Below are 144,179 nucleotides of genomic sequence, written 5' to 3' on the forward strand. Positions count from 1 at the left end.
TTTTGATATTGTTAATATGTAGTTCTCCCCAAATACATCCATCAAACTTGTTTTTACATTAACGTGGATAAACAAAGGTTTACAAAAATAGAAGGTAAAAAGTTCACAACGAGACACACACAGATGTGAGTCTGACATTTATCAGTAATACCATGAAGTAGTGAGGAAAATGACGATTTAATAGAAAATGTTTATGAAACTAACCTTATATGGAGAAACTATCCATGAACTTCATGCAAATTTATTTATTTTTAGCTGTACTGGAATTTGAACTCAGGGTGTTGTTGCTTGCTAGACAAGTGTTCTACCACTTGAGTTATGCCTCCAGTCCTCTTCAATGTTACTTTTAACTTGTATTAAATGTGAAAGGTAAAACCATACGATCAATATATAAGAATTAAAAATCATGAAGGTCTATTTAAGAATCCCTAAAACCCAGTAATGCAAAAAATTGATTGATTTTATTATGTAAAACTGAAGAAAACACTGACAAAGTTATCAGATATTAACAGGGTCAAAACTGGTAAAGGAATAATTCTTAAACCATACAAAAAAGCTTTTATAAATCAATAAAAGGACCTTGACCCAGCTGATAAATAGGCAATGAACAAAAACAAACTTGTTCCCCATTAGACAAAATATAATATTTGAAAAGTTTGTGCAGACAGTTTGTAAAAGTGAAAACTCAAGTGCTTAACAACTGTAGGAATGAGAGAAATGCAAAATAAAATGAGGTCTCATTTTAAATCCATTCCATCAGGAAACCGATGGTACCAAGGCTAGTGAGGGTGTGCTACGACCTGTCTTCCTGCATGGGTGGAGTTGTAGACTGGGAACTCATCTGGGAGGGCAACCTGACAGCTGTGGGTGAAGCCTTTGGTCACTTGGGTCTCAGCACTCCATCCCTATTATGTGCTAGGAGGAACACATGAAAAGCCAACAAGGGAATTACGTATGTGTAAAGATTTGGAAAGGAGGCATTAGAGCCAAGAAATGATCGGTAAATATGCTGCCTGGATGGAAGAATTATGACTCTATCATCAGAATAACTTGTTACACTACATAATACAGAACAGATAGCCCTTAAAATTATATTGTAAGGAAAAACAAGTTCCTAGTACATTAGTATACATGTACTTACTTATATTTATAATTGCATTTATTTAAATACATAAACTTTTTTTTACATATACAGAATTATCAGAATGGGTAGTCTGGAGTTGGAGAACAAAATATAATTGTGGTGGGTAAGATAAAATGTCTTAAATTTTTATTGGGGTTGGTATGAGGAACAGATGACACATGCTCAAAAATACAAATTGTGGGCCAGGCATGGTTGTGCACATCTGTAATCCCAGTTACTGAGGAGGCAGAGGCAGGAGGATTTAAGTCCATGGCTGGCCCAGGCAAAAGTGCAAGATCCTATCTAAAAACAAACTAAGACAAAAAGGGCTGGGGGCATGGCTGAAGTGTAAAGCCTTTGCCTGGACAGCACAAGGCCGTGAGGTCAATCCCCAGTATCACCCAAAAGAAATATCTATCTGCCTATACTATATATGTAATATAATGTTATTATATGTTATATGCTTTCATATATATTACACATATGAAATAATTTACATATATATGTAAGTTGATATGCATAGAATGCATTATACTAGAAATCTTTTTAATAGTTTTATTATATTTTGAATTAGTATACATCAATTATCATACAATAATAACACTTGGGGGTTTCATTGTGGTAATTCTATACATGTGATAGTGTACTCTGAACAAGTTCACTCCCTCCATTATAGTCCTGTTCTCTCCTCCCTCCTTTTTTACAGTGTTTGGTGGGTTTCACTATCTATCTTCAAACACATACGTGTAGCATATTTTGGTTCTGTTCCCCTTCAGTATCTTTTTCCTTTCCTCCCCCTCCCATTGATTCCCCCCCACACTCTTCCCTTCTCACATTTATGTTCCATTAGTGTTATTATTATCATTATCATTTTAAGTCTAGGTTCCACACATGAGTGATAACATGCAATATTGGGGTTTTTTGAGCTTGGGAGATCTCTCTCAGCCTGATGATCTCCAATTCCATTTAGTTTCCAGTAAATGACATAATTTTACAATTTTGTTTCTCTTTATGGTTGAGTAATACTCCACATGTGTGCATATGTGTATATATACACATTATTTTTCATTATCCATTCATTGTTTGTTGGGTACCTCAGCTTATTCCAGTTTGGATATTGTGAACAGAGCTGCATAAACATGGGTTGGCAAGTATCTCTCTTGTGTACTGATTTACACTTCTGCAGGTGTATGCCCAAGAGTGGTAAGGCAGGGTCATAAGGCAGGTCTATTTTTGTTTTTAGAGGAAACCATACTGATTTCCACAGTGGTTGTACTAATTTACATTCCCAGCAACAGTGTGTATAAGGGTTCCTTCCCCCATACTCCAACTTCACCAGCATTTGTTTGTTTTCTTGGTCTCTGGGTGAGATGGAATCTTAGTGTAGTGTTTTTGTTTTGTTTTGGGTTTTTTGGTGGTAGTGGGGTTTGAACTCAGGACCTCACACTCACTAAGCAAGCTCTCTACTACTTGAGCCATTCTGCCCGACCTGTTTTTGAGATAGGGTCTCATAAACTATTTGCCTGGACTGACTTTCAACCATGATTCTCCTGCTCTTTGGCTCCTGAATAGCTAGGTTTATAGGCATGAGCTACAGGCACCTGGCCTTAGTGTAGTTTTAATTTACATTTCCTTTATGATTAAGGATGAATTTCTTCTGAGAACTGTCTTCAAGTTGTTTACTCATCTATTAATTATTTGGTTTTTTTGCTGTTTAGTTTTTTGAGCTCTTTGTATATTCTGTATATTGCTACAGAGTAATAAAAGAAGGAGGTAAAATAAATCACCAGTAGAATAGTCTGTATACGAGAGACAGGAAAATTGAAAAAAATGGAAAAGCAAGGCAAAAAATAACAATATAAAAGAGATAAATTACAACTTTAATTTTTTTTAAAGTCACTATTTGTTCCTTGTTGAGAGAAGTAAGTGTCTGCTGGGCTGCCTCAGTACATTGGATGCTCCCCTCCGGTCTCTGGTCCTCAGATCTTTGTCTGCAGGTCTCTGGTTGGGTTTACTTACTGTTCCCTCAGGGCCCTGGACTGACCAAGTATAGCAGGAGTGGAGGAAGAGGAGGGTTCAGGAATAGGGCTGCTACTGGGGTGAGATGGGAAGGCTCCAGGCTTATGTGCGAGCAGCTGAGGGTGGATGGTAGGGTTTCTGAACACAGCTCGTGGATCAGTAAGCACCTAGTGGCTGGCTACTCTAGCTTATCTGCAAGGAGCTTTTTCTTCTTTTCCATCTAGGCTTCCAGTTTAATGTTTCATTTGAGGAGGGGCAAAGAGCTGTCACTTGTGTGTAAATGCTCAACCCAACTGCTGGGTTGAATGGTGGGTTAAGGGCTCCATAGCTAGCTAATCAGCTAGCTTAGGCACCCTCACTGTCTTGGGACAGACTAGGATGCTGTGTTCTATCAGACTGCTGCCTGCTTCCTGCGATTCTTGGGATAGAAATCTTGGGCTGAGCAGCTTCACAGTACCTGCTGGTAGAGGTCGCCCACGGGGGACTTTCATCAGCACACTGAACCAAAGGTTTTCTAGAGTGTGATGTATGCTGTGATGTGATGTCAGCCTGTGTGCTGCACTGGCCCTCAGGTCTGAACCAGTTTACCCTGCTGGCAGTGTCAGGCAGCCTTTTCTGCACCTGGGTTTGGGCTTAGATGCCCTGGGCCTCTCTGTCCAGTGGCCCACTGAACAAGACTTGACGACCTGCTCTTAGCCCTCTGTGCAGTTGTTTTGTTCACAGGATGGCCCTAACAAATAGCTCTTGTGGGAAGCAATTCAAGTCCAGACAAGGAAACAAGGACAACAACAAACCCCCCAAACCAAATAACCCTGGGCTGGAAGGGCATGAGATAGAGCAGACCCAGATCCACGTGGATCTGTGCTGTTAAGAGGTTTGGTTAGAGATGGACATCTGTATCTGCTCTCTGTCCTTACACTAGTGCCCTCTTTTAGTTACTAACTTACCCATCTCTCCTTGCAGCCATGTGCTCGAGATTTTATTTCAGAATTGTGGAGACATGATTGCCTCTCAGCAATTAGTCATCTTGAACTTTTCCTTTCTTAGAAACCTTAATGACAAAAAATTAGTGACCAAGAAACTGCTTTGGTTTATATTAATATTTTGGACATATTCAAAAGAAGGATATCTAAATAAAATAGGACACTGTTGGCCTTGATAGAAACATTTTTATTTTGGACTCAAAATGAGATTTGAAAGACTGTTTTCCAACCTTTAAAAGCACACCCTTTTATCTAACAGAAAGCAAGTGTTTTGCTCAGATAAAAGACAATATTATTTTGCATTCCATATGTGTTCCAAAGTTTTCTTTTTTCTGAAGTTCAAATCTAGACCCAGATAAATAGACAAAGACTAGTGACTCTATGTCCGAAAGTGTACATTCACTTCAAAGGTATGATCAGATTTGTTTGATAGAGGAGACTGATCCGGATAAAGAAAAAAATTAACGTCATTGATATTAATTCAGTACATCTCTTTAGAAAGGAAGTTCATAGGCACTTGGGTTTTCTGGGAGTGCTGGCTACCTCCTGTACCTACAGAATATTGCATTTCACAAAATTGTTTTCTTTCCAAGCTCCTTGATAGCTTGTAACTGTGATTCATCAGTAGAAAGAGCTCATATTTTCAAATAACTCTTAACATGATCTAGCATGCCTCCTGGGTGACCCAACACCCCCAAGGTTTCCTCAACTTGGCAGGTCCACAGTGACAGGTGTTGTTCATGCAGTCTCCCAGCTTCTGGGGGCACTGTAGCTCCAGTGCCTAAGGCCACCCTTTCAGAGAGATGCTCTTGCTTTAGTGCTTATGTTGTGTGATAGGGACCATGAATCATTTTAATTACGTCTTGGGTCTACTCTTTACCAATAGCATTAAATATTTCCTTCGATCACCTCACAATCAGCAGCAAGCACAAAGCCCTGGATTCAAATCCCAGTACCACCAAGTAAATAAATAAAAAGAAATTGAAAAAATGAATAAATTAAAGTAAAAATAAATAGGTTTGCGGAAAAAAAAATATTCCCTGTGTTGGCAGGTGAGCACTCACATAATTTGCGGTCTTGTATAAATTGGCAAAAAAGGTTTTAAAGAGTTGTTTGACAATTTGGGTCAATACCATGTATTCATACTGATTAACCGAACTGTTACATTTCCACATGTTTCCCCTCCACCTGTAAAGAAATAACCACAGCGAGGAGACCAAATGGTGGATAGCTGAGGAATCCTGGGAACCTGAGCTCTATGATTTCAGAAAAATACTACTGATGGCAGCAAGGATCAGGTAACCCTGCTTTTTTTGTTTTTTTGCCAAATAAGATACTGCTAATACATAGGGTACACATACTGTTCAATGACCAACCCTTAAATTAGCTTTTTATACCATATAACAGCCGGGGAAGCTGGCAATAAGACTGGCAGCAGCTACCAGTTCACCTACTAGAAAGTTGTTTTTCCTTTTTGGCTTCTTTTTCCTGTCTTGGAAAAGTACAAATGCAATACAGAGAACTGTAGAATGAATCCTACAAGCATTTGGGACATCCTGGACTGCTCAGACACAGAACCACAGACTCCTGCTACCAGTGTCGACCTGGAGCTGACCCAATTCTACCCAAGTGAATCTGCAACCCTGTAAGTAGCACAACACTTGGAGGGAACCACAAGGTTCAGTGCAGCTGGTGGACAGATTGCACCCCCCTGAACAAAACTGGGGGTCAAATAAACAGAGGGAATATTTCACCTCTGAATGGTGGGGGTGGAGTGGAAAACTGAACTGACCCAGCTTATATGGGAGCAGGGCAGGCCAGCTGCATTCTGGTGAACACATGGACCACCCTGGAAAAACAGAAAGTGAGCTGAAACTGATAGACTTCCCAGAGAAAAACCATCCACCAAAACAGCTTAATTCTAGCTCCCAGGCTTGCCTTCTACTCAGCAAAGCTATCATTCGAGATTAGAGGAATAAAGTCTTCCATGATAAACAGAAGCTAAAACAATACATGACCACTAAATCACCACTACAAAAGATTCTGAAAGGACTCCTACACACAGAAGATGAAAATGATGGGAATTATTAAACCTCAAGAGAAGAGCAGACAGGTAATCAGAGAATAAACAGAATTACTTGCATACACACAAACCTTTACACAACAAAAACAACTAAGTGACAGGAACCATGTTAGGACCAGACCACCTCCCCCTACGCAGATGACTTACTAGAAACTCCCCACTCAACCCCAAAGACTGACAAAGAGACAATTGATAACCTTCATCTCCCTGGATGGATGCCAAGGACAGTTGAGCAGACAGTGACCTAACTACAACTTACCTTTCTTGGTTGCCCAGCAACGATATCCCTTAGTGACCTTCCTGGTACTTTTCCACTAGCCCCCTATATCTAGCCCAAGCCTGTGTATGGCAATGGGCTCTAGCTCTCTTGCTGGGGTTCCCCTCCACAGGCCTCCTGCCTAAACAATAAACCCTGTACTGGTGTTTGAGCCATCTCTCTGCCTCCTCCATACCTCTTATTTTCTAACAGTTTATGTAAAATTTTCTAGATAACCTCTGTTGTCTAGGGTGATTCTAATACATTCGGTACCCTATATGTATCTGTGACTGAGCTACTTGGGTTTACTAAAATTGATCTTCACCCTTATAACTGATAAAAATCTAAGGTTTTACTTCAAGAACAACAACTAAACTAATATGTATATATAACCTCTACAGAGCAGTGATGCTATTGCTGGTTTCTTATACTAAACATATTTATGTTTTTCAAGTATATCAAGCCTTCTAAAATACAACATTTAGGTAAACACAGTAACAAAAAGTTAATGGTACTGATATACTGTTCTGTTAGTTGCTAAATTGTCCATCAAGGTTTTAACCATGGCTCTTTTAAGTTTTTGTCATTACAGTTCTGATCCTTCTGGGACATTTACAATCAAGTCCATTTAAAAAATGACTCTAATAACTATGTATCAACTAGGTTAGCTTTTTAGACATCTGCTTTTGTCAGATTTTGTTTTGTATTGTTGTTGACTAAAAGCCCATTGCCTAAGAGCCACTCCTTCTAAGCCTCTTTGTTGCTTAAATTGGGCCAAAAGGGTCAAGTTATCACTGACTCCCACTTGATCTGCTCGTTATTTCCCTCCCAACATGGGACCAAAACCAAAGAAACAAAATCCAGGAATAAGCAAATCCTCACGATAAAGAAAGAAAATGAACAATCAAGAAAGATCTTCAGTCTATGGCCATACCACCCTGAGTGTGCCTGATCTCGTCTGGTCTTGGAAGCTAAGGAGGGTCAGGCCTGGTTGTTACTTGAATGGGAGACAAATCTGCAAAAGAGACTGCTCAGAGACAAACAGTTTGAAGACAATGGGGGAATGCAGTCAAAGTTCAAATGGAGTCACTCATGCCAGACTTTTTAAAAATAACCAAGGCCAAGAGGACTGAGGAAGTGGTTCTTATACATGCTAACCACCTGGCATTAAATCCCTTCCAGACACAAACTCATATATATATTTTTTTAAGTGATAAAGAATCCAAAATTTATTGAGCAAGGACGCCATACCAGGTGCTTTACTATGCTTACTATGTTTAACTCTCACAGTTGCATGGATATGGTAATTTATAGATGAGAAGACAGGCTCAAAGAAAACCAGTAACAGCACAGCATCACACCTGTAGAGCTGTTTCCCACAGCTACCTCACTCCCAAGCTGGTGTTCTTTCTACTCTTTTTTTTTTTTTTTTTATCTCTCTGTAGGGAATTTTTTTTTTATTTATGTGGGCATAAAACGTTTGGGTCATTTCTCCCCACTTAGCCCTGCTCTCTCCCTAACCTCCCCACCCCCTCCTTACTCCCTCCAACCCCTCGCTACCAGGCAGAAACTATTTTGCCCTTATGTCTAATTCTGTTGTAGAGAGAGTATAAGCAATAATAAGAAGGAACAAGGGTTTTGCTGGTTGAGATAAGGATAGCTATACAGGGAGTTGACTCGAATTGATTTCCTGTGCATGTGTGTTACCTTCTAGGTTAATTCTTCTCGAACTAACTTTTTCTCTAGTTCCTGGTTCCCTTCTCCCATTGGCCTCTGTCGCTTTAAAGTGTCTCCGTTAGTTTCTCTGCACTGAGGGCAACAAATGCTCTTTAGTTTTTTGGGTGTCTTATCTACTCTCATATCTCCCAAGTGTGCTCTCGCTTTATCATGTGATCAAAGTCCAATCCCCTTGTTGTGTTTACCCTTGATCGAATATCCGCATATGAGGGAGAACGCATGATTTTTGGTCTTTTGGGCCAGGCTGACCTCACTCAGAATTATGTTCTCCAGTTCCATCATTTACTTGCGAATGATAACATTTCATTCTTCTTCATGGATGCATAAAATTCCATTGTGTATAAATACCACATTTTCTTAATCCATTCATCAGTAGTGGGGCATCTTGGCTGTTTCCATAACTTGGCTATTGTGAACAGTGCTGCAATAAACATGGGTGTGCAAGTGCCTCTGGAGTAACCTGAAGACACAAACTCATATTTTTAGACAGAGTCTTCTACTTAAAGACAAAATGACTATTTTTACTGGCTTTAAACATATCCTTTTATACTTAAAGATGGTAATTCTAACTTTTTTAAAAACAGTGAGTTTTCCTAGACATATATACTGATAAATATTGTTGCCATGGCTAAAAAAAAAAAAAAAAAATACTGTCTAGGTAAAAGAATAAAATGTCCAACTATTAAAACTCCATTAGAGAGGCCCTTTTGTTGTTGTCTTGTCTATCCCCACTACAGTTAAAGTAACAAAAATTGCTCCCTGGATCCACCACAGCCAAACAAAGCCAGCCTCTCCCAAGTGGGAGTGCATCCCTGACTGAGCCTCACAATCCACGATCGCCCCTTGGAATACCTATGCCCTTCCTTGGGAGGACTCCACTTCCCAGGAGACAACAGGGGACCACAAACAACAGGACAACGGCCCTGCTCTAGTCACTCTGAAAGCTGACTAGTCTACACACAGAGGAAGCTCAAACACGGGAAGCACCCCTGCTCTCCTCTGCACACTTGGACTCTTACCTTTTGGGATGGCCCTTACAAGGTTTTTCCCATGTACTAAATGTTATAAGAGAGCCATTGTTGGGACCTCCACACAGCCATACTTTGTATCGTGCACCCACCAGGAGGTCAGATGTTAAGTCAGCACATATACTCCCAGGTTAATGAGGTTGCTGATAAGTAAAACTAAAAACCCCAGAGTAAAGAAAACAATACAGACTACATTTGTCATAAAAGTGGGGTGATGGGTCTTATCCTAGGAGCATACTTAATATTACCCGGCCTGCTCCCCCTTGTATTGTGGTCTATCAGGACCATTATAGAGGCCACTATAAAAAGAAAAATAGCTGCCCCTATCATGATGCTATAAAAATACAATCCCCTAGATCAAGATGATGCTCTTTGACCCTAGGTGGGCTGAGGATCAAAAGGGGAAATGATGTAGCAGGGAAGAGGACCAGAAGAGAAACAGACAGACTGTGTTCTGATAATGAGGCAGGGGGAAGGAATGGCAAAGCAGAGAGATAAAACAAAAAATTGAAACATAAAGAAGGTCACATAACACTGGGAAAATGAAATAGCCAATAAAGTCACATGCAGCGATATGTGGGTTGAGCTTTGCTTTTTTTCCTTCTGTAACCTGCTTGCAAGGGTATAAGGTGAGACCCCTTTGTTTTCGGCTCAGCCTTTAGACAGGGTCTGCTGGGTCTGTGTTGGCACAATAAAACGTTGCTTCCTGCTAAACTGCCTCAGTGTCCTGTATCTCAGCTTGAGATTCCCGTAACAAAATAAAAAATTTCCTGGAACTTAATGAGAATGAAAGCACATCCTATCAGAACCTATGAGACACAGCAAAGGCAGTCCGAAGGGGAAAGTTTATATCCATGACTGCATATATTAAAAACACAGAAAGATCTCAAATGAATGACCTAATGTTGTACTTCAAACACCTAGAAAAAAAGAAGAAGCTAAACCCAAAACTAGCAGAAGAGAAATTATGAAAATAAGGGCCCAAATCAATGAAATACAGACCAAAATAACCATATAAAGAATCAACAAAACAAAAAGTTGGTTCTTTGAAAAAAATAAACAAGATCGACAAACCCCAGGTAAATCTCACTAAAATGGAAGGAGAAGACCCAAATTAATAAAATTACAAATGAACAAGGGGAGATAACTGTGTAACAAACACCAAGGAAATCTAGGAATCATCAGGGACTACTTTGAAAACCTATATTCAAATAAATTGGAAAATCTAGAAGAAATGGGCAAATTTCTAGATATATATGACCATCTGAAATTGAACCAACAGGATATAAATCACCTAAACAGATCTATAACACACAATGAAATTGAAGCAGGAATAAAGAGTCTCCCAAAAAAGAAAAGTCCAAGACCTGAGGGAGTATCCACTGAATTCTAACAGAGCTAAAGAACTAATACCAACACTCCTTAAACTTTTCCACAAAATAGTAAGGGAAGGAACACTGCCAAATTCATTCTATGATGACTCTATTATACTCATATTCAAACACAACAACAACAAAAGGACACAACAACAACAAAAAAGAGAATTACAGGTCAATCTTTTTAATGAACATGGGTGCAAAAATCCTTAATAAAATATTGGCAAATAAAACCAGACACCATTTTTAAGAAGATCATACATACAACACAATCAAGTCTGCTTCATCCCACGGACACAGGGATGGTTCAACATATACAGATCATTAATGTAATACAGCATATTAACAGGACCAAAGACAAAAACAATAAAATCATCCTTTCGTGATAAGACCTCTGGTGAAACTAGGAATAGAAGAAATGCACCACAACAAAATAAAGGTTGTATGTGACAAGCCTATACCCAATATATTACTAAATGTGGAAAAACTAAAAACACTTCCTCTATAGTCAGGAATGAGACAAGGGTGTCCACTCTCTCCACTCTTGTTCAACATAGTCTTAGAATTCCTACAGAGGAATAAGGCAAGAAGAAGAAATAACAGGAATGCAAATTGGAAAGGAAAAAGTCAAAGTATCCCTATTTGCAGACATGACTTTATACCTAAAAGACCCAAAAAATTCTACTAAAAATCTCCTAGACACCATAAATTGCTTCAGCAAAAAAGAAGGATACAAAATCAACTTACAAAAATCAGTAGCCTTTCTGTACACCAACAATGAATAGATTGAGAAAGAATACAGGAAAATAATTCCATTTACAATAGCCTCAAAAAACCCCTAGGAATAAAGTTAACAAAGACTGTGAAAGACCTGTACTAGGAAAACTATAAAACATTGAATAAGGAAATTGAAGACTACATAAGATGGAAAGGTTTCCTATGCTTATGGATTGGGAGGGTCAATATAGTGAAAATGGATATATTACTAAAAGCAATCTACATGTTCAATGCAATTCCCATCAAAATTCCAGTGACATTTATCACAGAGACTGAAAAATCAACCCTAAAGTTCATTTGGAAACACAAAAGGTTATGAATACACAAGGCAATACTGAGCAAAAAGAGAAAACCTAGAGGTATCACAATACCTGACTTCAAACTATACTACAAAGACTTAGCAAAAAAACCATCATGGCACTGGCACAAAAACAGATATGAAAACCAGTGAAACAGAATAGAAGACCCAGATATGAATTTATGCAACTATACTGACCTGATTTTTCACAAAGTCACCAAAAACATATGATGGGAAAAAGACAGCCTCTTCACAAATATTGCTGGGAAAACTGGATATCTGCATGCAGAAAACAGAAGCTAGATCCACATCTGTCACCCTGCACAAGTATCAACTGAAAGTGAATTAAGGTCCTTAATATAAGACCTGAAATTTTGAAGCTAGTGCAGGAAAGAGCAGAGAATACACTGGAATTAATAGGCATAGGCAATGACTTCCTCAATAGAACTGAAATGGTTCAGCAACTAAGAGAATTGACAAATGGGACTAAATGAAATTAAAAGCTTCTGCACAACAAAAGAAATAGTCTCCATATTGAGGATGCTGCCCACAGAATGGGAGAAAATCTTTGTCAGCTATACATTTGACAAGGGATTGATAATCAGAATATATAGGGAGCTCAAAAAAATAAACTCCAAAAAAAAAAAAAAAATCAATGACCCAATGAAGAAATGGGCAAAAGAACTGAACAGAGCTTTTTCAAAGAAAGAAGTCCAAATGGCTAAAAACACATGAAGAAATTCTCACCATCCCTGGCCACAAAGGAAATGCAAATCAAAACCACATTAAGATTACATTCCCTCTTGTCAGAATGCCTACCATCAAGAACACAAACAACCACAAATATTGGAGAGGATGTAGGGAAAAAGAAATCCTCATATGTTGCTGTTGGAAATGTAAGCTAGTACAATCACTATGGAAAACAGTATGGATGTTCCTTGAAAAACTAAAAATAGATGTGCCATATTATCCAGCAATTTTACTCCTAGGGTTGTACCTGAAGGAATGTAAGTCAGATTACAACCAAGGCACCTGCACACCCATGTTTATTGCAGCACTATTCAGAATAGCCAAGCTATGGAAACAACCAAGATGACCCACTACTGATGAATGAATTAAGAAAATGTGGTATTTACACACATGGAATTTTACTCAGCCACAAAGAAGAATGGAATTTTGCCATTTACAGGTAAATGGATGGAACTAGGGAACATTATCTTAAGTGAAGTTACCTAGGTTCAGAAGGCCAAAAGCTGCATGTTTTCTCTCAGATGTGGAATGTGGACCTAATATAAATACAGCAATATCATGAAAAACAGGTAACTGACACTAAGGGGAGGTCATATACAAGAGTGGGAGGTTTAAAAAAGAAAGTTAAGAAGGTAAATACGGTTGTTGTACTCTCTATACAAGAATTTTTAAACTGGTTGAAACTATCCAGTGAGAAAAAGAATAAGGAAAAAAGAAAAAGAAAAGTAGAGATAAACCAAATTGGGTTATAATACACATATACATGAAAGTGCCATAGGAATTCCCTGTGAGCTATCTTAAACAAGCAAAGATGTCAATTTTTTTTCCTTTTACAAAATCAGAGAACAGGAGGGTGGAACAGATCCTGTCTGGAGGGCTTGGCACCAGTGGGAAGGGAGAGGGGGTGGGGAAATAGGAGCCTGAATATGGTGCAAATACTGTGTACACCTGTATGTAAACAGAAAAATGATACCTGTTGAAACTATTCCAGCAATGGGGGGGAGAGGTGGCATAAAGGCAAATGACGGAGGGGTGAATTCAATTATGATATATTTGATATAGTATAAGAACTTCTGTAAATGCTACAATGTACCCCCACCCAGCACAACAATAAAACATGGTAGGAGAACCACAAATAGATGCATATGAATTAGAGTTGAGATGAGAGGAAGACTGCAGGTAAACAGGCAGGGGAACAGGCAGAGCCTGGTTGTGCAGGGCTTCAGGGCCAAGCCTAGGATATCTGCAGAAGCCTATCAGTAGGTAATTCTCAGAGCGGGGCTACACCCACCTCTATCAGCATCACCTTAGGAACCTATCAGAAAGGAAAATTTGGAACCAGTGACTCTTGATTGTGGACCTCAGGTAATTCTTATTTTAACAAGCTCTACAGATACTGCTACTGTGTACTAAATTTTGGGATCAAGGGTTTATTTATTTTTCAAAATATAGTTTTATTGAAATTTAATTCACCTACCATATAATTTACTCCTTACATACTTAACTTTTTAGAATTTTCACAGAATTGTGCAACTGTCACTAAACTTCAGACATTACTTTTAGACATTTTCATAATCTGCAGAAGAAATCCCAGAAGCCTCTGCAGTGACTTCCCATTCCTTTCCTACTTACCCCTCAGCCCTGGCAACCACTAATCTTTGTGTCTCCATAGATTTGCCGATTCTGGACATTTTATACTATGCAATCACATGATACGTGGTTTTGTGACCAGCTTCTTTTATGCATTGTCCATGATGTATCAAATCTTCCTTCCTTTTTATGGCCAGATAATATTACCTTGTATGGATATACTGCATTTTGTTTATCTGTTTTTCCATCCATGTACATTAGGGCTGTTTTCACTTTTGGCTGCTATAAATAATGCTCCCTGAATGTAAAAAAAAAACCACAAATGTGAAAAAAAAAAATTAAGTATGTTAGTTGGAATGCTATAGATCTAGTGAAAAACAGGAAAAATCCTGTTATTGAGTCCAATATTAGGAATGAGGCTAATATGTTTTGGTTATTTCATACAAATCATAATTTATAACAGTATTATTTAATAATAGACATATCATATATACTTACATATATGTGTAGAATATCAACTTATATTTATGTACTCTGTAGCCACAAATTCAGGATTTCATGGAATGTTCAAGATTTAAGATGAAGTACAAGAGAGAACAAAGTTGTGCAAACAGTTTTGAACTGTATATATGCACAGTGAAGATGTGGAGAAGACTTAAGTAAGGTTTAAATTATTTCTGGCAAACTCAGTCCCTTTTATTTGCCTTTTGAATTTGAAATTGGCAAGAAATCCTTTAGTTTTGTTGGTTCAACAGACTGCTCTTTGCTGAACAAATCACTGTTCTGGATGCCATGCTGCCTCCTTCCTTTTCACAGTGGAAATTTCAGCTTTTTACACACTTTCTTGCATACACATTCTTCTTTTGTGCACAGAATCCCATGAGGGAGATGAGGTGACTATTCATTTTCTCAACTTACAAATGAGAAAATGGAGTCCTTAGAAAATGTGGCCTCATGTAACAACCAGGTGTCTTGGTATGGTGACATGGCTAAGGAGGACCAGAATCTTAGCCGAGTGCTTTTCCACTCTACTTTCAGATTCTCCCTAGTTGGTAGGTGGCTATAAAAACATCCCATGGCACATGTCCACAGGGCACCATCTGCATTGTGTCCTAAGGAACAGAAATCCTGGGAGTTCATGCATACCTACTTACACCTGGTAGATATGGTAGGCAACTCTTTTGTGCCACAGCACTTTTGCATATAAACTTACTGACTTTCAGCAACCAGAGTCTGTATCTCTTTTCGTGCACAGAAACCACCAAGTGAGACTCAATCTACTGGAACCTATAGAGAATAGTTACTATCTCCCAGAGTGACTTAAAGGCCTACTTCCTCATGTAGGATAAGTCTGAACTATGTGTTTTACACTATTTCTTAGAGTTTCACCAAAGAAATAAGTCTTTACTTGCCTATGCTGTGAGCTAAATGAATTCTTTCCTGAGCCCTTCCTGTCTTCCACACTCTTCCTACTACTTACAGGTCCTAATAAACCTTCTACCCTGAAGTCCTTATCTTCAGCTGTCCTTTCAAGGGAACTAAAGGGAAGACACCATACATGCCAGCCCTGTGTTTAAATGCCAATTGGTTATCTGAAATGTTTATTTGGTGTAATCAACATAGAAATTATGTTGTTTAGCAAAGAAGGCACCCTTTTCAAATAAGCCTTTACCAGTAGTCGTCTGATAAAAGGCAAATCACCCAAAGGTTTTTAGTTAGGAAACAGACAATTCTTACTTCTACTATTGTATCAAGTCTTTATTAAGAAGTAAAGTGCCCGGTATTACACAATTATGAAACTCTTCATTGTCAAAAGACTTGCATATGTAACATCTTAACTATACCAACACAAAAACAGACAATTCTTACATCTGCTATTATATCAAGCCTTTATTAAGAAGTAAAGTGCCCAGTATTACACAACTATGAAACATCTGATTGTCAAAAGGCTTGCAAATTTAACCAACACATGAGGGAAGATGATAGGAAAGGGATGAGAAATGATTTATGACTAAAGAAGAAAAATATATGCAACTTCAGTAAAAAGAATTTTGCAAAATTTTACCAGTGAGATAAAAGTAAAGTCATAGTAAATATCATAATAAAAGAGTTTCTATTGACCATATCCATATATGGTACATCGTCAATACACATGGATACCACATAATAGATGCACTTCAAATTGAAGTTTGTTTACATGTAACAACATGGCACACATACTTAAATACATCAGCTGAATATCCCTGGAATGCAAACTTCAGTACCTAGGAAGAAAGAACTTGGAGTAGCATATGCTAAGGCAAGTAAAGATGGAGATGAAGCCATATGAATTCCCATTAAAGGAGAAGAAGATGGTTCACAGCTCCAGAAGCAGACCTAGAAAGTCCTGTCTGCGCATCCTTTCACTGGAGATTTCACTGACATATCCTTACAGTTAAATGGACAACTTGGTAGTGTAAAATAGCATTAAGCCTCTCCTCTACTGGTATTCTAGCTGAGGAATTCACCAGCGCTGTATTGTGTCTTTCTTTTCCCACTAGCTCTCAAAATTCACACCACACAATACATTTAAAAAAAAACAACATTCTCATTTTTTTTAAATTGAGGAATAGATTTTACTCCATAAATATGGCGAGACTCTTTACTAAACACAACAATGGGATTGGACTTTGATTACATGATAAAGCTAGAGCACACAAGGGAGGGGTGAGGATAGGTAAGACACCTAAGAAACTAGATAGCATTTGTTGCCCTCAACACAGAGAAACTAAAGCAGATACTTTGGGGCAACTGAGGCCAATAGGAGAAGGGGACCAGGAACTAGAGAAAAGGTTAGATCAAGAAGAATTAACTTAGAAGGTAACACACATGCACAGGAAATCAATGTGAGTCAACTCCCTGTATAGCTATCCTCATCTCAACTAGCAAAAACCCTTGGTCCTTCGTATTATTGCTTATACTCTCTCTTCAATGAAATTAGAGATAAGGGCAAAATAGTTTCTGCCAGGTAGCAAGGGGGTGGGGGGGGAGAGAGAAGGGGTGGGGAGACAAGGGAGGGGGTGGGAGAAGGGGGGAGAAATGACCCAAACATTGTGTGCACATATGAATAAAATAAAAATTAAAAAAAAAAGAAAACCATTGCTGCTAATGCAAATTCTTGTTGATACCTTCTGATAATGAATGGTTTTGCAGTACCAAAGCCTTGTATTAAATTGAGTTCTATTTGGATAGTAAATTCTAATTTTGACATATAGAATCAAGAATATTTAAGAACTATGTTTCTGAAATAGTGTAAATGAAAAACTAGTTTTATAATGCTTTATGAATTTCAACACATCCTTTAAATTTTCCTTAAAATGAATATAAATTTCAGTGCATAGTAAAAACTTGGTCCTAGTAGATTGTAACTTTAAATTTACTTGCAAATGAGTTGAAACACATGAGAAAGAGAATAAATGGAGAAATCTTAATAGCAAACAAATTGTTCAAAAAGTCAAAGTCAGTAACAATTTAAACTTCCTTCCAATCCCTACATTATGGATACAAACACCACCTTACCTTATAATTGCTCTTTGGTGGTTTGCTCAGGCCATTTAATTAATTAATTAACCATTTAATTTGATGGTACTGGGGTTTGAACTCACGGCCTCATTCTTGCTGGGCAGGCGCTCTTCCACTTGAGCTACTCTGCCAGCCCTCTCAGGCCATTTTATATAGAGAAAGAATAATATAAAAACTAAGTGATACAGTTAGTCACACAGTCATTAAACATGAGAAAACAACCACCACAAAAACACAGTACTTAACATTGATCTCAAACATTCACAGACATTCTAGCATAATGGCTACATACCCGTAGCTACAGACCATACTAAATTTCTAAGCAAAGTCCACCTCAGGAAGGTATTTGAAAGAAAAGACTCCTTTCTTAAAGAAAGCTATGTATAAAGTTCAAGAGTTACAGCTGAGTGGGAAGGAGGGCTCTACTTTCTTCCCCTTCACCTTCGGATGAAAAATGGTAATACTGATTTTGTGGTTGAAAGGGAACTCAGAAGCCCCTTGACCTTCTCTATGAGCTCTGAAAGGCTACTTCATTGTCAACTGAGAAGACTCAGGCAGGGTAGCAATGGGTACCTGTCAATATATTTTTCAAAGTTTTTTTTTTTCTGAATTCAATATTTACATCTAGATCTCTCATACTAGAAAAAGGAAAATAATCTTTGGTCTATGGGTAACGTTAATATAAAATAAATTAAAGTGCAAACGATTAACAATCAGTCACAAAGACCAGCATTACATGGCAGTCATGGTATACAAATAGTGTACTTGCCAGGGCAACTCAGGACGGCCACCTCCTCACCTCCAATGCGCATACACAAACTACATGTGCACATTGGCACTCCCATTTCCACTGCCGCCTTCCACGCCCTCTGTGGACTGGGAGGAGGAAGGGCGGGAGTTTCTGGGACGAGGCTGACTGCTGAGCCCCACTGGCGTGCCTACACCGTGACCTATCTGGGAAGCTGCATCATCGGATTCCCAGCGCTCCAACTCTTCCCGCACCAGCTGCTCCATCTGTTCCCTGTGGATTTCACTGTCACGACCCAGTCTGTCATCCTAAGAATGGAAAAAGAAAGCAGGCGTTGCTGGCAGCGTGACACACACTGTCTTGCCTAGACACTGCCATAGGAAATCTGTGGACAAATCTGTAGTTAGGTAGGGCTGGAGAGTTGCAGCAAATAGTAGCAATTCCTGGAGTTGTGGGAGTGACCGTTCACTCAATTGTACCCTCCAGTGAGGGCAGGACCATCAGTGTGGAGTGTCCAGTCACACCCCCAGGTTGTCATTTGACCTGTAGCTACGAAGGACGACAAGCATGTTAGGTTAAAGATTACCTTCACATTTTACAGGATCAAGGAATCCTTCTCTTTTAGAAAAACAAAATCCGAAGGTGAGAGTAAACGGAAACAACTTTGAGATTGTCTGTCAATCTAATTTTATAAAAAAAATTTACTCTTCTTTAATATTTCAAATGGAAAACACTTGCGTCCAGCATACATTTTTACCCATGAAACGCCTTTTTCAGCAGTCAGGAGTTTGTAGCCCAGCCACTCACCTCAGCAACACTGTCCAGCAGCCTCCCCAACACCTCACGCCTCTTCAGCTTGGCACGCTCCATGATCTCCAGCTTCACGATCACTGCATCAATCTTGGACACGATGCTGCCAATGGAGTGCTCCATGCGATCCACACGTCTCACCAGGCTGCAGAAAACCACGGTGGAGGCTTTTCAAGTGCAAATGCTAAGATACTTTTCTGAAAGAATATGACTGATCATTTGGAACCCAGTGGTCTCAAGCCTTAGAGACCAACTCTCATAGGCTGCTGGCGAGAGTGCTACTTGGTACAACTTCCTGCCAGTGAACAAGGCATCCAAAGTCTTAAAAAAGGACTTGTCCCTCCCTTTATCCAGATGTTCCATTTTTAGATATTTTTCTTATGCAAAGTTTTATATGTGTAATTTTTGGCCACAAAGATATTCAAAAGATATTCGCAAAGATATTCAAAAGTGCTGCCTTTTGAAAATAACTACATTAAATAATGCATAAGTTATTGTTGAAATAGGTTACTGCTCACCTATACAATGGAATTCTAAGGTGACACCAGAAATTATAGTGTGACAAAAAATTTAAGGAAATATTGCTATGTTCACAATGTATTTGAAGTAAATAATGCAGTTAGAAAACAATATGGTCACCTAACATGTTGTATCTATTTTGTATAAAAAAATCCTGTGCAAATGCTTTTAAAAATTGCAACCTGGAGACAACTTCAACAGCAGTAGCAGAATTCTGTAGACTCCCTAAAATTATTTTAAAACCCAATTATTGTAATGCTCTAGAAATTTTCTGATGGGCATATAGCAAATAAAAGGCATTCATTTTTAAAAATCAACTAAATTTCAGTAACAAGAGTGAGTTTGTAGTATTTACAGATATTTGAAGAAAGAATATTTAAGAATCTCCCAAATTTGATGAATAACATTATACATCCAAGAAATTCATAGAATGGCAAGTAGGATAAACACCAGGCACACATCGTAAAAAATATGGAAAATGAAAGCAAAGGAAACAACAAAAAGCAGCAAAAACTTTAATGTATCATGCATAAAAGAACCTCACTAAAATGATCAGCTGTCTTCTCATTAGGAACAACATAAGTCATAAGAAATACATATGACATGGAACATGCCTAGATGAAAATGAAGAGAATTCACTACTTTATAGCAAATACTGAAGGAAATTCTTAAGACTGAAATTAGAATCACAGTAATCAGAACCTCCATGAAAAAGACAATGTTAGTAAAGGTAATTGTGTAAGTATAAAATAGAGTATAAATAGGTATATTTCTTCTTTTGTTCCCTAACTAGTTTAAAAAGTTTAATATCTGCGCATAATTGGATTGTTGTGCCTAAAATATATAGAACTGTAATATATTTGACAATACCAAAGAAGGAAGTAGGAGCATACTGTATTAGAGTAAAGAAATGATACCAGATGGTACTTTGAATCCAGAGAACAAATGAACAAAATCAGAAATGGCTAACAAGAGGGTTAATATAGCAAACACTATAAATACACACTTTTTGTTCTTTCCTCTCTCATGCCTCTCTCAGTGGCATAACACTTATATGGTGACATTATAACAGTATAATGTTGGATTTATAATGTATATAGATGAATATATGTATACATATAACATACATGTATATGACATAAATATGTATGTTTAAATAAGTTGTTTCAGCACATACATAAATGAGTTATGTATCTATATGCATACATGTTATATACATATACTATATTATTATAGAATATAAAATTATGTGTATATAGGTGTTTTATTTTACTTGAAATGTTAATAATTTTAAGAACTAACTATTTATAAATGTGTATGTAAGTATACACTTGCAGGAACACAAACATAAAAGGGAGAAAAGAAACAGAAGAGATATAGAAATGACACTTCTATAACTCATGGGATTAACTTAATATGGATCTGAAGTAGCTTCTCAATTTATGTATGCTAAGTCCTATAGCAATAACTAAGAAAATAACTAAAAAAGAAAAAGAAAAAAATCTTGAAAGGAATCAAAATATTATACTGGTATTCACTTAATGCAGAAAGACAGCAAAAAAGGAAGAACAGAGGAACAAACAAGACAGAAGAAATATATAAAAGAAAGTAAACTGGCATATGTAAATCTAATTATACCTGCAATGACAAAAAATATTAATGGATCAGACAATATACCCAAAGGCACTGGATTAAAAGATAAGATCTAATTATATTCTGCTGTTTACATGAAACATACTTTATTTCCAAAGACACAAATAGGCTGAAAGTAACAGACAAAAGAGCAGGAGTCTTGGCTCAATTGGCAGAGAGCCTGTCTGGCAAGCACAAAGCACTTAGTTAAAACCCCACCACCACCAAAAAAAAAGAAAAGAAAATGCGAGTGTGGTAGCATGCGTGGTCATCCCCGCTGTGTGGGAAGTATAAATACCAGGATTGTGGTTCAGAACAGCTGGGGCATAAATGTAAGATTTGATTCAGAGGAGAAAGAAAGAAACTAAAAGGACAGTAAAAGATATTTTATGAAACAGCAACCAGAAGAAAGCAGAGTGGCTATAGATATATCAGGCAAAAAGACTTTAAACAGAAATATTTTAAAAGATAGACTGAGATTTCTTATAATGAAAGCAATGTCAATGTACTAGGAAGATATACTATTTATAAACATGTGTGCAACTAAAACAGAATTTCAAAATGCACAAAGAAAAACCTACAGAATCAAAGGGACAAATGGATAATTTAATAATAATAGTTGAAGACTTTAATATTCTATTTTCGAAAGTAGATAAAACAACAAGGCCAAAGATCAACAACGAAAAAGCAAACATAAATAACATATAAAGCAGCTACATCTAACAAACTCCTATTAGCAGACACTCCATTCAACAATGTCATAATATACATTATTCCTAGGGCACAAAGAATTCTCCAGAATGGACCACACGTTAGGCATATGAACAGGCAAAATCATTGGTTGTTTTAGAGACACACATACTAAAACATTAATAGATACTTTGGTGGATAGGAATATGGGGGACTTTGTTTTCTTTTCCTTTTCTTAATTAACTAATTTTCCCAAAACGAACATCTCACTTTTAAAAGAAAGAAAACACCAGTGAAAGTTATAAAAAGGGAGTGATGCTTAGCAATGGAAAGGAGTGAATTTAGAAAGACAGGGGAAATGGCTTCATCTCATTCAGACTCTGGCCAGCCCAAATTCTGCCCGTTTGTTCACACTTACACCTGAAACTCTTCATAAGAAACCCCACTGGAGATACTGCCTCTCCTTCGGGAGCTGTGTCCACTGTCATCGTCATCCTCCTCCTCAGAGTCATCCAGGCTTCTGGGGAAACTTCGGCTGCTCATGGGGCGTGGCAAAGAGCTGTGATCCAAATCCAGGTCCTCCTGAGGAATAGGGGGTCATCAAGTGAGGATAGATACACCAAGACCTCACGCTGATTTTACCAAGGTCTTGGGCAAATAGGAAATGGGTGTGTGCCAGCCAGGACTCACAGTTTTCAATTTTGTAGATTGACGTATTTTCAAAATAGACTTCAACAAATAGCAAAGTGTTACTAACTTTTTGTTTGGATGAGAAAAACATAACAAAGCAAAGAAAAAGGTAAATGAAAGAATATATTTATCACCTTTTCTAAAAGATAACAAATTTAATAGCTCTTAAATAAGAAGTAACCTTAGAAAGAGAATTTTGGCTAAATAAAAACTTTGGCAGTAATAACTAATACATAAGATGACTGAGAAAAGAAAGGCAGAGAGAGAGAGATTCATAATAGCTGGTCCCTTAGTGTAGTGGTTGATACTTGGTGGGTGCTGAATCGAACCACACTCTACACTACACCCACCCTCTCTTTTTCCAGGTCATCTCTCATCTGCTGATGTTCACGTTCAGTCAGTTCCTGGTCTCCATCTTGATCATACTTTGTGAATATTGCCTCAATCTCTGCGTCAGTATGGCCTTTCCTGAAATTATTACAGGATACACATGAACTCATTCTGCACATGGTCCAACCCAAACACAGACACATCAAAATGCAGCAAGAAAAGATAAATTGCTGAATGGAGGCCAGTTCCAGAAAGACACCCGCCTCAGAAACAAAAGTGTCTTCCTATGAGTACTTGGGCCAGAAACACCCAAGTCACCAGGAATTTACCTTTACAGGAGTGAACTTCCCAGGGCCCAGGAAGTGGGACTCTTACCCTTTGAGATCTTGCCGAAGTTCATCAAAGTTTAACTTGCCTCCCCCTTGCCGCAGACACTCTGAAATGTCATCCACACTATTTTTTTTCAGTTTTAGTTTAACTAAGGCTTTATGATAGCCCTATGGGGGTGGAGGGAGACCAAGAGAGAGAAAGAGAGACTTGGTTTAGTTTATTCTCCCTTTGATTTGCTTTATCTTTCAGTTATAGTAGTAACTACTGTAAACTCAGTTCCTGGTAAACAGTGGCCACTAAACCAGTGTGTGTTGATGAATGAACGTGAGTAACAGAAATGAAAATCACTATACATTCCATAGTTATCTGCCCCAGAATATATAGAAATATCTACCAGTTCTTAAGAATACCAAGAAATCTGAGCCATGGACTGTTTACTTTTCATATGATCTCACAGTAATTTGCTTACATAAGTTATATAGATTTAAAAAATCTTAAATATGGATGAAAAAAAATTTTTTTTGGTGATACTGGGGTTTGAACTCAGGGCTTCTTGTTTGCTAGGCAGGCACTCTACCACTTGAGCCATACCTCCAGCCCTTTTTGCTCTAGTTATTTTGGACATAGGGTCTCACTTTTTGCCCGAGGCTGGCCTAAATTACGATCCTCCTATTGTATACTTCCCGCTATCGCTGAGATGACAGATATGCATCATCATGCCCAGTTTTCTTTTCCATTGAGATGAATGTCACAAACTTTTTGCCAAGGCTTGCCTAGAACCACAGTCTGGATGGGGATTTTTAAGTAACGAACTACACACGGGGCTGGGGTGTAGGTCAGTGGTAGGGTGCTTGACAGGCATGTGGAAGGCCCTGGGTTGATCCCCAATACTGCACCAACCAAGCAAACAAAGACACAAACTAGAGGCAGACTTAGCTTTGCCTGGTAGTGCAGGACAGTGACAATCATCATCCAGGTTGAAACCGTGCAAAGTGAACTGAACTGTCAAGAGGAGTAATTTTAATTGTTCTGTGATTTTAATTGTTCAAAATATTAAAAACTTCCTTAGTGTCTGATATGAACTTGACTGTTTTACAATTGCCAGAAGATGAAGCGTAAAGGAGAATGACTACATATTTTCCTTCAAAACTGTTTCTTTGTTTACATGGTAAACGAGACAGAAGAGCTGGAAGGGTCTGTATGTAATCCTCCCTTCTAGCTTATTCTGAACTCAGGATCTGGAAGTGAGAGCTAATTGAAGGCAGTGTTACAACTTCTATGAGTGAGGGAGATTACTGAGAACTGAATTCCAGGGCAATAAGGATTCCCAGAATTTAAGTCTCAGCCAACAGCATATCCACGAAGCCTCCAAAAGAGAAAATGTTTTATTATCCCTGAAATACAGCAATCTACTACTTCCAAACCATTTTAATGAATCAGTGTTGATTTGGAAAATTGACTGAAATAATGCTCATATTTTTTAATGTGGGAAACTTTTGAATTATGGATTTTCCTACCTTTCTGATGAGATCTGAAAGCTCCATTTCAGCTTTCTGCTGGGCCAAATCAGATTTCACTTCAGAGTAAGTATCATTGATGATGGCCAAAAACATATTCTGTTTGTAAATCAAAGGAAGAAATTCAAATACATTTTGTAAATATAATCCAATAATTGCTATGTCTTTTCGTCCACTTTTTGTCCCCAATCTGAGTGCTTTATGACAGTATTAATTGCTTTCTTGCCACTCTTTTGAAATTATTTTTTCATTAAATCTTGCCAAATATATGCTCACTTACAAAACCACATATTATATTTTGTAAAGAGAAACATACAACAAAGTTAATGTAATGAGTGACAGAAGTATTTCATTATTTTTTATCTAGAAAAAAATGTTCTATACATCTTTAAATTTTTACATAAATTACTATGTGTGCAGAACACTAAACAGTTTTACAAATTTCAACAGTCAACACAGGCAAGTAGAATCCTATGCTCACTCCAAATTTTGTTATACAATCCCAGTTGAGATTTACCGAAAGTATTTTAAAGAGTTAAAATGCCCTCTGCACGTAGGAATACAGCAGGCCTAACAGAAAGTTAGGAAAGGACAGCTTTGTGGAAAACACGAAGACTGTGGCGTCAAGCAAACTTGGCCTTCAGTGTCTATGTGGCCTCACCTTCCTGAGCCTCATTTTAAGGATGTGTTTGTTTACTGCACATTTATAAAACGGAAAACATTCTGGAACCTCCCTTGCAGCTCGGTTGTGTGGGTTAGTGGGATCTCTAGGCAAAGTGCTCCTAAAGATGCTTTAGAACAGGCCCTAAAGCAGGGTCAGAGCTCCGTCATTTACTGCTGCTGTCATTCAGCCACTGCCAGGCTCCTTTCCTGACTCTGCCCCGCCCACATGGTAATGGATGAATTTCCAGCATCTGTTTCCAACAGACTTTCTCAAAGTAGATCAAGTCCTTCTTTTCCATTCTCTTCCTTTTTTAGAAGGCAATTATGCTTTGTAATTCTAGAATAGTGTGCTTATTTATGTATAAACTCTTCATCATGGCAGGTTCAGGCTCTGCTGTTCTTTTCATGGTATCCTCAACATCTAACAAATTGCCTCATATGCATAAAGCAATCTAGGCACTACATACACTATATGCATAGAAATGCAGAGTCAGTAAATATTTATCAAATGATTGATGAATGAACAAAGGAGGCGCTCTCTTATTTTAGTGGGCTACTGAACCTCTAGCAAATAAGGAAGAATATTGTTTAAGATTCTGTACCAAATATTAGATTAAAACATAAAACAGATGTAAGTTCCTGACTACATGCTCCATGCCTGCTAATTTAAAACGAATAAAGTCTTTTACCCTCTTTCTCCCAACCCAAGCATCTAACACGCTATTTTTAAATTCCAAATGGCCAACTGATGCATGCAAATGTCTTAGCTGACATGGATGAAAGTGTAGATTCTCTGAGAAGGTTTAACAAAGGAGACAGTGGCTGAGAAAAGCTATAGAAGGTGTGGGGAGAGGAAGTTCACTTTTCTTCTCCCTATCCTGTCTCACAAGGGTCACTTAATTGTCAGAAGGGCCTCTTTACCAGGAGGTCTTTCCCTTTTGTGTTGGAGGAGGAGCTTCCTGGCTCAGATGACTCTCTTTACACCTCTGTGGATCCTTTTTAAATGCAGGAAGTGAGTTAACACTAGGCAGTCAGCACAGAAAGAGGGCAACCCTACTTGCAGCTTGGAATTTCCTTAAAAAACAAGTGTGTATTGAAAAATCCATGCATCTATCTATCTAGCTATCATCTATCTATATCTGGAAGATACAAGGAGAGTCATTCCTTTTGTGTATAAGAATTATGCTAACATAAAGACAAAAACAAAGAGCTTCCTCATGCATTCTGGTAACTGAAGTGATGAAATGATGTAATAACCTAAAAGGTGTTGCTTACCAAAGCACAAATGTCCCAACAAATACTCTTGGAGTATTTCAAATTGCCACATTGTGTCCCTCACCAGGCAGATCAATAAGCTATGAAAACTCAGTGCCCTGGGGTCAAGTGAAGGATCACTATAGGACACTCAGTTCCTGGTTTTTATTTTCTCAGTAAAGAGTCAGATGCCCCAGAAGCCAAAGTACTACCCATGCTAGAGGGTAACAAAGGCTTATTCCTCTCTACTCTTTCTGTAATATGTATCATGAAGAAGACACTTAGGAAGGTTAAGTTAAAAAACAGCCACAGTACTTATAAAAACAAGGTGGGAATGGGCCTGCAAGATTCTGCAGCCCTGGGCAGACTTTCGAGATGTGACAAGAGTTACCTGAAATCATCATCATTCACCTTTTACAAAATACCTTTATAAAACTTACTGAAAAATTGAAACAATTTTGTTATTTTCCTAAGAGGATATTTCCTGTAAAGAAAGTCTGAAATAGTTAGTGTTTAGATTAAATATACCCTGGGTCTAAATTAAGCTAACTTAGTTTAATACTTCTCCGTGAATAAGTGAATATACAAATATTAAGACTAAGAACAAAACTACCATTAAAAATCTTAACTTAGAATAAAAAATTTAAATGTGTTGATTTGTACCAAAGAGAATAAAAAGGGCATTTTTTACAATAAATTTAAAATCAACTTCATTCATTTTTAACTGTATTTTTAAACTCAATATATAGAGATTCTTGGCAGGTAGTCTCTCGTGTGAAATATGAATAAATTGAAATAGAATATGACAGGCAATAATTCACTCAAATACAACTCTTGAATTCCTGGCTCTAATTGCTTTGTCAGTTCCTACTTTTTTCAAAGAACAGAAAAAAAGATAAAAGGGAAAATTATGTATGCCAGTGACTATGAAATGCTGTCATTTATCTTTTAAAAACCATGTGAGTGTCTGGCTTCTACTTTTGAGGCAAACCACCATTTAGGTAACTGAATTTGTACTTGTTCTAATTTTTTTCCATTCAACAGGTACACACAAATATATGGATAAAGATCATGGAAAAGATATGTGTTTGATGCTGAAAGTAAATCAATGAAAAATAAAATACAGTTTTCTAAAATCAACATTTTTTCCTACTTTCTGTGTCCTTATACAAAATAAATGAGTGTGAGAGAAAGAAGATGGTACTATAAGAGCACAAAGTTTAAGTCCCCTCATCATAAACAAAACTGTACATACCAAAAGAATGAAGAACATAAAGAACACAAAGGTAGTGAAATATAGTGGTCCCAAAACGCGATTAGCGTCCTCAAGCTCTGCAAAGTTGATATCGCCCAATATGATACGGAACTGAGTGACACTATAAAAACAAAACAAAACGCCACAATACAAAACCAAAGAATGTCCAGCAATGGATGTAACAACTTCTAAAGATGATTTAACATTTTTGGACCTTTTAGGCAGTTATAGAGAGCTGCCAAATAGAAGATTGTTGATATATTTGGAAAAGTCTTGTTACTTTATCAGCACTCAAAGCTTTCTGAAATAAATTTTCATATTACATGTTTTATCCATTTGACTAATATCAAATCTGATGATTATTAAATGACTTATATAGCAGTTGGCACTAAGAATCGAAACATAATCTGAGTAAAACATGGTAGTAACTCTAAATCTTCACAAGGTCACCCTGGGTATGAAGTTCAAATATCTTCAAAGACAAGGAGAAAATTTTTGAGCACCAGCCAGAATTGCATATATTCACAAACCCAATATTCTTACAGGGCGGGGTGTTGCCAGTGCTGAGTGTTAGTGAAACCATTTCCATTCCTGACTTTCATCAGTCAGCAAAATTAATTAGGGATCCCCCTACACAAAGTCCTATAACTTGTATTACATGATCTTTTCCCTTCCTAATTACTAACTTCTTTGTAAATAGCACAGACACCTAGTACTAGCCGCTTTTTTTTGCTTTTTGTGTATTTGGGAATTTTGGAAAAGAATGACTACTGTTCTACATGTACTATTGTTCTACGTTTCTCAAAGGATATTAAGAATAACTTTCTTTATAAAATATATTTAAGTTCAAAATACATGGCAAAATACTCACTGGAAAAGAAAATAAAGTCAAATAACCTTTGTTTTCTGTGATGGGTTGAACCGAGGCCAAGCACTGTACCACTGAGCTATATTCCTACCAGCAGCAAATGGCCTTTTAAAAGCCCCTCTCCTGCCCTGGGTGCTAAGAAGACCTTGGTCTGTGGAATAGGACTGGGTTCTATGTCTGCTCCACTCTCAGTACTTGACAGCTTAAACATCAGCATGTCAAAATGTATTGTCTTCTTTGCCTTGGTGAGTCAATGTTTTAGAAAGTAATTCTTAGTTAAATATGAATTTTTTTTCCAAATTTTGGTTTCCAAATAGCAACCATGAAAATTTCTTTATCTTTGAGGAGAAAGTGACATCTGTAATTAAATATTTCTTCCTAATTTACCATATACTTACATACATTCTTGAAAAGTACTGAAGTCATCAACCTGAGTGCCAAAGATGAGGTATGCCAACTGAGCATAGGCTAAGAAGATAATGAAGAACATAATGGTGAAGCCAAACAGGTCTTTGGCACACCGAGACATGGTTGTGGAGAGCTGGCTCATGGTCCTGTTAAAACTGATGAATTTGAAGAGCTGAAAAAGAGGGAAGACCACAGAAGATGAATGTGGTATACACATACAGTGGAATGTTATTCTTTCATAAAAGTAATGGAATTTTGATTCGTTCTATGCGATGAACCTTAAAAGTATTATGCCATGTGAAAGAAGCATGGTACAGAAGGTCACATGCCGTATGATTCTACTTATATGAGGTTCTTAGTCAAATTCACAGACAAAGTAGAATAGAAGACAATAGGAGGTGGGGCAAGGGGAGGAATCAGAAATCGATGTATAAGGATACAAAGTTTAGTGTAGGAATACAAAAGTTTATTAATGCAGAGTGGTGATGGTTGCACAAATCTGAATATACCTGGGCTGATGGAGTGGCTCAAGTGGTAGAGCACCTGTCTAGCAAAATAAGCCCTGAGTTCAAATTCCAGTACCACCAAAAGCAACAAAACTGAATACACTTAATGTCACTGATTTGTACATGTAAAAAATGGTGAAAATGGTAAATTTTATACTATGTATATTTACCATAATAATAATAAAAAAACAGAGAAGAGAAATTACTTATTTTATTTCTTTTTTCAAACCTAGCATCTTCCATCTTCACATTCAAAGTGTTTGTTGAGTACCTAATCTGTGCCAAAAACTATTCTCAGAGCTGGACATACAGCAATGGACAGAATGAAACTTATGCCTCCCTTTGCTTTCATTTTATATGAAGCATAGCAAAAATAGTTTTAATTACAATTAAAATCACTAGTGGCATCCCCCCCACAGGTTAAAGAAGAAAGTCTATCAAATAAACTAATAAACATATGAGAAATATTTATCATGTATTATTACTGTCACTTAATGTGTAACAACTGTGTGGGGACAGCCTTAGACAACTGTCCTGAATCTCCACAATGACTGAAATATTTCTGAACTACTGTGCCTGACTGCAAAGCCCCACAGAGCACTGCTGTGGACAAGGCTCTGGGGCTGGCCGCCCAGGTTGTGAAGGGCACAGCTCAGCATGCAGAACAAGCTCCGTAACTCTGGTTCGAATCCTGGGTAGAAAGTGCCTGGGGATATTAGAAGTGGAGTTATAATCCCTGGCTGAATTAACTCAGCACTCAAGTTTGAGGAAGTGAAACAATAAATAAAAATCAGTAACCCAAGGCATTTTTAGAAGGAAATCTCTGGAATTTTACTTAGTGATCCTTTATGAACTGTCTCTGACAACAACAACAACAAAAATTCTGGAGAGTGTTGTAATCAACATTACTTAATAAAATTCCTATTCATTATTTATTTTGTAGTGCTGAGGTTCAAAACTGGGGCCTCATATATGGGAGGCAAGTGCTCTACATTAAATGACATCCCTAGATTCAATTCATTTTCATTTTATAAGAAAGTTTTGGTGCTTTGGTGATGGTGCCTTAAGCAGGCAACTAAATGAGCAGCATGAGAGACACAGGGTGATCTGATTAACCTCAGATCTTCCAGGTATAAACAATTCAGGAAAATACATAGCTGTTGATAAGTACCTTCTAGAACAGCTGCTCAGGAGAGCTTTTTATGATGATGGAAATGACCTATGATTTCCACTTCTCAGTACAGTAGCCACTAGCAGTACACAGACAGTGAGCACTGAAAATGTGGGTAGAGGGACTGAGGAACTCAAATTGTTTAACTGTGTTTAATCTTCATTTAAACATAAATGGGCACAGTCACATGTGGCCAGTAGCTACAGTCTAGGCAGCACAATCCTAGAATCTGAGTAGTGACCAGTTGGCAGCTGCCTCAGAATTACCAAAATTTCCTATATTTCCAGAACTGGGGCTCACTGGACATGAAATGTCCCAACCTTTCACACACCCAGAAATACATGTTACACCTTGGGAAAAGAGGGAAATGAGTAAGAACTCCTGAAGGAAGTGTCTGATGTAACCTTAGCTCTGAGCAGAGCTTCCCTCTGGCCTCCTTTGGAAAGAGGCGCTCCTTCTAGTGAGTGCTTTCTCCCTCCCCATCCCAACTTCTCTTACTCTAAGTTCCTTTTCCTCACCTACTCACCGCATTAGCATTAGGTGGAACGTGGATCCTGCCCTGTGTTAGAAGCTTGGGCCCCAGGCTGTATGGACATACTGAGAAGGCCACTTACTGCCTTTTATTAATCGAAACCTACAAAGTCAGATATGGCAAGAATTCAGGGATCAGGAGAAGGGAGCCTCATCATAGTGAGAAATGGTCACAAGAGTCCCACTAAAAAATTTACTTAATGTAAAATATGGAGCAGCTTTTGGTGGCCACCTGGATTTAGCCACAAAGGCAAATTCAAGTTCTCCAATGTTTTGTGTGACCCATGTCAGTCATAAAAAAAAAATTATAAATGCAGATTATAAAATACATCCATTACCTTAATCCAGACTAAAAATACTATGACAGCAGCTATATTGTTGAACTGTAATTGCCAGTATGCCACATGCTCAAAGTTGGGGAAAGTATTTTCATCTTCCAGAAAGTGGAGTAGCTCCTCTACATTCGATGTTTGGTATATGTTAATTCCTATGGCTACCACTGAGAGCTGGAAAACAAAAGATTTATATTTTGTCGCAGTGCTTTAGAAATATATTATTTACCTTGAAATGACTAGGTTTTTTCTCTGATGATGAATGGATTCTACAGCTGACTATTTTATCACCCAATGGCACTCAAATGGGAAGTGATAAGCAGTGACATAAACCATGTAAACTATGTGTTGCTTGCACATCCTTAGTTAGGAATAGAAATCAGTTGAGTGTACATACACGTGCTCATGAGAGATGACTTCATATCAAACTCAAGTTCAAAGAGGAAAGTCTATTTTCCTTCCTCTCTCATATAAATCATTTTTGATGGCTATATACATAGCATTGTGCAAGGAGGTAATGGGAGTAAGCAGAAATAAATTTGTGATAAATGCCCCCTTGAAAAACGTATACTCTGGTTCAAGCCCAGAGAAACACACAAAGCTAGAGAGCAAAAGTTCTGCTAAAGAGTTGGCATCACACAGCACAAGGAGAAGTGTAAGCAAGACCCACTGAAAAGCAGTGCTCATATGAAGAAGGAATACATTTGGCCTTGTAGATTGGGAATGAGCAGCAGAGAGCACTCAGGAAAACTTGCAGTGGAAATAAAGCAGTGTTTCCTCCTTTCTCATTTCTGTTCTTTTAATTCATGACCACAGAACTTTTCACAAAAGTTGTGAAAGTTTGGGATACACAATCAGACCCAAGAGGACACTGGTCTCCGTCATCATCATCATCATCCTCCTCACTTGGGGACTGAGTCTGCAGGAGGTGGGGTGTGGTAGGTATTCTCTCTCTTCTTATGGTGATGGCCAAAGTCCACTTCATTAGCCTTTCCTGAGAAAGCCTCCAGACCATGGGTAAGGTGATTATCACAGCAAAGATCTGCTTGGCTTACCAAGCACAGCTAAAAAATCCAACCTTAACATCTTTTTTTATTGGAAAGGATTTCCAGAGCCAATCTCGTATTCTTGGGATCGTGAGTTAAATATTTTCTTTCCCACTCTAGGATAAACTGAAAATATTCTTCCACAATGTCTTTGTTGGGAGGGATGAAGAAGCCAGACAGATTGAGCAAATCTAACAATAGCCCTTTAACCAACTCTCACGAGGTACAATTTGTTATTGAGTACAGATGTTTTTACTTTGCACAGGACAAACGTTTCTAAAAATGTGGAAGAGATGGTCATTTATGCAACATCAAGGTCATATTAATACATTAATAGGAGAGTAGAGAGGAGACACTTTGTGAATGTGACTCCTGATTTTCTTTGAGATACTCATCCCTGTCTACAAAGGGCCTTTCTTTCCATACCAGAATGTGAATTTTAGGAGGGCAGAGGTTTTGGTTGCTTTGTTTATTCCCCATATCTCCAATACCTGGAACAGTGCACATAGTAGGTACTCAGAAAATATTTATTGAATAAATAATCACTTTCATTCTTTAACACCAATCACTCAACATTCTTTGAATATAAACTTTTAAATAGTCTTTTATCTTCAATAATTCTACGAGTTTCAAAAGACTGTTGCTTAGGACAAATGGCTGACTGGTGTAAGCTGTAGGCTGCAGAATATCTGCTGGAGGACCAAACAGGAAAAGAGAGGAAGCAATTTCAAAGGGAGTTTGGGATGTGACATTTAGAAGGCAGTTTCAGGTTTCAGGTGAACTTAAAGTTTATCCAGTTAAAATGGAAAGCCTGAGGTCTTTTCATGGATTTGATGGTGCATGGAGCAATGGTACATTCGGGGTAAGCAGCAAGCAAACTCTTAATTTTCCACTTGCTCAGAGTGTTTTGAAGGAGCCATGGTACTGAAAGAACTCTTCCTTGTTATTGATGAAAGCACACAGTCTATACTGTTGCACTGGCGGCACTATAAGTTAAGCCAAAGTGAAAAACAAATGTAAGCAAGTTTTTAAAGAAATTCTTGCAGACTGCTGTGGCTGCTGAGCCAAAGGAACTATGCTTGGTTTCTATGATGTCAGCTAGTTCCCAGGGTTCTCCATGGTGGGTGCAAGCCAATTCACTGGAGTGTGGGGAGAAAACATTAAAACTTGTAGGTGAGTGGGTAGAAAATGTTAATTTTTATTACTATTAATATTGCTCAACTCTTTTAAGTTCTATGCATAGGTATGTTTTTACTAATATACCTGTTACAACAATATACACACACTTTATAAACTAATATAATAAATTTGAGCGTGTAGTAAAAAGGTTTCAGACAGGCATACACGTTCAAAAACATTGAATCCTATAGACTAGTCATTTTTGTTACTTAAGTTATTTGATGAAAAAACGTATAATCAATTAGTATAAATCACCATCACATTTTAATCATTATTCTCAATACCTTAAATATAATTAAATGCATGTAAGCCAAAAAGTAGGGTTTGCATTCTTAAGTGCTCCAAAATATTTTGAAAAAATTTTTCTAGTACTATCACCTCTCCTGACTCCTTAAGCCCTCAAATTCTTTTGTAACCTTGCTATTATTAAATTGAGTATGTGGGGGTGAAGGAATCATCTTGCCTTGTATAAATCATGTGATATAATAGGAACACTGTGAAAGGTGGGATGCAGTTCTGGCTGCACGGGGGTCTGATGGTCCCATATCATTTTTTTATTTTATTTTATTATTCATATGTGCATACAAGGCTTGGGTCATTTCTCCCCCCTGCCCCCACCCCCTCCCTTACCACCCACTCCGCCCCCTCCCTCTCACCCCCACCCCTTCAATACCCAGCAGAAACTATTTTGCCCTTATTTCTAATTTTGTTGTAGAGCGAGTATAAGCCATAATAGGAAGGAACAAGGGTTTTTGCTGGTTGAGATAAGGATAGCTATACAGGGAGTTGTGATGGTCCCATATCATATCTGTTCTACAGGAATCTTATTCTAAATGAAAGCTCATTCTAAAGCACATGCGTAGATGGTGTGAGATGCAAGGGCAGAGTGGATAAGAGAATAAATGTAATCATTCAACATGCTATTGTACTACAGAGCATGTGGACCTGTGGCTAATACACACTAGTTTCTAAACGGTAAGCAATTATGATTACTATTATTGCTGCTAACATTATTATTGCTCTTTTTTTAATGCCTGAAATGTTCTGTCCCTCACATATGAATACATATGTTCTATAAATTCTATGGGAAATAATTTAATAATGATAATGTAAGTGCTTCATGCAGATGAAATGAATTTTGGAAAGTGGGTGAGGGAAAAATAATTGTCAGGAGGAAGGCTAACAGAGTGCTGGCAGGGTAATACAGCACTTTCTCAGATTTCAGAGGGTCATTTCTCTGGAAGACAGTGGAAAGTATTGACATAGAATAAGACGTGGCACAGCTTTATCAATCAGAATGTTTAAGCATCTGACAATCAGGCACATTATTACATGCTTACATGTACAACAAGATTTAACAAAAGGTTATCTGTTGTTATGAAGGAAAAGCTTTAAAAAGTCATTTTTACATTGAGGCCTCTGGAAGGAAGTGATTAGAAGGTGATGCTTAACTGATGAAATGATTCATTTGATGGGAAAATAAACTGGAAAAGTATTCACAGTTACAACAGAGTCAAGGGCAGGCATGGAGTCAGCTGAGCATGGTGGCTCATGTCTGTACTGCCAGCTACTCAGGAGGAGAAGATCAGGAGTGTCATAGTTTGAAGCTGGCCAAGGCAAAAGTTAGCGAGACCTCATCTTAACCAATAAAAAGTGCGGCCTGGTGGTGTGTCTGTCATCCCAATTTTGTGGGAAGCATAAATAAGAGGATTGTGCTGGCCCAGGCCAGCTCAAGAAAAAAACATGAGACCGTATTCCCAAAATAATGCAAGCAAAAGGGTTGGCTCAAGGGATAAAGCATCTACCCAGAAAGTATATGAACTTTGAGTTAAAAACACTAGTAGCACAAAAGAAAAAAAACAATTGAAAATTGCAGTCTTGACTATGTCACACTGCCTCAGGATTTTTTGTACCTCATACAAAAACTTTTTTAAAACAAATTTTTTTTCTGTACTGGGGATTGAACTCAGGGCCTTCGCCTTGAGCCATTCCACCAGCCCTATTTTTTGAAGGGTTTTTCAAGGTAGGATCTTGAGAACTATTTGCCCAGGCTGGTTTTGAACAGCGATCCTCCTGATCTCTGCCTCCTGAGTAGCTAGGATTACAGGCGTGAGTCACCCAGCGCCCAGCTAGAAAACTTTGATGAATATATCCTGAACTTTGCTCTCTGTGGATTATTTGCAGAAAATTCTAAACTGCAAGTTTTCTCTGTCAGTGAAATATTTTCAAGCTATTTCTTCTTACCATCACTTCACACATGCAGAAAAACATTAATTTTTAGTAATGTTTGAAGAAAAATATCATTAGCAAAAAAGGAAAATAAGTAATTTTATCCCTCACATGTCATGTTCCAAGCCAAAGCCAAATGAGCGAGTTAGTGAGTCCTCCTCATGATTACTGTGGTTAACTGTGAGCTTAATATGTATGCAACTGACAGTCATGATGGTTTCTCATGCAAAATGAGAAAGCAAGCTGCAACACAAGTTGATATAATAAAAATCTTGACCATCAAGACCCACAATGCTGTAAAAACCATGCTTTAGAGTAGAGAATTTGTTCTCCAACTTACCACAATGATCACAACATCCAGACAATTCCAGAAACTCCTGAAATAGTACAGTCTGTGAATGCGAATTTCCAATATCTCTTCCACCAAGTAGTAAAGGATAAAGAAACAAAAGATAATTTCACAGGCTGCCAGGAAGAAATCAAAAGTTGTGACATAGCGGATCAGCTTTACAGGCTGAAATTGCCAAGATGGAACCACACCACCTGTTGCTGGGAATTCCACCAATAACCTGCATCACAATAAGAGCAATTAAAATGAGTCTTTTAGTCATCTTAATGTAGTCAGGCAAAGACATCTATCTATTCTGTCCCTGCAGGATAAGACACTAAAACTGCTACCCTGAGCTAGTGGTAAATCATTTAACCATAGCCAATACTTGTAGGACCATTTGCTGTAAAAAGAGCCAGGCTTCCCCAGGCCTCCCATCCTATAAAGTTACTTTCTCCTCAGGCTCACACTCCTTTTCTAGTGTTAATACTGCTTGAAGTACTCTATGTGTATACTGTGAAACTTAATCAACAAACTACTCTTCCTAAGACTTCCATTAAATGCTTGCCATTCTATTAGGACAAGGAAAAACCATAAAGAAATACAAATATAAACCATGTATTCGAAGAACATATGATCTTCCTGAAAAGTTTGTAATATATAAGTATAGGGATTGAATCTCATTCTTTCAATCAGTAATTAAGTAGCATCTAATTAGCACTGAATGGTTTTCTCCAGGGGTACCTTTCTCCTCCTGATGTTTTTTCAGCTTACAGGTATTGATACCTGCCTATTATGGGAAACGGTTACATACGTGTATTTTATCTTCACACTGATAACGCTCATCTTTAGTATTTTACTCTTGATTGAACTGAGTATTTATCTTGACCATTTTTTTTCAAAGTAAAAGTTAATCAGCAAAGAAGTCTTCTTAGGACTTCTATTAAATGGATGTCACTCTACTAGACAACACAGAGAACAAAAAGAAATACAAACCTTGCACTCAAAACATGTATGATTGGGTTGAGAAGCAGGATATATATTTGATAATATGTAAAGTTAGGGAGTAAGTCATTCATTCATGATTTCATTAAAAAACACCTAATTAGCATGGAAAAGTTTGCCTCTGAGGTAGTTTTTCTCCCCTTCCCAGAGCATTATAGTTGACAGGCTCTCAATACCTGTCTATTACCTAAAAGAGTAACATACATATTTTTCATTCACAAGAATGCTAATCTTTCTTTACTATAATTAAACTGAAGATTTTTCGTTCAAATTCTCATTTTGCAGGTGTCACACTCAGCAAGTTAAATGATGCCCTTAGGAACAGAATCTCTAGGTCTGTAATTTTAGAGTTTTAAAAGGCCGCAGTCAGCTGCTAGGCATCACTATCTCTCTCCTCCATTACAGGTCAAGAGGCCAAACCTATAAGCTGAGCTACCAGGGCCCATGTGGGCTCAGCAATGACCAAGTGAAGGTGGGGACTGAGGCAAATGAGATCCCTCCCCTTTTATAGCAAATCCCCTGCTCTTTCTTTCCTAGATAATATGCTGGGGATAAATGATGAGAACTGAAAACTCAGGAGAGCAGTACTGAAAGCATAACTTGCTGACAGCTTTGGTGTTAACTCAAAAAAGAAGTGGTCTCTGTGTGTCAAAGTGTCTGTGTCTAACCCACTGTGGTCCTGCACATGTCAACCACTTCCAGAAACTTAGAGAACAGTGTACAGACATGGAGTAACTGCCTTAAAAATGTTCACCCTTAAAGTTTGAGGAGGAAGTGAAAGATAACACTCAGGATATCCTATGAATAGACCTTCCTTGAGTGACAGAGCTGCCTGCCTCTTATTATCACTTCCAAACTTCACTGAAATCAAAGACAACTCCAAATGCTTTCATTCATTTCTAGTAGTAACTACTACTTCAATTAATGTGATATTGTTTTCAGCAAAGTTTTTAAACACAATACTATGAAAATCCAATTGGTTCTTAAAACAGAGTTGAGTTTAGCGTCAAAAGTGATGATAAAATATAGATATAATAAGACTATCTCCTTACCGTATATGAAAATACATGTGCAAGTAACCCATGTAGGTGAAGTTTCGGAAAGGAGTCAATGCTGGATAATCAAAGGACTTTGTTTGATGATCGTTCTTAAAATGGCTAAAGTCATGCTAGAAAAACAATGCTTTTTCAGGATAAGATTCAGAATTTGGATGAACTTGAACAAGACTTAAGGTTCTTTCCAAGTCACAATAGCCTAGGATTCTGAGTTTCTTACCCAAATATCTTTATCCTACCAAACCTGCAGTTTTCACCCTTCTCTTGCTATTGGCCTTGATCTTTGGTACCATCCTTTAGTCAGATGCAGGCAGGGTTTTCTGACCAATTCCTAGAACAGAGAGTAAAGAAAATCATCCAGAAGTGGGAGACATGTGCACCTGCAGTACTCACCTGACCACACAGAACAGGTTAATGTTGGCATTGTACACTGAAAAGTCAATAAAAGTTGCCCTGGTTCCTCGGTCCAGCCACACATTTCTCTTGAGGCCAGCAATCTGGGCAGCTGTTTCCTCTCTGGTTCTTGACAAATCTAGGTAATACCCAGCTCCACTGTAAGTTGCTATGATTCCACAGTGGCTACTCCCATTCAGGTCCTTCTCACTTGTGTAGATCCAACTATTTAAGAACAAAAACAGGTAAAATCACTGCACCACTGTGGCAAGTACAAAGACAGTGGCTCTTATAAGACAAATAATGTAAAGCATAACTTATCAAGCTGGCAATGTTTTTCTTATTTAATTCTTATGCAGCTCTGGGCCAGTTTAGGGACTTAGTAAACTTAATTTAGGTCCAAAGCTTTTAAGAACAGAGTCAAGAACCCACACCAGGACTGTTGTTCATACAGCCTTTGCCTTCAGCCCTTCAATTCCACAGCTGCCTTTCCTGTAACTGAGTCAGAGACTAAATGATTTGAGGCTACAGTGAAAATTACACACAAGGACAAGGCTACCAAGTGACTCACTGGCTTCTAGCTATCTTAGAGGTGTTTTGTGAGGGAGAGATGAAATAATACATCTATGAACAGGATCTGACGCAGAGTAGGGCCTATACATATTTCTCTTCTCAATAATGTGAGATGAAGTAGCATATGGAAAAGATCCCACAGGTTAAGACCATGCTTATGTTTTGCAGCATCTAGAAAAATGACCATTAGAAAATATAATCACTGTCAAAACCTGGAAAAAATGTTTTGTGATTATTTACTGCCTTTTCTCTAAATCTCTTGATTTTTACTAACTTTGTGTGTAAACTAAACTATACTAAATAGAGTATATGCTGGATGTTAAAAAAATAATGTGGTCATCAAAAAGGAAGCCACCATGTTGTAAATTAAGAGATGGGGATTCTGGCTGACTCAGTTACCAAGAAAATGAACTAGATGATCTAACAGAATTAGTTACATAGAGTTTAGAAGTTGACTTTGCCCACAGTGACTTACTCAGGGCAGTGACCCCAAAAGCACACCCACAAGCCTGGAGACAGCCTGAGAACTTTGCTCATTTCATTAGCGTAACTACAATAATTCTAAAAGTACTGTGCATCCCCCTTTAATAAACAAGAAGTTTGTTGCATAGGCATGATAGTACACAAAAAACCCTGCCAATATGCACACATGCAAATATAAACTGAAAGTCACAAATGCATTTGAGAAGAGTAGGTTTTACACCAGAAAGAAAACTGTCTCACCAGTTCATAGTTTATGTTATTAAACTTTAAAGAAAACATGGTGTGGAGGAAAGATGGTGAATCAGAGACACCCAGCATATTTCTGCATCTCCACAAGATTGAAACACAGCAAGTGTGTGACTACAGGAGAAGTGGGGTGGCATGGAAAAGCATGGGAGTACAACAGTAGACCGTAGAAAGAAACGAGGTAAAATCCAGAACTACTAGACGTCGGATTTGTAAAAGAAAGAGCCCTAACACTAGGGACTTGGCAATATGGTTGGGAAGGGGAAGGTTCGCCCAAAACGGGGCCTTAAGCCAAATACAGAAAGAAAACCCTCACCAGCACTACTGACAGGATCTGGCACTCTGCGAAAACACAGTTTGAGATGGGAGATCTGCAATCCACGTAGCAAGCAGACTCCAGATGACGGGTCCCCTCCATGTCCTCAGGTACCCACTGCTCCTATGATGAGGAGCCACCTTAGGAGGGTTTCCTGTCACACCTTATGGCTAGGGAATCAAAGGTCCTGTGCTTTTATATCTCTTAAGTCCCAACGGCCTCTTCTCCTCAGTGGCTGAGTGACCACACCAGAATTAGTATGAGACTAGGAAACTGCTTGTGAGTTGGACACAGACTCATGGACTTAAATGAGAAATTCAATCAAAAGAGATTCTGATTTAAAAACAAAGAGAAAAGAAAAAGCAGAAATCATGGAAATGAAAAGCTCAAGAGATCAAATAAAGAACTTAATGAAAACCATCACCAGTAGACTACATCAAGTGGAAGAAAACATAACAGGGATTAAAGACAAGAGGAGGAATTATTATATTCAGGTAGCAACTGTTACAGCAATGAAAAACTAACATGGGAAACTGGCACCAGAGAAGTGAGGTTGTTGCTGTGACTATCTGACCAAGTGGTTCAGAAACCTATGGAAATAGGTTGTGGGATGAATTTGGAGAGGCAGGCTAGAGAAAGCATTCTATTTAAGCAGAACGTAATGGGCAATTCTAGTGGAAGTTCAGAAGACCAGACTATCCACAGAAATGTTAACAGTAAGCTGTGTAACTCATGAGGTTTTGGATGGGAACAAGTATTCTACTAGGAACAACAGAGTCAATGCATGTTACATTCTAAAACATAACTTGTCTACATTTTGTTCTTATTTTGCCATAAGACTGAGTGAGGCTGAATTTAAAAGTGATGGACTAATTAATCTGGTGGAGGAAATTTCAAGGCAACAAGCATAAAGACTGTGGCATGAGTATTGTTAGGTGCTTTTAGCCAGGTTTACAGTGAGAGCTGATAGCATAAACAAGAAAGGAAAGACTTGAAAAACTTGCAGCTTGGTCAGAAAACCTTGTCTAAAGTTAGGAGTGAAGAAGGCATGGATTCTGAAGAGACTGGCATCATGAAAAAGCAGCTGAAGCCAGTTGCTGGTGGCTCACGCCTGTAATCCCACTACTCCGGAGGCAAAGCTCAGGAGGATCATAGTTCAAAGCCAGCCTGGGCAAACAGTTTGCAAGACATTATCTCGAAAAAACCCATCACAAAAATAAGGCTGGTGGAGTGGCTCAAAGTGAGTGCCCTGAGTTCAAGCCACAATACCACAAAAAAAAAAAGAAAAAGAAAAAGCAGCTGAATACTTTACTTCTTTTGCATCAGCACAGTATGAAAGATTCCTGAAGGCCATCTCAGGAATCACTAAGACCCCACCCATCTCACCCTCAAGGGTGTACAAGAGTAAATTCATTTAAAAGCCTTTTCTTTGAGAAGCAAACACCATGAGGCCAACCTGCTCCCGTAAGATCACCTACAAAGTTGTTCCTGCAAGATGTATTTCACCATTCTCAGATACCCAAGCGTTCAGAAGCTGCTGCAGCCTCAGTTCAAGGGACCGTGGCTACTGCTCAAGCTGGCAGCAGGCCACAGCAGCAGGCTCATGATCATGGTTTTGCAGACATGCTGAATGCAAGAGTTGTAGGATCACAAGGACTTCCACCCAACTTCAAAGGAAAGCCTGAGAAGACAGGAAATGTGCAGCAGGTCAGAATCCCTGCTGGCAACCCTGAACTTGTGATGCATGCAGCTATGGGAGTGCAGCCTATGAAGTAAAGGAAATCCCAGAAAGTTGAAGACATCAGGAACATGGAATGCTTGCTAAGAAAAGCAACAGGAAACAAGTGGAGCCAGACCAAGAGAAAGGACATGTGAGCAGCAACGGGCAGGGCCACAGGGGTACGGCTGCCCAATACAACTGTGTTCTATGTCACCTCATTACCAGAGTGTCCCAGATGCCAGACGAGCAGCTAAGGAATTAATGTTTGCTCTCCTGGGTTTTGATCTTGCTTTGTTTCCTTGCTATTCTCCTATTCCTCACTACATAACAACAATGTGCCAGCAGAAGTACATAACTTGTTTTTTTAGTTTTATAGAGGGTCACAGCTGAGAGATTTCCTTGAGTCTCAGAGGAGACTTTGGAATTGAACTTTTGAGCAATACTAGAACTGAGAAGACTGTGGGGTCCCGTGGAGGTAGACTGAGTGCATTTTGCCTTATTAAATAGAAATGAGCCTTTTTAGAGCCAGCGGTGGAATGTTATGGGTTAGATATGAAGTGTCAACCCATGTATTGAAAGCTTGGTCCCCAAATGGAGGAAGTGTCCAGATGCTTTGGGGAAGTGATTGGATCATGAGGGCTCTGCTTTATTAATGAAAAAGGCTACTGGACATGGTACAACTAAGGAAGGTGGGGCCTAGTTGGAGGAAGTAAATCACTGGATGTGTGTCGTAGGGGGACTTATCTCACTCCAGCCCCCTCCAATTATTGCGCCTCTTTGCTTCCTCGCTGCCATAAAATGAGTACTTTTCTTTTGCCATGTCTTTCCACCATGACTCAATGCCTCACCACAGACTCAGAAACACAGAACCAACCTAACAGGGACTGAAACTGAATGAAACTACCTTTCCTCCTTTCAGTTGTTTATGACAGCTATTAAGTCACAGCAATGGAAAAATAACTAACACAGCAATAAAGGGGGGGAGGAGAGCAATCATGACCAAAAGTTTCAATAGCCCTTGACATATTCAAAAGACTAAACCCCAGACAGGCATAATGGCTCATGCCTGTGATCTTAGCTACTCAGGAGACAGAGACAGGAGGATCAAGATTTGAGGCCACCCCAGGCAAAAGTAATCCTATCTGAAAAACTAAAAACAAAAAGACTGGGGGTATGGCTCAAGTATTAAGAGTGCTTTCCTAGGAAGTGCAAGACCCTGAATTCAAACTCAAGTACTGCTAAACAGAGAGAGAGAGAGAGAGAGAGAACCTCTGAGTCTTTGGTATACAGGAGGGAGCTAAGATACAGATTAAAAGCATAGAAAAGGTATTCAATGAAATAATAGCAGAAAATTTCCAAATCTAGGGAAATATGAACAGGAGGCATTTAGAACCCTATGTAGACATGACCAGAAAATAACGTCTCCAGATCATATTACAGTTAAAAATGCCAAGAGTACAGAACAAAGAAAGAACACAGAAAGCTGCCAGAAACAAGCACCAAGCTACTTACAAAGACAAACCTATTAGAATGACAGCAGCCTTCTCTGCAGAAACCCTAAAAATCAAGAAAGTATGTAATAACACATCTGAAACTTTGAAAATAAATAACTTCCAACAAAGACTACTATATCCAGCAAAGTTATCCTTTAAAAATATCAATGGAGAAATAAAGTCCTTTTAAAATAAGCATAAATTAAAGCAACTCATGACAACTAAGCCAGCATAGCAGAAGACACTTAAAGAAATCCTACACACAGAAGAAGAAAGAAATTAACTATCATGAAAGCTTGAAAAGAGTAGATGTCCCTGGAATAGATTTTTAAAAGTGAGAATTAGGAAAGAAACATTATCAATTTGGTAATCCAACAAACCTCTAATATGAATAAGAGAAAAAGAAAAGAACAAAAACAACTTAAATAAACCAGGAAAAAAGTAAAAGCACACATTCCTCAATAATAACCCTAAGTGTAAATGATCTTAACCCTCTAATTAAAGGATATAGACTGGCTAACTATTAAAATCCAACATCCAACTACTTGTCACCTGCAAGAAACATATCTCGCTAGCAAAGCTATACATACACAGACTGAAAGTGAAAGCAGGGAATGATAGCTCAAGTAAACAGAATCAGAAAACAAGATGGGGGATTCTATATTAGTATATGACAAAGCATACTCAAAGTCAAAATTAGTAAAAAGAGATAAAGAAGGTCACTACATATGAATACAAAGAACAATCCATCAAAAAAGACATAATTATCCTAAATATACCTGCACCAAATGTTAGTGCACCTAATTTTAGAAAACAAACACTACAGAACATAAAGAGTCAGATAGGTCCACATACAAAAATAGTGGATGCATTCAATTGTCATGAATAGATAGATCACCCAGCCAAAAAATTAATAATAAAATATGAGAATTAAACTGAACCACAGAGCAAATGGATTTAGTAGACATTATACAATATTCCATCCAGCAATTGCAGATACACAGTCTTCTCAACAGTCCATGGAACTTTCTTCAAAACTGATCACATTTTAGGCCATAAAGTAAGACTTAACAAGTATGAAAAATGTTTTAAATTTCTTATATCTTCTAGACCATAATAAAATAAAAACAGAAATTAACATCAAGAGAAACTATAAAAATACAGGGAGGAAGTTTAAAAAAATCCCTAGAATCAAATGAAAATGAAAACATCATTCAACAGAACATGTTGGACACAGTAAAGGCACAACTGCCTTTATGTTATGTTTTACAGCTATGTATGCCTATATTAAAAAATCAAAAAGAACTCAAATAATTAACCTAATGATACATCTGAAGGTCTAGAAAAAAAAAATAAGCAAAACCCAAAATTATTGCAAGGAAAGAATTAATAAAGATCAAGGCTGAAATTAATGAAATGCAGAGTATTAGCCAAACTAATCAAAAGAAAGAGAAGACACAAATTAATATAGAGGTGAAAAAGGAGATATTACAACAGATACCAGATGATCACTGAAGAATCAGATGACCATTAGAGAATATTCAAATAGGTTGGGAAACCTAAAAAAATGTATATATTTCCAGGCGCACATGATCTACTAAAATTAAACCAAGAGAATATAAAAACTATAAATGAGCAATGAGACTAAAGCACCAATAATCTCTCAAAACCAAACTCAAGAACTAGACAGATTCACAGCTGAATTCTACCAGACCTTTAAAGTAGAACTAACACCAATGCTTTTCAAACTATTCCAATAAAATAGAAAAAGAAGGAACACAACAAACTCACTGTATGAATCCAGGGTTTTGTTTTTGGTTGGTTTTTCTTGGCAGTGCTCTAGTTTGAACTCAGGGCCTCATGCTTATTATGCAGGTGCTCTACCACTCGAGCCATTCTGCCAGCCCTTTTCTGCATTAGCTTTTCTCTAGATTCTCGTGAACTATTTGCCCCAGCTGGCTTCAAACAATAATCCTCCTGATCTCTGCCTCCTGAGTAGCTAGGATTACAGGCATGAGCCACTGGCATCCAGTTCAAAACCAATTAACCTAATACTAAAACTGGCTAAAGATACAACAGAGAAAGAAAACCATAAACTAATTCCCTTGATGAATATAGAGAAAAAAATACTCAATAAAATATTTTCAAATTGAATTGAACAGTACATTTAAAAGACCATATACCATGATAAAATTGGTTCTACTCCAGGAATATAAAGATGGTTCCACATACGTAAATACAATACATGTTGTACAACACATAAACAGAATTAAGGGGAAAAAAAATCACATGATCATTTCAATAAATGCAACAAAAGCACATGACAAAATTCAACATGATGAAAGTCTTGAAGAAACTAGAAACAGAAGGATCCACATAATAAAGACTACATAGGAAAAACACACAGCCAAAATTACACTGAATGGGGAAAAACTGACAGCATTTCCTCTAAAATCAAGAACAACACAAGGGAGTCTACTCTCACCACTCTTACACTGAATATAGTACTTGAATTCAAATAGCCTCAAAAAAATAGAATGAAATCAAATATCTGGGTGTAATCTGAACCACTGTACAGGCTAGAGACCTCTATAATGAAAACTATAAAACACTGAAGAAAAAAATTAAAAAAGCATACTAGAAGATGGAGAGATATGCCATGTTCATGGATCTGCGGAATCAATATATTAAAATGGCCATATTACCAAACATGATCTAGACAGAAAATGCAATCTCCATTAAAATTTCAATGACATCCTTCACAGAAACAGAAAAAGATTTCATAAAATATGAATGGAAATACAAAAGATCCCAAACAGCCAAAGCAATCATGAGATAAAAGAACAAAGCTGGAGCTATCAAAATACCTGACTTCAAACTACACTGTAGTGCCATAGCAACAAAACCAACATGATACTGGCACAAAAACACACATGTAGACCAATGGAAAGAAAAATAAGCCCACACAGCTTCAACTTATTCTCAGCAAAGGTGTCAAAAAATCATTGAAAAAAAAATCATATCTAACAAATAGTGTCAGTAACACTAAGAATCTACATATAGGAGACTGAAAGTAGACCCCTATCTCTCACCCTGAACACAAAATCTAATTAAAATGGATCAACGACTTCAATTGAAGACTTGAAACATTGAAATGGCTAGAGGAGAACACACAAGAATGAAGCACAGAATTCCAACAGCTCAGGAAATGATAGCAAGAATTGACAAATGCAATTCCATCAAATACAAGGGAGACAATGAACCAGGTGAAGAGACAGCCTATAGAATGGGAGAAAATCTTTGCCACTTATCCATCAGACAAGGGATTAATATCCAGAATATATATAGAACTCAAAAAATTAAGATACAAATGAGCAAATAATCCAACCAATAACTGGACAAATCAACTAAATAGATAATTTTGAAATGAAGAGATACAAAGTAAATAAATATGTGAAATAATGTCCAATATCTTTAGCTATCAGAGAAATGCAAATCAAAAGTACATTGGATTCTATCTCATCCCAATTGAAATGACTATCATGACGAAAACAAAAATTAACAAATGCTGGCAAGGATGTGGTGATGGAAAAAAGGAACACTTAGATATACATTGTTGGTGCCAATATAAATAAATTAGTATAGCCAGTATGGAAATCAGTATGGAGGTTCCTCAAAAAATTAAAAATTCAAAATCCTTGAAAACAAAACCACCATATGATCACCTATACTGCTTCTAAGTATATACCCAAAAGAATCAAAGTCAGCTTACTATACGAGAAACTTACAAACTCATGTTTATCATGGCCCTATTCATAATAGTTCAACTATGACTATGGAATCAGCTTAGGTGTCAATCAATGGATGAATGGACAAAGAAAATCTGGTATATGTACACAAAGAAGTATTATTTATCCATTAGGAACAAAATCATGTCATTTGCAAGAAAATGAATGGAACTAGAGATTATCATGTGAAGCAAAATAAGCCAGATTCACAAAGACAAATATCCCATTTTTGTTTCCTCATATGTGGAATTTAGAGGAAAAATGGGACATGAGTGGGAAAGGAGTACTATTAGGGATATTATGGAAGTAGACAGGAGGGAGGAGAAAGGATGTGTAATCGAGGCGGTATATATGATCAAAGTACATTATATGCATTTATGAATGGGTCACAATAAAACCAGTTACTCTGGACAGTTAATATAGGCTAATAACAAAAGGAAAAAGTAAAGCTGGTACATATATAATGAAATATTATTCAATAAAAAAACATGAAATGCTGTTATTTGCATTAAAGTGGATACATACTGGTGATGTTAAGTAAAATAAACCAAGAACAGAAGGAGAAATAACAACTGCATGTTCTTGCTCATATGTGAAAATTAAGAAAGTTGGTCTAACTGATAAGAGCAGAGTGGTGGTCACCAGAAACTACGAAAGGTAGGAAGGAGGGTGATAGACAGTCATCATGATGATAATGGGTCTCAAAACACAGGCAAAGAGGAGGAGACAGTTCTGGTGTTCTGAATCTCATAGGTAAACAGTCTAAGAAAGTTTCTGATGTCTCCAAATTACTAGAAGAGCCTGATGGTCCTCCACACATAGAAATGATTAATGTTTCAAGGGATGGAAATGCCATTTATCTAGATTTCGAAGTTATTTATACATTGTATACATGCATCAAATGATTGTACTGTATCCATAAATATTTACAACTGTTATGTGTCAATAAAACAACCCACATTTTAAGTAATTGCATCTTGAACAAAAATGTATTTTTAAGAGCTACAAAAAGAAGAATTTCTGTATCATAGAACCTCCTAGTAAACAATCTGAGGGACAATGTTATTGAACCTATAAAAGGAGGACTGGGAGCTGGGTGCCAGTAGCTCACCCCTATAATCCTAGCTACTCAGAAGACAGAGATCAGGAGGATTAAGTTTGGAAGCCAGTCATGGACAAGTAGTTCATGAGACCCTATCTTGAAAAACCCATCACAAAAAAAGGGCTGGTGAAGTGGATCAAGAGGCAGAAAGGTAGAATACTTGCCTAGCACATATGAGGCCCTGAGTTCAAACCCCAGTACTGCAAAAAAAAAAAAAAAAAAAAAAAAAGACCAGAGAATCCTAAACAAAATCACAAAATCTCCAAAGACTTAGATAATTTTTGTGGACTGAGTGGCAAACAAAATTTGACCTTATCAAAATATGCATGTAGAAACTAAAAGGGGGTAAAAGTTAGAGAAAATATGAGAACCAAAAGTGAACTGGACCAGTCTTACATATAAGCACTACAGAGTCTCTAGGCATCTTCTTGGTGAAGTTGTCAGAGAGCAAATGAATGAATGTAGGTGGGTGGTCAAAGAATGAAGGAAAGTCACTTGAGTGGCCATGAGTCACAGACACTTACGCGGTTCCATTCCCTGGTCCAAATGGGGACCTGTCCTCACTACTGACAGAGTAGACATCATAGCACTCTTTAATTTCATCTCTCAAGTCCTGGGGGATGGAACAGGACCCGTTTCTGACTTTGAGTTGCCGTAATCGTGGCACCCCTAACAGCATGTTCTCATAGAAGATGAAACTTCGGTTGTCAGCTCTCGTTTGGTTGCCAGGCTCCATCTTCCAGTACAGCCCATCCAGTAAGGCACCTTCTGTGAACTGAAAGCAAATGAAGTTTTTGAAAGGCTCCAAGCTCAGCAGCTGCCTTGCTACTTCCTGGAGAGCTTGTGTGAGCAAGACGCCGACAACTCTCTGAATAAGGAAGAGCTTTAAGAGTGGGCTTTATGGTCAGAGATTTGGGTTTGGGTCTTCCTTCATTAGTTGGTAGCTGTTGGGTCTTGGTACCACTGAACCAGTGCTGTCAGATCAGAAAAATCCATCTTTTGTGAGATTAGTACACTTGGCACAGGACAGAAGCTTAATACATGGCCAACTCTGATTTCTGTTCTGATACTAGAGGAAGCAGCGTGGGGGTGTTGGATAAATTCGTGACCACCGTAACGGCACTTTCTCTTATGAAAACAGCATCCCACACAATCATGATTCTGAACTTGTCTGGAGCAACACTAAGGCAACAGTGTTGATTACCAGTCTGCCATCTAGTGGATCCTTTTTTTTATGGTCTGGACTATTTTGCCAGATGGGGAGTCCTTTAACCCCTCCTGCCTTGTTAGACACTGACATTAATTATAATGGAACTACGTATGTGTGAGATGACTCTTACAATTTTGCACAAGAAACTGTGCCTCTTGGGAGGACAGATCTAGCAACTGAGTATGTTATTCTCATCAGATGATTAATAGAGATAGACTGATCTGGGGAAAGGTTAATATTATGCAATGTGCTTTTGTTTGCTGAGTGCTGTTATATATGCATTAATAGGTTTCCAAGACCCAGTTTTCTCTATGCTTAAAATCAATCAGTTCTGAACTCAGAAATTAGACAGCATTTTACAAAGTATTTCCCTAGTGAGGAGCAATGATTTACTTTCCAACTTCCCTTTTAATTGTTTCTTAATTTCCAAGCACCATATCTCCAGATTGGCTTAGTATTTTCCCTACAGAGTCAGTCATTGCATATATCTTCTGTTATGTTGGAATTTGCGACAACTAGAGAATGGACTGAGTTGATTTTACATTAGCAGACCTTTGAAATAACATGTCTACCTTTTATCAAGTACTTTTCTAGGAGCTGGGGATACATGCTATCCTTAATAGAGACAGAAAGCACAAAAAGCAAAATAAAATAGAATATCCAAGAGGCCTTCCTGGGTCTAGGATTCTAGGAGATTCTCAATCAATATTTATTGAATTAGGAATGACTGAATGAATAATAAGTTATTATGAAGAAGTGGCTGTGATGCTAGGAAAGATCTGTTTTGTTTATTTTTCAGTCATGTGACCCTAGACACCTAAGCATCCCGAATCTTATATGCCCCCTTTACAAAATGTAGCACAGGATTAGTACTTAACTGGTAAGGTCACTATGAGTATTTAAATAAGGCAAGGGATGAAACACTCAGCCCACTGCAGGCCACTAGCAAGGTTCTTAGTGACTGATACTTTACTCCTCTTTAAGGGTAGGAAGAGTAATTATGAACAACTCACCATAACTTATAGCATCTCACACAAGTGGTAAACACAGAGCAGGCATGGAAGATACTTGTGTATAAGACATGTGACACCCAATGAACAATTGTGAGAGATAAAGAGGTATTTTCAACCATTTGCAAATACCTTCCAGAAGTCCTCCACTGAAGAGAGAGTTTTAAAGTTATTTTTCTCCATTTTGGATACAGGGGTGTCAAGGAAGAGCTGTGACATGGTCCGGGTATAGTAGTACACATTGGAGCTCATCATGCCATAGGTCACTGGAACATAGAAAGAGCCAAGTGAGGTATGGGAGGGGATCTGCACACACATTCACACAGCCTCTTAAGAATTTTCCACCTACCGCTCCCCTACTTGCTCCTTGGCCATAAACTCCTACTTGCCCATGGGCATTCAAAGTTGAACCCAGGGTCTCTCACCACTGGAAGACCCATGGTTCCTACACCTATCATGATGGTCCTGAATGAAGTCTACACTATCATGCTCTCACAAATATTGTTCAGTAATTCTATAATAGGAGGAATGTGGCAGATAGATCTGAAGGGAACACTATACACAGAGGTCATTTTGAGAATCAAAACTGGTGAAATGAGGTTAAAGTACCAGATGCTTCTACATAGTGACAGTTCAGAAGAAGTAAGCAAATACCATGTAGTTAAAGGCTAGTCCACTATCTAAAGATTTTAAAGTTCATCTTGAAAGCCACATGACTACAGTATGTTCAATAGGAGAGTGGCCCCCATTAATTTGGATTCAGAAACAATCCTGAAAGTCCAGACACAGGAAGAGGGTTCCTATCCACTCCACATGATGTTTAGCATCATCTTCTTAGCATTAGAATAAATCTTGTTACTGTCCTACTTAGAACCCCAGATTTCCACTGCTTATCAAAGCCCACCAGACTTACACAATCTGTCCCCTGACTCCTTTTCCATCTTTAGTTGATAGCTTTTGTCAACATTTAGGAAGTGCTGAGTGTTTTTCAGCCTCACAACTTTCATGTATGCAGTTCTCCCTTCATGGACTGCTTCCCACTCCATGCTTTCGAGAGACCTTTCCTATAGAGGAACCCTCTTCCCTAATTGACTTCTTTCATATCACCACACTTAAGGGCAGGGCCTACATCTGTTTTCAATTAAGTTATTAAACTGTTACGTGAATGAAAAAAAGCAATAATGGAAGACATGATGAGGGTTTAACGAGGAATGAGTGAATGAAGACAGATTTGAGAGGTGCTGAAGAGGTAGAATGATGCCATCGAGAGGAAAGGAAGGCATGTTGGATGCCACTCAGGTTTGGGGTGAGGCCTTCATGGCATGGGGCAATGGAATGTTCATCTGCATAAGAGAACCTGAGTGAAATATGTTTAGATGGATGGGATGAAGAGACAAGTTCAGGACTGTTAGGTGTGAGATGCCTGTGAGATCCCATTTAAGATGTCAAGAAGTTGGCATGAGGCATCTAGCCCACAAGAGAGGTCTAGAACTGGGAGAAGAGACTTTGAGACACCATATATAACATTAGTTGAAGCTTTGCTATGGAAAACATCAACTGACGAGAATGCCAAAGACCCAGTCACAGAGAACACACCACTAAACGTGTTTCACATAGGAGAAAACTAAGAAAGTAAAAGGGCAAGGAGGAACACAGTGAGACAGGGAGTCACAAAAGCCAAAGAGGGAAGTTCTGGAAGGCCAAATGCAATGGTAATAAATACTGGAGAAGATGAAAGAGCCCATAGAATTTGCCAATGAAGCGATCCATTTTGATCTTAGCCTTTTATGATATAAAAGATAAACTGCAGAATCAACAAAAGAATTCATGAAATAGTTACTAAAATTTCCACATATTTGAATCCAGTTTTGGTTAAAATTTCAAAGAAAATGAAAATTTTCAAAGGATAGAAACTACTAATATAAGATCTTTGGAGAATGCCTGTGCTGGACTAGTATTTTTTGCTTTATTTGAGACAAAAGAAAAGCCACATGATACGCATGTGGAGTTAAGGTCCTGCTTAAAGGAATTTCTATACATCCTTCTTTCACTGTTACTGTAAAATTGAGTCTTTCCTAGGCACTTACTAAGAAAGGATAGGAGTTTTCCAGGCATGGTCCATGGACCATGACTCGTGATCTTCAGGTTGAAGGTGTTTGTTGTGGAAAGCTATCAGGATTCTAGTCACCAGATATGGAATTAACTCCTCCCTGATATGGTGATAAAACACCAACCTTGACTTCTCTGAACATTGTTATCAGCCACTGAATCTATGTGGATTCACAGGCAATTTAGGAGAACTCTTTTCAGACTATTACCCTTGCAAGATTTTTACAAGTAAAGTAAAATATTCCTTGTTTTTTAAGAAAGTAAGGTAGCTTTCCTTCCAGAGATTAGGAAATAGAGATACATAGATTTCTTCTTAAAACGGCTCCACCAGTCCAAGGACATACCATATTGTCTATGATTTTGTTGTTCATTTCTCTGTCTTCTTTCTTGTTTGTATACCAGTGAATTTAAAATTCAAGACTTTCCCACACTAACAGATTATATTTTCTACTCTGTAAAATAAGTTACATTTTTAACTCTGCAAAATATTTACAGAATTCTACCATTTTTCTCAGTGATTTCTCGAGTTTAAAATGTGTTGTATTAACTCTTTGTGATATTCATTATGTTTTTAGAAATTTTTTCAGCCTTTTAATTTTGTCTATTTCTTTGACTTATAGAAATAAGTCAAATCAATTTCTGTAATACTGATTCATCTATCTTCTGTGATTTGTATTATTATGTTTACACTTAAGAAGTTTGAACAGTTTTATAAAGTGAGTAGAGAATACTGAAAAAGGAAAAGGCAAATGTAATTTTATCTTAGATTCATCAAATGCCATCTTTTGCTTTTTTCAAAGATCTTCTAAAATAGAAGAATGAAATCTCATCATTTGCAGGTAAATGGATGGAACTGGAGAACATCATCCTGAGCGAGGTTAGCCAGGCCCAGAAGACCAAAAATCATATGTTCTCCCCCATATGCAGACTTTAGATCTAGGGCAAACACAACAAGGGGATTGGACTTCGATCACATGAGGAGGCGAGAGCACACAAGGGAGTATGAGGATAGGCATGAAACCCAAAAAAACCACAAGATGGCATTTGATGTCCTCAATGCAAAGAAACTAATGCAGAAACTTTAAAGCAACAGAGGCAATAGGAGAAGGGGACCAGGAACTAGAGAAAAGGTTAGTTCAAGAAGAATTAATTTAGAATGTAACACATATATACAGGAAAGCAATGCGAGTCAACTCCCTGTATAGCTATCCTTATCTCAACTAGCAAAAACCCTTGGTCCTTCCTATTATTGCTTATACTCTCTCTTCAACAAAATTAGAGATAAGGGCAAAAATAGCTTCTGCCTGGTAGTGAAGGGGTATGGGGGGGAAAGGAAGGGGAGCAGGGAAAAGGGAGGGGGCAGGGGGAAGGGGGGAGAAATGACCTAAACATTGTATGCACATATGAATAAAAAAACACACACACACACACACACACAAAAGATCTTCTAAAATACTACATATTCCTTTCTTTAACTTCAGCACCTAACACACTATAGAAATACCACTGCTGTTTGTAACAGTAACCCATATATATTTGAAAGTACTTTGAGGATGAATTCATAGTAACCTTGGGTTTCAAGGAAGAATAAGTCAAATTAGAGAGAAAGTGGAATTACATAATTCACACGTTATTTCTATCCTCTTGGTAAAGCACACTGATTTTTAAAACAAGGGAATAAGACTGACATTGGTAAAATGAAAATAAACTGTTAATTGGCACTTAGCTGACCCAAAGGAACCAGAGTCTGGACCTAAACAATTACAAACTATGGTTCTCAAAACTCATTGATGAGATAATTCAGCATTGCTAATGGTCTGCAGGAAAATTTACTTCTTACAACTCTTGTATGACAGTACCCCAATATCTTTTCATGTATTATTTATACTCTTCATGACAATCTTCCAAAACAAATATTTTATATATGAAGAAAAAAAATGCTCAGAAAGACTAAATAACTTGTTCAAGTTTACCTAGTATGTCAGTGGTAGAGCTGGGATTTGAATTAAGATCTGCCTGATGCAAAAAACAATTACACTTTTTGTAGAATGTCAAGCTGCATTCCAGAAGTCTTACTATTACTATGAAGATTTTCTAGCATGTAAACATGCAAAGCATAGATAGGGTTAATTACATTATCTCCTGTGCATACACAATAATGAGTATGCTATTCTTGGTCATTTGATACTGATAATGATATTGCTGGCAAGATTTTAGAACTAGTAATCAAAAACATGGTTCCTAAGCAACCAAGAAAGAACTCAATCACTAGGAGTCAGTAAGGCTTTATTAGGAGTAAATCTGTACCTGCTTTTGAATTTAGTCTACAGCTTGAGGAATGGTGAAGTTATTCAGACCAGCATAGAAAGTCTTTCTCATCAGCCTATTTCATAAACACTAAGCTGGATTATAACATAATAAAGTGAACTCTAGTCAAATGGCTTTGATTAATGGACTGGTGTTCTTAGACTACAGTTTTTGACTTAGTAACTTCAAGGACATGGACGATATCATGGCTGACAGAGCAAGGCTGAGACAACTGGCTGATATTTGAGATGTATGAATCTAGGTCCAGGATAATTTCTGCAGATTGGCATGGTGAGCAGATTCTAATGAGATAAAAGGGAAGACCTCCAGGAAAAAAGTGCTCCAATACCAGCTGGAAGACATAGAGCTTTCTGGTATGGACCCTTTGATGCCAATAAGCAGCCTCTTGAATCTGGCCATGGATGCATGCATGAAGACAGTGAGGTATCTGAATGAGAACAGCCCTGCTGTTCTGATGAGCAGAACATATGCCACCCATTTTGGTAGGAGTTTCCATCATGAGTTACTCAAAGCCATGCACCCAATCACAGCATCAACAGGTGAAGGAACTGGAAAGGTTCAGCCTGGGGAGGACTTAGGGGAGACTGATGTCTGTCTGCAAACTTCCAAAGGGCTTAATTACAACAGACATGGAAAAGGCACTTGGAATAAATGTGCTCAGAAGATTGAACTAGGAGAAGCTGGTAGAGGTAGACTTTGGCTTCATGGACAGAAGAACTTTCTCACTTAGCCACAGAAAAAGGAGATGGTTTCAAAGAAATCAGTCTTTTAAGCTGTGAATCTTGCTCAACCAGAAGCAGGATGACTGACCACTTGGGAGGTTTAACTATATAAGTACTCCGATCCTTGCTAAACCAGAGATGCTACAATATTCCAAAAATACAATTTTTTATGTAAACTATAGCTACAAATAGAAGACAAAAATGTGATGAATGTGAAAAAACCAAAAAAAACTACATACATTCTGAAATAAACAGGAAAACGCTGCCTTCTTATTTGACTTCCGGCATATTTCCTAAACTCTAGTTCTTCAGTTTACTCCTCTGGCTTAGCTCCCAAACTTAGCAGTGCGTCTGAAAACTCAGTTCCCTGGGCCACATCTTGAAAGTTTGGATTTAGTGGATCTGGACACAATGAATTTTTTTTTTTAATTTGGCAATTCTGATGCTCAGGCAGTTTGGGGGCTGACTGAAATTCTAGATTTAACAGGGGTAACCTATTTGGCATAAGAAATATGTTTATATATGCAACGCTTGAAAAAGTTTAGCAATTCCTATCAACCTGTTAATATTTAAAACCACTGCAGTTTGATATTTAAGCACTATTTCTATGCCAGGAACAAACTCAACCTCAGTATCCTAAGCTCTAACAGCTATAACACAAAAGTTTAATATATTATGCCTCTTGCTATTCAACTTTTAATGCAATATATAGATAATTTCTAGCTTTTAGCATTTTTTAGATAGATGTTTATTTAAAAATATGTCCTATCACTTATATGAGGAAAAAAACATAGCTATAAACTCACAGAAACAGATAGTAGAAGGGTGATTGCTGGAGTGAGGGGGAAGCGGGAAGAGGAGGTATTAGTTAAAAGACACAAAACCAAACAATCCTCTTTCCCCTCACAAAACTACCCCAAACAAAAAAGTCAGTATAATGCTATGAACTGAAAGTTAAGTGATGGGTGGGTGAAGCACCTCAAGCAGAACTGGGCTGATTGGGCTGATTGCCATTGACCACTTGAGTTAGGGGGATATTTTTGAAGTGATGGAAATGTTCTAAAATTGAATTAAGAAGGATGCACAACTCTACATTTATAAAAGTAAATGAATGAGTTAGATATTTAAATTGATTAATTTTAGGCTAGGCAAATAAAGCTCTTTCCACAAAAACGCATTTTGAGTTTTCTTTAAAAGAAAAAAAATGTTACTTTTAAAAGCATGAGACATTCCTCCTTAAACAAATGCAAAGTTTCAGAAAAATAGTTTTAAAAAATTATGTTGTCCATGCACACATAGTTTTTAGCTTAAATAACTTCTTTTTAAAATTACATTTCCATTTGGGCAAGCAAAGTCTCAGAAAACATGCCCTGTTAAAGCTTACAAGTACTTGTACAAACCACTGTGGAGGTAATAAATGAATTAATATTCAATTTATTAGAATTACAAATAGAAACTCAAGTATTTCCTTCACCTTTTATGCTCAACTTATCAATCTTTTTATTCTTAATAAATCTAGTAAATTTTTTTAATTGCCTTCCAGGAAACATTTGGTACTTAATTAAATTCAAGGTGATCAGTTATATAAAGTGTTGATTAAATTCTCATTCTCTCCATATACAAAAAAGGGGAGCCTTTTGAAGATTGGTGTTAATCCTTAAATGTTTCTATGTACATACTATAAAATGTTCTTCTCAGGAGCTTGGTAAAAGGACTACGGGACATAAATCTGCTTGTCTATACTCATAAAGGGCTGTGGAATGGCCATGATAGAAATGTAATCTCCAACATGCTTTGACTCAGGATATATCTTTGACTGTGACTTTCTGGACATGGAGGCAAAAGGTTTCAGAGATAGTTCCTGAGTAAGGTTTCTTCTTCTTCCCCCACCAAAGGATGTACATGTACAGACACACTAAAGGAAGAGAGGAAGAAGACTGCTCAAGTCTACACAAGTGTCCTGTAGAGCAAAAGCCCACCATTACTGAAGATTTGGAAGAAATAATAGATGAGAATGAATTGATATGACATACTCAAAACCAAAATAAGGGAAATTTTAAACATGTATGTCATTAAAAGCAATATTAAGTGAAACTGTGTTTACTGAAAGTTAAACCTGGAAAGTTAATCGTCTGAAAAAAATTCTCAGATTGACATTGTGTTCATTGATCTTATAACAGTGATAAATGTATATAATGTTTTGAAATCTGATTCTAAAATCCTTTCACTTGGTTTGTGAATGGCAGGTTGCCATGTGCATCTCATAGTGAAAATGGTCACAATTGACAATGAACTGGTCAGACAATGCTGGTTTATAGTGAGCATTTGCCAGAGGTAGAAGAGAACTTTACCAAATATAAATTGGAATTGATAACAACAATGAGAAGAAAACTACTGACTTGACCCTTCTGGTGCACATTCACTTCCTTTTAATTATAATTTTTGACAAGTCAAACATTTTTAAAACTTTTCTACTAGGGAAGGAAAGAGTGTACTTACATATGCACAAGACTATGAGAAAAAGGAGGTATGTGACCAGTTCCCGTAAAACACTTTTAAGGTATTTCTCTCGATTAGTGTTGCTTTCCTCCATGAGTCTTGTTCCCCAGAGACCTTTAAAATAATAATGAAAAAAGTGATGTCATTTTGTTTGAGATATTTTATGAATAGCAAAGGGAAAAACATGAAATAAATAGTATAACCTATAAGGGAGGTTCTCATGAATATCAATATATATATATATATATATATATATATATATATATATATATATATGCATATGTAGCAAACTCTGAATGCAACTGAGAAACTGATTTAGCAGAAACACCTTTTATTTCAGAATACCTCAGGTTCTTTCTCCCCATGAAAGGCAAACATAAGGCAATGATCTAATCATTTTCTCAACTTCCAAGACCATTAGCAAATATCTTAGCAAAAATTTAAAAGGACAGGAAATGAGGGCAATTTAAAAGAGAAGATTTCACAATTGTGCAAAACTCAGCTGTTCATCCTGTTTGAGAGAGAATAAAACCTGGAACCCTGGTGCTAATTCTAGTTACATAGACAATGTGGCTACAACCCAATAACCTTTGAGGCCACCCTGATGAAAAGAAGGCCTGGTTGTGGCATTATTTCAGTTTGGAAACATCTATCCTACTTCCAACACACTGGCAAAGGAGCTGCTCTGTGGTCAGCCTTGTCCTACAAGAAACACCATGGTGACTGATGGCACAAAACCCATGGAAGCTTAAGTGATTCTTTAAATGCCAATTAAAATATACTCTTTGAGTTAAAAGAAACAACTCATCTAGTCTCTCTCTTTTGGGAAAGAGTAAAAGCAGCAACCACATTCTACATTTTAGCAGATGAAAAAAGTGTTGGGCTGGCTTAGCGAAGATGACATAAGCCTCCTCCATGAGTTTGCTGGAGAGTTACCACAAATTTGGATTCAGCCAGCAGACAGACATGGCAGCTGTCCAGGCTCCTGTTAATGAACAGTGTGGTCAAGTCACATTTCTGCTTCTTTGGAAGAACCTTAATGTTTTCCAAAAAAGACAAGCCTCTTAATCTTTTCAAGTACATTAGGTTGGCCATTAATGGAAACCAGCCAATGGTCCCTGCATGTTGCCTCCTCATGCATTTATTTCACAGACCCTGTGTCCTTTAATGACTGAATTTCAGACAGCACATAAGGCATAACCAAGCACATAGAGAAAAAAGAAACACACTACAGGGTCATTCACTTTGAAGAAATGACTTCATCATCAGTGTTTACGTAATTTTAAGTCTTATACTAACATAGCAGTTCTACTTTTAAATTTGGCTTTTCGTTTCCTTTTCTTTCTGTCCCAAATTTCCTTTAGGAAAATCAACATCTGAACTCAAAGACACTGTGTTACATATCATAGGTTTCACCACTCTGAAAGTGGAGCATAAATTATGACCAGGTTTACTTCAGCCAGGATCTGGTAGTTGTCAGAGAATTACTCACTCAGAAGAAATGCAGCAAGCAGAATGTTTGTTCGTTGAAACTCTATCATATTAAAAAATTATTACAAACTTAGATGACATGGAAAATTACAACTCAGGATGCCACAGAGACTGCCAAGGAACAGGCTCAGTAGCTCTGGACACAACCACACCAATTTTTAGGTTGATTTCTTTTGGAGAGCAAACCTAAAATATACATTTAAAGTATTTTAAAGCAAAGATTGCTGGTCTCTTTACCATTATGAAAGACTGTTGCCCTGCTCCACTTAGTGATTTCATTCTTTCCAATGGTTTACAGACAACCATGCACTAAGGAAAAGGAATGATTCTTAATATTTACAAATAATATTTCTTAGCTTTTAAATAGAAAAAATAAACTTCTATCAGATTTTACTTAAGCTAAACTTTCAATGGCCCATGGTAATTTAATTACGGCCCTTGAATGAGACATTTCAAATAAAAAATAAACATGTCTCTGTATTTGCATTTTTATGTTATATACTGTTATACATTTACTTTTCTAAATTATCCTACCTACCTCTCCAAATATTTAAAGGCTTTAAAATTTTCATCCCACTTTCCCATTGAGAGTCTATCTTAGGAGACAGGGACCTCTTCACATTCTGCTGGGTGAGAAATGACTGCATTCACAATAGCAAGGATAACATGGGAAGTAACCGAGCACTGCTCCTGTTCAGCAGAGCTGATGGGATAAGAACTATTAAGGTCAGAACGCTTGTCCAAAATGTCAGCATCCCACCTGCACATTCCACAGAGGGCTCAGACTCACACCTGAACTGAAGATTCTTCTTTTTCCTTCTCTAGAAACCTAGTCTTCCTATTTGGCATCAACCCAGAATTTGGGGGTTCACGCCAGAATAGACCCTCCTCTTACCCCTCACATGGAGTTGACTCTGACAGCTTCTGTCTTTCTTTAACTTAGCTCCCTTCCATCCCAGCTCACATGCCTGCTTGCAGCCTGGTTTGCCCTCCTGATCTCGGTCAGCCCTCTCTGACCCAGTCTCCTAGCTACCTACTTTCCACCTCACCCCATCCTCTAACTTCCCCAGGTTGTCAATGATCATACCAGCCCTCTACTTGAAGCCTCTACCAGCTCCAAATGCCTACAGGAGAAAGTCTCAGATCCTAATGTGAGTACCATATTCACTTGGTCTTGCTCCTGCTCTTGTGCTCTCCCTGAATTTTCCTCTCACTCTTCCAAATGTAGCTCAAGATTGATTCCCTCTGCAAGTCTTCTCTGACCTCCTCAGGCATAGCTTGTCTTCTCTACCTTGGGTTTCCTCCCTATCTGGGACCTGGCACTGCAACTGTTTACTTATACTTTTGTTCCCTTACTAAACTCTGAGCTCCTTGAAAGTTGAGACCTTGTATGATGGATCTCTGTATCCCTAGCACCTACCATGAACAGGTTTCTCAAAGAGGTTTTTTGGCCACACAAATTCTGTTACTATCATAACCTTAACAAACCCAAAAGGCAGCAACTCACCCTCAAAAGAATTCCTCCATAATGAAAATCCAATCTCCAAAATTATAGTGCAAATAAAAAGGAAAAGGAGGAAGGAATAGAATAAAGTTTGGATTGAATGTAAAGGGAAAAGCTAGGTATGGTAGTGTAATTCCAGCACCTGGGAGACAGGCAGTAAGGTCATGAATTTGAGGCTAGCTTTGTTTTTTTTGTTTTTTTTTTTTTTTCATTTTTCTTTTATTATTCATATGTGCATACAAGGCTTGGTTTATTTCTCCCCCCTGCCCCCACCCCCTCCCTTACCACCCACTCCACCCCCTCCCGCTCCCCCCCTCAATACCCAGCAGAAACTATTTTGCCCTTATCTCTAATTTTGTTGTAGAGAGAGTATAAGCAATAATAGGAAGGAACAAGGGGTTTTGCTGGTTGAGATAAGGATAGCTATACAGGGCGTTGACTCACATTGATTTCCTGTGCGTGGGTGTTACCTTCTAGGTTAATTCTTTTTAATCTAACCTTTTCTCTAGTTCCTGGTCCCCTTTTCCTATTGGCCTCAGTTGCTTTAAGGTATCTGCTTTAGTTTCTCTGCATTAAGGGCAACAAATGCTAGCTAGTTTTTTAGGTGTCTTACCTATCCTCACCCCTGCCTTGTGTGCTCTCGCTTTGGCACATAGCAAATTAGACGCCAAGCTGGGCTACATAGTGAGACCCAGTCTCAAAAAGGGAGGGGGAGGGGGAGGAGAGGGGAGGGTAGGAGGAGAGGGAGGGGGAGGAAAAGGAGAAAGAGAGAACAACAACAAAAATAAAGGGAAAGTCACACTAGTCAAAAAGTGGGGAGGAGGGGGTGAAATTTCCATCAACTAAAGAATGGATAAACAAAATGTAGAATATACATCCAGTGGAATATGACTCAGTTATAAGTAGGAATGAAATGCAGATGCATGTTACCACATGGAGATGCCAATAACATTATGCTAAATGAAATAAGCCAGACACAAAAGGACTCATATTGCTTGACTTCACTTCCAGTAGATATGAGCTGGGAAATTCACAGAGACAGAAAGTGGAACAGAGGTTAGCAGTGGCTTGGGCAGGTGGAATGAGAGTTAATGTTTAGAGAGTCCAGGGCTTCTGTGTGAGCTGATGAAAATGTGCTGAACAAAACACTAAGAGCTAAGGAAATCCACAGTTCTGAATGCACTAATGCCACTGAATTATACACTTGAAACAGTAAACTTTACATTATGTACATTTCACACAATGTTCTGAAAAAAAGAAAAAGAAAAGCAGACTCTCCACTCTCTAGATCAATGAAAAATTAGGATAAGCAGATTATGCTATGAGTTCTTCTGAATCTCCTGATGAATCAACATCTAGAAAGTAAGAAAAAGTGAAAAGCAGCTGGCAAAAGTTAGGTTTGGGTACTGTCGGTAAATAGCACCTTTGGCTCCAATGACTGGAATTAAGACTTAATTCCAACATTTCATAGCTGTGACGTTGGGCAAGTCACTTAACATCTAGAACCATTAGTTTCCTCATCAGTGAAGTGGTGATGGTAGTACCTCCTTCACAGTGCTCCCCTAAGCATAAAATGAAACTGCGTCCATAGTAAGGATTTCAGCACAATGCCTGGCACACAGTGAGCAATAAATTATTATTTTTTATTCAGTTTAACAACCCCAAGCAAGTTTTCTTGACCTCTACACTCCCAACAGTTTGGGTGGGATAACACATGTAGTGTGTGGGGGTGGGACTTCTTGTGCACTGTAGGAAAATTAGTAATTTCCTTCGCCTTAACTCAGTAGATGCCAGGAGCAACCCACTTCCCACCTGCATTGTGAAAACCAAATATATATTCAGATACTATTGTCTCCTCAGGGACACAACTGCCTCTCACTCCCAGTTCAAAACTCCTAATTCAGGATAAGGCTCTGTTGATGATGAAAAAGAACTGAATTCTGAACCTCAAGGCAGGCTAAACTGATCAGTCACCACACTAGGACCATCACAAGCTACAACTAAGAATGGGTTATTCAATGTTTATCAACTTGGTGTGGTGCCAGCAACTATAGTCAAGTTCAGATTTTTTTGAGTCTCAATAACCTTTCCCATAACCGGATATGCTCCTCCCTTTAGATATGAAAAGGGAAGACAGGGAAAAGGCAAGTTAAACAGAGTTTAGCAAGACAAATCAATGTGTTAGTCTGTGTTGACAGTCACTTTTCAAATACAAACAGCACACTAATTTCAATGTCAAAGTCCGATTAGTTTAGGAAAGATAAGAGTAGACCTAATCTTTCACTTCAGCCCTAGCAGTAATGTGGCAGAGACTGCTAGCTGTCTACCAAAATCCATTTCTCCTGTTCTAGACATGTGAATATAATGTTTTTTTAGTCTTCTTTGCAGGTATTCTTGGTTATGTGGTTAAGAACTTTGCCAGTGGAGCCTAAGTGGAAGGGATGGAGGCTGTTTACAGAATAAAGCTTTTAAGACAACAGCAGGGCTAGGGATGAGACTCAGTGCTAGAGCACTCGGCTAGCACGCACAGGCCCCAGGCTGAACCCAGAACCTGGATGTCCAGCTTTGATCATGGATATAGTGACAGGGCTCGAGGAGAGTCATCTGAGGGAAAGGGATTATGTCCCCAAATAACCACACAGACAAGAGCTGCTGCTAAATTGGAATATCCTCCTTGAAACAACCAAGAAATTAAATTCTTTAGGGCACTGAATAGAGAGCAATATTTATTTGTTATAGCAGCTTAGCTCACTCTGACCAATACAGACAGTATAAGCAGAACACCCCTAATCTGAAAATCTCAAATCTAAAATGATTTGAGTGCCAGCATATCTCAAGTGGAAAATTCTACACCTGACCTCCTGTGACAGGTCAGAGTCAAAATGCTGGTTAAAAGTATTGTGTAGAATTACCTCCAGCCTATGGGCATAAGGTATGTATGAAACAAATGAATTCTATGTCTAGTCATGGGTCCCATTCCTAAAATATCTCATTGTATATGCAATTATTCCAAAATCTGAAAGACTTCTGGGCCCAAGCACTTCAGAAAAGGGATACTCACACTATACCTTGTGATTTTTCTAGGAACAAAAAAAGGCCAAGAGTACATATCTAAAGTATCAAGCAGGAACTCACTTTAGCAAGTTGATACATCCATAAAACATTCTACTTTAGGAATTCAGACAACTTATAAAGGGCCTTTCTACTAAAAAGGGTTTGCTAATCATCATAGTTGTTATCATCAAGATTGTTGGGCACCATCTTTAACTCAGCCATCCTTTTCTTCCTCTGGTCCAGGCCTTTAGCACATCCTCACTGGCTGCCTCCTGCCCCGTCTGCCTGGCTCAGAGTCGTCCTGCTTTGGTGTCTCCCTCTGCAAGCTCTCCTGAACACCATGCTGCTGACTCGTCTCCTGTCAACATGCTATTCCTGCTCAGAAACCTTCCACTGCTTCTTAACAGCTAGAGATACACTTTTAATTCCTTTGTTAGATGCAATACACTCCAAACCAGGCCTCAGACATCTTTCTTGGCTATCTTACTTCTGTCCAAGGAGCACAAAATAACCATTTGCTGTCCATCTGGAATTTATGTCACTAAACAACAACCAGAGTATGTTGAAGCTAGAAGTGACCTTGGAGATTAAATTCAGTTTCTTCATTTCATAAATGAAGAGCTGAGAGCCTGGAAGTTTGAATGAGTTGCATAAACTCATAAAGGCAGGAGAAGTTTGGGGAAGACCTGATCACTCCAGATGTCACTAATCTCCCCTACCTTTAAACACTGCAAAAGTTACTTTCTGTTCTGGTCCTAAGGCACTGTTTACATTGGTGCATGAAGATTTCCATCACTAATATTCCTAAGAGGGGGAAAAAAATGCACTTCATTCATGATTTATTTATTTTACATTTTTGGGTTCTGTCCAGTGGAAAATGATGTGTTACTCTTGTTTATTTCCTTATATAGCTGCTTGCACAGTGCTATCTTCATAGTTGGTGCTAAATACTTAATAAATGTTGCTTATGTAATCAGTGACCAGGATGCTAATTATATTTCTTCATAACAGAAGGTAATAAAATGAAATTTATTTAAAATCTTTCTAAAATCAAAAATTTCCCTGCCCTCCTACAAATTAAATCATTGATATGGGTATTATTACTTTTTTTTAATGTTTACTCGTTTATTTTAAAGGATATTACCAAGATACAGAGGAAGAAATATACAGGCAGGGCCCTGGGAAGAGGTGCAGAGCTCCCGTGCCCTCCCCAGGTATCCCACCTTCCAGAAGCCATATCTCGAAGCCCTATTGATACAGTCCGACCCAGGGGTTTAAGATTATCAACTTATTCACTGTACGTTTCCTGAATTTTTTTCTTTAAAAGAAATAAACTTGTAACATGCCCTCATATAAAAACATATATTTCATTTTCTTGTATTCTGTTATTGAGTTTAGTCAAGCAAGGTTAAGTGCTATCATATGTTCAAAAAGAAATTAAGAAGACCATGTGAGTCTACCATTGTTACCTTACAAGGAACATCTCACTCTAGTGAATGTTTTCAATAAGCACATTTACACAGCATAAAAGATAATGTGTTTTAATATAGTTCTGAGCCCTGAAAAGGAGCTTTTTTTTCCACCATGCCCCAAGTCCAACTAACTAGTATAAACAAACATGTAACAGAAGTATCAAAATGTACTTTTATAATTTTATAACATATAACTTGCTACCCATTTTCAATGCTTTATTTCATTTAATTCTTCCAACAAATCAAGGACTGAGTATTATTCCTTTTCTTTTTGATAGATGCAATGTTTTATGGATTAGAGAGGTTAAATAACTTGCTCAAGGTCACACAGTCAGTGAGAAGAACTAGGATCTTTAGCCATGCTGCTACAATATCGCTGACCAGCCTTAACCGTGATGTTCCAACATCACTGGGTCAGTTTTTGTGTGACTCAAAACTGACAGAAAGGGGAGGGCAGGGAGAATTTCAAAAGAACCGAACATGGAAACACTTAAAAGTGAAAATCAAAAGAATTTGGTGGATAAGACTCAATGTAACATTTTTCCAAGGATGATTCTGACAAAATGTTGCAAACATGGGATCCCATTTGCATTGGAAAAATCTGTGTCCTCTTACTAGGTACTGGCAAATTTGAAAATTCCTTTCCTGCCTTTTGGAGAATTGGGAGCACTGTACTCTGACAAATTCATCAGCTGCTATCTGTAGATGTCATCGTTTTGTTGGAACTGCAAAAAACACTTATTTTAAAACATCCTTCCAAGATTCTTGAAACAATGTAGCTTTTTTTTTTTTGCAACTGTTTTAGAAAAATGTCTAGAATTACAACTGGACAAATGTCTATCTTTATAAACAGTATTGTATTCCATTCGTGGTGTTCTCACAACTTCCAAACAACCATAGGCATCACCAACACATCAATGACACTGCTCCCACAACTTAGATTCAATGTTATCCATTGCCACCCTTTCCAGACGGGATGAGGGGACCAGAAGCGTGAAGGCAGAGGAACAGCATGGATGCTGACATACATTTTTCTTTTTGCTTTTGTTTATGTAGCAACCATGCGATTACAACACCACTTCACTACGCCAGGCGTACCCCTAAATGGCTTTCTCTTCTTTTCAAAAGTACAAAAGAAGAGAGGGAGGTACCAACAACTTTGCACCAACAAGGGCACAGAGGTACCGGACGCTGGGGACCGGAAACAGCTGAATTAGCAGAGGTGGGGACCGGCTTCCCAGGGAGGCGGGGACACCAAGGGGATGCGAGGTGGAGCCGGGGACCGCGGCCCGCAGCGGGTGAGGGTCGGGACCGTCGCCCCGCACCAACCGCCGCGCATCGCGCTCTTACCTCGCAGCCCGCGAACCAGCCTCTCCGCCCAGGCCACTCGGGGCGGCTGCCCGTCCAGCGGGAGGTGGCGATGCAGCGGGTCCCCGCCGCCGGCCGGGCTGGGACACGGCGGGGCCTGGTCCTCTCGCCGATGCCGCCTCCCGCTCGGGTGGCCCGCGCCGTGGTAGCCCCCAAGTCCGCGGCCGCGGGCGCCCGCGGAGCTCACCGCCGAGGAGGCGGCCGACCTCCGGCTGCCTGGGCGCCATTCTACGTCCATCTCCACCACCATTCCCCCTTCTTCCCCTTCCACCTCCTCGTCGTCGTCCTCCTCCTCGGCCTCGAAGCCCGGGTTATCGCGGCTCCACGCCTGCCTGGAGCAGGACGAGAGCGGAGGGGACGGGGAGGCCGAGGCTCCGGCCGGGGGGTCCCGCGCGGCCGCCTGTCGGATGCGCTCCATCTCGATCTCCAGGCCCCGCGGCTCCCGGAGGCCGCCCGCCATCAGCCGGCCCGGGCCCGGCGCTCGGGACGCCGGCGGCCGCTTCGCGTCCCCGGGCTGCTGCGGCTGCACGCGGCTCGAGTTCACCATGGCGATCAGTGGCGCCCGGAGCGCGGATGCGCCGCGCCGCCCTCGGCGCTGTCTGCCGCCGGAGCCATGTTCTTTTCTTCCCGGGGTCCCCGCCGCCGCCGCTCGCTCCCCGCCCCCGACCGCCCCGCGGGCCCGCGTCCCTCGCCCGCCCCCTCGGCCCGCCTCCCCGCGCCTCGCCCCAGAGCCCGCGCGCGCCCGGCGGCGCCCCGGCCCGCGTTCCCAGTGCAGAGGGCGCCCACATTCCATTGGGGGAGGGGGGAAAAGGGACGGGGCTGCTGACCCGCCCGCGGGAAAGGGCTCCTGCGGAGGTCACTGCCCGACCGACCTGGGATCGAGGCTTGGGCCCAGGGTGGTGGCCATCCACTATGCCTCGATTTACCAAAGTGGGTGGGGGGCGGTGGCGGTGAGGGGGAAGACCAGGATCCTTTCATGAGACGGTGAGAAATGCGGCCTGAAGTGGTTTCCAGCAGGAGCAAAGAAATGGAAACCAGGAACGAACTACTAGGGCTGCTTTGCATCTGGAGGCCCCTCTCCTGGGCTCTGCTGTTCGTTGAGTGCTTTCTTCAGTCTCGCCTCTCCATACATTGTGGGGATCCCAAGGGTTGGAAGTTCAGACTCAGATTGTTGGTGCTTTCACCCTGATCTCATTTCCCCTCTGACCAGCACCAGATAACAGACTCCCACCTCAGGTCCGAAGTCTCGAACTTCATTTCTACTCCGCTGACCCAACATTGAAACTACTCCAAAAAAAAAAGTTTAAAAAAATCTTTTCCCTTGTCTTTTAAACCTGCTTCACCTCCGGTGTCCGCAGTTGAGGTTTGGACATCACTGTCCTCCTCCCTTCCCAGGTTGGTCTTCACGATAGTCTCATCTGTCTCCTCTCTCGGCTTGCCTCTCTTTAGGTCTTATTTCTGCTCACAAAGGCCTCTCTGATAAGACCGCTGCTTTTCTTCCGCCCAGGCCTTGTTTTGTGTCTCGTGTTACTCCACATTGAAAAAAATGACCTCTGCAGTTCCATCTCCTGTTCTCCCAGTCAGTGTCCCCGTTGTTCCCAAATTATATCCCAGAACCAAAGTTGCTAATTGGTCACATTCGTGCTTCCACATCTCTGGGCTTCCAGCAACTTAAAAGATAACATTTAATTTCTGTAGTTGGTTTAGTAAATTTTCCTGATGTACTCCTGTAGCAGTTTGCTTAGGGCTGCCATAACAAACTAGCACAGACCGGGGAAGCTTAAGCTATAGAAATTGTTTTTCTCACAAGTGTTGGTTGGTTTCTTCTGAGGCCTCTCTCCTTGACTTGCAAATGGCCCATCTCTGTGTTTTCCCATGGTTTTCTCTCAGGTCTCCCTTTCTTATAAGGACTGCCCCCAGTGATTTGATTTTAACTATATTGCCTTTTCAAAGACCCTGTCTCCAAGCACAGTCACATTCTGAGATGCTAGCAGTTAGGATTTCAACATGTGAATTGTCGGGAGGACATGGTTCACACCACAGCAACTTCAAAGGTATGCTTCTGTCATGGTCTCCCACAGAGTACATCTGCCTGTGTAGCATGATTTGTTTGTTCCTGTGCGGGGTACCATGCTGATCATGTTTCAGTTGTTATGACTGCCTATCACCAGATTCTGTAGTTCACCCAGGTATTTGTATACTTCACCCATCCGTGAGCCTCACAAGGTCTGGGCTGGTGGCAAGTTCCCCCGCAGGGCCTGGCTCATGTTATTCGGCAGTTCACTCTGTAGACATTTCTTGTACATGGAATTGCAAGCTGAGCATGTTAAGCAGAGTGTGGTACAGGCCTCAAGAGGGGACAATTCAAACAAACAAACAAAAAACAAAGAAACAAACAAGACACATGGAGATTACCAACCTAATAGAGACTGTGATGCCTGTCTTACCAGACACTTCTAAAGGTGCAGTGCCCTGAACAGCATCACTTGCACTATATTGTCAAAACTTAACAGACATGGCCAGAGGAGAGCCAGGCATGGGAAGAGAGCACAGAATCTGAGCCTAAGGGGTCCCCTGGAGAACACTGAAGACCTCTAGTATCAGTTGGGCACTTAAAAAGACAGATTCCATGTCCCCATTCCAACCTCACTGAGTCAGAAAATCTGGGATTTCTTATCTGAAGATTCTGAGTGTTTTCAAAGAAGTCTCGTTTGAGAAGCACCCTTATGTTCCCAATGGAAGGACTTTCATAAACATTTTCCATAGTCCTATGTTTTGTTATCACTGGTGTTCCATCATCTACAATCCTAGGCCTAGGAGAAACCTCAGTGCTTCTGAGGAGCAGTCAGACTTTTTCTCTGGCTTGTGTGTGTACTGCATTAATTCCTTGCAAAGGCCCTGGAGACAGAACTCCCTGGGTTCATTGCTTTCAACACCATCAGCAAGTTACTTCACCTACTTGTGCCTATGAAAGTGGAAATAACGATGGTTCAGTCATCCATTCCGGCTGCTGTAACAAAAATTCTATAGATTGGGTGACATACAAACAACATTTACTTCTCACAGTTCTGAAAGCTGGAATTCCAAGATCAGGGTGCAAGTACACTTGGTATCAGGTAAAGGTCCACTTCCTGATTCAGATAGCACCTTCTAGCACTGAGGACATAGCTAGAAGGGACAAAAGAGCACTGTTAGAGATCTTAAATATTCCCCAAAGGCCTGTGTGTTGAAGGCTTGTTTGCCTGCCTGTGACACTAGTAAGAAGTGGTAGAACTTATATGAAGTGGATTCTGGTGGAAGTTAGGTCATCAGGGGCATGTCCTTGAAGGGCATGTTGGAACCATGGTCCCTTCTTCTTTCATTCTCTTTCTTTCTTTCCTCCTTCCCTTATTCTTTCTTTCTTTCTCTCTCTCTCCCTCCCATCCACCATGATGAACACTCACAAGGCCAAAGGCAGCAGAGTCAACTGACTATGGACTGAAACTTAGAAAACTGTGATCCAAAATAAACTTTTCTTCCTTTTAACTTTATTTATCTCAGGTATTTTGTCACAGCAATGAAAATCTGACTAGTACAAGCTTCCATGGGCCTTTAAAAATAATGACACTAATCTCTTTTGTGAGGGCTCCATCCCCACAGCCTAATCACCTCTCAATGGCCCCACCTATCAGTACTATCACAATGAGGGTTAGGATTCCAAAGTGTGAATTTGGGGAAAACACAAACATTCATACTACAGTAGCAATGCATCGGGAACTCTATCAGATCCACAATAAATGCTAAAAAGTATGAGAACCGTATTAGTTCTTACTAATTGCAATGATTATTGTCATCTTTCATAATTGCTTATTTGGTCATCTTTGTCCTAAAAAAGAGCCTCTTCAGGACAGAGCTCAATGCCCAACCCAGGATTCTGTAACAAGTTCTTACTGAGCACCTACTATGCACTGAACACAATGCTAGGGACAAGACAGCAATCAATGAATTAAGACAAAGATTGGGGGTGGCTTGCACTCCTCAGGGATTTAGTGGGTGATAATGAATCCTGAGTCACAGAGGTAGGCCTTTGACTAAAGCTGGGGTCCCCTGACTCTTCTGCTAGAGTTCTTTTTACCTTTCAATACCACCACTTTACATCTGAGCCTCTAAGGCCTTTGCCTTGTCTTATGCCCATAGGAGGCTCCTATAAAGTTGTTGATCAAAATGTTATTTAAAATTTTGGGATATTTTTCCCCCCAAAATGTGTTCATTCCCTACAGTTCAAGGTTTAGAAGATTACTGCTTAGTGTATCCACTTCTTGTTTGCTGTAAGTGTTTTTGCTAGCAAGTCTGTAGTCTAGTGACATGGAAGGAGAGTACAGTGGAACAGCAATCCTATCAAGGAAAGAATAGAATGAACAAATGAATTCAGTTAATTTCTGCTTATTGGATTCAGATTCAGTGCTTTCACTATGCATAGTTAGATTGAGCAGAACAAAATATAATTGAGACAGATCCTTTAGAGAGTTAGAGTCTCCCTGAAGAGATACATACCCTGAACCAAAATAACAGGAGAAGGAATAATACAATTTTGTATCAAGCCAATAGGAAAGGCTTGCAACCTGAGAGGGGTTCAGGAAAGAGGTGACCCAGGCTAGGCAGGGAAGGTAGTAGGGCCAGATCGCGGAAGACCTCAGATGTAAGTCAAGAAGTACAGATTTTATTTTGTGGTTAATAATAATATTAATAGGATCTTTTCTTTTTTAGTGTCTATTATTTAAAACAAAATCTATAACATTCTTCCTGAGACTATACCCCCATCCTTAACTCAATTCAGAATGAAAATGTGTCCACACATACATAATTTAGAGTTAGATATGTGCTTACTTATAGTTCTATTTGCCAATTATCACAAGAAATGTATTTTTAAAACTTTCAGCTTCTTTGTGTAATAAAACTTGAATCTGGGCTTGAGGCTTGAGGCATGGCTTAAGTAATAGAGTACCTTCCTTGCAAGCATAAAGACCTGAGTTCAAACCCCAGTACTGGAAAAAAAAGAAAAAAACCAACCCTGATTTGTGCATTCCTGATTCTTGCATTGCAGGAGTTTTACTATCAATTATAATCTTGGCTTCTGAAACTCAGAACCTGTAACAAAATATGTTGCCTGCTCAAATATTATTCATTTTTTCTGCTTGCTAATGTTCTTGTTTGTGCTTTTACCTTAATGTGTTCGTATATCCCTGGCAGAGTGCCTTGCTTTTGCTCAAGCAGGTCTTGAAGCTGTAAATTTTCTCTCCCTCTTCATAGAATTCCTTCTTCTAATACCCATCTTAAAACCCTACTTCTCATAAGAGGTTTTCCCTTTTCACATGAGTGTGTTTTATTCCTTTGGTTCCACAGTTATATGTCATATTATAAATTTTAATAATCCACATAGTGTGGAATTTTGTGTGTGATGGATTGCATAGACCACAGGCTATTCGACTTTGTTTTATTTGGGTGATAGGTTTTGGGGGGACCACTTAGCAGCCATTTAAAAGGCAAACTTGAAAATAGTTTGGCTGAATTTAGTACCTGGTAGTCTCCACATCTCTCACTTCTAGATCAGCATTGCCTGTTTGTTTCTTGTTTTGCTTTTTTTTTCCAGGGAGAGCTGGTGAGACAGACATGTGCTGAAGTGCGTGTTGGTCTTGCCGTCTCCACCTTCAAAAGGAAATCCAAAAGGAGTTTCTGGCATGTGTGGTGTTGCTTAGCAATGCACCCAAACAAACATGTTTCTCCCTCATTTTTTCCCAGTCCTTATTTATTCAAGAACATTGTAAAATACATTTTTACCATTTGACATCTGAAATCATTAGAAGAAAATCTGATATTTGGGGCTTTAAAAGAAGAACTTATAACCATAGTAAAAATTTTTACTTCATTTTATTTCTCATCTTATTGTCAATAAGGTCGGGCTAGGATTTGTGGTATTCTTCTTCATATCTGGATTTGGCATTGGATTGGCCTTTGTATGTCTGTGTCTCTGTGGGAGCCATCTTGCTATCACTGTTGGCTGTCACTGTGATGACCTAACCTCTCTATCTTAGCTTCCTTCTCTGAAAAATGAGGTTACCTACTTTTCAAATCCCCCATGGAAACTTTGTTGAGGATTAATGAAGGAAAATCAATAAATTCATTATACATTTACAGAGTCCACTAAATGCCAGGCACCATGTTAGATTCTGGGGAGACAAAGATAAGTGTGATTCCTACTTTCAAAGGTATTAAATTGTTTAAATACACTCTCTAGAAACATCCGTAAGTCACTCTCATTCCTTTTTCTACTCTACATAGAGACTTAGGCATCTTTCTAGACTCAAGACATCAAGTCCTCCTAGAATTTCCCTTAGCCATGATCCAGGTCCCTAACCTGTATTTACTTGCTGCTCTTCCCTGTAAATCTTTTTCTTAGCACTGGCATCCTATATTATTTGTCTTCGTGCACACAGTATAAGCTCAGGGTGAGCAGAGACTTGCTTATTCAATTGTTGTTCAACAGCTCAGCAGCCAGTCCTCCCTTTTAGTGACACCAGTACCTTAGTTTTCTTGGAGAGCCACCCTCCCCTATTCTGAGTCTATGTGTGACTCTGGTGTGTGGCTGATACAACCATTAGTTTCCAAGTGGTGATGGCAGAATTCAAGCATGGCCAATCAGATTGAGTTGTCTTGGCCTTTGTGACTACTATATAACAATGAGTATGGTATCCAGTCTTGTTCAGTGAAAATCAGGCCAGACCCTTTTTCCAGTTATTGGAAAAGAATAGCTTTTCTTTCTACTAGATTTGGTTTCAAAGATGTAAGTCCAGAAAAGCTTATAGCCAAAATGTTAGCCTTCAAAGGAAAAAAGGGGCCAAGAGCACCTATACAAAAACACGTGTAATGTGAAGACTATGACACCAAAATTGAATGAATGTCTGCATGCTTGTGCTATTTAAGAACACTATACCATACATTTTTATCATGTGTGATCAACTACTTTTGTTGGGTGCAGATATGATATTTATTATCTATATCTTTATTCAAGTTCCAAAGAACTTGGAGCAAAGTGGGGACAAGAATATAGCTCTTTGGAATACTGTGTGAGGATTTTCTCTTTACTGACTCTAATTTATTCATTGCTAGCTGTTGAATGTTGCTATTAAAAAAATTTGAGGGCCTAGTTCACACCTGTAATCCCAGTGACTTGGGAGGTACAAATAATAAGACCACTATTCAACGCCAGCCTGCAAAAAAAGTTATTGAGATCCCCATCTCAACAAGCAAGATAGGCATTGTGGTACCTGTCTAGACCCAGCTAGGCAGGAGGCAGCAGTAGAAGGATCATAGTCTGAGGCCAGCCCAAGCAAAACCATGAGATCTTATCTGAAAAATAGCTAAAGAAAAAGAGGCTGAGGGGAATGGCTCAAATGGCCCAAGTTGCCTAACAAATGCAAGGCCTTGAGTTCAAAAGCCTAGCACCAAAAAAAAAAAAAAAAAAAGCACCCCACTTTGAACCCAACTGTAGTTTTACAGACTTTCCAAAAGCTTATCAAATGTTTTCTCACATGCTTCTCCTTGATGCCAAACTGAATGTGGCTCACCACATCTTCAGATTTACCAGGCTTTATATTATACCTGTCTTGTCCATCCAGCACAGTCCTAGATATGATTAGGATCAAACGAAGTCATCCTTGCCTGTAAAAAGCTTGTAATTAGCTTGCTAACCACAAGTAAAAAATTTAACCAATAAGAGCTATATAACACTCTTTGTTAAAGCTTTTTCTTTTGGTTCTTTAAATACAGATCCAAGAATTCAACTCCCAAGGATTCTGATTTGTTATGTCTTAGGTTGGTCCGAGGAATCTGTACCTTTTTTTCTTTTTTACAGTGCTGGGGTTTGAACTCAGGGCCTACACCTTGAGCCACTCCACAGGCCCTTTTTTGTGATGGTTTTCTTTTGAGATAGGGTCTCATGAGCTATTTGCCCAGGCTGGCTTTGTACCAAAAGCCTCCTGATCTCTGTTCCAGAGTAGCAAGGATTATAGGCGTGAGCCACCAGCACTGTTTGTACTTTAGAAAGATGAACAGAGAGGGAGGAATAATGTGTTCTGAGGATGCTATCATTTGAGCCCTTGAGTCTGAAGGACCGAAGGAGGGACTGCAAGAGGTCCCAAAAGGTGATAAGTGACCAAGGAGACACTTCTCCTCCCTAGGAAACTCCCATTTGCATCTCTGCCATCAGGCAATGCAAAAAAGGCTATAAAACCCCACTCCCCACCCCGACCCATTGGATCACTGTTTTCCAGGTCCCCCTGCATTCTCCACTATGCGGGTCTTTCTCTTCTCTTCTCTACAAATAAAATCTTTCCGACCTCTGCTGCTGGACTCTGTCTGTGCTTTCATTCTCAGAGCAGGCTCAAGAACCCTGAGCACCTGAAATTCCTGCATGTGTCATCCATGCATCAAGTCAGCACTAATTGAAGTTAGATCTACCTCTGCATTTCATGAGCCAAATAATTTTCTTTTGGGTTAATTTATTTAGGTTAAGGTTTCTGTCACTTGCAAAAGAAATTGCACTGAATAACAGATTTGAATAGAAGTGAATCATTCAGCCCTTCAGGGGTCATATGCATGGGAGGCTCTGTGAGCACAGGTTGGGCTCCCCGGCTGAGCTGAATGGGCTCAGTGAGGCATCTGCGGTGGCTGGGTTCCCACCACAAGGTTTAGGAAGTTAGAGATCTTGTGAAGTGCCAAATTCTTCTTTTCTTTGTACATATCATGAAATTGAAGTCTTTGCTGTAAGTAATAGTCCAAAGAGCTTCCCAGGAGTGTCTTTTCATTCTCTTGACAATAGTTTTGAAGTTTGTAACTTTGACAAAGTCAGTTTTTAAATTTTTCTTTAATAGGTCATGCTTTTGGTATCAAAGCTAAGAAAACTTTGATTTACCTAAACCCATACATATTTTTTCTCCATATTTTCTTCTAGAACTTTTATAATTTTAAATTTTATGTTTAGACATATGGCCCATTACGAAATAATTTTTGCATATTTTGTGATGTGTGAATGGAGAGTTTTGCCGATTTGTTTATTTTTGTATATGAATATTAAGTTGTTCCAGCACTATTAGTTGAAAAGACTATTGTCTTTGTACTGTTGGAAATGTAGGCCCCAAAAGTGACCATGTGGAGAGGAGTGATCTGGCCAAGAGATTCTTTATTGCCAGGTAGGAGAGGGAGAGAGCTGAGAGAGAGAGAGGGAGAGAGAGAGAGAGAGAGAGAGAGAGAGAGAGAGAGAGAGAGAGAGAGAGAGAATCAGGAAGGGCAGGGGCTAAAATACCCCTCAGTGAGACTCAGCATGATCTGATTGGTTAGGATCTTATGGTTCATGCTGATTGGAGGTTGGGGCAGAAGGAGGATTCAAGCTAGACTTGAGGCAGGACCATGACCCTGGAAAATAGAAGCTTAAGGGTGCAGTAAGAACTGAAACCTATCAGCACCATTATTGCCAACATTCCTCCCTTTTTTGTTTGTTAAGGAAGGAGGGTGTTGTGTTCTCTCTGGCTTCTTTGAGCTGGCAAGGGGCGGCATAGGGGAAGGGAGGGTTAGTTGGCAAACAGTGTTGGGGTGGTGAGCCTCATGATGGTGTACAACCAGGCTCCAAAAATGAAGATTTCCTCTTCCCTGAAGTTGATGAAGGTCCCTTGTAGCCATAGGTCATAAAGAGTCTCGAGCCAATCCTCCAACCTCAGCATGGTGGGTATTGGGAGTCGAGGAATTGTAGCAGGCGTCCTGTAAGGGGGTCTTGATGTTTATAAACAGGTGTCCTGGTAGGGTCCATTATAGGTGTCCTCTGGTTGTGCTCTCAGGGGTTGGTATCTTTGGAGGAGAAGCTGGTTACATTTTTGATTAGCAATAGCAGACATGCAGTATGATTCAAGGGAGGAAGCTTAAGAATAGGAGAGCAAGAAACATAGGCATTAGGATGGGCATTGGCCAGGAGAACCACTGTGAAATGTTCTTCCCTAGACAATTTCAAGAGTCCTCCAACTACAGAGAGAGAAATGGGTGGCCATACATTATCTAAGACCCAAATAGGAATATTAGGAGGAGCATAAAAAAGGTGTCTGCTCAGGGACTACATACCTAGGGATCTAAATTCTGCAAAATCCTATAACTGCCAGGAAAGCTGTAAGCTGTCTTATGGTATGGGGGTTGGGAAACGGAAGATTAGGTTGATGCATTTATGACTCAGAGAGTGAGTCTGTCCCTTTAAGGCCACACCTAGGTAGGTGACCTGTGGGAGGCAGGGGCTGTGAGGATTTAAATGTAACACTCTTGGATAAAAGAGAGCTTTTGCTCATTATTTTATATAAATTGACACTTTTAACTTTTTAAATGTTTGTACCATATTTAGATAAAGTATAACATAACACTGTTACAAGGTGGTCATTTAAGACACATAAGCAAATATGTAAATGAGCTCTGATTTAGTAGTACTTAAAGCTTGACAAGATCAGCAGAAAACATGAATAATTTCTTTGATAAAATCTTTCTCTGTAATGGTTTTTTGTAGATGTTACTCACAGCAGAACAATAGTAAGATAACCTTGTTATTTCATAGACATAGAGGATTTGATTTTAGTTTGACATGACCCTAAAAATCTTTTAGGAAACTCTTAGATTACATTCAACTTTAACTATATCACACACCAAAGCTTTTATTATACACTTTTCAAACTTACTCAGACCTTCATACAACATACTAAACCCCTTGATGGTTTGTCCTTATCCTTCCTATTTGAAACAATCTTTAGGACAAACCCTTCTTTCCAAAATCCCTTCTCATACAAAAAACCATTCCTTTTTCCTTTAACTTCCCAAAAAATACATTTATTACCTATCTATATCCTTTCCAGTTGTTTACTTTGTAACTTGTATTTTAAAATTAACTTTTATAAGAATTTTAAATTTATTATAGGGGCTGGAGCAGCTAATTAGTAGCCCTTGTTGTTTTAAGGAATTTATAATGGGCATAAGGTCTCATGTCCCTCAGGCTTGAGGGGATATTGTTTTGGGTGTGGAAACTGTGAGGGATTTTTGAGTTTTATTTGAATAGGGAGGTCTGTCCTGGCTCACCCTACACTCATCTCATCAGTCCACACTGTGGAATCTCTTTGTCCCCGAAGGAGGGGGCAGCAGAGATAGCTGCCTGGAGGGAGGAGAATTTGAGCTTTTAATTGAGATAGTAAATCCTGTCCCATTAGGGACACTGGAGTTTTAGGTACTATGAGGAAAGAGTGACAGAAGAAGAGGTCTCCCCAAGAGCAGGCCAGAGGCCAGGTAAACTAGCGCTCTAGGGGCTGGCCAGATTTGCCCTGAATGGTAACTTTTGTCATTGGACCGAGGACCAGGAGAAAAAGGTAAAGCAGAGAAATGGGCTCCACTGTCTAGGAGGAAAATGGCCTTTTGTTTTTCTGCCATTATGGCTCCTCAACATTAATGCCAAGAAGTAGAGTGTGGCCAGGAGGCTTGGACCCATCAATCCATAGGAGGAGTCACCTCACCTTCCATCTGGTGATGGGGGCACTTAGACCTCCAGTGGTTACCCTTGCAGAGGGCAGGGTCCCAGTTGGGGGTGGGGCTGTCTCCCAGGCTGTCCCCCTTTAAGCATTCTCTGCAGAAGTGCCCCTCTTGTCCACCATGGTAGCAAGTTCAGGATACAGGCCCCAGTAGGGTGGGGCCCTCTCTGAGAGCAGCAATGAGGCCATGGTGTCTCTTATCTTTTTCTGTCCTGTTAGGAAGGTCCCGGACATACAGACATAGTCATAAATACAGACATGGCTAGCTGTATTACTTGGTTCAATGGCTTTTCCCTTCAGCCACAGTCTGAGTTTTTTACAAATATCTGGGGCTGACTGTTAGAAATTTATCTTTGAGGAGAACCTCTCTCACCTGTGACTCTGAGTCCACCATGGTGTGCTTTCTGATAGCCTCCTTAAGATGCTGTAGAAAGGTAAGAGGATTTTTTCTTTTTTTTTTTTTTTTTTAAGTTGTTGCTGTAAAGTTGTTATTTTACATTGACACCTGGCACTCTAGAGAGCAAGTCTCTGAACTGTTCTGGGCCTCAGTTTCCTCACTTGAAGAATGAGGGATCTGGTCTAGGTTAAACTACATTTTTCTACTATAAGATGGCTGAAGTGACATTAATGCCACTTATCTTCTTTACCATTTTTAAAATTTTTTTTAGTAATGCTGGGGAATTGAACCCAGGGCTTTGTACATGCTGGGCAGACATTCTCCCATTGAGCTACTTCCTCAGCCCCAAATATTATTATTATTTTTTACTTTGGCTGTACTGGGCTTGAACTCAGGACTTTATGCTTGTAAAGTGGCACTCTACTGCTTGAGCCATATAATCATTTCCAACCTGAGTGGCCTGGGCCAGAACCCATTGCTTCTCTAATGAGATAAGAGTCTGGTCTAGTAGAAGCATAATTTCCTTCCATGTCAGTTGAAAGGTTTGGATCACAGAGATAAAGGCTTGAATGTATTTGTCTGGGCATCAGTACAGCTGTTTAGATGTTTTTAAATTTCCCTTACATCTGATAACTGGAAGGGGACATACGATTTGCCCCCTTCCTACCATTGCCTGTTGGAGAGGGAAGCACTTATTAAGAGGTTCTGAGTATTGGAGTGGCTTAGAAGGTAGAAATTTGTATAGGGGACCTCAGTTTACTTTTTTTTCTTTTATAGAAAAGGCCTAATTGGAGTATGGTATTTTAATTTAAGGAACCCTGTGAAGGCCACTTGGTCACCCAAGGCATACTGCGGCCAGGCCTCAGTACAAAGCTTCCAACATCTACCAGCCAGAAGACTGGAAGGTGCAGGTCCCATCTAGAAAGAACAAAACGTTAGGATCCTGTCTTTTAGCTACAGCAGGCAGCCTCTTTAATAAAGGCTACCTTTTTAACAAAGAAATCATTTGTTTTTTTTTTTTTTTCTATTTTAAGTTATTGGTCTTTTAATTTTTATTGTTTTATTTTATTCATGTGTGCATACAAGGCTTGGATCATTTCTCCCCGCTGCCCCACCTCCTCCCTTACCACCCACTCCACCCCCTCCCTCCCCCCCTACACCCTCAATACCCAGCAGAAACTATTTTGCCCTTATTCAAAGAAATCATTTGTAAAGTTGGAGAAGGGCATTCAGAGGGCATTTCAGGCCTGTAACAGTGCCATACGGGACAACTAATGTTAATATCTGGAGGGGAAAATTTATGCTGAGGCCAAAGGTATAGAAAATTCTAAATGAGAAGTTTAGAGACCACAGTAATGTCTCTTTTGTTATTTCTGGAACTATAACCTTGAGCTAGCAATTGACTTACAAGGGTCTGATGCCCTGAGGTGTGAGGTGGGGCTAGGAGCAGGACTTGTGCAAGGTGCCACTCCCTCCACACACACCCGGAACAAATGACCCTGACTGCCTAGGCCTGATTGTTAAAATTCAGTTGAACACATATTTGTACAAGTCTGTTTCTAGATATTTTGCTCTGGTTCTTTGGCTTATGTGTTTAAGCTTTTATTAATGCTTTTCTGGTATGGTTACAATAGCTTTTCTCATACTGTTACTTACTGGCTACATAAGATATTTTAAATTATAAATTTTAATGGCTTAATTTTACTTAATGACTTTTTGTGGTCACAGTCATTCCTTTGATCTGACCCATAAAGAGCTACTTATTAGTTTATCAGCGAGCATTAGTAAGCCTTGTCAAGTTTTTGTCTGAATTATATTTAGAAGTTAGTTACAAATGCAAATTTTAGTATCACCTAGGAACTTTTAAATGGAGCAAATGATTTGGAAAGTAGACTTTACTTTTAAAGCAGTTTTAGGTTGACAGCAAAATTAAGTGGAACACACAGAGATTTCCCATTATCAATACCCTTACCATGGTGGTACATTCATTACAACTGACAATCATACCCTGACACATGGTTCTCATTCACAGTCAATAGTTTACATTAGGATTCACTCCTGGTGCCAAATGTTCTATGGGTGTGAACAAATTGATGATAACACGTATCCACCATTTTAGTACCATACAGAGTGGTATGTCTATTCAGAATTCTGTGCTGTACCTAGTCATCTTTTCCTTCCACCAACCCCTGGCAACCACTGATCTTTTTACTGTCTCCCTAGCTTACTTTTAGAGAATGCCATGCTCTTGGAATTACGCTGTACATAACCTTTTCAGATTGAATTCTTCCACTCAATAATCACTACAGTTTGGATCTGGAGTGTCCCCCAAAGCTCTGTGTGAAAGTCTTGGTCACCAGTTTATGGTGCTACTGGTTGCTGATGGAAACTTTGGGGTGAGGGTAGTGGAAAGATATTCAGTCATTGGGGGTGTGTTCTTGAAGGGGATGTGTTCTTGAAGGGGATGTTGGGACCTGGCCTCTTCCTCTGTCTTTTCCCTTCCCAGTCACCATGAAATGAACAGTGCTCCTCTACTACATGCTTTTGCCGAGATGCTCTGTGGTGCCACAGGCCCAAAGCAACAGGACATAGGGACCACGGACTCAAACCTCTGACCCTGTGGGTGAAAAAATATTCCCTCCATGTAGTTTGATTATTTTAGGTATTCTGTTACAGTGAAAGAAAGCTAACACAGTACTATTCATTTAAATTTCCTCTACACTTTGTCATGGCTACATAGCACATTTCCTTTTAGTGCTGAATAATATTCTACAGTTTGCTTATCCATTCACCTACTGGAGGACATCTTGGTTACTTCTAAGTTTTGCTAATTAAAAACAAATCTGCCTGGACATTTACGTGCTGATTTTGTGCAGATTTAAGTTTTCAGTCGCACTGGATAAATACAAGATCATGCAACTGCTGGATCATATGGTAAAAGTATGCTCAGTTCTCAAAGAAGCCGCCCTCAAGTGACTGTACCATAAGCACTCTGCTCAGCAGGGACTGAGAGCTCTTTACTCCACACCTGCCCCAGCTGCACAGGTGTCAGTGTTTGGATCTTGCAGATTCAAATGCTAGGGCAGCATCTTTTCCTACACTGAATGATACTTAGAAACCGTATTAGATATCACTCAATTCTGAGCAATATTTAGAAATCACTTAGAAATGCAAATTTTAGTACCAACTGTGAGTTTTTAAATGGAGGAAGTGATTGCCATCTGTATATTCTTGGTGAGGTGCCTGTTCAGGCCTTTGGCCCATTTTGTAAATTGAGTTGTTTATTTTCTTATTGATGACTTTTAAGAGTTCTTTGCATATTTTGGATAACTCTCATTTATCAGTTGTCTTTTTGTTTTGTTTGAGACAGGTCTTGCTATGTACACCAGGCAGGCCTTGAACCCAAGATCTTCCTGCCTTAGCCTCCCTAGTGCTGGGATTACAGGCATGTGCTACCACTCCTGCTTAGATGTCTTTTGCAAACATTTTCTCCACATCTGAAGCTTGTCTGCAACTTCTTTTTAAATTCTGAGACAGGGTTTTGCTTCGTAGCCCAAGCTGCCTTCCAACTCATGATCCTCCTGTCTCAGCCTCTAGAGTTGCAATTATTTTTTAAATTTATCCATTGCTTTGAGTAGCTTTTAATTCTTCTACAATAAGCATAATTTAAAATAAATAATAATTTTATACCATAAATTTTTATTTTGTTATGAATTATAAATCTAAAATTTGTAAGACTATAAATTTTGTTTTTGCTATAATGTGATAAATATACTAATTTGTCTTCATATTTAAAAATGTTCCTTGCTCACTGCTAGTACATTTAAAACATGTACTTACCTTCCTTGAATTCTTTCTTTTGATCCAGTTCTTCTTGAGTAGATTTTTCATTAGATAGTTTTGTTTTGTTTTCTTGAAGGACGCATTAATGGCTATTGTTTCTAGGTTCTATACAAAATTAAGAATGCCTTTTAGTTGGCGTACACACCAAGCAAATGGGTTGGGAATACAGTTTGTACCCAATCTTTTTCCCTCTTTTTCAGGGTTCTCTAAACATTGGTCCACCAGTGTGTGCTAAGGGGAAGAACATGAGCAGATCAGACACACATTGTCCTCTCGCTCTACTAGGTGAATTGATTTTTCTGTCAAAATTCATTGTCCGCTTAATGAATTTTTAAAAATGCTACTCCAAGAAAGATCTTTGTGTTATCAATCTGCATAATAATTTACCAGGGAAATATTATGTAGCTTTAATCAGCAAATTCAAATTTCATCTGTCTTATCAAGGTTTTTTTTTATAATTTATTTGTTTTGTTAACTGTTATATTAATTCAGAAATTTCTATTATGCATTTTATGGAGTCATTGCCTTGGATTTCTACAATACACTTTTTTCTAATGATTTTTCTTTTTGTTCTTTTCTATTATTTATTTATTTATGTATTTATTGCATACTGGGGTTTGAGCTCATGGACTTGCTGGGTTTGAGAGGACTTGCTAGGCAGGTCCTCTACCACTTGAGCCACTCTGTCAGCTCTGTTTACATTTTTAATAGGATTTTTACAAATATTATTAACCACATTATCATACCTTCCATATTTTTGAAGTTTTGCATTTGGCTTTTCAATTATGTTACCTTAAATTCATATTTCCCTCTGTGAATTCTGCATGTCGGTTTTTATTTCTTCATGGTTATTTATTTTACTTGAGCTTTTTCTTTTTTTTTTTTTTTTAACATAAAATTACTTTTAAAGAATTTCTGAGGCATGACTTCAGGCACTTCCCTAGCAAGTGTGAGGCCCTAAGTTCAAACCCCAGTAATGCCAAAAAAAAAAAATTCTTTCTCTGCCTCTGATGGAACAACCAAGATGGATTTACCTTCACTCCTTAAACAATAAAAAACAAAGCTTACAAAGATTGACTTTCAAACACAGAACAACGGGCAGTAATGAATAATAATCTCTGAAAGAAAGTAGACAGAGGAAGTGAGTCCTAAAGTTGCCATACCGATTCCTAGAGAGAAGTCCCAGGCTACAGTGCATTTTCTCTTAGGTGAGAAGGCAGAGTTTTTGAGAATTTGGGGAGACCAAGGTGTCAGAGAGGAGAGAACTGTGTACAAGGAGAGCTCTTGCATTAACTTATGACTTCAGAAAGTGCATTCAAGGAGACCCCCTGAGGCAGGAAGAACACTATCAGGTGGGAAAATCCCTCATGTTTACACAGAGCTGGAAAAATCCCAATTTCCCAGCATCTGAGGTGGAGAAGCCTTATAGTACATGGGGGATTGAGTAGTATATTTTAACAACCCTGAAGTAGGGTCAAGTCAGCATGAAGGCAAGCTTGTCCTGTGTCATTCCCGGTCACATTAGTCTATTCAGTGTGCCATTTGTTTGCTGCATCAGTCTAAGGAATTTTAAGTGATAGCTTAAATTTTTTTCACTGTTTTAACATTCTCATCAACTATTCATTGTGTCTGGAGGCTTTTGCTTTATATTATTTTGTTGCCCATTTATTTGGTGCATGGTGGCTAATTCTAGTGACATCTTCATTAACCTTTAACAATGTAGAATAAACTGTTTCATTTCATGCTATTTGCTTTTCAATTCCATTCTTCATTTGAGAGTAATATTGTAACTCTAAAAATGTTTTGATTAGTTTATTAGAAAATATCTAAAATAAAATGAAACGAAGGACAAGGTAGAATGTATTATTATTGTTTGCCATCATGAGAATCATCTTTGAACAGACAAGCTTTTCTATTTACATTTATTGTTGTGATTGATATCTTTCATCATATTTCTGTTATTTCAACGTTTCCTCTTAACAGTATCTCTATTTCAATGATTTTTTCTTTACATACTATTTTATCTTCCATGCTTTGCATGCTATAGAGACTCTGTTGAATTCTATTTATGTGTTTCTTTTTTTATTTTTTCAATTTTTATTTTCATATTATTTATTTTATTTATTATTTATTATTTATTTTATTTTCATATTATTGCTGTACTAGGGGATACACTGTGGCATTTACTAAAGCACTTACAACATATCTTAATTAAATTCACCCCTCCATCATTCTTTTTTCCCCACACTCCCCTCATTCTTAGAATAGTTTCAATAGGTCTAATTTTTCCATTTTCATACATGAGTACACAATATTTTCGTCAGAGAGCTTAAGCCCTTTTTTGTGTGCGGTGCTTGGGATCAAACTCAGGGCCTCAGGCACATTAAGCAATTGCACTACTAGCAATTACTACTTTGAGCTACAACCAGCTATCTTCAGCGTTCTTTGACGAAGTTTTCCAAAACTCTAGGAAAGAAGGAAATTGTCAGTGTTAGAGGTGTGCATATTGTTTATGAGGATTATTTCAATCTCTGACCTGCTTAACTTTGCTTTACCTGAACAGAAACTAACTTTCAGAATTCTACTTCTTTATTTCCTGCCCAATCATTTTCAAGATTTAGTATCTTTGCTCTAATGTATAAAGCTGTCTTTCAGATCATCAATAGAAGATGGTGGAATCACTGCACCCCTTTCTGGTTGCTACAAGTTCTTTGACTGAGTCAGCAACCACTTAGTGGGCAGGTAAAAAGCAGTCTGGTCTTCTCCTCTCTTACTTTTTTTGTCTCTTTCCTCCTCCCTGCTTTATTTCTTCTTCTTCTGTTTCCCTGTCTCTTCCTCCTCCTCCTTGATTTTGTTACCTGAGGTGAAGTCTGGAGAAAAACTACTCATACTTTTTTGCCTTATGGTTAGGAAAGTTTATACTCAGATTATCAAGTGTTGTGAATATTTATCTTTATTCTTTGTCTTTCTTGATATTTTAGTGAAGGTCAGAAAAAGTTACATCACCAAGAGGTTGGCCATCTGTCCTTTTGCCTTATAACTAAACATTTTTACTTTGAAATAATTATAGATCCATAGGAAGGTGCAAAGAAATACACAGAGTATGTTGTGCGCCTTACACCAAGTCTTCCTCAGTGCTAACTTTTTATAAGCCAGGGTATAATATCAGAACTAGAAATCTGATGTCAGTATAATTGGTAGTATTTATTCAGATTTCATCAGTTACTGCAAGTGTGTTTCTGGTATGTTAGGGCATCTGTGTAGCTCAATACAATTTTGTCACTTATGTAGCTTTGTGTACCCCATATTATGATCAAGATACCTAAATATGCCATCACCACAAAATTACCTCATCTTACAACACAATAGCCACACTCATCGCCTCCTTTCTACTCCCTGACAACAAACTAAACTATTCTTCATTTCCATAAGTATGCCATTTCACAAATGCTATATAAATGAAATTATTCTGTATGTGTACTTTTATGATTAACTTTTTTCTACTTAGCATAATTTCCTTAAGAGTGTGCATATCAACAGTTTATCCCATTCTTGTTGGCAATGAATGGTGTGGATATGATACTTGTGTTAGTCCACTTCCCATTACTGTATAAATCCAGTAAAATACCTGAGACAATAAACTTATTAAAAGAAATGTAAGCTAGGTATAGTGGCTCAAGCCTGTAATCCTAGCTATTTGGGAGGCAGAGATCAGGAAGATCACAGTTTGAGGCTATCCCAGGCAAAATGTTCAAAAGATCCCATGTCAACCAATGCCTGAGTCCAGTGGCTTGTGTCTGTGTCCAAGCCACTTGGGGGAAGCACAAATAGGAGGCTCACAGTCTGGGCTGGCCTGGGCATAAAGCAAGACCCTATCCCCAAAATAACCAAGAGAGAAAGAATGGGTGGCATGGCTCAAGTGATAAAGTGTCTGCCTAGCAAGTGCAAGGCCCTGAGTTCAATCTTTAGGAACACACATACACACACACAAAAAAAGATATATTTGGGCTTATTTTTCAAAATGTATTACAAATATATTTTTCTTTTAGTCATTCTTTTAAATTTTTTTCTTTTTATTAGCAAATATTAATAGTATGAGGTTTCATTGTGATAATTCCTTAGATGTGTATGTACACTTTGAATAAGTCCACCTCCTCTGTTATATTCTCTTAACCTTTCCTGCTTCTTTCAAAATTGTGTTTGGTGGGTTTCATTATGCTATCTGCATATACACATGTAACATACTTTATCCTCTTCACTCCCAGTACCCTCTTCTTTTGCCATCCCTCCTCCCACTGATCCTCCAAGCTGTCCCTCTGTCCCCCTTTGACACTCATGTCCCACTTTAATTATTATTATTATTCAGTCCATGGTTAATTGGCCTATTGTTTTGGGGCCTATGGCAAAGCACCACACCATGGTGAGGAGTGTGTGATGGATCAAAGGTATTCACTTCATGAAAACTGGGAAGCTAAGAAAGAGAGGGAGGGAAAGAGATCAGAGTTGTATAATCCCTTTTGAGGGCATGCCCCTAATGACCTAACTTCCTCCCACTAGGTCTTAACCATTGGAAGTTCCACTACCTCTCTAAAGCTCTATAGACTGGGGACCAAACCTTTAACACGTGGGCTTTGGGGGAATAGTTCAGATGCAAGCGTAGCAGTAGTACAGTTTGTCATAGTAATTTCCAGTTTGGGGCTATTACCAAAAAAAGCAGCTTGGAACACTTTTTACAAATGTCCATGTAAAAGTAAGTTCATTTCCTTAGGCTATATACTCATGAGTGCAATTTCTGGATCATATGTTAAGTCTATTTCAATTTAAAGAAGCACTGCCAAACCAGTTTGCAGAGTATGTGATACTAATTCTCTCCAGCCTGGCATGGATGATGAGTCTCTCTACATCCTCACTAGCATCCGATACTGTCACTGATAGACATGTCACAGTGATTCACTGTTGCAGTTTTGTTTCATTTCTCTAGCTAATGATGTTGAACACCTTTCTATGTGTCTATTTGTGATTTGCTTTTGCACTTGGGTGAAATGTCAGTGTATATCTTTTGTCTATTTCCTAAGTGCATTTTTTGATTTTTAAACTGCAACTTTTGATAACTCTTTACCATGGTATATTAGCAATAATAATAATAATAATAATAATAATAATAAACTGACCTGAGTCCCTAGTTCCTGGTGCACAGCACCTAAAACACTTGCACTCTCCTGAGTAATGAGAGCATCTTTGATATGCTAATCAGAGACTGGTGGCTGGGGTTCCTGATAACTTTAGGAGAGAGGCTGGTTGTCAGAAGAAGGAGGCCATATGAAAGAATCAGAACTTTCAGTCTTGCTCCCTGACCTCTGAGAAGAACAGAAGGGCTGGAGATTGAGTTCAATCACCATTGGCAAATGATTTATTCAATCATGCCTGCATAATAAAATCTCCACTAAAACCCCCTGAAAGCATGGGTTTTAGGGGCTCTAACTTGATAGACACATAGAGGTGCTGGGAAAGCAATATACCTGGAAAAGACACAGAAGCTCCAGAAAGCCCCCTCTCCATGTCTTGTCCAATGCATCCTTTTTATTTAGCTATTCCCAAGTTGTACCCTTTATTTTTCGAATAAACCAGTAAACGTAAGGAAGTTCTGCCCATGAATTATTGAACTTGAATAGGGAGTTCATGGGAGCCCCCAAATTTGTAGCCTAGTTAGATATCAGTGTGGGCCTGGTGACCTAAGACTTAGAATTGGCATGTAAGGCTCAGAGTTGGTCTGCACTAACTGAGTGGTTAGTGTCAGACTTGAATAGAATTGAGTGATAGGACTCCTTTTGGTGGCTGGAGAATTAAGATTTACATTCTAGATATAATTGATTTTGGTTTCCATTATACAGGAATTCAATTAATTGTTATGTGTTGATCCTGAATTCTGGAATTTTACTGAACTCATTTATTAGTTGTAGTAGTATTTGAGTAGATTTCTTAGATTTTCTACATAGAGAATGATGTCATATGAACAGAGATACTTCCTTTTCCCTTTTTCTAATCTGTATGACTTTTGTGTTTTATTCTTGCCTGATTTCACTGAGTAGGACTTCTGGTTCTATGTTGAATAGAGTGGTGAGAGGGGACATTCTTGCTTTGCCCTCAGTGTTGGGGGGAAGCATTCAGCCTTAAGTATTTATCCTTAAGAACATTAGATAAAGTTTTTCACAGATGTTCTTTATAAAGTTGAAGATTTTCCCCACTATTTCTATTTTTTATTAGTCTAAAAACTGAATAGAGATTAGATTTGTTAAAATTTTTACTTCGATATTATAATGTGTTTTTTTCTTTTTTAGCTTGATTTGATGGAATATGTTGTTTGATTTTCAGATAGAGCCCTGAATAAGCCCTGCATGCTTGCATTAGAGCCCATCTAGTTTAGGTTTAGGTATTATTCTTTTTAATAGATGGTTGGATTTGATTTGCTAACACCAAATTGAGAGATATTGATCTTTCATGTTCTTTTTGTGTGTATGCTATCTTTGGGTATGAATCAAACTAATTTTATAAATCTTATATCTTATAATCTTAGAAAGTGTTCCTTCCTTTTCTATTTTCTGGAAGATACTATGTAAAATGAGTGCTAATTATTTGAATGGCCATTAAAATTCTCCAGTGAAACCATCTGGTCTGAGATTTCTTTTTTAGGGGCTTTTACATGAATAAACTTAATTTCTTAATTATCAGACTATTGAGGCTATCAATTTCATCTTCATTGAGTTTTGACAGATAATGGCTTTTGAGAAACTGGTTGATTTCTTCTAAGTTGTTGAATTTATGAGAGTAAATTTAGTTGTTAATAATTGCATTTGTTTTTTAGGGGTGCCAGAACAAAGTACCACAGACCAATGTGCTAATCTGTAGGCCATCTGCATATCTGCTTAAGGAATCTGTTTAAACTATAGAAATTTATTGTCTCACAGTTCTGGAGGCTAGAAGTCTAAAAGTACCATTTCAGCTGGGGCATGTTTCCACTGAAATCTGGGGCAGGAAATTCATCCTTCCTAGCTTCTGGTGGTTCAGGCAGCCTGGTTGGTATTACATTGTATTCTTCCTGTGCATCTGTCTTTATATGGCCTTCTTGTAAGAACATCAGTCCTGTTGGATTAGGAACTCACTGTACTCCAGTATGACCTCATTTTAACTAAACCGATTACATCTAAAATGACTCTCTTTCCAAATACAGATAAATTTTGAGGTACTAGATATTAGTACTTCAATATATCTGTTTTAGGAGAAAACATTCAAGTCATCATTAGCTTTCAGTGGCTACAAGACCTGTGTAATCTCTTCTGTTTATTGCCTGATATTGAAAATTTGTGCTTTCTCACTTTTTCATCTGAGTTCATCTTGCTTGAGGATTTTCAATTTAATCAGTTTTTTGAAGGACTTGTGTTTTGTTGAATTTTCTCTGTTGTTTTCCTGTTTTGAACATCATTGATTACTCCTTTGTCCTATTGTTCCATTTTTTTGGTCTCTTCAGCTTTGTTTTGTCCTTCTTTTTCCAGTTTCTTGGGGTAGGAACTGAGATCATGTTTTTATCCCTCCTAAGGGATCCTGGGAGCCACTGCTGCATTGAGTATGGCTGTATTCTACATTACATCAGTGCTTCATTCTCATCCTCTCTACAGCCTGTGTCTAAAAGGATGAGGTAAGTGATGTGCGGTGGAAGTCAAGGATTTAGGCTGTATGTGGAATAAGGCTCCCTTCATCCTCTCTCCCTACTTTCTGTAATGTGTAATTTCCAGGCAAGTCTTTTGTGCTTTACTCACTCATATCTAAATAATAGTTTGAAGGTATAACTTTGATTTGTTATAAGAGATGTTGGTAGTACAGCCACTTTTTTTTTTTTTTATGAAATTGGGGTTTGAACTCAGGGCTTCACACTTGCAAAGCAGGCACCTTCTGCTTGATCCACACCTTCAACCCAGGATCCTAGTTTTAGATTTTCTTTTACCCCTGCCCTGCTTTCTTTTGGCAGACCCTCACAGGGAATTGGTCTTTTGTTTCTTTAGTGGCTGCCTTAAGCTCCTTTCAGTGTGGCTAGATGAGTAGATTCAGCTACACAGGCCTCTGGGATCAATTTGTTTTCCCCTTGGAAGGGTATATCATTAGAGATTTGGACCTCTTGTGTGATATCTAATTGTACTTTGATTAAAATAACCATATTAGATTAGTCAAATATCACTATGATATTTGGAATAAAATAGATAAGACAAAGAGACTGCATGGAAATAATACTAAAGTTGAATTTGCACTGTTTTAGAGAAGATATGCTTTGGGACTGGACGTTTTGAGTGGAGAACATAATTTATGCCTCAGTATGTGAACTTGCTAAATTAAAGTATTAAAAAATTGCTTCATGAAATCGCAAAGTAGAAAATAGTCTTTTCCTGGATCCTCATGACCAAGTTTTTGAAGCCTTTCTTGCATGCTCAGAACAGACCAATATCAGAATTTGTTTATTACAGATTTTTTACCCATGCTCAGTTCCACAGGCAAGACTAAATTCCTCAGAAGACTTGGCTATTCCTGCTGCAATTGCAATCAAATAGTATTTGGAACCACTGTTTCTAGAATCTTGAAAGTCTGGGAGTGGCAGAAGGATGAGGCTGTGTCAGAGATTAGAAAAAAGAGTTTGAATCATGATTGTGTCACACCACTGCTGTAGGAGGGGGGGCGGTGAAAAGATTCTCGAATGAAGGAAGACCACCATCAAAGTCAATGTCTACAGTATTGTTGGAGGATGCATTGGCAATGTGACATTGGTTTTAACATTTTTTAAAAAAATTTAACAATTTATGAATGTTTTCCCATGATTTTGTGAGGTGAACAAGGAAAGATTTCCTTTGAAATTTTTAATATCAGTGATGTCTGAAACATTATTTTATGAACCATATTCATTATACATCCTATTCTGCCTGCTCCTTCCTCCTCCTCCAGATTTTGGGAATATTTTCCAGCTTTGAGAACACATGAAAGAATAACACATTTTGAAAAATTGTAGATTTGTTTGTTTTCCAATTATTTGATTCTGTCAAACATTTTTTGCAGCAATACTTCACAAATGATGTTGAATGTTTCTTATTTCATAACAGTAGGAGGGACACACAACTGAAGGTAAGTGTGATTCCCACATGAAGATGGTGCCTAGATTCAGGTCTCCCCATATGTCTCTCAGTAGTGATCAACAAGAGTCCTGAGCCTTCTGGTGGTAGAAGCAGAAACATGAGAGAAGTGACAAGAAACATGATGTCTTGGGCTCAGAACTAACATACTACTGAAGGATGGACTGCAGGAAGTCCCAAAAGGTGATAATTAGCCAGGGAGATACTTCTCCTTCCCTGGAAACATCTGTTTTAACAGAGAGACATCTTTGCCTTCAGGCAATTAAAAAAAAATCTATAAAATCCAATTTCCAACCTGGCCCACAGACCAACAGTTTCCAGGTCCTATTGTATGCACCCATGAAACCTTTCTCTTCTCTTCTCTACAAATAAAATCTTTCTGACCTCTGCTGCTGGAATCCACCTCTGCTTTCAATCTCAGAGCAGGCTCAAGAACCCCAACATCTGAGAATTCCTTCATGTCATCTGTGTATCACTACCACTTTAAATCAAATTCCATTGTTCAAAGACAGTCACATGTTCAAACCTATATCAGTGACAAGGTGGTGCCTACCAACTATCTCTAGTTAAAAGCAACTTCTTCCTTTTGGAATTGTTGAGTAATTTGTGGGGGTGATATCTGTTCCCATTCATCTTTTGTGGAATTATTTTAACGTTAACTAGTGTTTATTTTCTGAATCAATGTTACATTGTGGCTTACAGAATGATTTTCTGATTTTGTTATTTGTTCTGCAATTATTACTAGTTGGCATTCATTTGTAAAGAAGAGTTTTCCTGCTGGGTGCCAGTAGCTATAATCTTAGCTATTTGGGAGACTAAGATTGGGAAGATCATGGTTTGAGGACAGCCCAGGCAAATAGTTCACAAGACCTCATCTCCAAAATAACCAGAGAAAATGGACTAGAGGTGTGGCTCAAGTGGTAGAATGCCTGCTTTGCAAGAATGAAGCCCTGAGTTCAAACACCAGTCCCATCAAAACAACAAAAACAAGCCCCCCCAACACACACACAAAGAAGAGTTTTCCTTCTTTTATGGTCTTTCTCTGTATATCCCCATAGAATTTAATAATTCACTTTGTTATAATTTGTTACTGCCATTATTGTTTTTATTGCTTTACTCTTTGACCCAGTTTTGGCCAGTGGAAGTCTCCTTTGGCCCTGTGTCTGTTCTTTTGTGGCCTAAGTCTGTTCTTTGGTCCTGTGGATATGACCCCATTCTGTCTGAGTGCTTGAATTCATTCTATCATAAAAAGATGTTCCAGGCTCATTTTGTACTTGCCTTGTCCAAGAAGTAATTGGACTTTTTTCCAATGAACCTGTCCAGCTGTCAATTTACCGCTTCTCTGCTCCAAATCCATTGTTCTGTCCTGCTTTGGGATGCTGGATTCGGACCCCACAAACAGGCTTCTTTTGCCAGCTGGCACAAAGGCAAGCTCTGTCAGTAGAGGGCACTGGAGGGACACTGCAGAGTCAGCCCTCTCAGGCTATTCCAGCTGTCCCTCTTGCTCTAAGGCACTGCTGCCAGAATTGTACACACAAGACCCGCAGTGGCACTCGCTCTCCTGCTCCCTTCCTGCTCAGCAGTCCTGCCCCATGATTTCCTCCTTGCCAGCCTTGGTGGGGTAACATCCCTCTGGTAAGTATCCTGTTTGACCACCTCAGCCCACCAGCTGTGGACCAGCTGTGCCTGAGAAGTATAGCAAACTTTCTGCCATCCCATAGACTGCAGCCACACCCTTTCCTCTAAAGCATGAATCTCAGCTTTGGGAAGAGGGTTCCTTTTGCAAATTTTTCCTTAGTTGAGTACACTTGACACTATGATAGCATTAAAATTCTCTTTTATCCTCACTCCTTTCTATTTCTAGTTAGTAATTCTTTGTATTAAAGTTTCATTGCTTAAATTTCCGGCATGCTTTCTGTCTCACGAATGAACTTTAACCGACAGAGAAGTTGTATATAAATGGTCTTTGAATGGTACACTATTCAAAACGTGATTCCAGGATTAAAGTGGTCATGCCCTTGGATTTGAGCATAGCATGGGCAACTTGGATATGGGAAATGGGGTGCTTGTATTCTATGGCATATGGGGACAACATGACTGATAGCTGTCCTTTGTGGTTGTTGTGATGGAGTGCCAATTGAAGAAAAGTACATGGGGAAGCCAGGGCCCAGTGCATTTGCTTGAAGATGGCTACTGGGACTGGAGTATGGGATTATGTTCTCATAGTTAGAAAACTTTTCTGATAGCCAGATTATAAAATGACTCACTCATGTGTTTATCTAATATGTTTCCTTTGAAATTTAAACATCTGGTCTATTTGGAGATTATTTTGATACATGGTGAAGATGTAGACTCAGTTTTATCTTTGTCCAAATGAATATCCAGTCACTCAATCTCATTTATTGAAAAGTCCATGTTTTCCCAAGCAGCATTAGATGTCATTTTATATTGTATTATATTTATATCATAGTATAATAGATTAGATTATTTACAATCATCTACTCATTTCATATGTACTGGGATCTGTTTCTGGCCTCGCTGTTCTCTTCCATGTCTGTTCATGTGCCAGTACTACAAGGTTTCCATTAAAGAGGCTCTACAGAGTTTCAATGTCCATTAGAGCTTCTCCTACCTTATTGCTGGTACTTTTCAGGATTTTTCCTCATATTCCTCATGCTTATTTTTCAGGCTTATATTACTTGGAGAGAACTGACATCTTTTTTGTGTTGAAGAGGCCTATACAAAAACAAATGCTAGCTGAGAGTTGTTCATGCCTTAATCTCAGCACTTGAGAGTCTGAGGCAGGAGGATCACAGATTCAAGGTCAGCCTGGGATGCATAGCAAGACCCTATCTCATAAAACAACCACCACCTCTACAGCAAATGCTATCTTTCTATTTGCCTAAGTCTTCTTTTTTTTGTTTTTCAGGAATGTCTTATAGTATTCCTTGTATAGTTTTTGTGATTTCCTATTAAGTATTTTATCTTTTTTTGTTTCTGTATTGACATGTATGTTCAAATGGTTACTGTTTGTACTTTTTATATATGTTCTAGGTAAATTCTTATCAGACTACATTACAGAGCTTATTAACTGTTATTTTTAGCATTGATTCTCTGCTTACTAGTATATAATTTACATAGAGATATATGATTTAATTATTTCCCAAGTCATATGCATCTAAATGGTTATATCATTAGCTTATGTCTCCAATATGGTACTACATAGTAGGGGAGATAGAAGACAGACTTGTTTATCCTTGATTTTATGATAACACCTCTAAGCATTTTTCCATTTTGTATGATGTTGGCTTCTGTGTTGAGGCACAAAATAATCTCATCATGTTAAAGAAGCATCCCTTAATTTTTATTTTATAAAATTGGGAATAAGTATTGAAATTTGTCACAGGCCGTGTTATATTTTATTATCTGTTCACATTTCTTTTTTTTTTCTTTATCATGATTCACTGTGGGAGGAGTATATTTTACTTGTCCATTGATATTGGTTTAACCATGTGACTCTCTTTGAACAATGGAATTTGGTTCAAAGTGGCAGTGTGTCAGTTCTAAGCTCAAGGCATCATGGTCTTCTCACTATCCTTGTGTTTCTGCTTCTACCATCAGGAGGTCATGCCCTGGGGCAGTTGCTGATCCTATACCAAAAGGCATATGGGGCAGACCTAAATATAGGCTGCAGACTAAAGCACCACCAGCCCTGCCGACCGACAAACTGGTGATGAAGAAAAGAAAATATTAGGTGTTGTAAACCACTAAGATAATGGAATCTTCATTACTCATTATTTCCATTGGAATAGCTACCAGATACAAAATCCTTTTTGCAGTAATCTACATGTTTAATGCAATTCCCATCAAAATTCCAATGACATTCATTAAAGAGAGTGAAAAATCTACTGTTAAATTTATATGGAAAAACAAGAGGCCACGACTAGCCAAGGCAATACTCAGTCAAAAGAACAATGCAGGAGGTATCACAATACCTGACTTCAAACTATATTACAAAGCAATAACAATAAAAACAGCATGGTACTGGCACAAAAACAGACATGAAGACCAGTGGAACAGAATAGAGGACTCAGATATGAAGCCACACAACTATAACCAACTTGTCTTTGACAAAGGAGCTAAAAATATACGATGGAGAAATAGCAGCCTCTTCAACAAAAACTGCTGAGAAAACTGGTTAGCAGTCTGCAAAAAACTGAAACTAGATCCATGTATATCACCCTATACCAAGATTAACCCAAAATGGATCAAGGATCTAATATCAGACCCCAAACTCTAAAGTTGATACAGGAAAGAGTAGGAAATACTCTGGAGTTAGTAGGTATAGGTAAGAACTTTCTCAATGAAACCCCAGCAGCACAGCAACTAAGAGATAGCATAGATAAATGGGACCTCATAAAACTAAAAAGCTTCTGTTCTTCAAAAGAAATGGTCTCTAAACTGAAAAGAACACCCACAGAGTGGGAGAAAATATTTGCCAACTATACATCAGACAAAGGACTGATAACCAGAATATATAGGGAACTTAAAAAACTAAATTCTCCCAAAACTAATGAACCAATAAAGAAATGGGCAAGTAAACTAAACAGAACTTTCTCAAAAGAAGAAGTTCAAATGGCCAAAAAACACATGAAAAAATGCTCACCATCTCTAGCAATAAAGGAAATGCAAATTAAAACCACACTAAGATTCCACCTCACCCCTGTTAGAATAGCCATCATCAGCAACACCACCACCAACAGGTGTTGGCGAGGATGTGGGGAAAAAGGAACCCTCATACACTGTTGGTGGGAATGTAGACTAGTACAACCACTCTGGAAAAAAATTTGGAGGCTACTTAAAAAGCTAGATATCGATCTACCATTTGATCCAGCAATACCACTCTTGGGGATATACCCAAAAGACTGTGACACAGGTTACTCCAGAGGCATCTGCACACCCATGTTTATTGCGGCACTATTCACAATAGCCAAGTTATGGAAACAGCCAAGATGCCCCACCACTGACGAATGGATCAAGAAAATGTGGTATCTATACACAATGGAATTTTATGCAGCCATGAAGAAGAATGAAATGTTATCATTCGCTGGTAAATGGATGGAATTGGAGAACATCATTCTGAGTGCGGTTAGCCTGGCCCAAAAGACCAAAAATCGTATGTTCTCCCTCATATGTGGACATTAGATCAAGGGCAAACACAACAATGGGATTAGACTATGAGCACATGATAAAAGCGAGAGCACACAAGGGAGGGGTGAGGTTAGGTAAGACACCAAAAAACTAGCTAGCATTTGTTGCCCTTAACACAGAGAAACTAAAGCAGATACCTTAAAGCAACTGAGGCCAATAGGAAAAGGGGAACAGGTACTAGAGAAAAGATTAGATCAAAAAGAATTAACCTAGAAGGTAACACCCACGCACAGGAAATCAATGTGAGTCAATGCCCTGTATAGCTATCCTTATCTCAACCAGCAAAAACCCTTGTCCCTTCCTGTTATTGCTTATACTCTCTCTACAACAAAATTAGAGATAAGGGCAAAATAGTTTCTGCTGGGTATTGAGGGGGGGGAGAGGGAGGGGGGGAGTGGGTGGTAAGGGAGGGGGTGGGGGCAGGGGGAGAAATGAACCAAGCCTTGTATTCACATATGAATAATAAAAGAAAAAGGGAAAAAAAATAAAAACAACAAAAAAAACCCAAAAAACAAAATCCTTTTTGTCAGTTTAGAGAGCTAAACACATGACACTTTTATCCTTAGATCTAGAAACGTGATGAATTATAGGAATGAATTCGTTATTATAGCCTAATTGTTGTGAAATAAATCTCTGTGGTTAGATGGATTTGTTAAACTTGCTTTTAGGTTCTGTTTGCCTGTATTTTATTTAGGATTTTTCCATTGCTGGTCATGGACTAGATTGGTCTGCAGTTTTGTGCGTGTGAGTGAGTGTATGAAATCTTTTTCAGGTTTGGGTGTCAACTTGTACTTGTTGAATAAAAATTATTTAAGAGATTTTCTTCTTTTTTTACTCTGCAAAAAGTTAAGTGGCATTTGGACTATCTGGTCCCTAACGGTTTGATAGAATTCCCCTGTCAAATCTTTTGACGCTAGTTTTAAAAAATATATATGTATTTTTTAAATATGTATATATAATATTATATATATATTATATATAATTTATATATGTATAGATAGATATAATTAGCACTTTGATAACTTTTTCTCTTTACTCAGTAGAAATGTATCTGTTTATGCTTTCTATACAGGCTTGATTTTGGGACACAGATGATTCTTAACTTATGAGGTTTCTACTTAGGTTTTTTTGACTTAATGATAATAGGTAAATGATAAATACTCAGCAGAGCTCATCCTGTTTTGATTCCAATCCTTTCCCATGGTAGTTGTACACAGATGTTCTACACATGATGCCGGGCACGGCAGACCACAACTCCCAGTCAGCCACGGATCACAGCCACCTAGCTATAAAGCTTGTGTTAGGCATGCTAAATGCATTTTTACTTGCAATATTTTCAACTTGCAATAAGTTTATCTGGATGTAACTCCATCATGAGTTGAGGAGCATCTATATCACATTTCCCAGAGAAATGATCCAAGTCATCTAAGTTTTCCATTAGATTTGGGCAGAATTGTGCAAAGTAGTCTCTTTTAATTTCTAAAGTTGTCCTTAGTTTCTTTGATAATCTTATTTTTATTTATGCTTTCCTTCTTTTTTTATTAGGTAGTTAATGGTTTATTTGTTCATTTTTTAACAAAGAACTAGCATTTTAATTTATTAGTTTCTACTTTTTCCTGTCTCTACCCTAATACACTTCTAACATTATTATTCCCTTTCTTTCCTGCTTTATTTTATGGCTCTTTTCTATTATTTAAGATGGAAACTCAATTTACATTTATTTATTTATGTTGCTGCAAGAGGTCTACATGTTTTCCTGTGTATACAGATTTAACTATTCCCTGTTTTTAACATCTCTTTTCCATTATTTTTAGAAATTCTACAATGTTAATTTTTCCTCTTTGGTCCAAAGGGAAAATTTCTAATTTTTGAAAGAGCAAAAGAACAACACATTGAATTGAAGAAGTTTGTTCCACTTCAGTTTTCCAGAAATTTTAGTTTTGAATGAAATTGAGAATTTCAGTTATCACTTGTAATGTCATTTAACCTTTTTCCATTACAAAGAGACTGTTTTTTGTTTTGTTCTGTTTTTGTCTAAGAGTGATCAGAATAAGACCTACACAAGGTTTTATCGTGGGCAGGAAAGCAACAAGTTTACAGAACAAATGAATAGATAGTGATGAGACACAGTAAAGTTGAATTGTGATTGCATCAGGCTTTCATTAGCTTTTTAATTAGCTTTCTGTGTGAAAATCAGAAAACCGCCCTCCTTCTGGAGCCTCCCTGTGGCTGGAAGGTTTCTAACTGAGCATCACTTCCCACTTGACCCTCATTTTAAGGACTAGAAACTTCATTCAGCCAGAAGCTACAGTTGAGCCTTACAGACCCTAGATTGTGCTCTACTAAATCTAGCACACTCATTAAAATGGTTGCCTTTTATTAATTGCAAGACAAGTGTGGGAAACCAAATAAGAAAAACCAAGTAATACCACTTAACTCTTACTACATTTAAGATACAAGATTTATTCACACCAACAAAAATAATCACAACAAAATATACACTAATTTAAAAAACAAAAGATTATAATGACATACAATGCTATGGTCTCTTCTAAGTATGTAAAAGCATTTTACTTGCTTTCACATACATTTCTATTCATAATAGAATAACCAACATTGAAATGCTGTGGTAGTTTGCATATTCTATGGAAAGAACATAAACAAAATGCTGAAGCTTTCAAATTACAAGGGTGTTACCATGAAGCAACAAACTAAACTAATGATCGAAAACAGAATCTGTTTCCAGATCCACACACATATACATTCACTCATTAAGCTGAGAAATAGACATTTCAAATCTCTCTTTACCCTCTACAATGCACGTTTTCCTTTTACTAAAAGCAAAGTAAGAATTTTAATTTTTTTCATTTTAATTGACTTCTGAGGATGCACTATCTAATTCATGAGAGATGCGATATTTCAGGTGCTTATCCTCTTTCTGACTCTTAGGGTCTAGGACCGGCTTGTCTTCAAGGCTGGTAGATTCATGGCTGTGAACTTCCTGGCTGACTTTGGAACTTTCCTGGCTGTCAATTACATCAGAATGCTCCCTGCTCTCATGACTGGCTTTCTGCTTATGTTCTCTGGACTGCTCTCGGCTGTGGGTTTCCACACTATGATCATCCAGCTGACTTGATTCATGACTGTCCCAATCAGAGGGCACTTTCAGATGCTGGGCAACAGGGATGGCCTTGAGTGCATCATCTGACTCTTCACTTTCTATGTGTGAGGTGAGGTCCTCCTCTGTGGCATCAGAAAACTGAATCATAACACAAATGGAAGAAGAATTATATGAACACTCAGGGATGGAAACATTATAATTCTTTTTTGCTCCCTAACATTTTTGCCAAATCATACTGAGTATTGTCTAAATTTGACTGAAGGAAAAAAGTAACATTAGCATACACTGTACTTTACCAATCCCTTTCACATAAGTGTCTCTTTTAATTTAATAGGTATATCACTCAGGTAGTAATGAAACCTGTGAGATAGTCTCATTATCTCTGATTTAAATAAAGAAAAGTGGATTGAAAGTTAAAATATAGGACTGGCAGAGTGGCTCAAATGGTAGAGAGCTTCCCTTGCAAGCATGAAACTCTGAGTTTGAGCCTCAATACCACCAAAAAAAGAAAAAAGAAAAGAAAAGAAAGTTAAAATGGAAAGAGTAATGGCAGATCAAGTAGACTCCAGATCCTCTGACTATAGGTTCAGGTCATTTGTGATTCTACAACTCCTCTGAGGAATTTAACTTCAAAACATGACCACTATATTTTGTAAATATTTGCTGCTTTCTGAACTCTTTTTGATCTAACAAAAAGTGAGTATAATAAATAATTTAGAGCAAGAATTTGGAAAAATAGAATTGCATTTGAGAGACAATTCGGAAGAAGCTGTGTGGACCTTAAGAAAAAAACATCAAATGGAAAAAGGTTTTTGTATTCGAAGGTCATAAAGTAGGTTACTAATAAATGCTTGCTTGCTGTATGATGAATGACTACGTACTCTCTGGTTTCCAAAATGTGAACTGTAGCTATAATCATCAGATGTGTATTGAAGGATTTACCTGAGCATCAGAAATGTCGAACTTCTTAAGATACCTTGACCTCAGTCCATAAGCCACATTATCACCTCGGCCGTCATATACTTCTACTGTGGGGACAACTGGAGTGAAAACCTGGGTTCCAGGATTGTCAGTGGGAGAACTGGTGAATAGTTCATCAGACTCGTCAGAATGGTGAGACTCATCAGAATGGTGAGAGTCATCAGGATGATCAGTGTCATCAGAGTCATCTGAGTCCACAGAGTCCTGGCTATCCACATGGTCTCCATCATCTTCATCATCCATATCATCCATGTGGTCATGGCTTTCATTGGAATTACTTGGGAGGGTCTGAAAGTCAAGATGGACCCTCCAGTTAGTGTTCGGTTCTTATAGTTCCCTTAGACTTTATAATGCTTTATTCTTTAAGTATCTTTCTTTTATTTAGTATCTTTCTTTGCATTTACAGCACATCCTATGGTTTTTAGGAACCAAAATAAGCAATTTCCAATTTCTCTTTTAACATGAGGATAAATGAAATAATATTCTAAGGTACTTTTCTTGCTTTCCAATAAAAATGTCATTTTCATAGATATTTTCAAGCCAAATATGTGAATATAACATTCATATTGATAATATTGTTTGGAGATGGAGGTCCAGCTCAGTGGGAGGGCACTTGCCTACCAGGGCCCTGTGTTCAACCTCTACTACCACAGAAAAAAGAGAGAGAGAAAAAAGAGATTCCTTATACATATTAGACACTATTTAGTTTTCTAAACTCAATGATGTAATAGTATAGATACATAATTATGAGACTGATTTTCAAAATGAAAATTCTCAAGATATCAGAGCATCTCTATTTTAATGTATGTATCAAAACTTATAACCATCTCCCTATTATCATGGACAGTCAAGAGGTGACTGTTATGCATGGATGTACAAATTGCAGCTCAAATCTATTCATTGAATTAATCAGTTAATGTATTAAACTTTAAATCAGAAAATGTAGTGGGTCCTTTATATGATTTTTCTTTATTAGAGATTCTTACCACATTCAAATTGAATCTTAAGGAAAATAAATTTATTTCTTTGCTCCACAGATATATTAATGATTCTAGCAAAAATAATACTTATCAAATAAACTATTATGTTAGAAACAGAAAAATTCTAATGTCAAAATCTTGGCTTTGGTAGGTATTGATGCTTATCAACTATGATAAAACATCTTTAAAATACATTAAATAAATTGTAAAGGGCTTAAAGTTTCAAATAACAGGCATAAGTAGATATTTTCTCCAACACTAAACTTATCTAAGAAAAAGACAAAAAATCTTATCTGAAGAATCTTTGTATTTCTGACATTTTGTATATGTGTGTTTCTTTTTTTTCTGAGAAACTTTTAAAATGGAGTTTTACTGGAAAACTTGCAAGTGGAATTTCATCCAAAAACAACCAGGAATGTCTTCCTCCACATCTCAAAGATGGGTCTCTAAATAAATGTGAGAACATACCTGTTGTTTAATGTCATCAGTTTCTTCAGAGGACACGACATTCTGAAGAAGCAAGGGCACAATTAGTGTACATTATACATGCTCAGCTTTTTTATTCAAAACTTAGTCTTTTCAACCCAAGGCAAGTCTTATTTTTCAGCCTCATCAGTGTACAGCTTAAAGCAGGAAGAGGACCACATGGTAGATGAACTGCAGTCTAGATGTACATTCACCAATAGGCAAGGGATCTGCCAGAATGGCCTGCTTGGTGGTTGTCTATTGTTTAGTTTTGAGAAATTAAGATACCTGAGGTGCTAGGAGATTCTGCTTCTGAGATGGGTCAGGCTTTAGCCATATAGCCACGGCATCTGCGTGTTTGTTGTTAAAAAGCTATTAAAAAAAGGTGAATATTTGTCATTATTTTAAAAAGGAAACACGATCTCAAAGTGATAAGCTGGAGAAACAACTAGATTTTGCCAATCCTAGTGGATAAACACACATGCTTTCCTATAGTCGGCCCGAACTTTAAGTGCTCTTTTTAGAATTTATTTTTTCTTGTTGATTCATTTACTGAACTCTTAGTAGCACTTACTGTGAGCCAGACATTCTTTCAAAGTGCTTTACAAATACTAGTTCATTTGACGCTCTCAACCACCTGTGAGGCAGACGTCATTCTTCTCCTCATCTTACACAAATGGTTAAGTAGTAATAAGTGACAGAGGCTGGGTTCAAACCCAGGCTTACTGGCTCTCAACACCAATCTCAACACTGTACTTTCTTGTTCTATTTTTGCTGGTTGAATTCTTCCCCCTAAGGCACAGATGCTCTTAATTACTATTGAACTTCATTGTTTCCTTTCCTTGGAACACAGAGAAACTCTCTAAGGCTCTGCTGTCTGATGTTATCCTTAGCCACACACAACTACTTAAATGCAAGTTAATTAAAATTAAAAAAAAATTAAAAACTCATTCCCCAGTTTCACTAGTCACATTTTGAGGGCAAAATTGCTAGATATGCCTATTGGCTGTCTTTTTAGATAGTGAGAAACATAGTGTTAACATCATTGCACAAAAGTTCTATTGCTGTAAGCTGCCAAAGATGTAAATAGAGTGGTCTTTCCTTTAATCAAATTAATTTGTGTCAAAATTGATGAGAACATGCTAGTGCAGAGAAGTGGAAATTGCTCGGAGTAAGTGTCAGGTGACAGGCTATATAGTCCAGGCCCAATCACCTCACAGCCAAGTCACTGAGCATGAGAACCCTGGGGGCTCCACCCAGTCCCTTTCACAGCCACCTAAGAAAAAATAAGTAGAACATGAGCCAGCGGCTCTCTCATGGTTGGCTCTAAACAGAGCAGCTTCATATCAAGTTTCTCTGAAAGATTTTGCTGAAAGAAGAGGCTGCTGCCTTAAAAAGATGCAAAACTTTCTAGACTAGATGAGTTTACATTTTTACACACATATATAATATAGTGTGGCACATATAGCATAGGTTCAGGAAGACTGTATTTATAAGTTAAATTCATAATTTAAAAAATCAATATGAAGAAAATATAGATAAGCAAAATGAGTAGACTAAAAAAGCATCGGTAGTCCTAACACTCACAGATAACCAGTGCTCATCTTCAGGGGTACATCCCACAGGCCTTCCTGTATTTCCTACTATGTTTCTTCAGTTCTAGGAGGTTTAGCCTTGAGCTCTTCACCTATTTCACTAAATGCCATTTAATGCCTTATACTGTCATGGCTTCATGTGTCTTTCTAAAATGCATCCTTGTCGTATTTTATTCTATTTGCAAAACACTAATTCTTACCTGGAAATGTTAGTTTTTCTGCTTTGTTCTTGTGATTCAACACCTGTGTTCTCAAATTAGTTGGAAAACAGACACACCTCCACACACCAACTTACACACAACACACACATGACACACAAATGCAAACACCGCTCTCACTGTCTTCATTAACCTGTCTAACTGCAGTGACTCCAGGTAACTCTAAAATGGCCTTTGTTCTGTTCATCTGGAATTGAACTCTGTGTGCCTTTTTGTCCAAACTCCTTGAGACAAGGCCCATTTGTTGTTTGGCTGGCACAGTTTCACTATTGTGAAAGGGCAGGTACATGTACAGCACTTGTCAAATAACTGTAATAAATAAATAATTTGTTTTGCTCTTATGCTTGGTTAGAAAAATGTGATCTAAAGTCAGCTGACAAACACAATAGATGCACACAACATAAACAGACTTTTCTTTTCACAATGGGCTTCTTAGCAAGTATCTTAGGCCATATTGTACTGTGGTCATACAAACAGTTCTGGTCAACAGCTGAGGAGACTTTTGGACTCAGCCTTTCACTAAATAAAGCAAAGAATGGCATTTTCTGCTTCTACAGCAAATAGTATGTGAACTCATGGAAAGAAAAAGTCACACAAATTCATAAAATTCATTTTATACAAGTGCCAATAGTCTGAGCATTGTTTTATTATACTAAAAAATCTAATTTTAAGAGAACCTATTTACTAAAAACTATACTGTATTTGATCCTGGCCTAGATTTACAGCAGACAGTCAATAAATACTTACAAATTAACAGACTTGATTACAGAAAAAAGTAATAGCACAACAAATCTTTTGCAATAGTTGCATAAATACTTTGCTTGTTTGGAAAACCTAAAAGATGCTTACCTGCTTTTCCTCAGAGCTGCCAGAATCAGGCTGCTTAACCTTGGAAACAGAAAAGGTGAAGAAAAATCTCAATGCAAATGTGTTCCTAGCCCATGGAAGCCCACAGTTCTTTTATCTTCTAGAATTTTCTCTAAAAATGCAGTTGTACTTACTGGGAGAGAGTAGGCGATGCCCAGGAGGCAAAAGAAAATCACAGCAATTCTCATGGTAGTGGTTTTTCCTGCAAAATATATTGTAAGGATGCGTGATAATCTTGAAGGTTAAAACATACCTTTTCATATTGCCACATTATAAAATAATCACAAAGCTTATCCTATGCAATCTTTCCAACTTCTTAGAGAAAACTTTTCCTTTTAATGTTACAGCTTTTTGAGTTAATATTTGTATTTCCACCTCTATTCTTTGTCTCTCACTGTTACCAAGGGATAGAGGAATTTGGCGACTCCATATTTATTCAAGTGATTAGAGTTCCAGAGATTATGTCACTACTCTGATATCTCAAGCTATCTAAACCTAATGACAGATCATCAGTAATTTAATCATCAAAATGACAATCTAGTACTTTTTTTCAGGGAGAAAACTAAAAAGAGAAAAATTTTAAAAGTATGAAAGAAATTTGCTTTCTCCATTTTTTTTAACATGCATTTCAAACATGACTTTTAAGTTAATTAAGAGGGTGGTACTTGGGTAAAATAAACCTGTCTCTGAAGTTAGTTAGTTTAGTAGGGCATTTTAGAAACTTGAAATGAAAAATAAAAATAAAAAAAATAGCAAACAGTCAACATCTACACAGTGTCATGCAGGTATTTTGGTAAAAAAAAAAAGGGGGGGGTTCTTTAAAAATGAGATAAACTAAATCATTTAAAAATAGCATTATTGATAGCTTACATTAGCACAGGTGGCCCTTCTCCAAACTGCCTCCACAATTATCTAGCCATTTAAAATGTTATCCATATAATCATTCCAAAGAACATAGAATTTACCTTTTTTTCTGATTGGAAGCAGGAGTTTCTATCCTTCTGAAGGCCCACGGGAAATATTTTTAAGTTTTATGTTCATTTGGCTTTCAAAATACCTGAAAAGCTTTGATCTAGGAGACCTGTAATGTACCCGACCTGCTTATTCAAAAGACTAGGACAATTGAAATCTGACTAACAGCTCTACAGCTAAAATTATCATTTTACACCTTGGACTTCCCCATGAAATTTAACTGAGGGCACGCACAGCCACACAGTAGCCAAGGGTAGGCTTACCTTGGCGGGTGTCTGCTGAGAAGGCTGCAACTGGCCAGAGAGAGTCCAGTGCCAGAGGATGCTGTGCTCCCTGCCTCTTCTTGCTGCTGACAGCCCAGACCTCCCAGAATTTAAATGCTGCCAGACACTCTCCACCAACACAGGGAGGCGGAGTGATGTGTCATGAGGTTTCTGCCACTGCCCAGCCCACCTGCTCCTACACTTCCCCCTCTGGTTTTGTGGTTGAAAGAAAACAACCACACACACACACACACACACACACACACACACACACACACGCATGCACACACATACACACATCTATAGTTAAAACATAGTTATGCACAATATCATTAACTAGCTTTTCTATTTATGAAATTGGCACTAAGCATCCTGTAAGAACACTTTGGGGTCCATAAAAAGGGAAGATTAAATAGTTAATATAAAGGTTTTATTTATAGTTTCTGAGTTAGTAGAAAAATACTAATGTAAATCAATGAAATTAAATAGGGTGAATTGCGGGGGGAGTTTATGTTACAGACAAAAATACCTGCAATCACATTTACCTCTGTCATGATTATTGAAGACTATGAGCTTTGTCAGGCAATGAGTTCAGAGAAATTCCTGCTACTCTCCTGCTGGAAATCGAAGCTTCAGGAACCACACTGTGGCTTTCAATTCCACTCTCACTCATGACCTGTGTGACCATGACCTTGGGATTATCTCCTAGCCTACCTATACTTCTTTCCTCATCTGTAAAATGCACATACTATTACCTGTCTTCAGAGTTGCTACGAAGGTTATTAATTAATATATGTGATCTAATAGTACTTGGCAGTTACAGCTCTATGTATCATATATATTTTAAGAACCAAAGGTAACATGTAGTTCTGATTTGTAATACCTTTAAATAGAATATGCTATTAGGACTAGCAAAGATGTAAGATCTTTAAACTATGTACATTAAAGAGTAATTTATGCATCTCTAAAGGAATACACTATATTTCTGAATTGTCTTTTTGTAGTTTTTCTCTTAGAATAAATAGATTGGCAACCTAATTGAAAGAAAAAAAAACCAGTAATGTCTGTATTAACAAAACTTTCCTGAATATATAAAAAGCATTTGAATGAGAGACAATTGCAGGTGAATTCTGAATATTAGAGCAGAATTCAATTGTAACAGAGCTCTGGGTCTGTTTTAAATATTTAGCATGGTCTTGAGGTTACTTACCTTCTTCATTTACCCTCCTCAGTTGTGACATAGAGAGTACATTATTTATTTACCTCACACTTCCATGGTAAGAATCCCATGTGAATGGAGATTACAGATAAATCACTCTATTGTTATATTAGTTCTAAGTTGTCAGTCCTATTTCCAAATATTGCCTTCAATATTTCCTGCAGTGTTAAGAGTATAAGTAATCCATAGGTTTTATGAACATTTGGTGGGTAGGGAATAATGCCCAAATGAATTGATATTGCTGGTCTGAAGAGTGTCAGCACACAATTTAATACTGAAAACAGTGCTTACCTATCTCTACAACATATACATCACACAGGTTATAAAGTTGCAGACTAGGTAATCTTATTTGTGCTTGTAATAACTTTTTTTTCTCTCTTTAAGCACATTGCCCACATAAGTTTGTCATGTTTTCAACTTAGTGACAGGAAATCCACAAACTCTAAAAACAAAAAGATTTCCACAGAATTCACTGCAGTTTATTCTGGTGCCCACGGGAATGATTCAATATGAATTAGAGAGTTATAGGAATAGATTTTGCTGGAGTCCAGCCATCTTGTGTGAACCATATGACCCTTCAAAGGACTCTTCCAAAGTGCCACACGATGGCAGCATTTCTGAAAAGGATTTCAGATCACCATCTGCGTCTACAAATTTTATTTTTCTAGCACAGAACATCCGTGTATTTCATGAGAAAACTAAAACGCATCTATGGAGTCCTCCATTTCTTGGAATGCCAGGGAAGCAAGTATTTCCCAACAATGACTTGATACACAATCAGGACCCAAGAGCAAGAAACCAAAGCATTCTTGTTCTGCTCTGTTGATGCCTTCAGCAATCCCAGGTTGACACAATTGTGTCTTTCCCCTCGAAGGACTCACTCACTTGAAGATTTACTAATTCCCAGGTCTCACTCAGACTCAAGCCTTGTGAATTCATGGTTAAGGAATGTGTCTGGGATACTTCAGAGTGGAGAACATAAAGAGATTTGTAATGAGAGGCAATTCTGCCAAGCATGGAATGGACAGTGTGCCATTCTGACACTTAAGGAGGTGCACATTTGTTGCTTTCTGTACTCAAATATGCCACTGACATGTTCTTTGAGCAGGATTTTCCAACTGTTATATTTAACATGTTAAATGATGTAAACCAGAGAGTCTTGATCTGTTATATTTCCACTTTCCATTCTTTTCTTCCTTTTTATTAGCATATATTAATTCCACAAAGGGTTTTCATTGTGATATTTCCATACATGTATATAATGTGCTTTGATTATATTCACCTCCACATCACACTCTACTTTGCCCTCCCCTCCCCACTTGTTCCTTTCATCAAACAGCCCCCTTTTACATTTATTCATGACATATACATATAGATATATATACATGTATATAGTCAAATGTATGCATAAGTATATATGTTTAGATTCCACATATGTTAGAAAGCATGAAATATTTGTCTGAGTCTATTTATCTCTCTTAACAATTCCATCCATTTTCCTGCAAATGACATAGTTTCATTCTTTATTCTGGAAGAAGAATATTCTCCACTATATATATGCCACATGTTTTACTCCTTGGTTGATGGGCACATCAACCAATTAGCTATTTTGAATAGTGCTGTAATAAACATGGATGTGCAGGAATATTTACTATATGCTGAATTACATTCTTTTGGATATATGCTCAGGAGAGGCATACCAATATCGTGGTTGGTTGTTATAATCAAGAGGTTAAAATGCCCCAATTCCTTGGAAAGGAAGAAATTTTGCTGTGAAACTGGAACACAAAGAGTGATTTGTGATCTTAAAATATAGACTTTATGAGAGGACATAAGGAAATACATAAAGATTATTGTTTTATTCCCTGAATTACAGGAAAATTCTCATATCATAAGAAAATTTACATGTCTGATTATTTTGGTAACATCACTAGTCTGTCATAGAGAAGTTGAGAATTAGAGCTAGTCAGAAACCCAATGCAATATGCATCATGTATAGCTCATGCAAAAAGGGCATTATTGACCAGGGAGAGTAAACAAAGGTAGAAGATAAGAGGATGTTATTTTCAATATCAGACATGAAATTCGGACATTTCAGACATATGAATAAAAAACACAATAAACCCTTTTATCCACTTAGTGAACATTAATTTCAATTTAAAACCAATGAAAAAAAGCTTCATTGTTGCAGAGTAAGTGCTCAATAAATTGCTGATCTGATCGCCTACTCAGTCCTTCATCTAAACAACAAATTCTGAGCATGTAATTTTTGCTTATGAATACAATGCACAGTCATTGTGCTTGAATCTACTGTATATCTCATGTACTTCTGTCTAATATTTTGCCAGTACTCAAGGATACAGCTTTTTTTCTCTTCTCTTCTTCCTCTTCCTCTTCTTCTCCTTCTCTTCTCATTCTTCTTCTCCTTTTTTTCTCCCTCCTTTTTCCTCTCCCCTTCTCAATGAATGTTTGATGGAACAAGTGAATGAAGAAGCACTGGCTTACTAATGCTTAGTCCTATGGTAGTTGTATGTGACATTTGCATTTAATATCAAATCCAAGGAGCTACATCTCCTGCTGTGTTCTTAAAAAGATAAATACATACCAAAATGGCATGAAGATTATGGAGAGCTTAGATAGTCTTCCACTTTGTTCCCTACTTTTCTTTGGGGCACTGGAAAACCCTTTCATTTGTCTGAGTCTCAGGTTCCTTGACAGAGTTAACCTGTATTATTTTTAAGGCCAGTTTCAGCAGTAAATTTTGTGATTTTACACTATTTTTTTTGAGCTTATAAGGAATAAAATGTTGATGTTAGAGTAAGAAAACCAAACAGTTATTTAAATATAGATGAAATTAGAAGTAAGAGAAGTTCAAATTAGCTAGAAAGGAGAGCTTTTTTATTTTGTTTTGTTTTTGCAGCACCAGGGCTTGAACTCAGGGACTACATCTTGGGTCACTGCACCCCCTTTTTTTGTGATTGTTTTTCTCGAGATAGGGTCTCACAAACTATTTGCCCAGGCTAGCTTCCAACCACTATCCTGATCTCTTCCTCCTGAGTAGCTAGGACTACAGGCATAAACCACCAGTGCCCAGCTTTTTAATTTTTTTTTATTGTGCTGGGAATACATTGTAGCATTTACAAAAGTTCTTACAATATATCAAATATATCATACTTGAATCCACCCCTTCGATCATTCTCCTTTATACCCCTAACCCCCATTCCTAGCATAGTTTCAACAGGTCTCTTTTTTCCATTTCTGTACATGTGTATACACAGTATTTGCACCATATTCACCCTCCTACAACCTCTCCCCATATGCTCCCCCTCCCACTGGTACCAACCTCCCAGACAGGACCTGTTCTGCCCTCCTGTTCTCCAATTTTGTAAAAAAATTAAAATGACATTTTTGTTTGTTTAAGATAGCTATACAGGGAGTTTCCTTGTGACATTTCCATGTATACATGTATTATAACTCAAATTGGTTCATCTCTGTATTTATCCTTTCTATCTTAGTCTCCTTCTTATGGTGATTTCAACAGGTTTAAAATTCTAGATGCATTTTTTCCCTTTATTGTTGTGATGTGTGGGAGTACATTGTGACATTTGCATGGGTTCTTACATTATATCAAATATATCATACATATATGCATTCTTGTAGAGAAAGTTCATCAACCATATTCACCTTATTAACTTCCTTCTTTTATCCTCCCATTTTCATATGTGGCCTCCTCTTAGTGTGACCTTTTTCATAATTTTGCTTGATTTTATTGGGTCTATATTCTACATATGAGAGAAAACATGTGACCTTTGGCTTTCTGAACCTGACTAAATTTACTTAAGATGATGTTCTCCAGTTCTACCCATTTACCTGCAAACGACAAAATTCCATTCTTTGTGACTGAATAAAATTCCATTGTGTATAAATACCACATTTTCTTAATCCATTCATAAGTAGTGCGACATCTTGGTTGTTTCCATAGCTTAGCTATTGTGAATAGTGCTGCAATTAACATGGGTGTGCAGGTGCCTTGGTTGTAACCTGACTTACATTCCTTCGGGTATATCCCTAGCAGTGGAATTGCTGGATCATATGGCAGTTCTATTTTTAGTTTTTTGAGGAGCCTCCATATTGTTTTCCACAGTGGTTGTACTAATTTACATCCCCACCAGCAGTGTTTGTGGGTTTCTTTTACCCCACATCCTCACCAACATTTGTTGTTGTTTGTGTTCTTAGATAGCCATTCTAACATAGTAGAATCTTTATGTGGTATTGACCTTCATTTCTTTATGTGTTTTTTGGCCATTTGGACTTCTTCCTTTGAAAGAGCTTTGTTCAGTTCATTTGCTTGTTTCTTCATTGGGTCATTGATTTTGAGGAGAATTAAATTTTTGAACTTCCTATATATTCTGGCCCTTGTCAGATGTATAGCTGGCAATAATTTTCTCACATTCTGTGGGTGGTCTCTTCAATTTGGTGATCATTTCTTTTGTTGTGCAGAAGCTTTTTAATTTCATGTAGTCTCATTTGTCAATGCAGAAATGGGAGGTTTTAATAAAAACAGTATCTCTAATGGATTAGTAGACAAATAAACAGATGAAAGTTGAACAGTTAGGATGTTTTCAAATAAAATGTCATGTTTTACTGTTTTGATCAGACAAAATCACTGAATATTATAGTAATATAAGTAAAAATAAAAATTGTAAAAGTGTGGAAATCACTCCCAACAAATGACTTTAATAAGTCAGTCTCCCATGTGCTAAGAATTTTTATCCTTACCTCTCACAATATAAATTTTCTAGAGGCGTTTTCTCAACATGGGTCAGATTCTGTTACACCAAGTGTGGGAGACTGAAACCGAAAGGCTGGTTGTTTCTTTCCTGGAAAATGTCTTCTGTGGTTTTAGGGGGCAGTTGGATTGCCAAAAAAAAGGAGGCAAATCTGATCTGACCATAACCTGGAGATCTTTTTAAATTTTTCTTTCCCACATTCAGAACCTCTTCAATTCCAAGCATCTGTGGATGCCACTGGTCTAGAAAACTGATCAATTTCACTTTGCAGCCATGAAGTTGTTCAAGAGTTATCCAGAATCTATGTTTGTGACCAAGTTCTGCCCTCTTTCTACTCATTTCATACTTAACACACTTTCTACTGCTTGTTTTTCCCTGAGACATATGTCCTTGTAATTATGCCCTTATATTTACCTTTATCTATGGTTAAAAAAAAAAGCCAAGATTTCTGCTTTTGCTTGTTAAAAAGAGAGATATTTAAAATTGTACATATTTTTATGAAATATCTATGATATACAAGTTTTTAAAATGTGCATTATGTCTAAAATGCCTAACTGCTATATGGGTTTGGTATTATGACCGGAATTTTTTCAGATAATGATAACCAAAGCCATTTACTGTGCCAATCACATGTACTGAACTGATTTTATTCACTCATTGTGAAAATATCTCAGTCAATGGGGGCTCAGAGAAGGAAGTGATTAGTTTTACCCCCTGGGATGAGGAAAACCTTCCAAAGGGATGCTGATACACATTCAGTTGAGAATCTCATGATACCCAACTCACATAGCTGTTAGGAATTATAATTTATATTTTTAAATCTTGTACATTATAGGCATTCCATTAAAATATACTACAATTGTTATTATTATCAACCAAGTTTGGTCAAAGGCCAACTTCTAAGCTATGAATGAAAACAATCAGCATACAACTCTGACCAAACGTGGCTAAAACAGAGTAAGAACCAATTAAGTGTACAACAAAAGCTATGTTACAATGAAAGAAATCTCATAAAGAAAATGAATAGTTTTATCTCTAACAAGTTCACATCAGATAAAAATGTAAAAGCTTGTTTTTCATATGTGCTGACCACTTAGCTAACATAATGCAAGAGTCATGAACCATGCGGTGTGAAGGAATGTCAATGCATGCGTGCTAACATCAGTCTTTATGAATCACCAAGGAAAAACGCACTCCTGATTGTTGACTACTAAATTAGCTTCATATTGAATAGATAACATACAATGACCTTAAAATATTATGTCTTGATTCTGTAAACTTTGAGTGAATTGCTTATCATATTTTAACAGGTACCACGTATCTAGAAAGGCAAATTTCATAGTGTTATGTCTTACTACATTTGAATTCCTTATTTTACCTACCATAATAACTATTGCAGGTGCTGCTGGCTGTACATCAAAACTTTGTCTTCTTCAGCAGTTACTGGCAGGCAGCTGCCTAGCTGAGACTACTTTTCCCAACTTCTTTGCATCTAGACGTGGCCATGTGACAAGTTCTTACCAATGAAATGTAAATTAGTAAACCACTTCCAGACTGAAGTGCCTCCATAGTCCTCTTCTTCACCCTTTGGCCAAATGAAGAGTACTCTGAAGCATTTTTGGAGGGCAGAGCCCCAAAGAGGATACAGTTTAAGCTGTCCTCCTTAGTCCTGTTCTCTCTATTGACTCAGGAGCTGGTTTTGGATATTATATGACTGAGGAATATGCTTCTATTGCTTTAAGTACCTGATAGCCATTAAATAGCAAATGTTATCTTAACTAATACAATACTGTACAAATAATATTGTTAATCCATAGATTTTGACTTTTGGCATCTGTGTTCCAGATCACTAGGCTATTTTAAGTTTTGGTGTCATAATATTATACTTAAATATTTCTACTAATTTTTGATTCCTCATTTCTAAGACCCAGAATAAGTTCATGTGAGGACAGATATGTTCATTTGGTGCTGATTATTTTATATAATAAGAATGTAACTTATATAATTCCACAAGAAGATAGTTTGCAGTATCAGTAAATGTGATAAGTGATCAGGATAGCAAGTTTCTCTTGATTTAGTTTTTTTATTTTCCCTCTGCTACCAGAAGATGAATCAGCTTTGATTCAGGTTTTAGTAGATAGTGTCCAATGCTGAAAATCAGGAACCTGACTTTTATGTTGCCCATAGCACAAACTCAATTAAATATTGTTAATTTAGCTTGCCCTCAGAAGAGAGAGGCTACATTATCTCACACTAAGTAACAAAGTGATCTTGCAATTGATGCCAAGCAACAATACCATTTGCTTTTATTTCTTAGTTAGACTACAAGTTTTGGGGATTTTTGACACTTTTTGCTTTTTTGGTCTTGTCAAAGACAGATAGTAACAGGTAGAGATGGAGTGAAAATCAACCTATTGTTAATATTTGAAAATTTAAATGTCATGTTCTCTACAAGTTTTGATTAACTTCTATTCCATTCAACTATTCTACCCACATAGGAGTAGAGATTAATTTTAGTCTTAGTTTTCTCTCACCAGATCAAATACTGTGTAGGTAGTAATTTTGGGGAAAGTTTATAAATTTTAAAACTGTGTCATCCTAATACGGGGATGGCCATAATTAGAGGAAACAGTATGTTAGGCTAGAAACTTTATGGTTAAATGCTGGAATTTTGACTTTTTCCTGTGCATTTCACTGATATTCCCTAATCATAGGAAGACTTTCGGTCTGTGGGTCATAGCTTGGCCAAGGGATCAGCCAAAGTTCTTGATGGAGCAACAAAAGAGGTTGTGTGTGGCATATCAGCAGAGCTGGAACACCCACTTGTCTGCGTTGGGGGAGGAAGTAGAGGCTGGGGTCAGAAAGTTGTCTTTTTCTGCTCTTAAACATTTCCAGAGCATCTCAGACTGGGATTTCAGTTTTATTTTTGTTTAGTGAGAGTTGGTTTGACACAAACAAAATTGTAATGTCTTAAACTGATTTCAAAATATACGTTTTGTTTCACTAAGCTTAGTCTCGTAAGAATACAGTTTATAAATCTTAGAAATGCTAGTATTCTGAATTTAGAAAGAAAAGATTGACAGACTTTCATTTAAATCTTACAATCTTTGTTTGGTATATAAATTAATGAAAAGCATTTTACTTTTTCTTTTTTGAGAGGAAAAAGAAAAATCTTAATATAGCACATCTATTTATCTAAAACAATTTTCTTTCACAGTATTTCTATAAAATTGAGTAACTGATTAATTTTTTATAATCCTAGCTTCTATCCCAAGTATTAATCTGGTGGGCAGAAGGAAGAAGACCAGGAAATAAAAATCAATGAAGCTTTTATTTTAGTGTTCCAGACCATAGCTCTTTCACTTAAGGGACTTGAGTACTTTTTTACAAATATTTGTGAAACATAAATTATGTAATAAAAAGTTGAAGAATTTGGAAAAAGAATTTAGAAAATTCAACAAACTTTATAGTGATTGCATAAAAAATAAGACACCTAGTTCTACATATTGGCTTATACTATTAATTTTAGTTGCTTTGAAAGAACATAATATCTTATTAAATGCTTAAAAAACATTCATTTCAGTTGTCATAATTTAAAAATATGCATTTAAAATATTCAAGCACTCAAAACACATCTTTTAAAAAGAAGAGGCTTTTATTAAAAAGAGATCTTTCTATCTAGTACTGTGATTTCAGTCTTAGAATCTCTCTGTTGGAAAAGGAATGGTAGGGAGGTAGGACATTTAGGAAAGAAGGGGTAGCTCTCTGTTCGCAGAATCATTTTGACTCTAAGACCATCTATGTTATGGAAAAATCACAAAGAGTGGCGATTAGAGCAGAAGTTTTGACTAAAATAAGTGTACTAGAAAGCGGTACTTGCATAGGCATTGTGAGGCACTGGGGTCTTTTCTAATGTCTTTAAGCTTTCAATCAGGTGCCAAATTGAAAGATTTCAGCATCATGCATCTTTTGTCTTTGCCTTTCTAGATCATAAGTCAAGTGGTTCTTGGCCAAATCCATCTAGAACTTAGTTTGGTAGATAAAGATTGTATTGGCAATTTTTTTTATTATCATGACAAAATAACTGAGACAGCCTAGCTGTTTAAATTAAAAAGTTGATTTAGCTCATAGTTTGGGAAGGTCAAGAACATGGTGCCCACATCAGCTCAATTCTGGTGAGGACCCTCTAGGCTGAGTCACATCATAGTGGGTGATGCTACAAGGAATGAGTATGGGAGTAAGAAGTCATGACTTGAACTAGGAAACCACAAAGAGCTTAGGGTCTCAAAATTATTCTCAGAGTACACCCTCAATGACTTAATGTCCTCCCACTAGGCCTTACTTCTTACAGGGTCCAATCCCTGTATACTGAAAGACAAGCCTCTAACACATGGATTCTTGGGGGACAAATCATGCCCAAATATTAGCATTCTTTTTTTTTGGAACATGGCCACATTTTCCATTTATACATTGTCTATGACTGCTTTAATTCTACTGTAGTTGAGTAGTCATGACAGATACCATATGACCTGTAAAACCAAAATAAAAAAATTTACTCTCTGGATCTCTACAGGAAAAGTTTGTCCCCTTTTGTTCCAGATGAAATAGCTTTTCTTTTAGTCTATGTTTAAACTCTAGTAGGTCAGTCAGTCCTCTGTGCTAGTTCTGACCCTCTAGTTACATCAGGTCCTTTTTAAGAAGTGAAGGACAGTATACTCTGTGTTATGTCTGATGTATGGGCTTAGCTGTGAGCCATGCAATACAATGCTTTCTGCTTTGCTTTTATCAGTCTATAATGTCTTGCATTACAGTCTCCATAGGACACTGCATCAAAGATATTTGGGATGGGTACTTAAGTATCATTGGGTCCTTTTATGGTTATAAGCAATGGCTCATAATACAAAATCTTGTTAATGTACTTGGAATTTCTGCCACATCTGAAATCTGAACTATAATTCAACTGATACTTGTCTGTCACTGATAGAATTTGAATATGAAGTGGTCCCTAGAGACTCATGGGTTGAATGCCTGGTGAAGAGCTGTGATGATATTTTTGGAAGTGGTAGGAACTTTCAGAGGTGGGAAGGAGGTGGGGCACTGGTAGTGTCACTTTGGAGGTTATGTCTGGTCCTCAGCTTCTTCATTTTTCTCTGCTTCTTATCTACCATGAAGTAAAGAACTTCCTTTACCACACGCTCCTGCCACCATGATGTTCTTGCTCACCACAGGCCCAGAATCAATGGAGTCAAGGACTATCATCTGAAATTGTGAGCTAAAATAAATGATTCCTCCCTTAAGTTGTTTCTGTCAGGTATTTGGTCACAGCGATGATAAAACTAAAACAATTTTTCTGCCATTTCCTTAGGAGATAATTCTAAAATTACTGTCATTAACTTGAAGATCTCCATGCAATTTGTATATCTAGGAATTTAAATGAAAATAAAATATAAAATACTTTCATATATACTGTCCTTTGAAAATTTAAAATGCCCTCAGATTGAGTATCTGAATTAATTCTTGTAAGGTTTACTTTGCGGAAAATGATCTGATTAACTAGAGACAAGATGGAATAGAGACTTAAATTTTTTACAAAAATAACATTAATAGCTTTTATTTTTTGAATCATGTGTGCAATAGTTATTTATTACTGAATAGCAAATTATCACAAGCTTAGCAGTTTAAAATAATATACACATGCAGTCTCAGTGTCTGAGGGGCAGGAGTGCAGGTGTGGGTCCTTTTCATCAGAGTCTTGCAGAAAGCTAGTGTTGAAGTATCATTCAGGGATGGGGTCTCATCCAGAGACTTGACTGTGAGTTCTGCTTCCAAGTTTACATAGTTGTCTGCAGGATTCAGTTCCTTGAAGACTGGTGGACCTCAGATCTTGGTTCCTAGTTGTCTGGAGTCCTCCCTTCTCTTGTTTGCCAACTTGCTTCATCAATCATGCAAGCCAAAAAGATAATAGAAGGAGTGTGACAGTAACTTAGAAGTCAAAATTTATATAACATCATCATGGAAGTGTCATTCTGTCACCTTTGTCATATTCTAGTCCCCAGAATAAGAGGTAAGCCATGCCATATTCATGGGGAGAGAATTACACAGGAAGGATTATAAGAGATTATAGGAGACTATGTGTTAAAGTCAGCTCATCTTAACGTGAATGTATTACCTGTTTAGTAAAGTTAAGTAAATAAAAGTGATTTTAGAGATCCAAGACTTTTAAATGAGAATATGAGCATGCAAATCTCAGTGTAATAAGTGAAATATGATACAGTTTTTAAAAATAATAAAGAACATGTGTTTATATATATATGCATGTATGAAAATGGATACAAAGTGATGGGGAAGATGCACATTTTTTTATTCTTTTATTCATATGTGCATACATTGTTTGGGCCATTTTTCCCCCCTACCCCCCACCCCCTCCCTCTCCCTCCCAACCCCCCTTGCTTCCAGGTAGAACCTGTTCTGCCCTTATCTCTAATTTTGTTGAAAAGTAGACACAAGCAATAATAAGAAAAACAAAGCATTTTTGCTAGCTGAGATAAGGATAGCTATACAGAGAGATTCCTAACATTGTTTCCATGTACAAATGTGTTACATCCCAAGTTCATTCATCTCTGCCTGACCTTTTCACTAGTTCCTGGCCCCCTTCTCACATTGAATTCTGTCGCTTTAAGGTTTCTGTATTAGTTCTTCTGCAGTAGGGACATCAAATACTTTCATGTTTTGGGTTTCTTAGCTATCCCCACACCTCCCATGTGTGTTCTCCCCCTTATCGTGTGACCCAAGTCCAACCACATTGTTGTATTTGCCCTATATCTAAAATCCATATATGAGGGAGAACACATGATTTTTGGTCTTCTGAGCTTTGCTAACCTCACTCAGAATGATGTTCTCCAGTTCCATCCATTTACTTGCAAATGATAGGATTTCACTCTTCTTCATGGCTGAGTAAAATTCCATTGTGTATAAATACCACATTTTCTTAATCCATTTGTCAGTACTGGGACATCTTGGCTATTTTCATAACTTGGTTATTGTGAATAGTGCTGCAATAAACATGGGTGTGCAGGTGCCTTTGGAGTAACCTGTGTTGCATTCCTTTGGGTATATTTCCAGGAGTGGGACTGCTGGATAATATGGCAGATCTATGTTTAGATTTTTTAAGAAACCTCCAAATTTTTTTCCAGAGTGGTTGTGCTAGCTCGCATTCCCACCAGCAGCGTACAGGGCTCCTTTTTTCCCCACATCCTCGCCAATACCTGTTGTTAGTGGTGTTTTTAATGATGGCTAACATCATTAAAGGGGTGAGGTGGAATCTTAGTTTGGTTTTGGTTTGCATTTCTTTTATGGCTAGAGACGGTGAACATTTTTTCAGGTGCTTTTTTTCCATTTGAATTTCTTCTTTTGAGAAAGTTCTGTTTAGTTCAGTTGCCCATTTCTTTATTGGTTCACTGATTTTGGGAGAGTTTACTTTTTTGAGTTCCTTGTATATTCTGGTTATCAGTCCTTTGATGTATAGCTGGCAAATATTTTCTCCCACTCTGTGTGTGGTCTCTTCAGTTTAGAGACCATTTCTTTTGTTGTGCAGAAGCTTTTTAGTTTTTAAGTCCCATTTGTCTATGCTATTTCTTAGTTCTGAGCTGTTGGGGTTCTATTGAGGAAGTCCTTGCCTATACCTATTACTTCAAGTGTTTCCTACTCTTTCCTGTACCAACTTTAGAGTTTTGGGTCTGATATTAAAGTCCTTGATCCATTTTGAGTTGATACTAGTACAGGGTGATAAACATGGATCGTTTCAGTTTTCTCCAGGCAGATAAGCACTTTTCCCAATAACATTTGTTGAAGAGGCTGTCTTTTCTCCATCAGATATTTTTAGTGCCTTTGTCAAAAATAAGGTGGGCATAGTTGTGTAGATTCATATCCAGGTCCTCAGTTCTGTTCCACTGGTCTTCATGTCTGTTTTTGTGCCAGTACCATGCTGTTTTTATTGCTATTGCTTTGTAATATAGTTTGAAGTCAGGTATTGTGATACCTCTAGCAATGCTCATTTTGCTGAGTATTGTCTTGGCTATTTGCAGTCTCTTGTGTTTCCAAATGAACTTTAAGGTAGATTTTTCAATCTCTGTGATGAATGTCATTGGGATTTGGATGGGAATTGCATTAAACATGTAGATTGCCTTTGTAGAATGCAGTAAAAATTGCATTTTTACTTAAGATGCACATTTAATTGTTAACAATGAGTACATTTATATAGGAGGGTGATTGATTGGCTATAAACAAAGTTTCTCAGTTTAATCTTGCTCTCTGTTTTCTTTTCAATACCATGAGAAAGTAAATATAAAGTTGGACAAGATAAAAGATTTTCAATGGTATGTAGTTACTTAACTACAAGATTTCCTGAACATTCAAGATTTTTCTGCTTTAGGGCTGGGCATGGTGACTCATGTCTCTAATTCCAGCTACTTGGGAGGCAGAGTTCAGGAAGATAACTGTTTGAGACCAGCCTGGGCAAAAATGTTAGTGTGATTCCATGTCAACAAATGAGCTAGGAGTGGTGGTGCTCACTTGTCATTCAGCTACATGGAAAGCATAAGTAAGGGGATCATGGTCCAGGCTTGCCTGGGCAACAAACTGGAGACCCTACCTTAAAAATAACTAAACCAAAAGGGCTCTTGGTGCGGGCAAGTGGTAGAGCAGCTACCTAGCAACATGAATTTTGAGGGAGGGAAAAGCATTCAAATCATAGGATTAAGTACAATTTTATATTTTATTGTGGTTTTTAAAATTGCTTGATGAGCAGACATATTGGATGGAAGCAGTCATCCAATGAGGTTACCTAAGTATTGGTGGAGAAACCAGTATGGAGCATCCTTATAAACAATATTTTTAAATGTCTAGTAATTTTTCTGAGTAAATCAATTTAGTTTAGAAATAAGTAAAGGATCAAATGAATAGAGCAGAGTTTTTTATGATACTGGGTTTGCTAGGTAGCTGCTCTACCACTGGAGCCACACCCCGAGCATTTTTGGTTTAGTTATTTTAAGGTAGGGGTTCCAGTTTCTTGTCCAGGCAAGCCTGGACCACAGTCCCCTTACTTATGCTTTCCATATAGCTGGGACTACCGCTCCTAGCTCTTTTGTTGACATAAGTCCACTAATGTTTTTGCCCAGGCTGGTCTCAAACAGTTATCTTCCTGGATTCTGCCTCCTAAGAGGCTGGAATTAGAGACACGAGTCACCATGCTCAGCCCTAAAGCAGATTTACCAAATAAAAATATGAAACGCTAGGTTAAATTTGAACTTTAGGTATGTAACGATCAAGATGTGTATGTTCTTATGCATACAATATTTGAGACATACTTGCACTACAAAATTGTTATTTCTTTGAAATTCAAACTTAACTAGATGTCCTTATTCTATTTGTCAACACTATTCTCTTGGCAATAATAAGAGCAGTGTGGGGTTTTTGAACAGAATTAAATGTCATCAGTTCCTACTTCATTACTTTTTATGCTATCCCAAGATCCTCCTTCTTAGCTTTTCAATCCAAGGACTAATCCATTGAAAATACTTATGAATTCCTGTTTGGTGTGAGGCATCATGCCAGATGGTGAAGATACAAAATCAAACAAGGTTACAACCTCACATTCAAGTAGCACAAAGGCTTTTTGTTATTGGTAGTTCTTGTTATGGGAGTTTTTAGGGTAACTAAACCCAAGAAAGAGCCAAATCTGGTAAAAACAGATAAAATTACTGGGAATGTCTCTTAGCTTCCAAAGTCTAGTAAGAGAGAGAGAGTGTGTGTGGGGTGTGTGTGTGTGTGTGTATGTGTCTAACATGTCCGCATGTTTTTGAAAATAACAGGATACAATTAATGCTTAAGACAAGAGTATTTTTAAAAACTAAGAAATTAAAAAATTTTAAGAATTTGAATGTTACTTTTTTTTTAGTCTTTATTATCTTTTCTATTATTCTGAAATAGTCATTGAAATATCTTTGTGGGAATATGAAGAAATAATATAATTTGGTAGAATGTGATTTGCCAATATAATTTTGCCAAATGTGGCTTTATGACCGTATTCCAGGAAAGCGGAAAAGCAAAACTCAATAAGGAAACAGTCTGCAACTACATTTCAATAAATGTCACAGAGTACAATGCATTTGTGTCAAGGTCCTTTGCATGTTAATCTAACAGATTTTCTTTTGCACTTTTAAACACACTATTCCTTGTAGCTTAACCCCATACCGTACTATCATTAGATGACTGAGCAGTTACCACATGAGTTGTAAAATTCCTGAGTTTTGGATTAACAAGACTGTGATGAGGAAAGTATGATTATGTGTAGCCACAAGCAAGTGGAAGAGAGGATGGAAACATTCAATCAGAGTCTGACTGCCTTTAAATCCAGCCTTCTTGTCCTTCTTGCTTGGCTGTGGATCAGAGGGATGGCCTTGTGGGCTGCATTTTCTAAGTCTCTGTTATCTCATTTGGCTACTTTCAGTCAATGAATGATACTGACAGGTGGCAGGTGGACTGGAAGAAGCTTCTCCTTCCTTCTGTGCATCTACCAGCATCTCTAACTAGGACCGTGTTTTCCTCATGGCTCCAGTTTTCACTCTGCAATCCCAGGCTTGGTGCTAGAGTGATATTCCCTTTTCCTCCTCTGATTTGGGTGTGGTAATGGCTCCCTGATATTGTTGCCTAGCCAACCTTATTTCACTTCTCAGATCTTTCCTCTTCCATAGCACCAATACCCTGTGATAAATTATTTCTGTCATATGTACTTGAAGTGATGTCTAGTTATCTAGTTAGACTTTAATTGATACAGAAAGCATAAGAATTTTTAGGCGAATATTAAGAAATCAAGGATCCATATTCCTTTCTCCTTGACATCCTGTTCAGGGAATTTCAAATAAACAAATCTACAACCATTCCTTTAGCCCTAGTGCTTTCTCTAGAGGTTCTGGATACACAGGAATCTTTGCCTGATAAAAGCATGATCACAAAACACAAAAGTTTTCCTTCATTTTCCCAGTGAACACAATTTGTTTTTTTAATGGTGAGGAGATGCTATCATTTCTAGAGTGATACTTCTTAAAATGACTGTATAAGGGAAAGAGAATAAAAAATGGTACAAAAAATGGAGAAAAGGAGTTCAATAATAGGGAAGAGAATAACAGAAATATAATGTAAATTCAGGTAGTATAGCAGTATTCTTAGAGAAGAGCAGTAGCTTAAGGTTAAAAGGAGGCTTAAAACATTGCTCAAAATTCAAAAGTTCATTAGTACAGTTCAAAGATCTGCATAAAATCACAGATCATTAATTAATATAGGAAATGGTGACTGCTATAAACATTGAAAATGTTAACCATCACAACCTCTCACTGAACTCTTTGCCAACAAAGTAGAAGAAAACCTCACAGTGAAAGCAAGGAGTTTGACAAACGGGTAGCAGTAGTACAAACTTGATGGCCTTGGGCTACCCAGGTATAAAATGTGTGCATTCCATGATATTAATTTACAACTTTGTCTGCTAAAGACCTTGTCAACTGACCTGTTAGGCAAGGTCAAATCTTGAATTAATATTTGATAAATCCCTGCTTTCTGGCATCAAATGTAAAGAAGACAAGGCTTTTCAGAAGTATTCTGATGCATTACTGCTACAGTAATGGGCCCTCCATACCTGGAGTGCTGCATCCATAGATTTAACCAATTGTGAATTAAAAATATTTGAAAACAAGTTGTGTCTGTACTGAATACATAAAGACCTGTTTTCCTTGCTAGTATTGTTTAATAATCCATACAACTATTTGCATACAACTATTTTCACGTTGTATTATCATAAATAATTTAAAATAAATGGAAGGATGTGCTAGTCTACATGCAAATACTATGCTACTTTATATAAAAACTTGATCTCCCACAGATTTTGGTACCTACCCTGGGTCCTGGGACCAATACTGGCGGATAATGAGGGATAGTTATATAGCATTGTCGTTAAGAGCAAGATTCTTTCAGTCAGATTACTTCAGTCCAAGGCTGCATTGGTCCCTTTTTTATGAGACACCTTAAACCTCTTTGGGCCTCCATTGTAAAGAGACAGAAATATCACCTCCTTCAGTATGTTGTTAGGATGATTAAATGAGCTCAGGTGTATAAAGCTTACTCTAGCACCTGGAACTCAGCAAGCACTCAATGAAAATAACAGGTTGTTACCTCTCAGAAATGATACCTGTGATTCCAGATCTCGTGCAAAATATAAAGTTATTTACCACATTAAGTGAATTAATTCATGCTGGTTTATAACTGATTTTATCTCACAAGCAAAGGGAGAGAATAAAATCAGTGACAACTGGGAGATTCAACAAATAAGTGACAATAAAATTTTAGAAATGAAATTCTTTATTTAAGGCATATTGTGCAGACACATGAAGAAGAGAATTGTGACTGTTATAATAGCAAAGAAAGCAGGGTGACTGAGATTGGGACATCTGCAGCAAGACAAAATCACTTCATTTAGATGAACAATATATTGGGAAATGTTAGCTCTGAAACTGTGGTTAACATTCAGTTATGTTCCCTCTATTTCTGGAGAGGTTTTAGCTTACTGAGGTCAAATGACATTTCTTTACAGATGGAAAATTATGAGCTGTTTAGGGAAATAAGCACATGTTCTACTTTGGCAGCGTCACCTTTTCCATGCAAAGTGCAAATGAGCTTTCAAAAATAGTTTTAGATAGGAGACTATGGTAGAAACTCTCTCTCTCTCTCTCTCTCTCTCTCTCTCTTTCTCTCATTCCTTCATTCTCTTACTCCCTCTTCCTTGCTTGGAAGCATTAGATGGTGGCTCCAATCTTCATACTTACAAGTTAAACCCAGCAATAAAGACTGCCAGCTGCATTTTTGAATGGTCATCTATTCTGCTATCATGATTGCTAGGATATCAATTTTGTAGCAGGCTTTAAATTCTGCAATGACTTTGATGGGTGGTAGGGTCCATGCAGGTTTTCCCATATAAGAGCTCTAGAAACAAACAAGTTAATTGAAAACAGATAAATGGCACAATTTATAAATGTGTTCAAGTTTAGGTTAGTGTAACACCTCCACCTGTTCAAGTATGCAGTATATAGAACAATATTTATTAAACTTGACTGATTATAGAACAATATTTATAGTACTAGATTAAAAGCACAAGGTTGAGAGAAAAAACCATTAAAATGACTGGTCATTATGTGTCCAGGACCAAGGAAAGATGGAGACCTCCAATGCCCAGATGGTTGCCTTTCCCTGGTTTGATTTATCTAGATAGCAAAATGCTAGCATAATACTGCTGCTGAACTCCTTCCTGACATGGGACTCTGTACCATTCTGCAAGTACTCAGAGGAGTGAAGGGCTCAGAGAAGCTAAGGTAAATGTGATTAGTCACATTTTTCAGGAAGTTCAATAGTTTATGAGCAGAGGAGAGGAAAAAGTGAACATAGCAAAAGCAGTGAGGTTTGATAAACAGATAGCAACAACACACAGCTGATGGAGGAGAGGATGCTGGACTCAAATGGCCAACTATTCTCTTTGCCCTGAATGGACACACTGGTCAGTGCCTCTTCTATCATAGTGACAAGGAACAATGTCTGTCTTGCAAAACCTTTTTTTTTTTTTCATTTTTCTTTTATTATTCATATGTGCATACAAGGCTTGGTTCATTTCTCCCCCCTGCCCCCACCCCCTCCCTTACCACCCACTCCACCCCCTCCCGCTTCCCCCCCCTCAATACCCAGCAGAAACTATTTTGCCCTTATCTCTAATTTTGTTGTAGAGAGAGTATAAGCAATAATAGGAAGACCTTTATGGTCATTCCACAAAGAACTTTCTCCTCTCAATTACCATAGAATTTGAAATATGTGCCTTTCCTTGTAACTAACATCTGTACTTTCTCTCTCAGTTAGATATGGACAGGAGGAAAGGAAATAAAATACAAAAGAGAATCCAAGTAAATAGATTTAATAATTGCAAATAAATTATTTAAATGGTGTAATCAAAGAAAACCTCTTTAAGGAAGTGATATGTAACCTGGGACATAAATAATGGGCCTGAGCTGTTTATTAAGGGTTAAAATGCTCCAGAGAGAGTGACAAAAGTAACAAGAAAAGAAAGATCTGAGTATGTACTGAGGAGACTAATGCCATCAGCTACACAGGGACCCCAGAAGAGAGCCTGACTACTAAATTTAATTTCATTGGTTAAACAGTTTTTAAAACTACTACTTGGAGCCAGTTGCCAATGGCTCACACCATGGAAGGCAGAGATCAGGAGGATGGAGGTCCGAAGCTGGGGGAACAGTTCTCCAGACTCTATCTCAAAGAAAACTCAACATGGAAAAGTTCTGGTGGAGCAGCTCAAGTGTAGAATGCCTGCCTGCAAGCATGCGGCCCAGAGTTCAAACTCCAGGACTGACAAAAAAAAAAGAGAAAGAAATAACACTTTGTATGGAATATGTTGCTTGGGCAGACACAGTAGATTTGCCAATATCATTTAGTGTATGTCATCCAATGCAGAAAATTCAGAAACAATTTCTTTGTTTTTTTCTTTCTTTGACAATATAGAAATTTGAACTCAGAGCTTTGTACTTGCTAGGCAGGTGCTCTGCTACTTGAGTCCAGCAATTTTTGCTCTGGTATTTTGGAGATAAGGTCTTGCTTTTTGCCCTGGCTGACCTGGACCATGATCATCCTATTTTATGCTTCCTACTGCCACTGGGATGACAGGTGCACACTACAGCTTCCAACTACTGTTTGAGATGGGGTCAGGCAAACTCTTTGCCCTGGCTGGCCTTGAATTGCAATCCTCTTGATCTCAACCTCTCAAGTAGCTGATCTCAGGTAGCACCCAGCTCAGAAACTATTTTTTAATTACTGAAAATAAATAGAAAAGCTTAACTGATAAAAAGCATTGTTAGTTAAAGCTACTTCGACTTAAACTTCGGTTTATCACAACAGATATGAAAGTTTATGAATGCATGTCAATTTACAATCATATATAAAATCCAATGCAAGATAATTACTTATTTTTGAAGGAAATGCATCTTATCTTTATCCATCACTTTGAGGGAAATCATAAAGAAGTTTTATTATATTTCTTGCCTTTTTGCCTTTGTATTAAAAATCACTGCAATCTAAAACTGGAGAGAAATCATTTAAGTAATCAAGGTACTGCCCAAAGCAGTCACAAAGTAATCTATTTATTAATTCTGCTAAGGTTTATAATTATGAAATGGCAGAAATATTTTATTTGTGTCTTAATATTATGACATAATTACTTTAGTTATTTTTCTAGGAAAAAAGATAAATATGATACACTAACATGCATTAGTAATTACCAGGAGTTCATTCATTAAGCTAATGAAATTGTAATGAGCAAACAAAGCCCCTGACTTCTTGAATCCAGTGCAAAGGTTAACTTAAAAAAAAAATCAACCGATAAATATATAATAACACCACAATGATAAATGTGCTGCAATAGCAGATTTTGTTCACAATATTAATCACCAAAATGCTTAGATTCAATTTGGCTATTATAAAAATGTCTATTTTTACTTATTTTAGAAAATCTTAGAAAGCATGCTTCTTTATCAAACATAATCAGCATAGTTTCCTGTTTTGGGAAAGTAACTTGAAACTAAGGAAGAAGGTATCAAGAAGGTTCTGATTTAAGCAGTTTTGCTTTTTTTTTCCCAATATGTGAAGTTAGGTTTGTGAAGAAAGCCTTTGTCTCTTTAACTTCCTGTTTAAGCAGTAAAAAGGAAGTCCAGGAAAGTCTCCTATGACCAAGTGATAATGACAGCTTATTCATGAGATCTTTGTTTTTCCTCTGCCCATAAGCATAGCCTCAGGAAGACTCTTTCCTCACCACAGCATATGTGTACATTTTGCTGAACTGACAAGAATTGCATCATTTAAATCCCAACTTTAGAATTTTACTACAAAGCTAAATTGAAAGTGACAAAGACTACAACTATAAAAAAGTCAGAATCTGAGCCCTTGAAAGTCAGTTGTTTGTAGTAGTAATAGTAGAAACTATCACTAGCAAGGGGCAAAATTAAATAGTATTTTAAAACTTCATTCTTCAAAATCTAGTCATTTGATGAAAAATCCTACTCTTGTTATGCAGAAATCTTTCTTTAGCTAGATGAAAAAATGAAGTACAGTAGACCCCTTCTCCACAGGGGGACCTGTTTTAAGACTTCCAGTGGTTGCCTGAAGCCACAGATGGTGGTGAATCTTATACAAACTGTGTCTTTTCCTATATGTACATCCTAAGTTAAAGTTTGATTTATAAAATAGGCACAGTAAGGTATTAATAACAACTAATAGTAACTGTAACAATGATAACAATATACTATATTAAAAATTATGTAAATGTGGTCTCTTTTTCTCTCAAAGTACCTTATTGTATTAGATATACATCTTAGCAACCTCAGCATACAGTTTTTCTCCCATTATGAATGTTCACCTTTTTCATTTATAGTAAGCACATTATAACTTCTCTTTGGTCACCATCACTACTCTTGTGCTTTGGGTCCATTATTAAGTAAAGTAAGGGCCACTTGACCATTATCACTGCAATACTGTGGCATTTGATCTGATGATTAAGATGGTTAAGAAATGCTTAACAGGAGGGTAGCATACACAGTGTGGATATGCTGGACAGAGTGCTAACCTCACATTTTGGGTGGGATAAAGCAGGACTGTCAGTTTTCATCATGCTATACAACTTAAAATTTATGAATTGTAATTTCTGGAATTTTCATTTGATATTTTTGGACTATGATTGAGTTCAGGAAACTGAAATGGGGGAAAGTAAAACCATAGGTAAGTTGAAGTAGACCACCGTAAAATGTTAAGATGAGTAGCCCCATTCCATATTCATTTTGCATGTTAGAGAAGACAATTTTGTGTGTTCAGAGATTCTCAAGTATTTAAAATGCTAAAGATAGAATCTTTTTAGCCCATCTCCATTCTTTCTATTATCTTTCACATTAACATACCAGGGGATTTATTATTGATAATGTGGCAACATCTGGAAACAAATATGAATATTGGAGCACTGCTTGTAACTGGGTTCTTGCCTATTAAATATAGAACAGATTCAACACATGTCTAAGTTTCTGTTTTCTTTTTTTTTCAGTACTGGGGTTTGAACTCAGAGCCGCATACTTGCTGGGCAGGCCTCTACCACATGAGCTACTCCACCGGTTCTGTTTTATGTTGGATTTTCTACAGATAGGGTCTCATAAACTACTTACCCAGGCTGGCTTCATACTGCAATCCTCCTGATCTCTGCCTCCTGAGTAGCTAAGATCACAGGTGTGAGCCACCAGCGCCCAGCAAAGTTCCTGTTTTCCTGCTCATGTTGGCTACATGACACCAACTGTCTATTTTACTGAACTCAATCACAGTACTCAATCTTACTGTCTTGCTTTAATGTGAAAGTCAGTGCAAAGTGGTATACCAAGTGATAACTATCTGTCCTGTACTGTCCTTTCTTCATGTCTACTTAGCATTCACTTTTCCTGGCATTTCAGAGTCCCTCTGGACCCTTAAAGGTGGAAGCCAAGCATCTCACTGAGCACTCATTCGGAATGGCCCAGTCACAGCAGTAATTCCAGAACCAGCTACCTGAATAACTTCATGTCTCCCTGGTATCTACCTCTCTCATGTCCGTACTGATTGAAGCTCTAATTTTCACTTCCCTCTAGCTTCTTGCAGCTGAAAACCTTCTAAATCACTTTGCTTCACTCTGGACAATGCCTTGACTCCTTCATAGACCAGAATATCAAAAGCACACAGTGTTTATATATAGACTATTAGTCTACTGTGTAAGACTATGGCTTACACAGTAGAATTACTGTATTACTACCAGCCAATAGTTAAAATTTTAATTTCTGTAGTTCTTCATGGTCCTACCATAGCCTGCATTGGCGATCCACCCACTCTTTCTTACTGGCTGTCTCTCCTTGGGCTTCTGCCTCCACTTGTGGTCATTGCCTTGCCTACTCCCTCTCCTGTCCTTCCTTGTCATCTCCTGAATACATCTGCTGGGGCTGCTATAACGAAGGACACAGACAGGAGGTTTAAGCAATAAAAATTAATTCTCTCACGGGTTTGGAATGAGAAGCCCAAGAGCAAGGTGTTGGCAGAGCTGATTTCCTCTGAGGTCTCTTTCCTTGGCTTGCAGATGGCTGCCTCCTCCTTGTGTTGTCACATAGCATTTATCTGTGTGCGTGTGCATCCCTGGTATCTCTCTGTGGTTCCTAATCTCCTCTTCCTATAAAGAAAAAGTCAGATGAAGTTAGGGCCACCCACATTTAAATGATCCCACTTAACTTTAATTGCCTCTTTAAAGGCAATGTTAAAATTCAGTCACATTCTGAAGTACTGTGGTTAAGGCTTCAAAATATGAATTGTGGGGCAGGGGAGCACAATTCAGCCCGTAACAAAAACTTCTGAGTCCTCTCTTCCCTTCTGTTCTAGCCTCCAACCCCCAGATTTCAGCTCAGTTTCTAAAGCAGAGCAATTTTGTTTTCCATTAAATACTTTTCTACATGTTAAATACAGAATGATATCTACTTTCAGACTTTCACATTTTAGCAAAATAGCTCAGATAAAAGTTCAAAATTGCACTTTCTTTATAATATATGTAAGTAATGTGGTAGGATTCATTTCACCATCAATCTTTGTGTTTAGGACATATATCATAAATTCTCTTTGTCCGCACAGAACCACTAGGTGGGTGGAAGTTGTCTGAGAAGGTTTTTTTTTTTCTTTTCCTTCTATGAATGATGTTTCTTTTTTTTATTCGTTTAAGTTACAGTAAGAATTTGTACAGGTACAAATTCAGAGAGAAAAGGAAATACCTTGTCAGTTGCTCATAAATCAGTTTCAAGGTTTCTTAGAGCAAACAAAAATTATCCAGTTCATCACATTTACCCTGCATCAATAAGCCAAAGAAATTTACTTGACTTTCCAATGTCTCCTTCCTTAATCTCTCCCACCTCAATGTGACCCTTTTGAGGACTTATTTTTCAATTCAATGTCAACATAATCATACACATTAACTCAAATCATTTTCATTGAGGATCTGGTCTTTACTGTCTCTGATCTTTATAGCATTCCTACAAGATAGGTATTATTAAGATTTTACAAATGAGAGGTTATGGGTCAAGGTGCCAGTCACATTTTCTTTAGTGACAAAAATCTGTATTTGACCTATACCTGTTAGGTTCTTACACGTCTGCACTTTTCCCTACACAAGAATAGCATCTATAAGATACTTTAGCTCTTCAAACACTTGCCAGGGTTGAAGTTCTCAAAGCTATTAGTTATTGAACATTTAGATACTGTAACGTCTATCCATGTTTCTCCCCTTTCACCTTTCTTTAGCTAAAGAATATTTGTACATATGACATTACCCCTAATCTTACAATTACACAAAATGACCCTTACTAAAGGATCATTTTTGCATTTTATCTTAGCATCTTGGTTAATAATGGTTTGCTTATTGGCCAGTCTTGTGGCCAGCCCTTTCTGGTTTGAGCAGGGAGAGAAATGAGTCATACCAGATAGGGTCACACACAGCAGGAAGAGGCACACAAAAGTTGGTGGGAGGCATTGAAGGGAAGGACTTGTGGACCAGTGCCAAAGGAGAGTAAATTATTGAGAAACTGTTCCAGGAAACAGCAAGCTAGTGAAAGTTTTGGGAAAGCAATAGAACATTCACAGATCAAGAAATAGTTCAAACGTAAATCAAGTAAGAGAAGCAAGAGAATAGAGAAAGATGGCCAGGAGCCAAAGGTAATAAACACAGGCAGGCCGAGGAGTGATTCAGGGACAGAATCTTTGATTGTGTTTATATCATCCTTTATGCATATCTAAGCATATCATTAAGGCCCAAGTAAAATGTCACTAGCAGGAATTTTTGGATTCAACTCTCTATAATAAAAAATGATGAAAACACAGTTATTACTTGGTGAATACTGTTTGGTTGGTCTCAGTTTCTTTTTCCCTGATGTCATGGTGGACAACAGAGATACAAACATAATCAGTATTTAATTTTTTTTTCTTTTGGCAGTACTGAGGTTTGAACAGAGGACTTCATACTTGCCAAGTAGGTACTCTGTCACTTGAGCTGCACCTCCAGTTTTTTATCAAATACTTACATTCTCTTAACAACTCTGTGAATAGCTGTTTTATAATTCCCACTGCGCAGAGGATGGAAAATGGTGGCAAAATCAGTAAGTGGCACTGCAAGGATTTGAGTTAATTTCTAAGCAATGTGTTAAGAGATGGAATAATCATACAGTACCAACAAATTAAGACACAACAAATGCTCCTTGGACAAGGATCAGGGGGAGCTCCATTAATGGGTGATATACCTCTTAGTGGATTATCCCACATTGTGAGCGTATAAATATATTACCTTTGATTGTGCACTCTCATCTATGCTGTTCACGTTACCCAGGCATTGAAAGTAATACGTGACAAGAATTTTGGATTTTCTTTTACTAAATAACTCTAAATCTTAACACTATTCCCACTCCACAGGGTTGGGGTATTCCATTCACATTCATGTTTGTTTTACAAATTCTAAATATGTGCTATAGCAATTCATTCCTTGCATTGAAATTTTTATAAAAACGAGCAGAGAGGAGGGGATGAGAATATATTGGTCAAAAGGTATATAATTTTACTTAGATAGGAGCAATATTTTTAAGAATCTGTCTAGAATGTCTAAAGACATGGATAAGTGATGACAATAGGTTGGGGGTGGGGAGAGAAATGGAGAATGGTGATAAGTATTGGGTTATTTTTAATGTGGTGGTAATGTTCAAAATGCACCGTGATGCTTGCTGTACAACTCTGTGAGCATGCCAAGAACTACTGGACTTGACACATTAAATGGGTGAATTATATAAGTGAATTGTATCTCAATAAAGTGTTTTAAGAACAATGAAAATGCTAGCTGCCAATGGCTCATGCCTATAACCCTAACTACCTGGGAGTCTGAGATTAAGAGGATCACAGTTTGCGGCCAGCCCATGAGCCAAGTAGAGCCACTGCTTTTCAAATATGAAGCTCTGAGTTCAAAGCCTAGTCCCCATTCCCCCCGCCAAGAAAACCCAGTACCACCAAAAAAGAATTAATAATTATACAAAAAAATTAAGACTGTGAATAATGTTAAAATCCACATGACAATTTTTATACCTCAGGTAATTTAGATAAGAGAGAGGGTACTTTCTAAACAAAATGTTTTCTATGAACAGTTCTTTCTATATATAATCCCAAGGACAAGAGTAGATTCTGCTGGAAGTAATAATTTCCCTTTTCATTGACAGAGTTCTTTAATAAAATTCCCAGGAGAGAAGCCCAACAGAACAAGGAAGTAAGATTCATTTTTTTCCCCAAACATTTATCAGTTATTGTGGTAGTTCTAATTTCTTTATATTTTCTATTTATCTTATATGATTATGAATAAAAGTGACAAGAATGACCACTCTACATAAAGTTAATAACAAACATGGCTAACTCCAATGCTGGGTGGGGGGAGGTTCTAGCCAATGTAGGGCTTACTGGAAGTGCTTGGCATTCCGAATATTAATTACACCTCACATCAAGTCTGCCTATAGATCTAGACAGTGAGGACATTGGAGGATTACTTGTCAACACATCAGCTCATTTCTAGACAGGATTTTATTAAAATGAAACAGAACAAAAATAGAAAATACATAATTATTTTTCATATTCTTTATATCTTCTAATTATGCAAAGAAGAGTTTAGAATTTTTATCATTCTTCCTTTTATCAATTGGCATTTTTATTGAGGTTTTGGTTTTAAATATTATTATTATTATTATTATTATTTTGCAATACTGGAGTTTGAACTCAGGTCCTACACCTTGAGTCACTCCACCAGTCCTTTTTTGTGATGGGTTTTTCTGAGATGAGGGCTCACAATCTATTTGCCTGGGCTGGCTTCAAACCATGATCCTCCTGATCTCTGTCTTCTGAGTAGCTAGGATTACAGGAATGAGCCACTGACGCTCAGGTATGTTTTATTATACTTTAATGATATTACTATTAGAATTGGCAAAGGTCTTCCAATACAAATTGCTTTAATTTCTTTGAAACTCAGTTCCTCTTTGGGAAAATGGAAAAATAAGACATCTCTACCTCATGGGAATATTGTTTGGATTAAATGAGGCATATAAAGCTCTTAGTAAGTGCTAGGGACATGGTGAAGACTCATTGGATATTAACTACTGAGATTCTTCTCAAAATAGGATATGAATGTTATTATGGACTGCATAGTTGTATCTTCCCCAAATTCATATGTTGAAATCATAGTCCCCAGTGGGATGGTATGAACAGATGAGGCCTACAAAAAGCTATTAAATCATGAGAGTGGAGCCCTTATGATAGGATTAGTGATCTATTACAAGAGAGACAAAAGAGTTTGCTTTCTTTCTTTTCTTCTTCATCAGTTGAGGGTATGGAAAGGAGACAACCATAAAACCAGGAAGAGGACCCTCATCAGAACCCAACAATGCTGGCACTCTGATTTCACACTTTCTACCTCCAGAACTGTGATAAGTCAATTTCTGCTGCTTAAGCCAGCCAGTCTATAGTATTGGAGACAATAGTGTTGATGTCATGTCTGTGTGCAGCATAACCAGGATGTTCTTCTGTGTCACTGATTGTGTTTTCTTAAGATGGTTGCACTCATGTCTTGTGTCCCTGTGTATTCTCTTTACCGTGTGAGGTCGACATGACTCCCATCAAGGTGGGGGTATCTGAGTCCACTTCACTTGAAGATGGAGGGCTTGCGGGGCTACCTTGGCCAAGAGTGTTGTGTAAGTGCTACTATGTGATTTGTAATGCTAGATCATAAAATGGTGCTGTCTCTGTTATTCGGTGTTTGGACACTTGCTCTCAGGGAAATTATTTGTCCATTTTCCCTGAGGCCCCATACTGAAAAGAAGTCCAAAAACTACCCCATGCACAGGGACCATAGGAATAGATCCTGAAGGGAGAGCTAGAGAGAGAGAGAGACTGGCCATCATCCAGCTGTCCCAGGCTGGATGAGAGAGAGAAAGAGGAGAGAGAGCATCTGTGAGAAACATAAGAGCCCTCTCTCTTACGTCTCTCATTATGTCCCATTATGCTACCTCCAGTCAATGTTTGGCTGTACTCACGTGAGAGACTCTAAACCAGAGCTACAAAGTCCTTCCTGAACTCCTGACCCAGCAATTCCAGAAGTGCAAAAAATGCTTTAATAATATTTGTTTTACTGTGTTTGTCATGAAACATTCTGCTTTTACCTTTTGAACTTTCCTAAATGACAGAAAGGGTTTTTTTCTTGAAGTGTGAAAATAGCGTCTTAGTGAGCAAATCTTAACTTTGCACACAAAAAAAACACTAGCGTGTGAAATGCCTTTAGTTCTAGAAGGGGTAAGGGCTCTCTAAAGCACATGCCTTCTTGGGAATACCCACCCCGCCCTATATCAAGTGTCAGTCCTCGTGTGTTAATACTGTTCTTCAACTAACTTTTCTCCTCAGAAGGGGATTATTATTTACCATGGCTCTATTCTATGAAGAAGTCAGAAGCCTGTGTGCTAATTACTAGTTAGCACTTTAAAATCTTTGAAAATTAATGGTGGTTACAGTAAAGGAGATTTCAAATACAAAATACATCACAGAATGCTCCACACTCTCCACAGGTGAGCACTCTCTTTCTCTCTCTCTCCTTTTCTCTCTCTCTCTCTCTCAATTCCCCCCTCTTTCTTTATCTGCTTTCAGGCGCTCTTCCTGTGGCCACTCGTGTGTGGATGACGATGTGTTACATGCATTCTTTGGCACAGCTCCACTCCCTAGTAGTACATTGGGAATGTTCAGAATTCTGTCGCATAGGTATTAGCAAACACAGAAAAGCAGTTATTCAGTTTTAATTCACTTCTTTGTCTTTTGTCATTTTAAGACACTCATTTCAACATGGGATGAGGTGATCACTTAATAGCAACAGATAAGCAGAGTCTTTTATTGAATGCAGGTGTTAGGTACGTGTGGTCCTAAGGTCGAGAACCTTGTGAATTTGAGACAGTTTGGCTGGCTAGACTTTTATACCTTTTCTTGCAAGGAAAGAATGCTCACACAGTCTTTCTAGCTAATTGTATTTAGTAAATTATTACAGACCATTGCAATGAAGGATTATTTCTAATATCCCAAATGCTATTTTACCAACCTTGGTGGAGATGGAGATAGTGATATTTGAAGCACTTGCTGAAAACAGCTCTGGAATGCATCCTGATTTTGGTCCTGCAACCACATGAAAGTGCCTGAATGTGAATTACTGCTCAGGGCATTGCAAATATTAACTAACTCCCCTAGGGTGTTGATAAAGGAGGTTTTTCTCTCTCTCTCTCTCTCTCTCTCTCTCTCTCTATCCTTAGGTGAATATTATAAACTATACTCTCGATAATTCAACAGCATCACACGTGCACAAAAGCTTTTCTCTAATTTTTAGTGGCTTCATATTCTGCCCCTGTATTTGTGCTCTTAAATAATCTGCACTCTTCCCTGTCACTGTACTCCAGTCAAACTTGCCTGTTTCCTGTTTTACCAGCATGCTCTGTCTGAGCTTACCACAGCACTGTACACTGCAGACATTCTGCCTGCCTGGAACAGTCCCTCTCATGATTCCAGGGATGGCTCCTTCTTGTCATTCCAGCATCTTGAGAAGATGCCACCTCCTCATAAGGGTGACCAGACCACCCTCCCACTTTTCACTGTTCACTCTGTTCCTTTTATTTTCCTCTAGAATTTACCCTTACTTGGTATTTTGTTACATACTAACAAATTAATTTGTTTGTTGTCAGTGCCTTCCACTAGAATATAAGGTCTATATGGGTAGGAAATTTTCTCTTTGGTTCATTGCTTTCATTCTTTACCATCAGTACCTAAAATAATTCCTAGAAATGGAAGATGCTCAAAAAATTTTTGTTGAACATAAGAACCAGTATTCATCAAAATTGCCTTTACTGTGTTATAGCATTCCTTCTTATTGTATAGTTTAAGACTTGCAAAGTGGTATTTTGATGCATGTTATAGCTTTCTTAATTCATTGAAACTCTGTAAAATTCATTGAAACAAGTAATGTTCAAGTGATCCTTTGAAACAGAGCTGTGCCACAGAGTTGGCTGGTGGCATCCTGAGCAGTAACTCAAGGGCTGGCTCGAGATTCCTAGTTCTGCTTCCACTCCTGGTTCTTCTGACCAGGTGTTTTTTCATTTCACTTACTTATTTGTACAACATATTTCTGTAGACCTGTGTGTCAGGCATTGCTGGCTCAGCAGCACAGTGTAAACAAAACATTTCTGTCCTTATCAGAAGAAAGTTTGTTAAGAAAGAGAGTTAAACATGCAATTCAAATCAATCATGGGAGGATAGATTCAGGAGTCTTTGGGACAGTGAAGTGGTAGAGCTGGTCCCTACTGTATGTGAGAACTCTTTGTTAAATTTCCAGGAACTTTGCAAGTTCATAATTAAACAGAGCCATTATTAAAAATTAAGTTATATAAATTTATAATTAATTGTATTAAAACCCAAGGTAATAAATGCTCAAAATTTGCCATTGCCCAATTATCTGTGCTCTTGAAATTATTTACATCCATTACACCTGTGTAGTGGAATTATCATCTAATGGTGACTACTGTGTATTTTTCCCCCTTCTCTTCATCCAGGGACATCACATTGGTAGCTTGATGTCAACTATGGTGTGAATATTTACTCCATGGAAACTGCTAAAATCACGTGTTTCCTCTCAGAGAGCCACTGCAGATATTTACCTGCAGGCATTGCTGTTGGAGCACACAGCAGGGCACCACCCTCACTTAGGGACCTTGGGAAAGGCACCTAGAGGGCAAGCCAGTGAATGTTGAACAGGTGGTCAAAAGCGTTTGCTCTGACACAAAAACAAACCCTGGGATGCAGTGCTCTCCCTCATCTGCACGCACCACCCCTCTGCCTCTGTGCAGCTCCTCTTTCTCAGATCGCCCTCTCAAGAAATAAATTAGGTGTATAGTGGATGGCACATTAGGATTCACCAGACTTCTCTTCTGAGTTCTTATTGTGGTTGAAAACACTTAACATGAGATCCACCCTTATATTTTTTAAGTGTATAATGCGGCATTGTGAACTATAGATACAATGTGCTCAACAGACACCTACGTTAAATTCCTTTCCTGCTTAATTTCATGACTCTGGATTAGTAACTCCTCATTTTTCTCATTTCTGGCAGCCATCATTTCTTTACTTTTTGATTCTATGAATCTGCCTGTTTTAGAGCTCTGATATAAGTGGAATAATGCAGCATTTGTTCTTCTGTGACAGAGTTATTCACTTAGTGCAATGTCTTCAAGGTTTATCCATATTGCAGTTCATTGAGGAATTTCCTTCTTTTTAAAATGCTGAGTAGTACTCCATTGTGTGTAGAAATCACATTATTTTAATCCTTTCCTTTGCTAATGGACATTTAGGTTTTTTCTTCTTCTTGGCTTTTGTGAATAAGTAACAATAAACTTGAAAAATCCCTTTGAGATTCTAATTTCAATTCTTTTGGAAAAAATACACAAAAATAGCAGTGCTAGGTCATATGGTAACTCTTTTAATTTTTTTGAGAAAACTCCATACTGTTTTCTAACTCATGCATAATTGTACATTTCCATCAAATGTATGAGTGTTCCCTTTTCTCCTCATCTCTCACGTTTTAAAAAGATAATAGCCATTCAGATAGGTATGAGGTGATATTACATTGTGGTTTTGATTTGCATTTCCTTTATGATTAATAACATGTATCATCTTTTCAGATATCCATTGGCCATTTGTATGTCTTCATTGAAGAAGTAACTATTTAAAATTTAACCCATTTTATTTATTTCTTTCTTCATCAACAGAATATTGCTGTTGACCAGGCTGGCCTTGAACTCCTGGTCTCAAGCAATCCTCCTGCCTTTGCCTCCTGCTAGAACTGCAGAAGCATGCAACCATGCCATTTTAAAGTTATGTTATTTGAGTTAGTTTTTAGTTGTAGGAGTTCCCTATATATTTTGAAAGATAACCCCTAATCACATATATTGGTTAGCAAATCTTTTTTGCCATTCTTCAAAGAGGGCATCTTTTCACTCTGCTGACTGCTTCCTTTGCTATAGAGAAGCTCTTTGCTTGGATGTGATCCTACTTATCTGTTTTTGCTTGTGTTGCCACCCTCTTTTGACTCTTAACCAAATTTTAACTCAAAAAAGAAGTCAACAGTGGTGGTCCTGGGAAGCACTCTGTGTGGTTATAGGAAGAGGAGCACCTCTTCATTCTTTCTTCTTCTATCTCTCCCTTCACTTTCTATGTCTGTGCAAGTCTTGCTATTGTCCTTACAGAAGACACCTGGTGAACATTGCTTGGTGATAGTAAGAGATAGTTTGCAAAAGACACCAACTGAAGATCAGCTAGGGTCGTCTTGGGTAGAAGGTGAAGCTTATACCATGGGAATCCTTGAAAAGCAGTAAAAGTGACTCTTCTCCATAGTTTTGTCTCTAGAGAAAATATTTTTCTCAGAAGACTGATGCTGGGGCTGAGAGAAGTTAGTGGGAGGAGGAAAACATGCTAAGGAGCATGCTGTGAAAAAGGAGAAAAGCAAGGTGAGAGGGCTCCCAGCTTCCTGAGGTGACTGGAAACGGGAGACTTGTGAATTGTGCAGTCAGTTAGGCCCATGATCTGACGGGGATAGGAGCACTTGGTTTTATGCTCTGGGGTTACCATCTTGAATTATTTTTATTTATTTATTTATTTTATTTGCAGTACAGGGGATTTAACTCAGGAAATTTTGGTTGCTAGGCAGGTGCTCTGCCATCTGAACCACACACACACAGCTCTTTTCTGCTTCAGTTATTTTTCAGATTGGGTCATGAGGTTTTTGCCCAGGCTGGCAATCCTCCCAATCTCCACCTACTGATCTCTGGAGTAGCAGGGTTTTTAGGCATGCACCACCACCTGGCAGTGAAACTCTTAATTCTCTTGAAACAAGGAACCCCACATCTTCATTCTGTATTATTCCCTGCAAATTATGTACCCAGTCTTGAGAGGAGTTGCTTTTCAAATAGGATAGCATATAGGTTTCAAATAAAACATGTAAAATATTTACAAACAACATGGTTCGTGCATGCATGCACACACAAAATACGATTTCTTTAACCTCTGTAACAAACGTGAAATTTAGTCATGGACTACAATGATGTAGGTACCATAAAAAAATACTTGAACAAACAAAGTTTGAAAAGTTTTAAACTGAAGTTTTTATTTCATGAAACTGACAGGGCTGTGCCCATTCAACCATATATTGCTCATATATTGCTACTTTTGCCAAGATTTTCTTCAGACAAGAAAGCTCTTGGCAATGTTAGCTTGATGAAAAAAGTTAAAAGAGAAAATAAAAGTTTTTTTTTATTTTACAACCACAGAAATGTTCTAGGTTACAATGCTCAACATGTAGGTGATGCAATATCCATCTGTATCATCAAGACAAATGCCAGGGAAATCACATGCAGTGATGTCATTCAGTAATGGCTAGGCTTATTTTCAAAATTTTGTGTTAAATAAATTATTATTCTTTTAGAATCATATGATATATTTTCTGTGATTGCAAATTCTTGATATAAATCCAGAGTAACTTCTAATATGACAGAAAAAAATTTAACTATTTAAAAAGTGTTTTGTTGCTATTAAGTACACTTCTAGAAGAACTTCTGTTCATACAATGGACTGAGCCAAAAAGAAAGATCTCCTCCTACAGATATGCAGAAAAGCTAGATAATCAGATGATGGTGGAGCTCTGTGGTAGAGTACAAGACTAGCATGTGTGAGGCCCTAGGTTCAATCCCTAGAACCAAACAAATAACTAATAAGAAAACCACCAAAAGTAAATGCTAGATCAAACATGATAACAACAATAAAACAGAGCTAGAACTTAAACCAAGAAAAAAAAATTTGTGTTAACCAGACGCAAAGAACAAACTCAAATACATACTGGTAAACAACAGACACAGTAAGATATCTCCTCAGGTCTTTCTCTGATGAACCAGTAGCTATTGAAGATTAGCTTGACATAAAAATTTTCAAATCAAGTCAGGTACAATTCCTCATGCCTGTAATCCCAACTCAGGAGATCAGGAGAAGAGCAGTTCAAGGCCAGCCTGGTCAAAAAATGACCCATCTCAACAAATAAGCCAGGAATATTGGCATACATATGTTATTCTAGTTACATAGAAAGAATAGGTAGGAGAATCCCAGTTCAAGACCTTCCCCAGGATACAGAAGACCCTGTCTGAAAAATAACTAAAGCATAAAAGGGCTGGAGGTATGGGTTCAGGTGGTAGAGCACCTGACTAACAAGCACAAGGCCCTGAGTTCAAACCTTATTACCTCCAAAAAATAATTACAATCATGAAAATGATCCATAGTAATCAAAAGTTTCAATGAATAAGAGAGTTAACATTCTCTAATCCTGAGGAAAAAGAGCAATGAGTTACTAAAACACATAATAATAAACTAAAGAGATAATGAAACACATGTTTTATTTGAGAGAAGAGATCAAAGTCTAGAGGTGTGTAAAGCAGTACTACTGCCTGGAAGCAGTAGTGTGCCCCTCAGGACCCTTGTTCTTCCCACCTCTCCTTTCTGTCCCCTTCAGAGATGGAGCTGTCAAAACCACAACTATTGGAGCACTGGCAGAGGTCAACTCTCAGCTGAGGCCATCTCTGGGACTGGTGGTAGTTGGGGAGATTTGCTCCCCCCACCCCAACATTGTGCTTCAATCCTGGAGATGCCCGAATGCAATAACTTGCTGGTATAAAATTGTAAAGGCGCAGCTCAGTTAACCCAATTGAGCACAGTTTTGAGAGGCAATCCCAATAGGATCAATTAGACCCAGTGTTCCATAGGGTCATCTGGGTCTCAGAGCTGCTCATAGGGTCAGCAAGATCTTTATTGCACTTCTCTCTAGCCTATTAATTTCTCCAGTGATGAGTCCTTCAGTCTTCTACATGGCATATATAGTCATGGCTCCTGGCATTTGAAATCAAGGCCAGGGAAAGAGAGAAGATAATGAAGTCCCCCATGAAGACTTCCCTCTCATTTTTAGCCCTGACACTCTATCCTCATTTAAGACAGTTTTTCCAAATCTGGAGAATTTCTTGGTCTACCAGTGGTGGTGCAGGTAGTAGAAGAATGAGGGAGGGTGACATTAATATACACAGCAGAAGAGGTGACCAGAGCTTCTCAATACAAGCTTTCAATAGGTTCCCTTTGACAATAGCCTCATCCATAAATTCCACCCTTGGAAGATTCTAATGCCAGTTCCTGGACTCTTCTAGTCTTTTGCAGTAGTGTCACTATCTTCCTCCACCGGACTTGCCTTTCCTATATTCAGCCATCTCAGTTGCCACCACTCCTGTCACTTTTCATTTCCCAAAAATGTGCTGTTTCCTGGTCTACTGCTGTTTCCTTTTCTAATTTCTCCTTCTGAAATTAACAAGGTTTGGTGTTCCTCAGTGACCATGTTAGTGAATTTGGAAATAGAAAGAAGACAAGCCTTTAATTTGACATATTTTCCTAGATTTTCCCACACCTCTGGTTCCATGAAGTTGCTTAAGTACTGGTACTAGGATTCACTTACATTTCTTTCTGCCTTTGGCTTGATTAAATTGTTGGTTATATTAGATGGGAAGTACATGCCAATGGAACATCTTTGATTTAATTCAGACTTGGTTTGCCTTTATAGAAGTAGGATGGATTCCATGTCTGTTCTTAGAACTATACAAAATGACTGATAAAGTAAAAGAGCT

The 144,179-nt window shown here is 38.0% G+C and overlaps 2 protein-coding genes and 1 long non-coding RNA gene across 6 annotated transcripts; 1 reads left to right on the forward strand and 2 right to left on the reverse strand.

The window, feature by feature from the left end:
- Nucleotides 1–15,760: 15,760 nt before the first annotated feature.
- Pkd2 (polycystin 2, transient receptor potential cation channel) lies at nt 15,761–68,638 on the reverse strand. Of its 4 annotated transcripts, none has more exons than XM_074041786.1 (15): nt 68,431–68,638; nt 58,670–58,783; nt 51,144–51,277; nt 49,316–49,566; nt 39,071–39,295; nt 36,630–36,858; nt 31,842–32,009; nt 29,286–29,467; nt 28,020–28,140; nt 24,848–24,946; nt 23,376–23,497; nt 23,021–23,138; nt 22,399–22,562; nt 19,137–19,284; nt 15,761–18,637 (listed from the first exon to the last, which is right to left on the reverse strand). In XM_074041786.1, exons 1-15 carry the CDS (start codon nt 68,621–68,623, stop codon nt 18,401–18,403), a joined length of 2,505 nt encoding a protein of 834 aa, XP_073897887.1. In that variant the 5' UTR covers nt 68,624–68,638; the 3' UTR covers nt 15,761–18,400. The 4 variants fall into 4 exon arrangements, with proteins under 4 accessions (XP_073897887.1, XP_020010203.2, XP_073897888.1 ...); XM_020154614.2 differs by lacking the exon at nt 68,431–68,638 and adding an exon at nt 67,541–68,190; XM_074041787.1 differs by lacking the exon at nt 68,431–68,638 and adding an exon at nt 67,746–67,931.
- Nucleotides 61,124–65,694, forward strand: LOC141410932 (uncharacterized). The gene is made up of 2 exons (XR_012435739.1): nt 61,124–61,311; nt 64,962–65,694. It is a non-coding gene; the product is annotated as an uncharacterized lncRNA (long non-coding RNA).
- A 31,566-nt stretch (nt 68,639–100,204) lies between the features above and the next one.
- Spp1 (secreted phosphoprotein 1) lies at nt 100,205–107,379 on the reverse strand. The gene is made up of 7 exons (XM_020154612.2): nt 107,224–107,379; nt 106,123–106,190; nt 105,971–106,009; nt 103,597–103,680; nt 103,312–103,353; nt 101,825–102,151; nt 100,205–101,020 (listed from the first exon to the last, which is right to left on the reverse strand). Exons 2-7 carry the CDS (start codon nt 106,174–106,176, stop codon nt 100,631–100,633), a joined length of 936 nt encoding a protein of 311 aa, XP_020010201.1. The 5' UTR covers nt 106,177–106,190; nt 107,224–107,379; the 3' UTR covers nt 100,205–100,630.
- Nucleotides 107,380–144,179: the final 36,800 nt, after the last annotated feature.

Source organism: Castor canadensis, chromosome 9 (genome assembly GCF_047511655.1).
Source record: "Castor canadensis chromosome 9, mCasCan1.hap1v2, whole genome shotgun sequence".
In the NCBI taxonomy this organism is placed as follows: domain Eukaryota; kingdom Metazoa; phylum Chordata; class Mammalia; order Rodentia; family Castoridae; genus Castor; species Castor canadensis.

What these genes read in the sequence shown, in the direction of transcription:
- Spp1 (XM_020154612.2), bottom strand. Translation starts at nt 106,176, where the DNA reads ATGAGAATTGCTGTGATTTTCTTTTGCCTCCTGGGCATCGCCTACTCT. An exon ending in GCATCGCCTACTCTCTCCCA is followed by an intron (nt 106,010 to 106,122) that starts GTAAGTACAACT and finishes TCTGTTTCCAAG; the next exon opens with GTTAAGCAGCCTGATTCTGG. An exon ending in CTGATGACATTAAACAACAG is followed by an intron (nt 102,152 to 103,311) that starts GTATGTTCTCAC and finishes CTTGACTTTCAG; the next exon opens with ACCCTCCCAAGTAATTCCAA.
- Pkd2 (XM_020154614.2), bottom strand. Translation starts at nt 68,105, where the DNA reads ATGGTGAACTCGAGCCGCGTGCAGCCGCAGCAGCCCGGGGACGCGAAG. An exon ending in CAGTGGAGGACTTCTGGAAG is followed by an intron (nt 49,567 to 51,143) that starts GTATTTGCAAAT and finishes ATTTGCTTTCAG; the next exon opens with TTCACAGAAGGTGCCTTACT. An exon ending in TCTTATGAAGAGTTTCAGGT is followed by an intron (nt 19,285 to 22,398) that starts GTAAGTGTGAAC and finishes GGTTTTCTGCAG; the next exon opens with CCTGGTGAGACGTGTGGATC.